The 142,890-nt window shown below is 48.2% G+C and overlaps 1 protein-coding gene across 2 annotated transcripts; it reads right to left on the bottom strand.

Moving 5' to 3' along the window:
* Positions 1–65,905: 65,905 nt before the first annotated feature.
* Positions 65,906–142,173, bottom strand: ANTXR2 (ANTXR cell adhesion molecule 2). Of its 2 annotated transcripts, none has more exons than XM_030947092.1 (17): positions 141,972–142,173; positions 141,317–141,388; positions 139,354–139,425; positions 133,615–133,696; positions 132,640–132,747; positions 132,477–132,545; positions 131,567–131,647; positions 118,456–118,516; positions 117,391–117,486; positions 114,680–114,749; positions 102,018–102,096; positions 99,693–99,788; positions 95,277–95,318; positions 94,616–94,711; positions 91,909–92,076; positions 90,998–91,078; positions 65,906–67,741 (listed from the first exon to the last, which is right to left on the bottom strand). In XM_030947092.1, the coding sequence occupies exons 1-17, from the start codon at positions 142,094–142,096 to the stop codon at positions 67,703–67,705; spliced, it is 1,437 nt and encodes a 478-aa protein (XP_030802952.1). In that variant the 5' UTR covers positions 142,097–142,173; the 3' UTR covers positions 65,906–67,702. The 2 variants fall into 2 exon arrangements, with proteins under 2 accessions (XP_030802952.1, XP_030802953.1); XM_030947093.1 differs by lacking the exon at positions 141,972–142,173 and adding an exon at positions 141,630–141,765.
* Between the last annotated feature and the right edge of the window lie 717 nt (positions 142,174–142,890).

Genomic DNA, 142,890 nt, shown 5'->3' with positions numbered 1-142,890 from the left:
TTCCTGGAAAGACAAAGATTCCTTTTTTTTCTTTCCTTTGTTGTTGTTGTTGTTGTTGTTGTACTATCTAGCAAGCCCAAGGAAATACTGAAAAAAATGACAGTTTCAAACATGTGCTGGACATGCCCAGAAATATGGTATTTCTCAATGACACTCTGTGAGGCTTAAAGCCTTTTTTAAAAGCGGGTTTATCTGTGGTGGGGATGACTTGAGGGAGGCTCATAAGTGGGAGTCTTTGTGAAGGATTTCATGAAGAAGGTGAAAGATGGCAAAATTGTGTTTCAAGTTAAGTACTTAAAAATGTAACAGCTGTTTTCTGCTTGAGAACATAAAAATCCTTTTCCAGGTAGAACTGGGATGGAAAGCTTTGCTTCACATGGTGTTTTAAGCAAGTTCTGCACAGTAAGTGGCATTTTCGAACAAAAATGGACATTGTTAACAAAGGCGTATCTGGAGGCAGTGTCTGTACTGTGAAATTAGTGTCTCTAAGACAAAGTTGAAGGCAGGCAGCTTGATGAAAAGCATTGATAGATACATATTTTGGGTTTAACATTCTCAGCAGTGCTGTAGGTGGACGTGGGGCCTAAAGAGCCAGAGGATCTGCTGTCTTCTTTCTGTGCATTTGTGCATGTTTGCTGGTACTAGTTGAAGGTAACATGAATTGCAAAACTTCTCTATAAGAAGACTTGATATTTTTATTAAAATTTCATTACTTACCTTTAGCTTTGCAGTACCTTAATTTGCTGGGATCATATCCCAGGGCTGTGGGAGTACATAGAAGTGGGAGTTGCAGATTATGTTATGGTTTGTCCTCTACTTCTGAGGTAGATCTTCCACTAACTTGTGTTTGGAAAAGCACACATTTGGAATGTTTGTGTAATGTAAACTATTATCCCTCTAATTCCTTGTCCATCTGTAGGACAAACGTTTAGGCTGTGTGCAAACTATACCAAGTGTATATCATCCATAATGTATGCCTGTATATGAGAATGTGCCACCAATGTCAATTTTTATTTTATTAAATATAAGCTGCTCTCCCATCTGCGCATTGGCGACCCCATATATTGTTTGCCAAAAAAAAAAAAAAGGCACCATTTCCAAGCATTCAATAATTTAGCATTGAACGATACGGAATGCCTCAGTTTCTTCTCTCCCTTACATTGATAGAACTCCTTGAGTTTTGATTCCTCATGGCTACTTGTTCCTTGCTGTGTGAGAGCAGTGCCCTGCTGGCCAAGCAGCCACGCGGGCTCCACCTGGTTCGCCGGCCAGAGCTGCCCTCTGGCCCATCCGTGGCTGCCGTGATGCCACCGGCTGCAGAGCTGCAGCTGTGCTGCAGACAGCTGCAGTTATGTCTTCCCTCCCAAGCCTTCTCCCACCACCATCCAGAACTCCAGCCATGACAAGGCCTTTAAATGAGCAAGGAGACAAATGTTTGCTCTTCATGCTCTGGCAGATGAGCTGCTGGGACCTTTAGTTGGCACCTCTCTGTGGTTCCAAAGGAGGCAACCTTGTCACGGCTGCCTTCTTCCCTTTTTTCCCACTGTAGGGATCTCGCACTGTATGTGTGTGTAAGAGCCTGAATGTCTGTGTGGCTTGTGATACCCCGCAACAGAGATTGACAGGAACCAGAAGCCAGGTTCATCAAAGGCACAGATTTCTGATCCAGAATTGCAGTGACTGATCTGTGCCAACACAGACCTAGACTGGCCAGATAGACTGAACAGGAGGAAAACGCAATGCCAAAAGAAAGAAGCTGAAACCTAATTAATCAGAAACAAATAAGTCATCCTAATGGCAGCACAGAAGTGGTACCAATTTAATTGGAGAGTACCCTATGTTCTGTGAGGATGACACTGTGCAGCAATTCCACTGCCAGTTACTGCCGTCACAAGTGCTGAGTAGTGAGAACCGAGTGAGTTAGTGGCTCACATGGGCTGGATTCTGCTCATTTCAGTTCAAGCCCCTTGGGACTGGAAGTTCAAATCCTACTTATGGATTTTGACCTCTTTTTCTCTGGGTATGACATCCAGATCATGAGGCCCTCTCATGATCTCATTTGAGAGGGCCTCATGCATGGTTTAGAATAAATGAATTGGTTTCAGAGAAATTAGATGGATGTGATGGCGTGATAATGAGGTGTGTTCACCAGGCAAACAGGATGGGGGCTGGCTGCTGTCTGAGGCACACCTCAGAAATTTGGGGTATGGCAGGAACTGAAAATAGGTGCTTTTTCACCACAGAAGGGGAGGAGGTGTGTGAAGCATGAGAGCAAGTCACCAAAGGTCCCAGTGAAAAGGAGATGAGGGGAGTGTCAGTTCACTCTCTCTGCGGGTCCAGCAGCATCCTTCACTCACACCACACTGTGCTCAGCAGCTGCAGCGAATGGGGCACCTGGGGCTGGGAGGATCCCTGCCTTCTGTGTCCAGGAGATTAGTCCCCCTCAGGGCTTGGAGAATGCTAACCAAGAGGAACCCCATGCAGAAATGGCACAGCTGTTGTTTCAGGCCAGTGGAGTTAGATTGGCTTGTCATGAGGAGCAGAGCCAGGCTGGGACAGCATAGCAGGACTCCTTTGCTGTTCCTCTGGGTTTGCCATAAGCTCTTCAAGCTACTGTCTTGGAGAAAGGCACTTAAAAAGGGACAGAACCCTTCTGAAAGAATCAGTGCAGATGTCGTGGCTAGGAGGGCAGTGGCCAAAGCCCATGGCTACCAGGTATCTGTTTACTGAAAGTGCATGAGCCTTTCCATGTTCATATTATCCTGAGGAACTGTGACAGTGTGTCATATCATTGGATAGTGTGTCCTGCTTGGGAGCAGCAGGTAATGAGATAGCACTGTCTGGGAGAGCTTGGACTTGAAATGCTTATGGTAGGAAGTGTGGGAGAGGGCAGTCACAGGTGCTGGATAAAGGTAAAGAAAGGAGACTGGCGTCCTCCTGCTGTGTCGGGAGTGCTGGCTTTCTCTGGATGAAATTTGGCACTCATTTTTCAACAGCTATTAGACCCCACAGATTTAGAAAACCCAACCCTTAACAGAAAATGTTGGATGAGAGAGAAAAATCACTTCTGTTTCCTTGGTTACAGAAGAACATGAATAAATTATATGGGGAAAAAAAAATCAGTACATTTTAAGTGGTCATTTGTGACAACTGGTCCTGTGAGCACTTGGGAGGAAGAAGCAAGAGCTCTTCCTCTCTGGAATGGCCCCTGTGTATGGTGTGCAAAGCTGGACAGCTCACCTCTGTGGGCAGCCAGGCTGGCTGGGCCAGTGCTGGGGCAGGGGAAGGTGAGGGACCCCTGCCACTGGCAGGGAACTCAGGCAGGGGGAGAGGCTCTGGGACCCCATGTCACACTTCAGTTCTAGTCCAAGTGAACCCTGCGTATCAAGCTCAAATTTCAGTGAGTTGAGGTCTGCAACCTGATTCATAGATCACCTAATTTCCTGCTAGCTGGGTTTGCAGAGCCTGTGTGTGACTTGGGTATTTCCATATGGAACTGTTTTACCAAGACGAGGTGTGAATTTAAAGTGCCCTCTAGGAACATTATCTTCTAGAGTACGTTATTTTCACAGAAAAATACTTTCTTTGCAATTTAGTTGATGTCACTTTAGAAATTGTTTGAAGGATGCCAGAAAGCTATTCTTAGTGTAGAATAAGGGATCCTTTTGGATAGCTGTGCCTATTTAATGATCTGTGTTTATTATGGACATGGACTGGTAACCTTCATTCAGTTCAGGAGGATTATGGATGTCTGGGTGCCAAACTTGCTTTGGAAATGGGTCTTGGAATCTGTTAGCTTTGATTTTTCCTAAGCCCCAGTCCTGTCTCCGTTCTAAAGAAGCTGTTCTCCTACAAAGCTGGGTCTGATTTCCTGTTGGATTACCTTCAGATGCTTGTGGGCAGAAGCTCTTGGTGATGCTACTTTGCTTGTACAGAATGCTTTTCATTCCAGAGGAGAGTTTACCTGTATGTACAGCTTCTACTCTGGAGGCTGGGCTAAAGGTCATCCTTTTCAGGATGGTGATCTCAGGCGTGTCATGTGTAGAGGATTGCTTTAACCTTGTTCATGACTGCATTCTGTGAACAGTGTCAGAGTGTTTGGAGGATTCTCTACATGGGATACCATAGAGCTCTTGCAGTAAGGGTGTCTGGCAGGCCCCGCAGCCCCCAGGCAGCAGGAGAAAAGGCTGTGAGAGGGTTAACTTTTCAGTACGTTCTGGATGGTGAACAAGGGGTCACTGGTCTGAGAATGGAATCACTGAGGATTCCTTCCAGAAACAAGAGGCAGTTCTCCAATGTGACACTACAGGAAACCCAAGCATGCTGTCCTACAGCAGTGGCCTCAGGGTCCTCTCCAAGTAAGGGATGGGTAGGGAGAGTGGGATGGACTGCAGCAGCCAAAGCCTATTCTATGGGGATCCTCTGCCATATAGAAGCTTCTTGGAGCCCTTGGGTAGGCAGCAGAACTCGCTCTAGGCTGGGCATGGCAGATTCTAGCATCAGGGCCAGCTGTTCCCAACCCCCACTGCCTCTGTGGATCCAGCAGCGTCCCCTCACTGTGCTCAGCAGCTGCAGCAAATGGGGTACCTGGGGCTGGAGCTGGGAACAGGGGCTGGGAGGATCCCTGCCTTCAGTTCTGCCATTTACAATTCTGAGATAGGAAAAGTTAACACACTTTGGAAGAGTTTTTTTCTTTTTTTCTGGCACTTACAAGTTCAGCATGCTTTTGTGCATTCCAAGCAGTCCTGCCCAGATCGACCACCTGTTCCCTAATTCTGGGTATAGGCAGGCTATAGTTCTTTTCCATATGGGCAGTGTAATTCCATTAAGTAGCAATCCAGCACTCTTTTTTTAACATTAAACCTCGAGAGTTAATCATCCATCTGTGTGTAATCATTGATTCCATTAAGCCTTATGGCCTTGTCAGATTATCAAACATTTTAAACAGCACTTTTTTCTTTTTTCCTTACTCGACAGCAAAAGCATTTGTTGGGGGCACGATTCAAGTGAAGTTTTCAAGCCATACCCCAATCTTAGAGACATTTACATTTCCCAAATCCTCTCCCTGTTCCCAGACACAGAGCTAGCCTGCATGGGGTCATTTGTGTCACACACTGGGTCATTCAGGTGTTCTTGACAGGCAATGCCAAGATGTTTACTTGATGTTGACAACTCCCCCACTCCTGTAAAACTGATAAATCAACACAAAACCCAACAAAAACACCCAAACAACCCCCACACATGCTTTTTTCCCTGATTATTTAACACTCAGGGCATACTCACATCGCCTCGAATTTGGGGATATTACGGTACTTGTGCTGCAGTCAGAACAGCCCCTCAGACTGATGGATGCATCTGACCCTTATTTTTGTAGGAACAGGGCAACCTGTTGTGCGATGGCACGTAGAGTTTTTAGTATGCAAACAGAACCAAAAAGCTGTTTCTCCCACGCAGGATTTGAAAAATAAGGACATGATATTCCTGGAATTAACCGTGTTCTCAAGAGATTTCCTAAGTGTGACAGTATAACTTTGCATAAGCATGTAATTACAGCCTGGTTATTGTCCAGAAATTCCTGAAATTGGAGCTCAATGGTGGGTCTGTTGGATGAAGAGGAAGGAGATGGTTCAGAGCTGCTCGCAAAATCCAGAGCCAAGAGGGTGGTGGGTCACTATGGCAGGTAACAGGTGAGGGGTTAATGGCAGGAGGCGCAGTTTTTTCTTCAGGCTTTTCCTTCCTCACATACTCGTCTCCCTTAATTGCATTTAGTGTCACCTCTGAGCCAGGAATGCAGTTGCCCCAGACACTGGTGGTTCTGTTGTGCCTGTCTGGAAAAGCAGAGGGTTTCTGTGTCGCTGGAGACACACGTCTTGCAGCTGAAAAGCCTTCTCAAATCTTTGATAAAAGCTGCTGAAACAGAGTGAAAGATCTTGGTACAAGGCATGCCAGTAATTTTGGGGTTTGGGCCTGGATTACATTTGCCCTGTGCTTGGGTCAGATAATTTATCCTATGAAAGTACGTATTTCAGCTGGGCTTTTGATGACACTGTTTACTCAAAACTTTTTAAATGAAGAATCTGTGAAGATACTAAGGTGACTTGGGAGTTGAAGAAAAGAAGTGGCCAGAGAAGTGGGGAGGTTTTGATTTTGGACTATTCCATGAATTTCAGAATCTGTGAAGTGCTGGCAAAGAATCCAAATACCATGTCTGATTCCAACCAAACCACTGTGATTACTACTGAACCTGATTTAAAACCCAACAAAAATAGCAAGCCGGGGGCAGCCGTGGGGGGTTCGTTTCTTAGTTCCTTGTTAATTGCATTAGTTTCTTTTTTTCGGAAAAATATTAGAGTGATAATTAGGCCACACATCATGTGTGGTTGGATAAATACTAGTTACATGTTGAGAAAAGGGGCAGAAAATTGTATCTAATGAAAGGAACTGGTGCCAAATAGTATAGAGATTTGCGTTTGTCTTGGAGAAATGCCGTGCGTTCACCTCGGCTGAAAGAGGAGGTCGTCGGGAGCACTGACAGAGGCTGGGGACTGTTCCGCTGGCAAATGGGTCACCAGCTGGGCTCTGGGTAGCACAATGGCTGTTCTGCAAGCAGTATCTTTGGGAATGTTTGAGTTGAGGTGTCAGTTCCTGCGCTTTGTACAAAGCTGAGGCCTGCTGTTCTCAGCCGTAGGCTGCAGATACAAGGCCTCTGGGGTGGGATGAGGGCTCACTATCTAGGAACCAACAGGAATATATATATACAGGATAAAAGCCTGGTGTTTCTGCTGTGAGCGCCTGGTTTTGGTGGGGCTTTTGTGTGCTCTGGAGGTTGTGACCAGTCTGGCCCCCAGGGCCACCGATAGCAACACCGCAGTTGGCATGAGGGAAATCACTGAGCCATGTGAGCAGGCATCTGGAAACTCAGTGTATTGTGAATTCTGAGTGGAATTTCATGTGCTCGTGCATCTGAACTGGAGCAGCATGAGGCAGTGCCTGTTAGGATGAAATGGGAGGTGTTGGGGTGTTTCAGACAGTCCCACGGAGTTCAATATGGTGACTTCTGGCCTAGTGGGAAGCTTGATGCTTTGGCTTAATGGATAACTTAGGCAGCAGCTTGATACATTCTAAGTCGAAAGTTATAAAAATGAGTAAGTGCTGAATGTTGCAGTTAAGAAAATTGATAATTGCATCAGTGAGCTGTCTGGCTAAGGGACTTAGTAGAAATGCCTTTAGCCCTCAATTTCAAAATTGCTGATATTTTTTCCCCCCCAGTTTCAAAAGTACAAGAGGGGAAGCAAGTTGAATTGCTGTTTGTCTCGCAGCATTTCCCTTGAGCAGATAGAAGGTACTTGAAAAGAATTTTTAGTGGGCTTTCCCATGCTTTAAATCATGCCATAAATGTTAGGTCTTATGGTGATCAAGTAATTACCACACACAGTACACGTGTGGTAGGAAAAGCTGTCCAGTTTGTTTATACCCAAAATCTGCACTGGGCCCTTCTCTGTGTGTTGTAGAGGCGGGATTTCCTTGTGCCAGCTCGAGTGAGGGCAGAGCCACCCAGTCCTGTTTGGAGCAATTAGAAAAGTTGCCTTTCTCCAATCAAAGAGAGGTATTAGCAAAATGAATGGGACTAATTAAATCTAATTTAGTCATGTAAATGAGTTTAATTAAAAGAAATCTACCCTTTAATAACTTGAGGGGGAAAGGCGCTCCGCATGGAGTTTGGAGTTTGGTTAAGCTAACGAGACACAATAGCTGAGCTGATGAGCCCATGCTGTTGTCACCTGCCATGTGCCCAGAGGGCTCGGGGGGCCAAGGCCTTGGGGTGGGCACCCTGGGAGTGACGGCTCTTCCTTTGGCCTTGGAGTCCCACCTACTGACATTTGTCATACTTGAGGAATTTGCAGAGAAAATCCTCCAATGATTTTGGGTAAGAATTGGCACATGAGTTGAGGTATGGCATTTTGGGAAAAGGATCCTTGAGCTGCTTAGCTGCTCCCCTGTGTTGCATCCTACAAGATGCATCCTGCTCCCCTGTGTTGCATCCTTTTTGTATGAAGCAGTATTAATTCCTTAAATATCTAGTCATCAGCAATAAGCTTTTACTGCTTACTGATGAATCCAAAGTACAGGAGCAGTGTGGGGAATGGTGCCAGGAGAGCTCCCCGTTTTCCAGGAGTGGCTGTGTGAGCCATGTGACTCCTTCCTGGCAGCCTGACCTCATTTTTCCATCTCTTGGAGGGTGCTGCTGCCAAGGGGTATCATTTGAGGCCCTTCCTGACAGGTGTGGCCATGGGGTGTTCTGGGGCAGGACAGGGGCACAGAGGTGAGGCTGGCCATGGGGGGGAAGAGTTCTGCTTCCAGGAAAGTGTCATCTTCCTCCTAGGAGAGCAGCTGTCCATCCCCTACAAGTTGTTTCTGAGTGTATCACTTGGAGCTTTGACCTTTATTCCTTGTGGTGAATTGAAAGTAATTTTACTTGCCGTATCACTGTGCAGTGCAGTGCTGCTGGCAGCACTGTGTAGGAGGAGTTCTTTGTTCTTCTTAGTATAATGAGGGGACTGACAAAGAGGACTGAGGCCTTGTGCTTTCCACCTGGGAAATGCCAAGGTGTGTTAGAGCATCAGGAAGGGCTGGGGCTGATAAATGCTGGACAAATGCCTGATGCTATGTGCCGTGGAGGCTGCTCAGAAGGCGGGTGGCCCTCTTCTCCCATCTGGGATTCCTGAGCATTACAGAGTGCATGTCCAGTGGCAGCCCAGGGCCTTCCAGCTTGGGAACTGGGCCTCTCATTTGGCCAGGACACAGCAGCCTGCCACATCCACTTTCTCTGGAAACAAGTAATTCTGGTGAATCATTCCTTCAGAGTCATTGGTGCTGTGTGTGTTGTCAGGGACTGGGATTCAAAGGCCAGAGGCAAGTTAGACCAATGAACCCAAACAGCAGCTGAAGGGAGCTGAGAGGTGGGGAAGAGGGACAGGGGCTGGTTTCAGCTCCCTGCCCACATCTGGTTCTGGTTTGCTAAGATTCACTGAGATTGTTAAAATTATCTGGTTTTATGTTCTTGCCCTGTCCAAAGCCTGATGTGCACTGCACGGAGCTCTCTGTGCCAGGGAATGCCGCTGACTGGGTTGAGTGTTCCTCAGGGATGTGGGCAGGGGTGCTGGAAGGGCCGCATCAAACAGGCTGCTTGGAAAAAACTCATGAGAGCAGCAGCTCCCATCAACATAGCTGGCAAGTTCTTCCATTCCGGAGGCTTGTAGATTTGTGTGTTTATTTTTATGGCTTAATTTACACCAGTTGGGACATGTTTGGCCATTAGTTTCTGTTACCCCTTGCCTGTTGAAGAACCCTGGCTAAATGATGTTCTTGTGACTTTATGCAGAACAGTTGTCTTGTGCTTGGTGTCACCACTTCACCCTGGTAATGTGCATGGTGTGGAAGGATTTTATATGTAGATCAGTTGTGTAGCTAAAAATTACTTCAGTAAGCCTAACTGTATGTATCAGACCCAACTATAGCCTTTAAGTGACTTTTAAATTTCTATTTTTCCTTTGAATGTAGCTTTTTGACAACAGTTGGCAACTGCACCATCCTATTGTATGTTTTCTCTTTCATGGTCTTTCAATTTTCTGAAAGTAGTCTCTCTCATAAAACACTTCATTTCTTCTTCAATAATAGTGAGCATTCTGCAGCTGGAATTTCAAGTGCTGGTTCAGATCAGCATGTACATTTTGATGGGATGAAGCAACTTCTAAAGAGTTAGTGTGGGATTTCAAAAACCAGTGCTTGGGTTCAGCTCCTCTGCTGATGCCGTCTGCTGGATTTCCTTTCCCCAACAGGCAAATCCTTGTCCAGGTGGACACTTCCACCACCTAAATCTCCTCCCAGCCAGCTGCAGAGTCTCTTTTTAAAGCAAAGGAAATTAAATACTTGAAAATATAAGTCTGATTTGGGTTGAGCAAGATGGAGGTGCTCACAAAAAAAAAAAAATTACTGAATTTGGAGTCCTCCCTTCCTCCCCTTCTCTTTGATACCTCCTCTCTGGTATCAAAGCAGTTTTTTTAGAAATTGCTGTTTTGAAGACTAAATTAAATTCAGACAGCTTTGTTAATGGTGCCCTGCACTGGTTATTTGCTTTGACTTGGCTGAAATTAAAACTTTTTTTCTCTGCAAATTATTTGCTTCTTCAGGGTTTTGTCCAAGCTGGTTCATCAGCAGAGCAAAAGCAGTTTGAGCTGTCACAGCTCCACTGGATTTACTCAGGTTTGCCAGCCTGAAAGAAATCAGCCAAACCATCAAAGTAAAATTAAAATAAAAACTTGGGAACCAAGGTACTGGAATCAGTTGCTAGGAAGAGGGCTAAGCTGTGGGACTCAACAGGCTTTTGTAGGCATTGTCCTGTGTGGTGTATTGATATCATCCTGTTCTGGTGGCTGGATTGGTGCTGGAAATGCAGGGGCAGTGCTCTGCAGCACCCAAGGAGCTGCTGGAACAGGGCTTTGCCAAAAGAACCTGGAAACTGCGTGGAAATGTGCATGGACATTGCTCATGCTTGTGTCCATCCTGAGCTCTTTTGCTCCTTGCCAGGAGGCCAGACCCTCAGCAGCCAGGGAACAGGGCATGCACAGGCTCTCCAGGTGGTGTCTGCTGCAGGGCTCAGTGCTGCCATTGATGTTGCTTCTCTGAGGTATCCTCCATCCTGGGCAGCAGTGCCTGCAGCTGCCCCGGGCAGAGCTGCCCTGGCCTTGTTGGATGCCATAGGGTGTGGGGGCTGCCCTGGGATGCTCCAGGAACAGCCATCCCTGTGGATACGGAGATGGATGGGCACTGGCTTTGGCTGTGCTGGTTCTGAGAGCTGCCTCCTTCCTCCCAGCTGCTGAGTGCTTCTTTCAGACACCACATGTGTGGTAAAGGCAGAGTTGGACAGTGATGGCAGCAGCCACAGAAGGCTATAAAATGAGACTGAAGCAGGAAGTAGTATTTCAGCAGGGGGAAAAAAGTCAAATTGCTGTTATTTACACCTGCTGTAACAGGGATTAAATCCCATAATGAACTGCACTACTCTGGATTGACACCAGAGAGCAAAATTTATCCTGCTAACTGGGTGTCCCTCAGATTCCGTCAGACTGCACTGGCTTGCTGATGATAGAGGGCTCTGAGCTTTGCTGCTGTTCCTCAGTCTGTGCACTGCCTGCCTGACCCTGAGGCTGCCAGAGCCCTGCAGGGTCCCTGCTCGGGCCCTGGGCTGTGCACAGCGGGCTGGGGGAAGCTGGCACAGGCAGGCAGGGACCCTCCTGTGTGCTCACAGCATGTGGGCCTATCAGTCGCATCTTTGGGGCCGCCAGGGTTTGTAAGTAAGCCCTGCTCCCCCTCCTGCCACTGCCCAGGACATCGGTGGAGCCGTGTGCTGGAGCAGAGGATGCGTAATTGAGCACGGCTGTATCCCAGTGTGTTCAGGGTGCAAAACATCCCTGTGCACGAACAGCGTTTGTGTGTTAATGTGCTTTTCCTTCATGCAGGCCTGGTTCTATTAGGAAGGGAGGCATTGTGTAATATAATAGACATGATTAACTTTAATTGCACTTCTTTGTTGGGAAAATAGACATGTAATTAAAAACCTGACACGCGTTGTACTTTTTTTTCTCCAACAATTTACTTGCTGGCATGTCTTCAAGCGGATATTCCGCAAGGCCTTTGCTACTTACTCATGCACGTATCTCCAAGTCCAACTCCTATCTTTCTGAAACCCCGGTGTCTGATGCCCAGACTGAACTGGCTAGCTAGCATATCCTAGCTAGCTGGTCATTCCCTTCTTTCCCAAGAGAAAAAGAGCTGCGGGTCTTAAAATGCTGCTCATTTTGTGGGATAATTTGGGGTATTGATTTACTGGAAAATGAGATGCTCTTTACCTTCTCGCTGCTGAGGAACATTGCCAGTTCTTGCTCAGAGTTTAGTGTCCATAGAGGGTGAGGCATTGTCGCAGACATCCTTTTCACTAAAATCCTTTCTTTAGGATTTTTTCCTTCTGGGAAGCTGAGGCCCCAGAAACAAAAGGTAAACAATAATTATCTGCTGCTGTGGAATGCAACAGGGTGACCCGTGATTGGTCTCGTGTGGATGTTTTAATTCAGTGACCAGTCACAGCAGAGCTAGCTCTCGCAGTCTGTCAAGGCTAGCTCGTGTGTTATCATTCTTTACTTTTCTTTCTTAGCTTAAAAGCTTCTGGAAATCTCTCCTTCCTTTTCTTTTAGTATAGTTATAGTATATGTATATATGTTAAAATAATAAATCAAGTCTTCTGATCATGGAGTCAAGGATCTCGTCTCTTCCTTCACCCAAGAACCCTTGTGACAACCGTCACAAGGCATGACTCAGGCCAGGCTTCAGTTTTACCTATTAAATCATAATTCTGGTTTGTCTGGAGTCCAGACCCCTTTTCCAGAGTCACTTCTGTGTATGCTGCAAAAATATTTTGGGGTTTCTTAGCACCATTCTTATTTCCCAGGAAAAAAAGGGGAAGTTCAGATAGCCCCAGCCAGGCAGTGTTACCTACAGCTGATTTTAGTCCTCTGGCAGAGTCCTTTCCCTTTGGGAATTCCTGTCTGTTTTTCCTGCTGAGGTCCCCAGGACAGGGCTGAGTTACTGAACTGAACTGTTGTACCCTGGCTCCAGGGTACTGGAGCGATACGGGTCCCTTTGCCTGGCAGCACAAGGACGTAGGTAAAAACCCGAGATGGTCTCACCTACCAAACACCTCTGAGTGCTACAGAGCACTACTCAGCCTTACAGGAGCAGATGACCAGACACCTAGCACCGGAGTTGTACACTTGGGCTGGGCTCCAGGGTTGTAGCTATCTGCCAGGGACACTGCTCACACAGGACAAACTCCAGCAGAGATCTGCCACGAGAGCTTGGGAAATGTGTGGGCCTTCTGTGTTCCTTTAGCTGGGCTGCACTGTGGTCTGGACAAAATTCCTGCTGTCCTGGAAGACACTGTTGCTGTGCTGATGATTTGTGCTCAGCTGTTCCCAGCCTCTGGGAAGGCGGGGTTTTATGGACCCCTCATTCCATTTGTTCTGTTTATCTCTGCCACACTTTATTTTGTCCATCTTTCTATGGTCTGTGTTGTTTTCTGGTTCTTTTATTGTCATTATTCAAAACATGAATAGAAGTGAATATCCTCTAAGTTATGAATGTAATCAATTTTGAGTCTTTAATTGTAATTTTTTTTCCATAAAATTCTTTTAATTTAGTCTAATATAATGGCACATCAAGCAGTAATGGGTACATTAAATTGAATCATGATGTTCATATACACATTTTATGACACAATCAAATATCCCAATGCATTAATTCATGTCAATCAGTTAATAAAATCAAATAGGAAACATTTCTCTAGTGCTGTTAACTGTGCTTCTCCCATTTGGAGGGTGACAAGATGGTGAGGGCCTCTATATCTTGCCTAGTTGGTGTTTTCTTGGCTGTGTTGGAGTCAATATTTTACATACTTGATGAGTACAAATCATGTCAGTTCCTGTGGCCCCCCACCAAAATCCAGTAACGGGGACCACAAGGCCCCACCTTTACCTTGTCCTACCCCAGTTCTGTTGGTACAGTCCTGCCCCCAGAGACTCCCCTAAATAAGAAAGGAATATCAGCTGTGAACTTGGGGGATAACTTCTCTTTAAAGATGTCTCCCTTCTGATGTTGGCATTCAAGGACAAAGAGCTGCGGCGAGTTTACTGCACACTCTTCTGAGGAAAGAGAAAAAGAAATTTCCTTCCTTACCAGCTGGCATTGGAGCCAGCAGTTTTTTGGGCTTCTCATCTGCTGCATTTCCAGGGTGGGTGCCAGCTGGACTGCAGAGGGTGCTGAACCTGCAGTAGGTCTCTTTCCCTCCTTCACTTGTAAGCACAAGTTTGCTTTCTACTAACCCTGTTCCTTTGCCTTGCTAATAGCCTTCTGACAGGTGTTTAACCTTTGGTGTACAGTACTGGATGGAGAATGGACCTTTTGTGCAGCAGTTACTCAGCATGCATTAAAAGTGGACTGTAACAAAAGCAGTGAGATAAAAGCCTTATGGGCTCTCCACATCCTGGGCTGAGGCAGCAGAGTGTAGGTGGTAGCAGCTCTTCCTTCTCGTGTAAAGAAAGGACTCATGTCAATAAGCAGCTGAGTAGCTGAATGAGTTGTGTCTGGATAACCCAGCAAGTGTTCCTGAACTGACATTCCCAGCCCACATGTGGATAAGGTTTGCTGGAGCTGTTTCCTCTATGATGCTTAAAAAGTTTATTTCTTTGGGTTTTATTTTCCTTTGTTTTATGCCTATGTGCAGGCCTCCTAAATATCATGTCTGATCTCAGAGTGAGAGCCATGATATGGCAACCAAAAGGGGAATTTCTGGCTCCAGGGAAAGGGTCTGGCTGTGATTTTATTATTTTATCAAAAATTCAGTCTCTTCGTTACAGAACTTTGAGCAAAGGCTAGAGATGTGCATGGCAATTAACCTGAACACTGACAGCTGAGTGTTCACCAGGGCAGCTGAGTCTCAGAAGTCAGGGGTGGGGTTGTAGGGATGTGTTTAACTCGGTGACATTGGCTGGAGAGAACTCTCCATCGGTTGGCCGTTAATTGCTCTCCGGCTCCTTGTTCCCTCATAATCCTGTATGTCACAGACACCATTTGTGTTGGGAAGGAAATGGGGGAAGAAAGCACTGTTGTCTGCATCCTGTCTGTCTGTGGTGGTAAACAGCAGAGTGTCAGGGCATCTCTCAAATGTGCCAGGCACAAGCTGTGCCAAAGGGCTGGAACAGCTGCTTTGGGGCACAGTCCTTGTAACCCCAAGGATTGTGCCCAGTACCCGTACCCTCTGTGGAATTAGAACCTGGCCAGGCTCACTGGCAAGTGTATGTGAAGAGGATGTCTCTTGCTGGCTGCTTATTTCTGCCTGACTTGTCGCTGGTGCCTGACTCAAGGTGTGCTGAGCTTGGGTTCCTGCTCTTCAGTACCTCTGATGTTGCTAGTAAGGAGTAGCCACTGTGGAAATGCAAATGAGAGTGGAACTGGGAGATGAAAATAAACAAAGCCCGAGACTTACCAAGGACAGGAAATGTTGAAGGCAGCTGTGATATTCCAAGGTGTGAAATATCTGTAAGCACACAGCGTTTGGACACCCATTTTTCTGCTGAGTGGGTTGAAATCCTCCAAGCCCTTGTGTTCTGATATCATCTGATATTATAGTTGGTTTGAGAACAATGAGGAATGACAGCATCATGCATCTGGATCCATGTGAGTGTGTGTGAGCAGGGAAGGGAAGGGCTGGGCTGCGCTGGTAGGCTGGCAGAAGTGAAGGGGCTCTCTGCTGATGGCGCCACATGCCCAGCAGTCCCCAGCGAGTATTTGCTTTTTTCCCCCTTCCCTCCCCATAACATTACATGAAAGAAGGATTTTTAGGACGGTTGATCTACAGCCTAGGTGGAAGCAGTAGATTAAGTTTAAGCTCAAACACTGACTCATGACGGTCACCCTGCTCTGTGCTGTGCCTGTTGGGGTGAAGGTGCTTTCAGAGCAGGATAAAATTCCTTCTAAATAAATAGTTTTGACATTTCCTTTTCTGTATAGTGCCTGTGAGGAATGGTACCAGTGGCATCTTGGTAGGGACAGCTCTGTTAGGCCATTTCATGGCCCTGTGGTGTCCCTGGAGTCATGTCAGCTGTGGGAAGGAATCAGCACCTCTGGTTTGTCATCTCAGAAGTGTCTGTAGGCTGATGGCTCAGCGCATTTCCCAGGTCTGCTCTGCCTAATGCAGGAGAAGATGTTTAGTCAGCAGAAACAGAGCACAGTTCATTGGCTATTGGCATTTTATTCCACACACCGCAGTATTTGTTTGCAGGATTGTCACAAACCCAACAAATCTGTTGGAGGTGCCTGCTGTCAGAGGACGTTTCAGAACTGTCTGTTTCTGTACAGCTGGGACTGTGCTCCATGCTCCGCTCTACCTCTGTGCTGGAGGGTGTGGGGGAACCTTTGAGAAGAGCTCAGATACCCTTCTCTAGAGAGCCAAACTGGTTTCCCTGTCAGGAGGGAGACTTAAAGCCTGGGAGGAAGAGTGGCAGGTGGAAGGAGCTGAGGGACAGGCCTGGCCTGTGCAGTGCTGGGGCTGGGTGGGATTTTGGAGGAGAACACAGGCAAGAGCAGGCAGTGAAAGCCCTCCAAGCTGAAGCTACAGGGAGAAATTTGGTTTAGGGAAGGAGGTTCCTTGTTTTATTTGTCCAGGTGACACTGCAGGTGTGTAAGTAAGAGATAGTCCAAGGCATTGGGTAAACCCTGAGACAGAGCAAAGTCAGGCTCTTCTGAAAGCAGGTGCTGCTGCTGCCTTGGTTGAAAGCTCATGAGGAGGGACCAGGGCTGGGGGGAGGGAACAGAATTTGCTCATAAAAGGTTTCTGTTTCTCCATCCCCGTTGCAATGTCCCTGCCTGTGCAGGATGGATCCCAGGAGAGCTGGAGGGAAGGATGTGCAGAAAGGGAACAAGTGTCTGAGTGGGACAGGAGGGCTGGGAGGTCCCTGCTCTCAGAAGTCTCTTTCCAGAGCACAGACAGATGCTACTGGGTTTGTGCCGCATGCGTTTTGGAGTCCAATTCCCAGCTAGGGCTCCCCTTGGCAATGGAGTGGAGGGTTGTGGAGGCAGGAATAGCAGTCCTCCCACATCTACGGAGGAGATAAACAGCTGCCATGGGGGCTGGGCAGAGCTTTTTGCCTCAGGCTCGGACCCGTCAGGCATTTTGTGGGAGTGTGCCAGCATCCGCATTTGACAAGGCAGTGGGTTGAGGTGCTTTCCCTTCCTGGCTGTCCCTCCCCACTGCCCCTGGACTTAAAATATTTAAGGAGCCGCATTGCCCTCCCTGGGCAGCATGAAAAGGCAGAGATGGTTTTGTTGGCAGTGGCGGTACCAGGAACAAGATGTGGCTCTGCAGGCCCATCCCCTCAGGTTCCAGCAGCTCCATTTGGGCCTCTGGGTCTGACCACAGCTCCACGGCAGCTGGAGTGGCTGGGAGCAGAGCACAGCATTGCACCTCTGGCTCTGACAGCCCTGTCAGCCCTTCTCCAGGTGTGCAAGGGACCCTGGCTGTGACAGGTCTGTCAGTCTGTCTCCAGGTGTGCAAGGGGAGCCTTTTTAAAGGAAAGCCTTGCCCGAGATGCAAAGTGCATATCCATTTCTGCCTGTAACCTAAATTCACAGCCTGCGGGGTGGCTCCAGCAGGAGAATGGGCCCATCTTCTCTCCCCTGCTATGGTCTCCAAGAGCAGCATTTCCTTCCTTCTGCTTTCACTTCTGGAAGTGGGGACTCTGAGTAGGCGCTACATAGAGCTGTGGTGGCTCGGGCTTTGGGAGCCAAGGACTGGAACACTCCTCTTGGTGTCTGTCTCCGAGCATTGCAGAGGCTTTGAGCTGATGGAAAAAGAATATTGTGATTAACAGGTGCTTATTATGTGCCATCTTTTCTACCTTCCAGCTCACCTGAGATTGTGAAGACCAAACTGAAAAGGTTTCCAAGACAATCCCTTCTTTCTTTCTTTCTTGGCATGGCATGGCATTATGGCTGTCATTTGTGCAGTGGTAGATAAACTTAGTATCAAGCCTGTAAGATCAGTGAGGCACAACTTCCAGGGCCATCATTCCTCTGTAGACTGAAGCTGAGGTTCCTCTTGTCTCAGCTCAAACCTCAACTTTTTGGTGTGATTAGTACATGTTCCTTGTTGTTAAAATCTGTGGGTTACCAGGAAAGAAGCCCTCCCAAAGCACTTTGGATCCAGACCTTCTGTGATTGCACTGAAGTGCCTTTAGGACAAAACTAGTTATTTTCTAAGAAGCATCTCTGAAAATAGTAGTTAAGGAAAAAATTGAAATTATGTGCCCTTGAATGGAAGAGATGAGGTGAGGAGTTCCTTCCTAGATGCAGGGTCTTTCTGTAGGGTCTTTCCATTTTGTCTCTGGCTTCCCATGAAGAGCAGGATCACTTGGCACCAAAGTTAGGGAGTGTTTCCTTTACAGTATCCATCATGGTGTGTGTGGAATACTGAGGAAGGAGGGCCATCTCCAAAGACATCACTAATGAAAATATTCGTTCTGAGTGAGAGAAAGGGTTCTAATCAGTCTGCCTCATTTTAGGTTATTAATGTAATTGAAAACACAGTCTACCTAAATCATGCAAATTATATGCAGGGTGAGGATTTTTTTCTGCTATCATAATGATAATCTAAATAAAATGTGGGTTGTAAGTGGAGTTGTGAAAGACTGGATCTGAGATTAATATGAAATGCAAAGATTAAAAAAAGATACGCGTAGTGTAGAGCTGCAACTCTGCTTTTATGACATTTGAAACCCTGATTTATGACCATTGTAACCAGGTTTTTAACTGTATGGAAAATGGAATGAGGTTAAACTTCTTCCTATTAGCATTAGAGTTACAATCACAACACATTACAATGGACTAATAAATGTGACTTTTTGAGTAATGAAATTGCCATCAAGGTCCCATTAAGTGGAATGAGGTTGTAATTGGAGTTGGGCTGTACAGGGATGGGCAGAGGCTACCAGAGCACCCACACCATGCCAGACACCACGGGCAGTCCTGGCTCCAGTCTCTACCTATGGAGTGCTCCCTTAATACCTGAGAACACCCAGATCTGCCAATGACTCCCATGGAGCCAGAGCAGCCTGGAATCATTGTTCCAAGTTGTCTAAGATCTTCTGGGAAGTGGATATAGATTGTGTGTTAAGAGGCCCAGGACAGAGCCTAGCAATATCTCTGTGCCGTCGGCAGAAATTTTGGGTTCTCACCACGTTGGATTTGGTTTCAGATTTTATTCCTGCAGGGAAAGGGGCTGAATTGTCAAACTCAGTGGGGATCAGGTGTCCTGCAGCAACTGGAAGTCCCTGAAAATACCTATGGCTTAAACAGAAATAACTCCCAGTTCATTCCTCAGCAGCTCCAGCACAAGGGATCATGGAGTATCATGGTGAGCTCCCTGCATTTCCCTACTGTGTCCTGTGGCTGGAGCTTTGAGGGACACAGGAGGTATCCAGGACCTCAGAGATGGAGTGCTGCAGGTGCCCACAGCACCTGTAATTCCATCACAGCCTCTGGAAGGAAAGTGTTCACAAATATCCATGTAAGAGGATCCATTCTGCGGCTGTTCAGGGACACAGGTATTAATTCCCATGCATGTCCGTGTATGGGAAGTTATTTAAAATGCTGGAGAGTGCAAAGGGACCTTTGTCCTGGGAACAGCAGAGACCTGGCACTGTCTGACAACTGGGTCCTGCTTGGTGAAGGTCTGTAGGCACACACAGTTTGTGGAATTGGGGGTGGGGCTGCTGCTGAGCCTCATCTCCAATGGGCTCCAGCTGTGAGCAGCAGGTGAACCTTGTTGAAGGTAACAGCCATGGAGTGCCCAGGGGCACTGACCAATCACCACAGGGAACAGAGGGCACACAGGTGCAGTGCATGAACGTGAGGGTATAAAAAGTGGGGCTAAAGAGCAAGGAGGACAGATGCCTACGGCCTTCTGAAGTGGCATGATGTTATTCTGTATGGGTTGAAGTTTTCTGAGATCCTATGGTGACATGTTTATGATGGCCATCTCGACTGCAACATATGCTGTGACAAAGGTCTTGGTTCCTGTTCCTTCCCTCATTGTGACCATAGCTCTGGCCTGCTCCGTGCTGGGTTGTCCAGGTGAGAAGGGAATGAGGGAAGGTTGGTTGTGTTCTAAGTCATCCCTGGATTTTTTCCCAATTTTCCATTGGCTGGATGTAGTGGAATCAGACCATTAGATGGTGGTGGCCTGTTGTGTTCAGCCAGCACTTGAGCAGATAAAAAGTTAATTAGATGTCAGTTACAATTTTCAGAGGTAATTACATTAATTCTGATAAATTTTCTCAGCCTTTATCCCGGGACGTCTCATAGTGGGTGCATAGCTTGGTACCAGGCAGGGATGACTTAACTTGGAAAACGGCTCTGCCAAGCTCTGTCCAGCAGAACCAGGGTCCCTGGGGGCTGCAGGGAGCCCGACTGCACTGGGCACGGGCAGCCAAGGCACCTGGGGGTGTGAGAAGCAGAGGGTGAAGTCTTGTCATCATAAACCAGAGAGTCACTGCTCTCATGCCTGGACTGTCACCGTGGCCTTTTCCATGGGTCCTGGTCACTAACCCCTGGTGTTCTGACAGTAGTTTGCATCCAGGCAAGCGCAAACCACCCCCAGCTCCGGCACAAGCCCGGCACTGCCATGGTAACGCAGCAAGCTCCAGCTCCTTGGAAGATGCAGACTGTTATTGCTTGTGCTTGAATGGGACTGAGCTCAAACCAGAGCACTGACAAACTTCATGGGAAGCATCAGATAGAATTTAGTAGTCCAGGCTGCTAAGATTTCAGCATGTGAAATAGAGGTTTAATGAGAATAAACTACTTAGCTGGACAAAAAAGGAAATACTCTGGCAAATAAGGGGTTTAAGGCCATGAAGACTTGTCTGCCCTTGCAGGCAGATGTGCTGGTATGGTGGAGGATGCTGTGTGGTTTTTCTCAGAGACTCACCGTATCCGCAACTGTAGGTTAGGACATGACCAAGGATATTCCAAATTAATTTCTTCAGGAGCACTTCTTTGTGTGCGTCAGATATTGCTCTTTGGACTAATGTCATGGCTTCTGTTATGGAGGGAGGCTGGTGGCTGCTTCCACATGGCTTCTCTCCTTTTAAAAATGTTTTCACTACAAGGTGTTTGAAGGTTATAAATAAAATGCAACCCAAATTGTTTTCATATACAGATCTGCCTTGCTGCATTGATGTCAGTGCTGCTGGTCCAGCCTGCTGGGCACTGCGTCCCTCACAGTGGAGCCACAACTTAGCTCCCAGAAAAGATTTGCCCCCAGGAATTCATTGTATTCCTAATTCTTTCCCCCAGGAGCCCTGTGGTGAGGAGTGGTGTCACAGTGCACCAGATGGCTGGCCAGGCCTGGGAAAAGGCTACGGGAGCATGTGGAGAATGAAGAGTAGCGTGTAGCATCCCCAGGTCCTTAGAGGTCTTTCCAGGAAAATAAATATCTAACCCTGAGTTACAGGGAGGAGCAGCACATTGCTGTTCCTGTCTTACATGTGCCAGTGGTTTCACTGTCTCCCAATTAATAGCAAAGACACTAAATTTCCTCCCAGCTTGGCTCCCTTTAATTCCCACACTGGCTCCCATTATGTTAGGAAGAGCTGAATTGAATTCTAGTGCAAGAAGTTATTCCTGCCATGGAGGGTGGACTTCATTCTGCAGTTTGTCCTTGCTGCATGGCACTGTCAGTCTCGGCTGTAATGAGCTTCTAGCATTCATGGATGCATCTGAGGGTCACAGACCTGGGGGACTCTGGCTCCATCAGAGGCGGAGGATGTTGAGTTTGTGTCTCTCCTGATTTTTTTTCCCTAGATGTTGTGGTTCCTGAGGGTTGTGTAACACTCATCAGGACTGAACTTCTGACTTATTAGAATCAAAGGAAGTGGTTTGATCCACTGCTGCTGTTTGATGCTCATCTCTGTGTCCCTTCCCTGGGTTTTTCTGAATGAATGTCTTTTACAGGCATGTCAGAAATGAGCATTTTATGGGTAATCATTTTGATATCTCCATCAGAGTATTCGTACCCTCTTCCCATTCCTATGGACAACGCCTAAATGGTGGTTTGTTTGGTTTTTTCAGAAATGCTATTAATTTACTTTGCAGTTGCCCTTCTAGATCAGCATCAGGATGCTAAATTAGATCTGACCATACAGAGGTTTTGTTTAACCCTTTTGCTCTCTGTTTTCTCCACAAACACAAGCCAGTGCAGTTGGTGCCCTGTGTTCACATGGAGCTGGCTCTTCTATGGGGAGCAAGGCAGGTATCTTACATAAACCAGAACCTCCTCTCCCTGCCTTTGTGTGTTACAGAGCAAATGGCCCACGCACCTGACAAAATTGTGCTGTTTAGTTGCAAACGCAGTCACTTCCTGTCCAGAACCTGGTGGTACCGAAGGTCAAAAGGAGATGGTTCTCTGTAGCTGTATTTCCCCTGGACAGATGCAGAAGTGAACATCTGAAGCAGGATGGCACTTGGTGCCCCTTCCCCCTGTGGCCCAGACTCACCACAATGCAGGCTGGCCAGGACAGCGTGGCATCACTGCACACAGGCAGGAGGAGCAGGCTTTGTGTGCTCCTGGGCTTCTCCTGGCACTCCCTGTGGCACCCTTGCTGCCTTCCCGACTCAGCTGCTGCCGCCGCTCTTGCTGGAGGTCACTGTTGGCCGCTGAGCCTGGCTCTTTGTCACTTCCACTCTCCAGGCAGAGCCTGATGCACTGCTCACAAGGAGCAGCCTCTCCTGACAGCCAAGCTCGCTGTGCTGCTCCCTTTGGACAGGTGATTGATTCCTCTGTAATAGTCTTAAATGGGAGCTGTATTGGGATCCAGGGCCATCTCTGGATCAGAGAGACAAGGTCTTTAGCAGTAATTGGGCCACCCTGTGTCAGGTGAACTGCCCTGCTTATGGGCCAAATGCAGATGTCACTTGGTGTCACTGTTGGTGGGGACGAGCGCGGCTGTGAGAGAATCGCCGGTTTGTGGCACAGGTTCCAGCCCCACGCCTGGGAGAGCAGATCGTGCCAGCAGTGCTGAAATCATTGCTTGTGACACCGCTGGTCACAGATTATCAGAGCTCACAGGCAGCAATGTGGGCGTTTTTTTGTCATATGTTAATATCCAGCTGTGCTCTGAAAGGTGTGGGGCCTCCTGGATTCCTTGTTCTGGTGGCTCTGCCTGTGGAAGAGCCCGACAGGTGCTCTAGTGGCAGCCCTGGCCTGGGTCTGACACAGCCACACTGCAGTCGAATGTACAGCAGCTTTTTAATGGTATTCATCCTTTTAATAAGTGTTCCACTAAGTGATAAGTGACAACAAGAGGACACTGTGAAGTGGAAACAGTGGTGCCATTGGGAGAGGTGCTGGTTTTCAGGAATAGTGGCTTTGCAGAGTTTTGGGGTTGTGTCTGCACCAAGGACATGTCCCTGTAGCCCTTTGTGGGATGTGCTGCTGTAGAAACCTTCCCAGATGTCTTTGTCCAAGACACCTGAGCTGGCTGTCACCCTGGCTGGCTGAATTTGGGTCTATCTGTGTGTACGCAAGTGTAGTTACTTCTGCATGTATGCAGAGTGACATAAATTCATCATGTTATCTCATATTCCAGTCTGAAGAATAAAGTTTTCTGGCTTCTCTGGTGGGTGCTGATGGTCACTGTAGAATCTTACTACAGTCAGTCTAGGCTGAAATCCTGGGACTGATGAACTTTATTCCCTTTGATCCCAGGATAGTCCTAAAATCCTGCTTCGTTTTGCTTAGCTAAAAGTCTTCCGACCCAGAAGTAAAACAAACACCTGACTCATGGAAATAGAGGGCTCTGGGCTTCGGTGTGATGATGTACCCCAAGCAGATCTGTGGGGTTTAAGTGGTTTGTTATGGCATGATGATAACTATTTATACAGAGGCTTATGAAAGTATTTTAGTAGTTAGGTCCCAGGAGCTGCCCTCCCCTGGTTCATCCATTCAAAAAATAAATCCTCTTGGTTTCAGCTTCCCAGGAAAGTACTCAGTGATCCTCACCTGCTCCTGCCCTACGCCTTTTCCTTGTTGTTTGCCCACTGCATCACCCCCTTATCCTTTGTTATCCACACTGCTCTCTCTTCTCTGGATCCATCCACCAAGGTCTCTTAGGGCTTGCCTGCTGCACGTGCTGCACACACTCAGATGGATGCTGGAGCTGTTTACTCCCATTATTCCTTTGCCAGTTGTGGTGATTTTTTCAGCTCCTCTCATGGCTGACAGGCCGAGCCTCTGTCAGTTCAGGAGTGTGACATAGATAGTGCAAATGGTACTAATGAGGGGAAGTCCTCATCAGCTGGAGCTCTGATGCTCTCTGGTCACTTGTTCCTTGGGCTGTAGGCAAGGCCAGTAAGTAAAATATACCTTGGAGACAGGTTTTGCCGTACCATAGCTGGCATTCCAAGTGCTTCCCTCTGAGGCCTGGGAGCACTCTTCTAGCCACAGCACCGGGTGGGCAGCAGGCTCCCATTGAGCACACGTACTGCTCTGGGCATTCCTGGCACCCTCCCCGGGCCCTGTCTGCCCTTCCCAGTGGCAGCAGGCTCTGGAGCACCCGAGTAATCCTCTTGAGCTGACAGACACCTGATCAGCGGGTCCAGGGGGTTTTTACGCAGGCTTATATCCGATGAAATCTCCCAGTTTTACTTTAATTGCTGTTGGCAACATGTGGTCTCTGATAAAAAACATATTTTCTGTCGAGATTGCATTCATCAGTTGGGCTAATTTTTCCTGGCCCTCCACCCATCAGAGCTTCTTTGGAAAGGGAAACAGCAGCTTGTGGGTTAGCGGATGCCAGGCAACTGAACAAAAAGAGAGAGAGTGAGAGGGGGAAAAGCAGCTCCGTGCCTGCTGCAGAGTGTTTGCACAGAAAGCCCTGGAAGGGTTTCTGTTGCCCGGAGCCCTGCCGATCCGGTGCACGCTCAGGTGGCAGGATAGGGAGCGTGTGGTCCACGGGCCCCGTGGCCAGTGTGGACCCACACTCAGAGCCTGGGAGGCCCGTCGGGAGCCGCTGTGCAGACAGCTTGCGTGCCTGACACGCTGCCAGCACCAGAAGCTCGCCGGGTATTTCTGTCTTGGCAGATGCACGTTCTGTTGTAAAGGTCTGTTCAGCTCGTGCCTGCTGCATTCCCAGGTAATGCTCAGCACAGGCTTGCAGCAGGATTTTGCAGCAGGAGCTTTTCCTTGACACCGGGAAAAAAGAGGGGAACTGTGTGTGATACAGCTCTGGGTTGAATTGCTGTCAGGATGTGGTTTCCCAGATGTGCAGCTCCCAGCTCTCCATGCCAGCAGCTCCCAGGCTCTTGTGGGAATGCTGTGGGTGACCCTGTGTCTGCACATGTTTAAAAAATAAGACAAGAGGAAGAATGTTTGGTGGGCAGGCACACTGCTACTTGCTGAGAGTTGCTGTGTTGGCTTAAACTACCCCCTGGATTCTTGAGAACTCACTCCAGAGGTAGTGGAAGGAAGTTTCTTTTCTTCCCAGTGGGGGGAAGAAAAGAAATTTAAAAAATGGATTAGCATTAGTTTTGAAGCAAAGCTGAAATGTTTGCAGGGTTTGCATGCTGGTCTCCATATGTCTCTTTTCAATTGCATGTGCTGGAAGAAAAAATGGCAACGTGTAAAGGGATCTGTTAAAATGGAGAGAGGGAAGCACCATGTGCTCAGAGGCTGCAGGAAAGAGCAGGCACCACCCAGCCCTTCCCTTCGAGGAAAATGCATGTTGTTCTGAAGTCCCTAACTTGGGACTAATGGCTATTGGTTTCATGTGAAGCAGCATTCCTGTGCTTTCCCATGTCTGAGGAATGGAGGAGCAGAGTATTGTAGCCGTCTACTCCCTAGCCCCATCTGCATCATCCAGACCGTTCAGTGAGGAGCTGGGAGACAAATAGCAGACTTCTTCCTTCAGGGATGGCTCCCACAGCCCTGCCTGCCTGTTCTTCCAATGTTTTTCATTCCTAGATGCAGACTGACTCAGCCCTATGCTAATAAAGGCCCCTTTCTGCCCAAATGCAGGCTTCCAACGTGTGCAGGGGATGGTAGCGCTCCCGCTGACTCTGGGGAGGGCAGGCCTGGGCCATCTGCCGCTCCCAGAGCCATGCACACACCACATCCCGCATATCCCTCCCACAAACCAGTGCCACTCCATACAGCAGTGTCTGTGGTTCCTGAATGGATTTATAATCCATCCAATACGGTACATTCGGAATGTGTTACAAAAAGGACAGATTTACAGGAGACAATCTGCCTTCATGATGATTGCATATTGTGGCATTTCTAGTCCATATGGATCAGTAAGACTTGGATAGCAGGCATTTGACCTTCAAAATCATGCAAATGTGAAACCAGACTTCCATTTTTTACAGCTGGGAAAGTCACAGTGTAGCTTCTTCATCTGATTTGGGAGGCATTGATTAAAACACAGTTTGACTTCAGAAATTACTGTGATTTTCATACTGCCTTTTTGCAAAGCCGTGGCTCTAGATCTTTCTCCTTCCTTCCTCACCCCTCCTGGCTAAGCCTGACTCATTAACGCCTGTGACTCAATTGATCATTTCAGAGAGAAGTTGCTAATTTGGAGCCACGGGCTAACTCTAAACAAGACTTTAAACCTTTTTGCTCCCGCCATAGTTAATCTGTGATAATAACTCCTGAGAATCTCTGAAAAGGTCTGAGTGTGGCTTTCTGTCAACAGCATTAGGGAGCTGTACATTTTCTCACTGAGAAACCTTGGCCATGCCAGATCCAATCAGGATGTTGGGAGCAGCATTAGCCTCCTGGTTTGCAGAAGAGCTCCCTGGGTTGCAGAGAGGTTCTGCTGAGGCTTTAGGATGGTTTCATCTGGGCTCACAGTTCTTGTGTTGCTGTCATGGTTTGCTGAGCTGGGCTGGGAAGGAAGGACTCTTGACTCTGCCCAGTTTAAGCCCCATGTACCCAGCCTGGGCAGGGCTGCTGCGTTTGCCTGCTTTCACCACCCCTGCACCTGCATGCTTTGTCTTGCTGGTGGTGTATCCTCACAAGAAATCCTGCCCAAGCCCCTTCATTGAAATCATTACGTTTGCCCAGTTCCTCCTTTGTCGAGTTGAAAAACCCAAACCCAAGACAGCTTATCTTTCACAGTATTTTGGCTAGAGCCTGAAGATGCAATTTACTTGTACCACATGGTTCCACAGAGCTGTCTCATGCACTCCAGAAGGAACGTGTTCGGGCTGACATGAGAATCTATCCTGGCACAGGGCAAAGGGAGACACGGAGATGCCCAAAGCATGTGTGGCTTTAGTTTGTCATATTTTCCAGTCACTCTGTGGGTTTGGATTGTTAATTCTGTGAGTTTTCTTTTTTGATGTTTTCCCCTTTTTCCCCCTAGTTCCTCCCTAGTCTTGATGCATCTACAGAACTTTATGCCAACTATATATGCTTCACACCCTTGTACGGGGACAGCCATGGTAGGGCTGGTTCTGCAACTGAGGAGAGAGTGTGTCCAAGGCTGGGAAAAGAGGGAAGGGTTTTATGTGGTCTAGTGAAGTGTTTAAAAAAAAAATGTTTCTTCAGTTTTAAAATTAACTCATGGACAGAAGTTTCTGAAGTTTCAGTAATTTAGTGGCCATATGCCACAGAACTGTTTCCTGCTGTGAAATCTGTCATGGACAAAGAATTGAAAACAGAAGGAAAACCTACACTAATATCACCAGCTCTGTGGAGAAGAAAGAATGAGTCCTAGGCTCTGGACACTGGCAGTCCAAAGCAGTAATTAAGGGTCAATGTCTGCCTTTATCAGTAAAGCAGCACTTGAAGGAAATGTCTTTCCCCAGCAGAAGCAGGGGGTCCAGATATTGCTGTCAGCTGGTTGTTCCCCACAAACAGAACCAGTGTAGTTCAGGGTACACTCTGCCGAAAGGGCAGCAATACCTAAGGCACGTGTACTGCACTGATCTAAGCAGGCCTGGGGATCTCGGCTGCTCCTTGAGCTTCGCCCAACACAGTCTTGGCAAATTAAAAGGAAGAGATTCCCCCAAGACTCTGCAGACTTTATCCCAGCACTCATTTACCTGGATTTACCTTGCTTTATGTTCTTAACAACAGACTTCTCCTCTGGGTCTAAATAATTCTGACAATGAGTTGGAGAAGGTTTGGGTTGATGGGTTTTCTTTTTCTTTCTTTCTGTGAAGTCTCCTTTTTAGAAGAATCGACCAGGGTATGACTGGACAAAAAATTATAAAATAATTTTCTTCTGCATTTTCTTATTTCTGTCACATTTTGAATGGCACAATCTATTTTTTGTCATGGATTGAAGCAAGCGGTTGTTTTTTTTCTTAGTTCTGCCTGTGAGCTGGCAAGTGCCACCATGCCATGCTCTCTGTTTCTGCCTCCAGGGTTCCAGTCTGGTGCTGCCAGGAGGGACTGGTTTGCCTGGCACCAGAGCCTGGGAAGCCTTTGCCCAGCTCATCAGCACCAGCCCCGGGCAGAACAGGGAGCTGGCGGCTCCTGCTCCTCTGCACTGAGCTTCAAATGGGGGGTAAAACCAGGGGTGGGGAGCTGGCGTAGGCCTCCTGTGGCCCCACAGAGGGGGTGTTGGGCAGGCAGTGTCTGCCTTCCCATTCGCGTGGCACTGACTCATGGGTTGGGCATTCAGCTGGTCATTGTGAGAGAGCAAGTAAATCAGGGCTTTTACAGGGAATATTCTGTCCTCAGCCATTCACTCTCGTAGTGTCTGTTGTTATCAGCTACCGCTGACTGGTAAAGCAACAGACCTTAAAGATAATGATATTTGCTGGAACGTGTTTGTCAGGCAGCCAGCTTTCCTCTTACAGCGGCTTTTATTCTCCCTAAAGCACTACTTGTGCTTAACTCCTGCTGCTCCTGCTCTCCCAGAGCTGTTCCGATTCCCACAGCCCCTGTCAGTGTCAGCACAGCAGACCTGGCAAAGCTGGGCCGGGCTGGAGGAGTCCTGCAAACAGCCTTTCCAAAAGCTGAGGCCAAGTGGACATGCCAAGTGCTGTGTCTCATAGTCATAGGAGTTGTTGGTTGCAGTGTTTATTCAATACACAGGTATCAGCTTTTATGGGAAGAAGTATTTGGATACCTGATGAAATTTACTGAAACCCTGTAAACAGAAACTTGATTTTATTCTCCCTCTGTGTCCGGGAGAATCAAATCTTTGGCTTTTGTCTGCCTCTTATACACACACAGAGATCCATCTATTTTGGGGCTCTCAGCAGGCTGTGGCTCAGTCACTACCATTTTGTGTAAGGACATGGGTCAGTCACTGCCATTTTGGGGCAGGCTGTGAGTCGCTGCCATTTTGTGGCACTCAGCAGGCTGTGGGTCAGTCACCACCATTTTGGGGCCCTCAGCAGGCTGTGGGTCAGTCACAGCCATTTTGGGGCCCTCAGCAGGCTGTGGGTCAGCAGCCGCCATTTTGGGGCCCTCAGCAGGCTGTGGGTCAGCAGCCGCCATTTTGGGGCCCTCAGCAGGCTGTGGGTCAGCAGCCGCCATTTTGGGGCCCTCAGCAGGCTGTGGGTCAGTCACTGCCATTTTGGGGCCCTCAGCAGTCTGTGGGTCAGTTGCCGCCATTTTGGGGCTCTTGGCAGGCTGTGGGTCAGTTGCTGCCATTTTGTGGCCCTCAGCAGGCTGTGGGTCAGTGACCACCATTTTGGGGCAGGCCATGGGTTGGCCACTGAAGCAGTGGAGATGTGGAAAGAGGATGTGAAGATGTCAGCAGCGGAACAGGGTGGAGTGTGGCGTCAGTCTCAAGCTGCAAACAGTGACAGGTACTTCAAACTGAGCACCTCCGAAATATTGTGCAGATTCAGGTAGGTTTCTCATTTCTTAGCACATCAGGCTGTCTGCCTGTCCCCTTTTCCAGGGCACACATATCACACTTTTTAAGCTGTCCTGTATATATGTTGTCAAGAGAGCTACTCTGCTAGGGCAGCAGTGAAATCTAATCTAGCTCTTCAGTTGGAATTTTGGCTTTTGTTTCCTCTGAAAACCTGCTCTATCTCTCTCAAAACTCTCCTTGGGCATCCAAACATTCTTCTAAGTACAGTGGAAAAGGGATTCTTTGAGAAGAGTTCCCTGGGCTGTGATTCTCTGGAGGAGTGTTGCTGGCACTGTTTTCCACACTGGTACCAGCACACATCCAGTTGGCATCCCTCACAGTGTTGGGGAACACTGAGAGCCAGGATCAGTCTCAGGGAGAGAAACTGAGCTGCTGGTGTGGATAGAGATTAACCTTTGGGTTAATGTAGTGTCTGGGCCATGCTGGGGAGGGAAAAAACAGTAATTTTTTTCAGTGCTTAACTCCCTTCTGCTGGGCAAAATCTACCTTGGCAGATTCTGACTACTTCTGGCTTCACAAGTGTGTGTACATTTTGAGTGGCTGAGTTTCCATGGAAATTCAGTGCACCCATCAGGTTCTGAAATGGCTTCACGTGCAGTCTGGATTTGAGAGCAATTGTTAGCTTGTGGGTTTTTTTAATGCCACCTTTTGATAGAATTGGCCCGTTCTCCTTGTAAGTTGTGGAGGAGCAGTTTGCTAAGTAAGCAGACTCCAGAAGTATCTGCTCTCCACACAGGTACATTTACAGGCGTTGTAGAAGTCACTGTGGGAGAAGCTGCAGGACTTCAGGGTTGGTAATGGGGACACTTCCAAGTGTTCATGTCTGTTTCTGAATAGCTTCAGAGGAGCTGTTTGGTTCCAGTGGGTGAATCATCTGCATTTTTAGAAGAACCTTAGTATATATTTATGTAATCTGCCTTTTAACAAATTCTTAATGTTGTATTTATGTGACAGATCATAACAGCACCAAAGGAGCAATTTTTTTTTTAATTATCTACTTTGTCACTCCTAGTAGACTTCCATGAGGGATATTTTCCTGCTTCAGGTTGGTGTTTGTGCATCTGAAAGTGAAGGGACCAGCAGTGAGGCTCTCAGTACAGTCAAGACCACTACACCAAAGCTGGGCAGGGAAGGGCTCCTCCTCCTCCTCTCCCTGGCTGTGCGAAGCTGCTGTGCAGGCAGACGGGGTGTCTTGAACCAACCCTTGCTGCTGGGTTGGGTTTGAGATGTCTGGGCTGTTCTGCTGGAGCCTGGGCAGGGCCAGGGCTGTGTCACTGTGGGTTAAAGCCCATCCTGCGAGGACCCCCCTTCCCAGGCCTCATTCCCTGTTCTCCTGCCTATTACCTCCTAAGCATTGTAATAACTCGGGTAAACTGCCGGGACAACAACGCCGTCTGGAGATCCTGCATCTGCCTGCCTTAATCAGCTTCCTCCCTTGAACAAGAATTTAAATAATGAGTCAATTAATGTTCTCAAATGCCAATGAGATGCAGAAGAGATGGGTGGAGGTGGGAGCAGTGTGAGCCGTTCCAGCACTGGATTTTATGAGGAGTCACACACTAGAGCACCCAGCTGATTATGTGTCCCACACAGATGTGCCCACCTGGCAGTGCTCCTGCTCCCCATGCCTGGCTCAACAGAAAAGCCCCCTTTTGCACAGGACTATGCACCTTTCTGCACAGGGCAGACTTATCACACACCCACAGGCAGCCAGATGGTCTTTCCATAGGGCATAGCAGCTTTGTTTACTAATGGAGGCCTTAAAAATGCAAAAGAAAGCCCAACCTCAATTCTGCTTCCTTCATACTGAGGATTATTTAATTCATCCCTGCAACCTGCACAGATTATTTTGGCAAGCACCTAATCTCTTGTTTGTTGCTTTGATTTCACCTGTGCTCAGGCAGCATTTGAACTCTTCTTACCACATTTTGCTTATTCTGAACAGTAGCAATAATTAATAATAACTAAATCAGCACCATAACTTGTGAGATTTCCTTTTATTTCACAAACTAAATGCAGGCTGGTAGGGCTGAGAAGGGATCTGATCTATAAAAATGGCTGGAAGGAAAAGAATGGTCCCTAAATTTTAGGTATTAACATTTCAGTTCCTCCTCTTCCTCTCTTCTCCACAAAAATAATTTTGGTTGCTTTTTGTCCTGGAGAGGATTTATGTAATTTGTAATCCTATCTTGAGCAGAACCAGACAGGTAGTGTGGAGCACATGTTGTTTGTGCTTCTCTGACTCGCTGTTTTGTTATTGATGTAGCAGTGCCTGATGAGGTAAAGGCCAGGGGATGGAGCTGTACATCGTGACTGCTCCATCAGGTCCCAGCAAACCTCCCCTTCAATTATTCCTCTGCTGGTGACTTAGAGAAGCCCAGTGCAGAGTTATTCCACCTGACAGCAGCAACAGAGCATCCAGGTAAATAAAGATCACAGCCTGGTTGAGAAATGAAGCTGGACCTCAGTCAGATCTAATCAGGGTTAGCTCACCTAGAAACTTACCTGTCAGTGTGTGCAGGACTCGGATACTTTCCCTCTTCCTGGTAAGTTGTGAGCAAGGATGTGAGGCTTTGGTGGGGGCTTGGATGAGGATTTGCTGCCGTGCAGAGTTGTGATGGGGCCAGTCCCTTCAGAGGAGTCCCTCCCTGGGTCTGTGGGAGAAACAGGAACACACCAGGGCCTCCAGTACTTGGGTTTATTGGTATCCAATGGCTTGTGAAAGCACAGACCTTGCCAGCTTCCTCTCTAGTAAGTAACAACCTGTATGTGGAACACATTATCCCTGTCTGTCAGGAGCCCTGCCTAATTGCAATGGGAAATGTAACGTTATCCTTTAACTTCCCATTTATGAAGCAATTTGCAGTGGAAATGGGGACTGTGTGATGGCCTTTCAGAAAGGAGCTGCAGATCTGGAAAACACACACAATTTAATAACTGACACATCCAATTGTGAGGCAGAGGAGGAGCACTTGTTAAATATTCCCTCATTTGCTTGTCCTGTGCATGGAATATGCTGCTGTGGAATAGGCATCAGTTGTTACTGCAGCCTTTGAACTCATAGGGCAGGTGAAGCCTGGGTGCCCCAGCAGCTCTGCCAGGGAGCCTGGTTACAGCAAAGAGAGGCAAATTGCTCTGGCTTGGATATTTGTGTTTGGTCTGAAACGTGTTCAAGCATGCAGGGCTTGCTTCTAGAGTAGATTATAATAGAATGAACTCCTGATGAAGGCTAGAGGAGCCAAGCATGCCCACAGGTTGGTCAGGCTGCCCCAAGGCCGTAAGCTGGGCTCTGTGCTCTGCAGTGGGAGCATGGAGCTCATCTAGGATTTCCAGTACCACTTCCTGAGCAGAAAATGCCAGATGGATTTCCTACAGTTAGGCAAAGCAGGGTGCTTACTCAGGTTCTGGTCAGCAGAGATAGAGGCTGGACAAGCTGGGAGTGCCGAGAGCATCTGCAGGGTTGATGACCTGTTAACATTTGTGCCCTCGGTCTTTGTCCACGTTTTCCATCCTGCTCAGCATTTCCCATTAAAGGGGAGTTGGACATCGCTATGAAACTGCCAGTGACCAAATATAGCTATGTGGTGCTTTTCTCTCACCTGTCTGTTTCACCCTCACAGTGGCTCAGCTTTTGCTGCCTCCCTTGCTTATCTCAATCATTTGTGAATGATTTGAGGCTTTCAGAAATGCACTTTGCATAGCCAGTAGCCAGAGGTGTTATTTCTACCAGGATAGATTTTCTGTCTCTTTTTCCCCTTTGTCTCCATGTGTCATTCCAAGGCAGAGTGAGTGATACACTGTGCCACAGCTCGGTGGATTTGTCACTGACCTTTTGCTGGGGGATTCTCTGATGTAGCCTCAGTTCACAATGGAAGTGCAGCCGCTTCTGTGCCCGCCAGTGAGTGCAGGAGCTGGCAGACTCCTGACAAGTTTCCATGTACCCTTCTGGGGATCTCTGCTCTTTGTCCATGGCCTTGGGTCCACATTTTTACTAAGTGTTGGGGTTGCTGAGGCAGACAGGGTGCAGGAGGCTGATGCTGGGAATGTTGGGAGGGGCGGGATTGGTTCGGTTAGGACTTACGGAGCCCTGCTGCTCTGCTTTGGTCACTGGCACTGCACTGCCAGTGGCAGCCCAGAGCGCTGGGCTGCACGTGACAAGGTGTTTCTCTGCAGCTACGAGTCCTGCTGGCCAGGGGATCTGAGTGTCTTTTGAGGAGTAAGAGAACAACTCAGATGCAATCAGAATAACCTGCCTTATCATGCAGCTTTTTTTTCCTTCATTCAGAGGCTTAAGATAAACCCTTGCAAGAAGTAAACATGAAAGCCATATTCTTGAATGCAGGCTTAGGGGCTGTTGCTGTGCTTGTGTGGCATTTCCATTGTTTTGTCGCTGCACAGGAATGTGTGGAAAAATCCACTTGTTTACCTGAAGCCAAGTGAAAAAGTTGGCACGAGTTCCCTGTGGGATTTGAGGAGAAGAAAGGAGAGCTATAGTGGAGAACCTGTTGCCAGAAGGTGGGCGTCCATCACTAAACCAAAGTCTTGTGCTCCAGAGTGTCCCTGTTGCAGCGCAGGACAGGCCAGTGCTGAGCTGCACTCCCACAGCCTTAGGGCAGGAGGCATGGAATTCATGTGAGCTTGATGGGGAGGGCAGACATGGAGAGTGGCATGGGGCTGCTTGGACTACCGCCTATGTGCAATGTCACTGGGGTCCTGGAAACCAGAAACAACCCCAGCAGCATCTGCAGGAGTCTTTAAGGAGCATCTTTCTGTTTCCTGTTGAAGTACAGCATAAATTCGATGCAGGCTTCCTGGCCTTTTCTTCAGAATGGTTTGTGAATGATGTGTTCCTGTGGCTGTCCAATACATTGTTAATTAGCCATATATATCCATAGTGACATGTGCAAAAGCTTTTTGTGAATTGAAAATACACCTCTCACTGGCTGCCTAAGTCACATAGGCATTTTGCAAATATCTCCCAAAATATTTTCTGAGCATCTCTTCCAAAGGGAGGTTGGGCATTGGATTTGCTCCCTTTGAGGAGGAGCTGCTGGAACTGTGATTTATGGACTGTGCCTCCTGGAGTCCAGGGATCAGGAACACACTTGAGAGGTGGAAGGACAGGAGCAGAGGGCAGGCCTGACCATCAGGTGCATTAATGGAGGGCAGTCTGTCATGTCACTAATGATGGCAGTGGCACTTCATTATGCTGCTGTAGTACCTGTAGCTGGTGCTGAGGGAGGAGATGTTCTTTGATGTGTCAGTGTAACCTCTGTGCCACAGTGCTCTCAGGATGCCTCACTTAGCTGAGAACACGATTTTCCCCTGAGTATTGGTCCTCTCTTCACTGATTTGGGTTACCCTTGTGGCTTAGACAACTGCAGGTATTGAAGGGCCGTTCAAATTAAATGAGGTTCAGCTAGCTGGAGGGGCCTTTGGAAAACTGGGACAAGCAAGAGGAAGCTGGGAGTCCCTGTCAGCTGGCAGCAGCACAGACTGCAGAGCCAGGGGTGAGTTTCTCCACTGGTGGAAGAGGTTGCATGGCATCAGGAACCTGAGTCCTGTGGCTGTAGGCTTACAAGTCCCAGGGGCTGCTGTGCTTTTGGAAAACCTGGGTAGAAGATCCTGGTGCTGGGGTGAAATAGGGCAGCTGGCTTAGCTGTAAAATAGTTACAATGCAAATATATCTCAGGTGAGCTGTTGGAGATCTGCAGGTACTGGAAGTGTCCTTTGTGCATGGCTTGGGGTACCATATGCCATTCAGTAAGGGCACAGTTGGTGTGCTGGTGACTCACATCCAAGGTGGAGGGTATGGAATGAACAGGTGACAGTGATTGGGGTCCTGTCTCTCCATGTCCTTGTGTTATCTGCCCTCTTGGTGAGACATTCTATCTGCAATTCTACTAAAGGTACAGATATGCCCGCATCTCTTGCTCTTTCTGTGCCCCTTGTTGTTGACCCTATTCAGGAGTTAGTTTTTAAACAGAGCGGACCCATATACTCCTTTTCCTATTCAAAGAGGACTTGGAGTTAATGGTGCTTTATGGTTATTAATAGTGAATCAACAGTGTTTACCTCAGCAGGTTCAACTTCCTTTTACTACCTGACATTATTTTGGTAGGAGAGCTTAGGCCGGTAAAAGGCAAAGAGTGGCTGCCTTAAAGGGAATGGTTTAGAAACCCCTCAGATGCCAAAATGGTGGCTGTGTAAGAAGCTGCCCAAGAGCAGCCTGGCGGATCCCTGGCTGATGGGCTCTAGTTCTGTGTTGTCTCCTGTCCCTCTCGTGGCTGGTGAGCTCCAGCTGTGTGCCTAACTCTGTCCCAGGGCTGGTGTCACGACTTGCTGTTGGGTATTGCCTGAGAGCTCCATCACTGCTGGGCTCAGCTTTGGGCTCTAGAAATGTGCTGATGGTCTGGCTGGGTCAAATGTTAGCATTCAGCTGAAATCCAAGGGAACAGCCTGGCTCATGCCTTGCTTGCTGTGTTTCCTTTTCTCTGCAGAGATCTGTGTGGGCAGGTTTCACATTTGTGTGCTCTGTGCCTCTGGGCTGAGACCTGGGCTCTCCATCCCCCCTGAAATCAGCCCGTGCAGATAGCAGATTTATAGGGGAGCTCTCCCAAGCTGAGCTGGGGTGTTTGAGGTTTTACTGTCCCCTTTGGCTGCTTGTCTCGTGCTATGTGGAGGGGCATATAAAGACTGGAGATTAAAAAAAGGAAAAAAGTTACCATTTCTGTGTAGGAATAAATCCAGAGGCAAGTGCTCCTGGTGTGTGGGAGAAGGGCACGGCCAGGTGGGCCACAGGAGCTACAGCGCTGAGGGGAGCAGGGCTGCCCTCCTGGCCTGGGAACACAGCATCAATGGACCATAAGTGCTCCTGCAATGGCACTGGATCCGTGGCAGCTGTTTGTTCAATGTTTCATGCTTTTAGCCACATCTGTTCCAAATGAGTGTTAATATTGCAGTGGCATCCACTAAGGATGGGCTCTGTCAGCTCTGCTGAGCGTCAGGCTGACCCTGGTGACAAGGAAAGAGCAGTTCAGCCCACAGTGCTCCCTCTCCCTCCACCCCCCCCCCGTATCCATCTTGCCTGGCTGTGCTCCATCAGAACGCCTTTCCTCCCCACCAAGGGGGGGGGAAAGAAAAGGGAAAACTAAGGCAGTGATTCTCAAGGAGAAAGATTGCATTTATTCCTAGCACCCTGTCCAGCAATGTCAGATAACAGTTTATTCATCCCCTGGCCCCTGTATGACATTGAAGCATATCAACAGTGACAAAAGTATATTGAATAATTATCTTGAAATTAATACATTATCCCAAACTTAAATAAATGTCATCTGATCAATATATCTTGGAATGGAAAGGGAAGAGAATGTGAAGGGCATCGCTTCATTATTCATTAATTTTAGAGTAATGTAGGCAGATGAAATGGTTATTTCAGAGCACTGCTATTATACTCACTGGCATTTTAAATAACTCCCAAGATTTAACAGTATATATTCCCTTGTCGAAGCAGCTTACACTTGTTAACACTGTGGGTTCCAGATTTCTCTGCTTGACGGTGCCAGAAAAGACCAGAAATACTGTCCTAGCCCCATTTTGGTTTGTTTTTTTTATTTCTGGTTGGGATTTTTTTTCCTTTACCCTTTCTGTTTCTTCCATGGTTTAAGAGATCTAGTTCCACCCTCACCAGGAACAGCACACGCTGGGATCAGTCCAGCTGAAACATCTGGGCATGACTGTTGAATTCCTGGGAATGAGAGGTGACCCCATTTCATCCATATGTATGGCTCTGGCTCAAAATCAAGCTGCTGGTTGCAGATTTCTCTGAGAGGAGAAAATTGAAGCAATCTTGTGCCTCCTGGAATCAGGATCAATTGTTTGGACTCTGGCTGGCTTTCCCCAGGAGCAGGCAAGGTGACATCCTCCCATGTGGCCTCACATGGGTCAGACAGGTGCTCGCCACAGACGTGCCCAGGGACCTGGCTCTGGCCTTTTCCCCTTTCAGGGGCTACTGCAGAGCTACAGGGACCAGCAGGAGCCAGGCCAGGGCACACATCTGTAGGATTATAACAAAACCAGTAAACTGCATTGGCAGCTGCTGTAAAACTGCTTAACAGAGTTGAGTTTATTAACTGAGAATTCTCAGCTGAGAATCCAGCCTGGTGGAGCGTAGTACCTGTGCTGGCACATGCAGAGCATAGCTAGCACATTGTTTTGGTTGGAAGTTACAGCTATTTGGGAATGGTAGGGATTGGATGACAGGGCCTTAGTGAAGTGAGAGGAGAGGCCACAGGCAGCCCCGAGTCTGTACTTAACTCAGGCACCTGTGTGTCACAGCTCTGCCAAGCCCAGTCCCATGTGGAATTCTCCTGGCCACAAAGGCCAGAACATCACAAAGACCATCTTAGATCAGTGTGACAAAAGCCCCAGCCATGCTGATGCCTCCTTCCTGCATTGGTGCTGCTTTCACACTTGCCATGAGTGTTTTCCCCTGCTGTGCACCCTTCCTCCCACCCCTCGTGGGCTGCAGTGCCAGGTGCACACAGGTTGTGTGAAGCTGGGGCAGATTTGAACTGTGCCCTGCCTCTGCCTCACACCAACAAATGTCCTCTCCTGCTGTGCCTAGGGACAAGCATGGCACTTAATGACACCTAGCGAGGTCTGCAGTGCCAAATGAACTGGGATTCTGGGAATATCAGTGCCCAGGTCAGAGGTACTGGAAATGCATTATCCAGTGTCTCAGGCTCATGGCTTGGAGTGGGGCTGGGAGAAGAATGCACTGTCAATAATTTACTTCATATATTTAACCTTCCAGTGCATTTAGAATAAATCTTCACAAGTGACCTGCACGTCACACACCCTGTTATGATTTTGAAGTTACTCAGTGACCTTTTCTATGTTTCTCCTTGCCTCATCTGTGGCTGATTTCATGCAAATTTACAGTCAAGTTCACAACTGAATATGCTGGAAATTCCAGCTGTTGCTTGGTTTAGGGTAGTCACCTCTGCGGTTGGTGTTTTATTTCCCACATGTGGGTCTATGTAGGGGAATCACCTTGTTCGTCCTCTAGCAGAAATCAACCCTTTTTTCTTTTTTCCCCCTATGGCTTCAGCTGATCGTCGATCTAGCCAACATAAATATTTTCTCTACCAGGAAATACTAACTATATTTTTCTCTAGGAAAATAGTAAAGCAAGGTGTAAAGTTGAGAGGTGCCATAGTGTGTGTGTGCATGTGCTTGTGCAGGGGTGTGTGTGTGTGTGTGTGTGTACACTGGCAGAACGTTCCAGCAACCTGCATGCTGTACTTAGAAGAACTGAGGCATATTCCTGTGTGTGAAAGGAGAGAAAATTATTTGTTTCTGTGGGGAACAGAGTGAGGGGATTAAGGAAACAATTGCAGTGACACGGCAGAGTGGTGCCTGAGATGCTGATAAATCGGGGCCTTTTGGAAACATTGAGGCACACATGGAGCGCCTGTGTCACCAAGGCGTGCCAGGCCCAAGAGTATGCTGAGCCAATGTGAGTGTGTTTCAGGACAGAATATCCAGGGACAAATAGAGTGAAGAGCAGAGCAGATGAGGCCCCAGAGTGGGATGCACCCTCTGCGTGACGCACAGAGCAGTGGATGCTGTGGTGTGTGCGGAGCAGCAGCAGAGCACCCAGAGCCCTGCTTCCCAAAGCCCTTGCTTTGCCTGGCCCTGCCTGGGAGCTGCAGTCACTGCTGGAACATCTGTGTTTATTTTGCATGACAAACTTGTTCCTGGACTCTGACAAAATGCGTGCTGGTCTGGGACTGGGGTTTGGGCTCCTCGGCAGGGCTGTGCCGTAGTGCGCGTCTGGCCCTGCGCTGCTCTATAATACATATTACATTACTTCATCCATAGTTAATGACAAGTGTGCTATATTTTTAATCTTTATAGCTTTATTGTGTGCAAGTGGTTTTAATAATTGGTGCTGCAGGATGGTTACTTCCCAGAATTACCCTGCAAAATTGCTGTGTTTTCAGCCTTCAGTCGCGCAGGTTGTAAATTATAAACTTGGTTAGTAATAAACTTGGCTCCCTCTCACTGCTCTGTGGAGATGCCAACCTCTAACAGCAGCAAAAAGATAGATGCTGGCAAAAATTCCTCCCTGAAGCTATCCTCATCCTATGCGCATGGCCTGTGGGGCAAGGAGGCCCTCTGGTAACCCCTGCTTATGCTTTGTGTGTGTGACCATGAGCAGGAAAATAACTGCAATGAGACAGGGATAGTGGTAAGGAGCAAAGGGGCTTGGGGACTCCCTGAACCCCCCCACCTCCTCCAAGACATTCCTCAGTCTCCTGCCCACATGGAGCATGAGCACTTCTGCCAGAATTGTGATAAACAAGGCATGTGGTGTCCAAATTCCTCTGTTGGTGTCCTGAGCCTGCACATCCCTGAACTGAGGCTCTGGAACGGGGTTGCATATGACTGATGCTGGGACTGTAGCCTTGTCTCATGTAGAGTGTCTGCTCATCCCATCTGAGGGCTGAGATTAGGGTGCTGCCCACCAGTGCAAAACATATACTGTAGAGCCTTGGGCAAGCAGAACATTTTTATTTAAGAAAAAGAACAGAAAACTGGGTGAAGGTGTTCTGGAGGCTTCCTGTTCAGCTGGCTCATTCTGTTTGGCATTTCTCAAATCTCTTTTTCTGGGCATGTCCCCAGCAGGATGATGGTAGTGCCTCGCCTTCCCCTGCACACTGGGGTGGTGAGGACTGTGTCCCTCCCTCCTGCGCTGCCTTGGCTCCCAGTTTCCACCCCCGAGAGCCAGGGGCCCAGGTTCTGGGGCAGCCCCCCAAGCCCCACACACAGACAGTCCCCAGCATCCTGAGGAGCGCTGTGAGCACAGCAAACACACAGCGTCTCTCCGGAGGCGCAGCTCTGGGATGGCCTCAGGTAACAGCAGCTCCTTTGATCGGGCTTGTTGCCTTCAGCCTCCAGCTGCTGGCGACGTTCCGCTGCCTCTGAAACCCTGTTCACCCGTGGGCAATATCCACCTGCTGCCATCCTGGAAGCCAGGCAGGGGATGTGAAATGTGCTCCTGGAGTGCCTGCAGGAGTTACTGGAATAGCTGATGATCAGCCTGCAGGAAGATGGGAGTCTGGGGGAGGGTGTCAAGGGCCCGGCAGCACTTTGAGCAACCATACAGCCTGCAGAAGTGAGCAGTCCTCAGCTGGGGACAGGCTCTAGTCCTACCAGCCAGCTCTGCTTTAAAGCAGCACCAAGACCTCCCTTAAATTACTGGGTTTCCTATATTTTGGCTTGAGATGAAACTCTGTGTCATTGTCAATGGCATTTTTAAGCCCTACATGGACACAATTAAGTATTAATAGCTGTAGCAACACGAGACCTAAAGAGGTAATTCATAACAAACAAATCACTTCATGCCTTAAACTTCTTCACTTCCCTCAGAAACACTGAAGACATGTGGGATTCGTAATAAAAACATGTATCTTTAAGTCCCCAGGAAATAATGGGTGCAAACATTTTTCATTAGTTCCTGAGCTTTGAGGTGCAAACATTTGGTTTTCGCTCTTCACTCTGTGTGTGGCTGGTCAGCCTCTAGTTGCTGGGAAGTGACTGGCTTTGCAGGGGGCTGTGCATTTCCAGGGTGCTTGTCCTCTGTGGATACAAGGGAATTGGGGAATCTTGATTGTTTGACCAAGGTGCTTCAGCACATGTTTAGCTTGTGTCTTTGGGGCTCAGGCACCTGTTGAATGAAAGATTTTTCCTCGTGAAATGTTTGAGTATTTTCCTGTGACTTGGCTAACTCTGCACCATCCTTTTGCTGACATTGCAGTGCCTTGTGGCCCAGCTGTCTCCTCTGGGTCTCTGGTGACCCGACACAGCCACAGTGGACCTGCCAGGTGACAACCATGAGACACAGCAGGAGGTGAAGGCTAAGGTAGGAGATGTTCAGTCTTATTTACATACTAAAGACATTGAAAGACAGATTACCCCTGAAGCACACAAACACACACTGAGTGAAGCACAAAAACACATGCAAACACTGTGAATCCAAGTGCATTCAGGGACATCCACCTTTCCTCCGATGGCTGGCGCAGAACAGCGATCCTGTTTGAGCAGTGTTGGACTGAAGAAATTAAGGTAGGAGGGAGGGGGTTTAAAAAGAAGTAAAGCAGCTTTTTTTTCTGCACGTGTGCCTTTGTTGTCTCCTTTTGGATGCTGTGATTTCCATTTTACTTTGTGTCTATTGCCAGTTCTGCAGAGCACAGGTTCACTGTGAGCACTTGTCGCAATGTGTGTGATTTCTTACTGATGGTGTCCAGTTTGTTTCAGTTAACATATTTGTGGGCAAAGATTTCATTCAGATGTGTGTTCAAAACCACCTGATTTGATAGAGGCTTTGAGCAGGGTTTAATCTGCCTTGTGGAGCACGTTGGGGGGTGCCAGGCTGGGTGGGGAGGTGCCTGTGCCCATGCTGCGCTCAGCCAAGAGCTGCTCTGCTGAAGGCTTTGAGGGAGTTCTCCTCATTAATTAGTCATCCTGTCTGAAACAAATAAGATTATCACTACTTTTTGTTGAATGTTGAAATCCCAATTATGGCTATGCTTGATGGAGGGGAGAGCAAGTTCAACGATCCTTGTTTCCACTGTTCAAGTGTTCACTTTAACACAAGCTATTGCGTGTTTGAAAATCAGCGTGTTAATGCTGTGTGTGCCTCACTCCCCTGAAAGCAGCTGCAGTGCCTTTTTCAACCAGTGCACAGTGTTCCTGGAACTGGGACTTCTTTGTGACATGAGGGGTTTGGACCCCACACCCTGTAGGCTTGTGACAGTCCTCCTAACAGTCTGTGTGGGTGTGGTGTCTGGGAGAGGAGACCTTGGTAAATGCCTCTTAGGAAAAGCCCTGCTGCTGTTAGTGAGGTGCTGAATCACACAGGGGAATTGTGCAGGTAAGGCTGGAGGTATCCCCGTGTGGGGCAGGGGCACAGCCTGAGCACAGGCTGTTGGGAGCTGAATGTGCTGAGCTCAGGACAGGACTGTGGCACCTGCTGGGCTTTCTAAATCAGGGGTCGTGTCTCATTTGCCTTTTGCAAAGAGTGTAAAGAGACAGAACTGAACAAGGTCCCTCCTAAAGGGAGGGTGTATCAACTTAACCCCAAAGTCAGCTGTGAGGTGAATCTGATCTCAAATACTGGGACACCACAAAGCATTGTCCTTAGAAAGTACACTTTTCCTCTGACAGAATGCAAATTAGTTAATAGTTTCCAGCAACCAAAAATGTACTAAAGCATGATTTGAGCAGGAAGGAAGCCACCAGCAGTGCTGCCACCTCTTTGACAGCTCTTCTAATCACCATAGCTTTATCAAGAAGTGTTAAGTTGTATTTTTTTATTGATATTTAAGAATAAATTCTTACAACATCATCTCTATAAAAGGTTCATCACAGACCAAATACTACTCTAACCTTTTAAGCTTCTACAGTAAAAACTGTCGTCTTTATTTATCTAAGTTTGGGAGCGATACAAATGTAATCATAACCCCCAAGGCAAAATTTTATGGCAGTTTTCAGAACTCCTCTCTATAAAAACTACTCAAAGCTACCAACATAAAAGCTCCCAATAAAATTTGCTTTAGATCCTAGTCGTAAAACATTAATTTTTTTCCCTGGTCCTGGAACTACAGGTGTCCAATTGGCAGCGCTGGTCGCTGCCAGATCTCCTGGCAATGTCAGGCTCCATGTATCTGCTGGGTCAGGTGGGCAAGGAGGGGCTGCTACCCCTGAGCTCTGCCTTGGCTCATCCCAGCACAGCCTGTGGGTGCCTGGTGCTGTGCCTGGTGGCAAGCGTGGGCACAGGAGGTGTGGTTAGATTGTGGCTGGGGCAATTCTGAAAGTGAGCAAAATCTTTGGGTATGTGAAGAACTGTACAATAAAAAGCTGAAAAAGAATATCGCAGGCAGTAATGTAGAACACGTGACTCTTTCCTCTGTTGCTTGGCTTTTTAAACATTGGGGATCTGCACTTGTTCACAAGACTGGTGGCCCTCCAGGTCTTACTTTGGTGACATAGGAATCCGTGCACCAGAGGTTGCCTTAATTAAAGATTCTTTACTGTTATTTGCACATACAATGTTAGCAGTAAGTAGAAAGCCCCTTATTTAGCTGAGAAACCTAATCTGGACCCGTGTGCCGTGAGGTTGGGCTGGGGGGACCCAGGCTGGCTGTGCTCTTGAAATGCAGTGCAGGAATAAATCTCTACAGGCTTTAGTGGATTCCTGGCAACTAAAGGGTCACACTTTATCAGCCTAGAGTAATTTGCTTTTGCTGTGCAGAGTGGATTTAACCCTGCTACCTCACTCTGGATGTTTTCTGTTCAGAGACCCGAACCTGTTCTTCTGACTGCAATTAGGAGAAAATCTAACACAGCACAAAGCTGCTGCTGGTAAAGGAGAGCAGAGACAATTCCTAGATGTGAAATAAAAAGCACAGCTGCCTTCTTTGGGGTACACACCTCAAAGCATCCCAGAAATGTTATGATAAGTAAGAACAACATGATATAAAAGTGTGCTTGGATGCAAGTATTTTTCTGAGGCAAAAATACTATTATGTTGATTCCTAAAGCTGCTTTTTTCGGGAGGTTGGAGGTGGGCCAGAGAGCCTCTACATGGCAGCCCACATCTTGTGTTTGTAGGCCTTGGCCTTGCTTGTCATTCTAAGCCCCCGCCGCATGCTCTGACTGTTCTATAGCTGGGAAACATTAAGTGGTTGCTCGTCTCAGCTGATGGTCCTTGTGAGGAGGGTGGGAAGCCCGCAGCCCCATCTTCTGGGAAGTTTCCTTCCCATGGTGCTTCCCAAGGGCTTTTTCCTCCTGACTCTGTGTGCCCCTCTGCAGAGACGTCCTTGGGAGCTCTAGGGCTGCCAGGAAAGGGCAGTCAGGGAAATCAGGCAGATACAATAGTTGCATAACATGTATAAAGCTGTGATTAATGACAGGGCTTTTCTGTTTACTTTACAGTAGACTTAAATTACAAATCTGTCTTCCCAATTGTGTGTGATGTTAGGAATTGGCTCTCAGAGCATTCCCAAGCTGGCTGTTAGAGCTGTGTTCCTATCTCCCTGTCTTTGCTCCATTGGAGAGGCTGCTGGGTACTTCCCTGTCTGCTGGGTCTGTGATTACTGGTTAGTTCTGCTTTGTGGATGCTGTCTGACACAGGAACTTCTCCCCAGTGCCCATCTGAGTTATCAGTTAGCTTAGGGCTGTTGAGTCTTTGCTGTGTCCAGCTAAGAAAAGCTGTACTGAGTGTATGTTGGTGAGAAAGGTCAGAGAAAGGACATTTTTTCTTGTCTGAAGCACTGACAGACTGATAGCTTCTCTGGTTGCATGGGCAAAACTACACAGCAGCCACCAGCTCTTCTTTGCCTCCCTTCTTCCTGACAGTCCTGAGGGAGCCTGAAGCATAGAGTATGCCGTGAGTCCTCAATGGCCTTCAACAGCCATGTCCTCACAAAGCCATGTCCTGACAAAGAAGTTAAAAATCTGTACTAAACTAATGAGACTGTTCCTTGTAGTGGCAACCAACCATAGACTCCCTCTTATGGCACCTTTTAATTATTGTTACTGATGATAGAGGGTTTGGGTCACTGCTTTTGGAAAGACGCAAACCAGGAAAGTTGTTTCTCCTAGAAACAGGCATTCCAAGCTTTGGAGGCACAGACTCAGAGGGCACAGGAGATACAGGGCTCTTTGGCTGCTGCAGTTTGGGGACCCGGGGCTGTGTTGACTCTGTGTTTTGTTGATAAACACAGCCATTCATTCCCTGTGCCTTTGTACCTGTTCCCTCTCATGAGCTCCAAAGGCATTTATTTTCCTTCAGTTTTGGCATGGGATCAGAGGGTGGCTCTCTGCCTCTGATCTAAGTAAAATAGTCATGATTTGAAGTAGGTGCTGTTCACATTATTCATCGCTCCTGGCAAAACAAATGTTGGTTTTAAAATATGGCCATTAATATTTTGAGGAAGTATTGAAGCCACTTGGATTTTGGGCAGAGCCAGGCTGCTGGATGGGGGCCTGATAGCTCCCAGACCCAGACAAGGAGGCCCAGTGATAGCAGGTGAGACTGCACAGCAGCATTCCCAGCCTGAAAGGTGGACGTGCAGGTGGATTGTCACCACCCTCTATGTCCTGTTCAGCTGCTGCTCAAGGGAGAGTGGCAAGGTCCCAGCCCCAGGTGCTCCTGGACAGCAACAGGCCTTTAATGGTTTTGATTTCTCTTGTGAAAATAAGTGTGTTTGTAGCAGAGTGTAAGGTGGTTGACTCTTGTGGGCATTTATCCTCAAAGATTAGGGAAAGGGAGGAAGAAGCTGTTGCCAGTCTGTGCTTGCACTAATAGAGGTTTCTGTGTGAGACTTCCGCAGCTATTGATGGCCTGAGCTCCCCATATCTCTGCCTTACACGGGGCTGTCAGGCACCTTTTGTGAAGGCTTGACAGCATCGTCAATACTGGCGTTAGAGCTCCTTGTACAGCTTATGAGGATGGGATGGGTGTGATGGATTTGGAGCCATGTGAGAAATTGGGTGAGGTCACTGCCATTTTTTTCCTGGCTTTCACAGAGGCCACGTTTGCTTCCCTGAGTTCTCACACAGGGACATGAATTGATTGGTGCTGCTGCGAGTCACTTGGCAGGATGAGTCGGGAACCCCCAGGGGCTCTGCCAGATGGACAGATTGAGTGGGTCTGAACAGAGCTCTGAGACTGCTGGGCCATCAGGGTTTGGATGCAGGGAACCCCTTTGAAGGCTATCTCTGGGGATAGACACTCTGTGTGCTCTGTGAGGTGGAATTGTCTGACAAATTGTAGTGCAGAATTTGCAGAAATTGGACTGTTTTGTCTGTGCTCTCATCTCCGGTTTCATTTTCCTTTGCTACTGCTGCCTCTGGCTGTGGGAACAGAAGAGGCTTCTTCCCCAAATGTCTCCCAGTTGGCACCTGGAACTCATGCAGTTTTTCCAGATCCTCATACTGCCCTCAGAGCTTGGCTGGAGCCTGAGGAGAGAGGCTGTGTGGATGCTGGTTGAGGGGCTGTACCAGTGCACTCATGGGGCAGTGAGAGTGGGGTGAGCAACCATATTGCAACTCCCAGAGTCTCTGTGGCTCCCTTGCTGCTCCAGCTGGGAAATAATCTGCACCAGACTTGTTTCCTGGCACCAACCAGCTTCCTTGGTGCCAGCTCCAATGTGTAGGCTGGCACATTGCAGGAACAGGGAATGTGTGTGTGGGGCAAAAGAAGTGGAAACAGTCCTGGCTCCGTCACCTCTGTTCTGACCTGCCATGGCCCCTGATGGCCTTGCCTTCATGGGGTGGAAAAACATTCAGGACAAGACATCCCTCTTTCCTCTTTCCTGGTTTACACCATTTCCTCCTATTTACTTTACTGATGGTGCTTTCAGGCACAGAATCCACCACGTTCCAGAATAAGTGCAAATTATTCCCATTCTGCCAAGGACGGTTTATACCAGAAGCGGGAAGTTGCTTCCACTGATCTGTCTGTGAAATAACCCCCAAAGCAGCTCCAGTTGGGAAGAGCTAGATGGTTAGATTTGGCTGGTTTTTGTTAGATTTGGCCATGTTCCTCACAAGCCAGTGGAGGTGCAGCAGCCTGCACGGCTGCTGGAGCCGAGGCTGCCACAGGGACCTGACATGGGAGTGAGTTCCCATGCTTGTTTTACAGTAGAGGCTGGCTTGGTGCTGCTCCACGTGTGAAAGCTCCATGGGATTTGCCTTGAGCAGCTCTCAGACATTAAGGTGCTGGGGCTGTCCTTCAGCAGGATGGTGAGCTTGTGGGAAACAGCCTTTTGCAAAATATTTCCACAAGGTTTTTAATGCTCCCATTCTTTCCAAATGTGCCCTGGTTGACCTGAGGCACAGGATAGGCAGCAGCTGCAAGGATGGCATTAGAGTGGGACGTTCCCACTGCACCAGAGCTGGGCTGTCTGCCACAGAGAGGAGGTGGGATGCTGCCTTATCCTATTAACTGTGGGACCTTCTACCTGGAGATGAAAGAACAAAAGCCTGGGCAGACAGTTAATTATAGCTTCAGCTTCACAAGCAGAGTTAATGAATTTTAACGTGCCTCAATTAATAACTAATTGGGTTTTGCGCCTCGGCTGTGAGTGGAACTGGAGGGGTGTCCAGGAAAAAAATGGCCTAAAGATGAGAGATTTTAATTGAAATACTGTAGGATTCTTGTACAGGGAAATGGTTCCTGGTGTTATTGTATGGTTTGAATGCAGAGGGAAATTAAAGGGGAAGTTGTTTCCGAGAGAAAACAAGTGGCAGCCTCAGAGTGCCAACAAGACACGGCATTATTGTGTCACCTGTAGTGTGCAGTTTGGAGAGCCCTCTATTAACACCATTATTGTGCCACAGAGAAGTGGGTCCTGCAGGCACACCGGGATGTTCTACCTCAGAGTTCCAGGAGTCAGAGAATTTAGGTAGAAAGAAATTATACGTAACATAATTTTTTTTATACTCTAGGCTGGAATATGCCTGGTAGTGCTATTGGTCTAATGAGATATTTTATGTCTGTTTCTGTGGAAAGAGGATTATTTTTTAAGCCTACAGTTAGGAGAATGTCCAGTGTTTTGCTGTGATTAGCATTAATTCAGGCTCTGGTGGGCCAAAGGAAATGACCAGAAGTAAAGGTAGCAAAGGTTAAATTGTGTTTCCTGTAGTTTAAAAGAGCGATAAATCCTGGAGAGTGCAGAAATAGAGGAACACTCTGCATCTCAAGCAGCAGAAAATTGTCGTCTTTTGAATTTGATGCTCTGAGTGTGAAGGAAGAAAGGAAAATATATCTATATGCCATTTCCTCCTTCAGTACCATTTCCAGGGAATATTTATCAGCAGCCTCAGCCACCAGGCAGGAAAACACCCAGAAGCCAAAGTGCAGATTTAGTTTGTTTTGTTTTACTCTTTCATTTTTCTGGCTGTATTCAAACCCCCTCGGAGAGAATGTGGAGTAATAAGAAAAAGAAAAGAAATTAATTTATTCAATGCAGCATTGTCAGGCACCGACCCTCCACCGATGACTATTTACGCTGGGCTGCTCATCATGCCCTTCACAACTGCTGCACAATAAATAATAAAAGATTAAAACCTTAAACCTGGAAAACTTAGGAAAAAAATATTAGAAAATTTTATTTCGGATTATAAAAATCCGTGAATGATTTACTTTAAGGGACAATTTCATTGCTGCCATGTGCAGGAACTAATGATCATGGAGGGCTCCGGATTGGTGAGGAGGCTGCTTGGGAAACATAGTCATGGGTAGGTGATAAAGTCACCTTGCTCCCGCGCTGCCTCACTGTCACCGCAGTGGCTTTCACCATTTGTTACAAGAAAATGATGGTCCATGTACATATTTATATGTGGATGGCAATAACATTGGCAATAACCCTCCCTGAGCCAGCTACCTTGTTTTAGGGAGCCCGGCTCATTTCCCCGTGCCAGCAGCCCTGGCCCGGTGTGCGGGGAGGTGAATGGAGCTTGGGCGATGGATGTTTGCTATGGCAACTGTTCTTTGTCATGAAGAATGTTGCTTAAACTGGCAGCAGGTGCCAGGTATGCCACATTCCCCCCAAGTGCTCCCATGGCACTCCCTTGGTGAGGAGATGGGTCTGTAAGGGCCTTCCAGTTCGCTCCAGAGAACAGCATTGTCTGCTGGTACTTGGGTGGATGGAGTGTGCCTAGCTGAGCATTGCCCTCATGTCAAAGTGGGTTTGTGCTGGCTGGGAGAAAGGCTGCTGGATGCAGCGCTGGTTCAGCAGCGAACCATTGTTTGAGTTTTATTTTGTATTTTTAAACACCTGCACACACTGCACAATTACCACATTCTTGTCCAGGCTGTTGTTGGGCAAGGCTGTCAAATGGAGCAGTAACTGTGATGCCAAAGCCTAGGAAAAATACAACTAAAAGCAAACGACAGTATAGGGTACAGAATACAACTGGCTGTGCTTTGGGGCACAGAGGAGATACTTATGCTGGTGAATCGAGGTAGCTGGGACGTTTAAGTAAATCCCATTTGGAAACTTTCTCTGTGTGTCCCAACCCTCTGCCTTGTCTGTGTCTTGCTGCATTTATTTAGTTTAGCATATACTAATTCTTTGCTCCATATTCAGGATTTGCCATTTTTGTGCCTTGATTTCAGGCGTTTGCCATGTTTTACCCCAGTCTCTCTGTGTCCAATGGCAGTTCCCTGGCTTATTAGAGTGTGCAGTTCTGGCTAGGGTGCCTTCTTGCCTTTTGTCTTGGCCTCATGGTCAGGAGGCTACTGAAACCTTTCTGGTTCTTCACTATCACCTTCTGTTAAAAAAAAAAACAAACAGTGTGAAATGGTAGGAAAGAGGTTATGAACTTGATGCTACTGATAAGCGAGTTCCTTCCATGGGGTGAGGAGACAGCAGATGGAGGTGTTGGGAGTCAGTCCTGGTAGCCCACAGGCTCTGGTGCAGCCCAGTTCCACCTTCCCCTCACCTTCTGAAGCGCATGCAGGCTGGGCAGCATTTTGGCACCTGCCTGTGGCTGCACAGAAGGGGCTGGGAGCAGAGCCTGCCAAGTGCTGGGCCCTGGAGGAGCTGCCAGCCTGAGTCCCACAGGTCACCAGCCATGCATGCACAGCGCCTGCTCCCTGAGCGTGTCCAACTCCGTGTCTCGCAGCCCAGTCCTGGCTGGTATCCCTGCTCCGCGTGCCTCCTCCCGAGGGGGCTGCAGCCAGAGGACAGCAGCAAGGTCACAGCCGCTGCAGGGTTGTCAGGTTTGCAGGCTGTGGGAGGGGACCAGGCTGGCTGGGCTCTCCGAAGCCATGGGAGCCTGCGTCAGGGAGGTGTCACGGCGTGTGCCTCCTGCGCCTGGAGTGGCAGCGTTTGCACTCAGAGGGGTGTGAAGTGCCCCTCGAGAACCTCTGATTTTCTGCATGGCTCTGGCTGCTGCTTCTCACACCTCGGAGGTGACTGGACCATGGGGAGGGCGGGCAGGGGTGATGGGCACAGCCCAGGGGAGCTCGGCTGTCGTAGGTAGGGAGCCAGAGTAGTGCACCGTGGCCACCGTGCCTGTCACTGGAGCCTGCTGGTGCCCTTGATTCCATGGCCAGATCAGCACGGGCATGCTCCTCTTGGGAAGCACACACAGATTCTGGGCCAAGGCACAAGAGTAAAGGCATCTCGAAACAGCCACGGTCAGGCATGGCTGCCCTAGGAGATGCTGCTACTTGTCTTGAAATAAGTGAAGTAGTGGGGGAGACCCCTCCCTCAGCCTGCTGGCCACACACAAATTGCTTACAGAAGGTTTTAAATTTCAGTTGAGAACTGCTTGTGGCACGGCTTGTGTTTCTGCTGGTCTTAATGAATCAGTGCTGACTTAATTTATCCATGTTAAATGTTTGTTTCTCATTTGGAAGTTGGATGTGAGTGAGAATTTAAGGCCGGCATTCCGTGTTTTCTTAAAGCAAGGCTCCACATCTGCTTTCACAGGAAGTAAACATGCAAGGTCCTTTCTGTGCCCAAACTGCAAATGGCATTTACAGCCAAACCAATATGCATTTTGGTGCACCAGAAGCATTTCTTCTGCTTCACTTAACACCTGCCAGCCATTTCATGAGAGGCCCTTGGTCAGATCAAACAATTCTTTGTGGGCCACCAAGCATCCTTCCCTGTCAGTTGCTGTCCAAACCTCCATCCCAGTGCTGCCCTCCCCACAGTCCCCCCAAACCACTCACCCTTGGTTACCTGCAGAGCTGGCAGCTGAATGTGCTGTGCCCCTGTCAGCATAGGGAGGCTTTCTGCTTCTGTCGTTCCTTTAAAGCCACTCTTCTCTTACTGGCACTGGTGGCTTTGCCTCACAGTCCCTGGCTGAGTGAGCTGCTGCAGGCAGGGGCGCCCTGCACTAGATCAGATACGAGTATCAGTGGTAGAAAGGTGTGATTCAGACAAGGGCAGCCCTGGTATAAAACTGGCGTTCTTGTATCTTACCGCTCTGGTGGAGAAACTCTCAGGGGCACTTATTATAACCATGTGTAGTGGTTACTCACGTAACTTGGTCTGATCCTGTGGGGATTTGAGCTGTATTTGACATGAAGTGAAATGGATTCCCATTCACCCATACAGACGCAGCAGTTTAACCAGCTCCGTTTCCAAAGTAGTTTTAGGGCATCTCAGGCACAGCTGGGGAGATAGGGAAGTGGGGGGGAGCTGTGGTGGGTGAGGAGCCCAGAGGTGAGAGCCCCATAAAAGGGATGGTGCAGGTATCTGGGTGCCCTGTCCAGCATAGCTGGCAGGTGCTTATCAGAGCCCAGCTTTCCTGAGAGGAATTTAGGGCTGTTCCTGCACCCTGGGGTGGGCCAGCACACTCCATGCTCAAAGCGCAGCAAATGGGAATATTCTGCCTAAAGCACTTTAGGTCCTTCATGTTGTTACAGCTCTGATACTGAGCAGAGATTTACGAGGTACTCCAAGGTGGTGATTGAATATATCTGTGCTTCAGGACCTAATCATGTAAGCAGGAATTAAGAAGGGGATTTTTAAGAGGAAGTGTTTGCCACAGTTGTTGGGGATTCTACCAAAGCCCACAGTGGAGCTGCATTTATTTCATTTATTTTGATATCCAAGTTTACCTGGGGAAGGAAATGAGTAAGATTAAATATTTATAAAAGAGAAACTGGAGAAAAGATGTGCAAGTTTTCCACCCTCAGAAAGATACTGCATTGGCTGTAAAAAGAGTTCCCAGGGTATTCCATATTTTACTCCCCTGTGTCATTCCTGCTCTGTGCAGAAAGAATCTCTCCTGTGTCTATGTCAGGAGGGTGACAAGCCAAAATTGCCATCAGTGCCTGTGGAGAGAGAGAGGTGACTGGTCAGCACTTCCCAGCATGGGGAATCCCAGTGAATGGGATTGGGTTTAAGATAGGAACCACGTTCTGTACCTACTAGCAGGAGGCAGGGCTTTATTGCTCATTGATGAATACCCCAAGCTAGTACAGTTTGTAACCCATGAGAGAAAGGCACTGCCTTTGCTGCTTCTGTTTGCTGTCTGGTGTAAAGTCAGTGGATGACTTGGAGTGCCCACAGAAGCCTTCCAGATGTGAGATTCCCCTGTGGGTGACTCAAATGTAACTTCTGTTTCTTTCCAGTTTTGGTGGGATTTTCCTTGTGGAATCAGAGCTCTCCTTCAATCCATGTCCTTCTTGTTGGCTTTCCCAGGGGAGATCTCCTTCCACAGCCCCTTAGAAAGGAGAGAGCCTGAGCTTTTCTGTCTTACCAGGGCCAGAAAACACATGGGGTGTCTGCCAAAGCCAGACACGTGTCACTATCCCCTCTCCCAGCACGTCGCATCCATCCCACTTCCCCTGGAACAGAAGGAGATGGGAGTGAGGAGCAACAGAGCATGAACCACTTGCTAGGAGCCCCCCACACCCATGACAGAAGCTTTTGAGGTGTGGGCTGTACCACTGCCATGTAGTCCCTTCTCACAGAGCAGATCTCCAGTCCTGCTGCCACTGTTGCATCTTGGGAAAGGGGATCTCTTTTTAGATCTGTGAGCTGGGAATTCCCTTTCTAAAGGTGTTCTTGACTTCCAGTTCAAAACACTTCAGAGCACATTTCCCATTGCCATTTCTCAGCATCTTGCCACCAGTTTTATTAGCACTGGGTTTAAGAGCAGCAGCTTTCATATAGGCGTGAGTTAGATTTGGGTTTTGCTAAAGGCTGTAGGGAGACATCCCATTCCTTCCTGTCATTCCATGTACACTTTGAAGAGCTGTGCTAATTGTTCCTTTCGAACAGTCACCCCAAACTTCTGAAGCACCACTTCCTTGCCAAAAGCACTGCCAGATCTGCCCACAGATTGCTAAAGCAGGTGCTCATGTTCCATGGTAAGTCATTCAGGCATTACAAACCTCCAGAATGTAGGTGTGGAGGCCAGTTTCTGGGTGCAAGTTAGAGGTGACCCTGGGTGTAGTAAGTGCTGCGTAACCCCATACGGAGTGTAGCCACTGCCTGGCTCTCTGGGTGATCTCAGAGCTGGCTCCAAGCTTGTGGCTACAGCTCACTACAAGCTTGGAACCAAACTAGAAGTCCAGCAAACTGGAGGAGTTTCAGGCAAGGTCCCCGCTTGGCCTGGCTGAGCAATAAAGTTGTTTCAGCTTTTCTCTTGCTCCACGGCCTCTTAATCTGGAACCAAAACCCAGGAGCAAAGGAGAAAGGTGTTTGGGTCCCATGGGGGGTCTGAGCAGCCTCAAAAAGCAGAGTTGCTGTGTTGTCTCAGTGCTGTGCTGGCAGCCACTGCTGGGCTCTGCAGAGCGTTTTCCACAAGGTCCCTGCATATGGCACTGACTCACTGCAGCCACAGCCCCTGGAGCATGAACAGCTGGAGCAATTTCCAGCCCAGAGTTTTCCAAATTATGAATGTTCGTGAAAGGAGAAACAGCGCTGAAGGTTTTTAAGGATTTGGTTTCGTAAAAGACATCTGGGTTGGAGGTTTGTGTTACCTCATAAGCATCTGTGTGTTTCGTGTGCTGGTATTTCACTGCATCACCTGGCTCTGTCTTTGTGTTCGGATTTCTCTCCCATATGCCTTCATTCTTGTCCTTTTTTTACTGAGCCTTCAGCTTTCCTGAAGGAAGAACAGTTCCTAGCCTTTGCAAGCACCCTTAAATGTTCCCCACCTCCTCCCAGCTGCTCTGTTCTCTTTTGGCTCTGCTTTAGGAATGTTTTGGAGGAGTTAGGAGATGGGATCTTGTAGGAGTTACAGGCAGATAAGCTCTGTGCACAGAAGCCCTTTTCCGCAGAGGTGGAAAAGAGCAGCTTCCCTACCTGGAGGTGGGAGGAAACAAATCCCAACTTTCAGCAAGGTCCTAAAAAAATCCCAAGCAGCTTCCATCAAACCAGTGACACTGGCTTTTCTCTCATGCCTGTTCCTGAGAATGATCAAGTGCCATAAGAAACCAGTTCTTTGAAAGGCAGACTGTGTTAATGTACTGGGATTCTTTGTGCCGAGCACAACTCCGGCCATGATGTCACCTTGTGGTCTCACCACTGGTGACTGGCAGGAATCCCTCGCCACTGACTGCAGCCATAATCCACTATGTGCCAGCCAAAATCCCAGCCTGGCAGCAACCCCCTGCTTTCCATCATGGAGGCCCAAGGATGGAAGGAACCAAACCTGCTGCATTTGATTTACGGAGCTGGTCATTACCAGAGCCCAGCTCTGGTGATTAATGCAGTGCAGTGCTGGTGCGGGGCCCGATACAAATAAAAGGTGTTTGCAGTTATAATGAGATATTCATGCATGGCAGCGCTGGGTATAAACTCAGCTGTTCCTGTGTGCTTAGCTATGGGAAATGGAGCAAAGCAGGGCTGAACTCGTTGCATCCCACCTCGGCTGCATCTCACAAATAATGGCCATGAGCACCCTCGTCAGGAAGGCCATTTCCTGTGGCTGCGGAGGCAGTTCCCAGGCCAGGTGTCCTCTGCACAGACAGGCCAGCCAGGGGTGACATGGTGCAGTGGGGAACAGTTGTGAAGTATTCATATATCCTGTTTATGGGAATGCTGATGGTGACAAGGCGATAATGGGTGTCTCGAACTTTTTGTCCCAGCCAAGGGAGGGGTGCTCTGTGTGGGGAGGCTGTGGTGTGCTGGAGATGGGGAAACTGAGGCATCATGTGACCAAAGCCTTGTATGTTGTGCAACAGAGTTTGGAGCACCCAGGAAGCCATGGCAAGGGAAGAGCAAGGCTGGATAGTACCTGGTGATGTTTCCCCAGCCTCACAGTGTGCCTAGTGGGAAATGGGGGGCTGAAGCCGGTGCTCATATAAGAGAGACCAGACAAGGGAGGGTGACAGCCTTGTTGCTTTGTTTCTAATGTTTGCAGGTGACATCCCTCAGACCTCCCTGACTCAGAGACTTCTTCTGATATTTTATTGGGGTTTGGGGTGGATGTGAGGCACAGGAATTAATTTTTCAGCTGAATTTACAGCATAGAGCCTGACATCTTCCACACCATTTTCCTGCTGGAGTCCCTTGCAGACTGAAGAGCCCTCTCTGAAAGGCTGGATGCTTTGGCACTGCTTCTATTAGATAAAGCTAGAGGTTTGCTGCTGATAATCCTGCCACAAATTCAGAATTAATCACAGCATAATGGAATCTGGTAGTGCTGGTTGTTAATTCTCTATTGAGTCTGCATTCCTGTGTTTGTTCTCATTTGTTCTGATCAGGGCCATTGTCTCTAATATTGCTGCATAAAGGGTAGGAAATAAATCAGCGGTGTTTAGCTTTCCTAACCATCTGCTCTGGCTCCCATCCCAAACTCAGTTTTTAAGTTGGGCACAGTTTGTGTGATTTTGCCTTGTGACAGAGAACATCTCTTGGGAGAGGAGGAAAAAGTGACTCCTTATCTCACCTCAGGGATCGATCATTCCAGGGACCCTGCACTTGAACTCACCAGGTTTTTGTTGTCATGCCCGTGATTAGGCTGAGCTTTGGCAGAGATGCTGAAAGGAGCTTCTTTCTCTCTGGTATAATGAGATTAATGCTTTTAACAGCAGTGTGGGTACTTGGAGGTGTAAAGCACTTGGTTTGGCCATGGAGTTTGTGTGCTTGGATGGCATTCGGTCCCAGCAAGGTCAGTCTCCAACCTGTGTACACTGTGATGCACCCCTTGGGTTGTTACTGAGCCTTCCTGTGGAGCGCAGCCAGTTGGTTTTAAGAGGTGTTGTCAATGTGGTGAAATTCAGGGCATTTGGGAGCTGCTGCATCGTCACAGATGGGACATACATCTTGTAAACTATAAATTTTTAAAAATTATTTAGCATCTCCATTGCTGTGTGGGCCATGTGGCAGCGAGCATTGGATAATTCTTCAGCTTTCATTAGAGCACACATCAAACATTTAAGGTCCACGGGTGGTGTTTTCAGGAACTATTATAATAATTAGGAAAGGAGAATGGGTTTAATAAGAGTTGTAAACAGTGATCAGCAGCCAGACCCCATCCCTCCCCGCAGACCCATCTGCATGGCACATCTGGGCACATGGAGCAGGGAGCAGCATGTTCCATCCCACCTGCCCTGACTCTGAAGGAAGGTGTGGGGGGTCTGGGGTCACTCTGGGACACAGCAGTGACAAACTTGAGGAGAAAAATCTGTAAAATACACAGAAAAGCCTAGCCATACCCTTCCAGTAGACACTTGTGCTCAGTCTCTTGACAGCTGTCACTGGGTGCTCATGGCTCACAGGCACAGAGCCCTGCAGGCCCTGGGCTCTGCTGGGTGGGCACAAAGGGATGTCCCTGCCAGCGTGGGGCCAGGTCTGGCAGCCAGTGGGATGCAGCATGGCTCCACCCTTCTCAGGGACCTGGACAAAGGGCCTGAGCCAGGCTCTGGAAGTCAGGCCCTGCTGACCCTCTGGAGACCAGCAGATAGAAGTGTGCAGTTTTTTGGTGCATTTCAGCTGTCAAGGTGAGACATGAGAGGTAAAATCATGAACTCTTCCTTAAAAGTCATAATCGGCACTCTAATCTACTTAATCATGCCGAGCAGTGTAATCCCTAGGAGCAACTCCTTGCAATGGGATACATTGTGGTCTGGAGGGAAGCTCCGACAGCTGGAAATCCAGTCAGGCTACGTGGATTGCGGGCATCTTCTAATCCCAAATTATACCTAGTGGAGGAATATTCTGGAAAGCAGGTTCCCATGACTTAAGTTTGATATTCCATGCACAACAGCCATAGTCAGGATTGCTTCCTGTTCCTATGGGGCAGTTTGGGATGCTTGTGCTCAACCATTCTGGTCCCTGTTCCCTGGTGCTCTCTGCAGACCTTTGGAGTTTCCTGGTGACAGGCAGCGGCTTTGTTTAAGGTGATGGAGGTCCTCATGTAAGATACTGTGGAGGGGAAGGATGGTTCCAGTGCAGCAGTGAAGAAGCTGTTGAATAATTAGCTGCTTGCTGCAGCTGCATTGTGTGTCCTGCTGCGTGTTAAATGGGCAGTGCTCAAGTCAGCAGATCTGTTATGTCATTCCATGTTCTGTGTGAGTTCAGGCTCTTGAGAAAGCAGCCAAGGTGCAGATCTGGGAGCCACAGGCTGGCTTTGAGCACTTTTGCACTGGATAGCCCCCACCTAGGAAAGGCCCTGGTTCAGGTGATGCTTCTAGCTGAGCTGTCCTTTACCTCCCTGAGCACATCCTTCCCTGGCCCAGGGACACAGAAACACAGCTGTGGTGACTTGCCAGTCACCTGGCCACCTTCTGGACAGGCCACCAGCCAGGTCTCAGCAGGGAGCTCTGCTTTAGCCACCGGGGGCTGTCACCGTGCTCTGCCACACCCCAAGGCGCACTGGCAGGCAGGGGTCACCGTGGGATGGGGGGAAGGCACTCCCTCTTTGGCTCTGAGCTAAGGGCCCCTCACGGAGCGTGGCAGCCAGGCTCTGGATCCCAGGAACAGTATGGTCTCACCTGCCCCACAGAGGGTGAGCCCCACCACAGGGGCGGACACCCATGGCTGGGGTCCCCTCCGTGTGTGCCCCCACAGCCAGCCCAGCCCTCCAGCCTGGCATGGGGCAGCTCTTGTCCACTGACCTAAATTGAGGCTGAGCAAAGAGAGCAAGCAGCTGCCCCACTGCTGCTGCTCTGTTTTCAGCACGGCTCGAGCCTCCCTAATCCCTCGGATTTTGTATCTACCAAAACAGCTTGGGCCCATCAGTAAATTGCAGTGGCATATGGTCCAGGTTTATGAGTAATCTGGCACACGCTGAAGGCAAGGAGGACGTCATCCTTCAGCAAATACAGAAAATATTGGGGGGGAGGTTATGACTGTATTTAATATAGTTGATGAGAAAGCTGTGAGAAATGTTTACCTTTGAAGCCAGTCCTGTTTCAACTTCAGCTGCTGGGAGAAGCCGCTGTGTAACAGAAAACAAATAGAAGTAACAGGGGAGTCTCATTGGTCCCATGAAGGTTTTGTCACTTAAACTGATCCCATGGGGCTGTGAGGGGTTGGAGGGAAAAGCAGGCAGCTGGTGCCACCAGCCACCCTGTATACAACCAGTACCACAGTTGAAATAGTCCTCATCACCTCCCTTCAGGTGAAGTTCCTCTAGCTGGTACATATGTCAGAGGCATAGCTTCATTTCTGCAGAGAAAAGGGAAGTGCGGTTTTAGCAGCTCTGGGAGGAGGACCCTGGTCATGGACACCTTGGTGGGCCTGGCCTTGTAGTGGCAGTGGATGTCCCAGCATGGTGTCCAGATGTTCTGAGGACATAAGAAACACCTCCCAGTGTCAGTGTACTCGCATTGGCTTCATCAGGGCAATTCACCTGAGGAATGTCCAGGTCCTGGTCGAGGAACTCTGTGCAGTCCTGTCTGGGCAGGGAATGAAGCTGTGGATGTTTTGAGCTGTACCAGACAGCATGATGGCCCTTCCCTAAGGGCTGGGGGCATCCCTGGGCTCAGCTGACATCCCCAGAGACATCTGTGTGAGGACTGGGACATCTCTGAGAGCAGGAGGACATGGAGATTGGAAGGGACTGTGTTGGGTACAATGCTGCAGCAGCACTGAGAGGGTTTTTCCTTGGCCCCTGATTGCTCTCTGTGGCTCAGACCAGCAACACTGCTTTTCCCTCCAGCTGGGATGAGAGCTAACAATTTCTCTTCTCTCCTCCCTGCTCAACTGCTGTGGGCTCTGGAGCCCCATTCCACAGAGGGCTTGAACTTCCTTTCTCTTACCAAAATCCATGTTTCCTCAGTGTGTTTGGAAGCCCAGCTACAGGAACCTCACTCTCTCACAGCCTCCCTATGCTGTGTAATGCTTTGGCAACACTACATGTTTTCTTTAGTTGCATAGACGTGGCTGTGACATTCAAGGAGGAGTCACCTCCAAGAGACGCATGTGTCCTGTCCTGTGGCCTGGTCGGCAGCACAGGGAAGGAGAACACAGTTGGCTCTGAGTGCCACTCTTTTCTTGCTGCCAACTGCTGCTTGGAAACACCCCAAACTTCAAGGAAGGCTTTGCCTCTTTAATCCAAGAAAAGGCCTCAAACAGCTCACAAATAACTTAAACCTTGGGCTTTTAAAATTTTAAACAGAGCCTTTGGGACCATATTTGTTCCAATCTTACCGTATCTCGGTGGCTTGGATTTTTAGCCCTTTGCTGCAAGCTTTGAGGCAACACAGTGTGCAGTTTAAAAGGAGTTTTGCTTTTTAAGTGGGAGCTGATTTTTTAAGGCTGGGAATTGTGTGTTTTGCGTCTTTGTTTTGCATAGTCCAATTTTGCACTCTGGAAACTAAAGGAAATATCTTGTGTAAAAGGGTGGGATGCAGACCATGTGATCTCAGCAGCAAGCTGGAGCAGGGTGCATTGTTCCAGTGGGTGTGGTGTCTTCTGTGGGACCGTGCTGAGACATTCTGCCACTGCTGGGGCAAGTTGCTGGAGCCAGGAGCAGAAGTTTCCTGCAGTGCCTGGAAATCCAAGGGTGTCAGCTCACAGTTCTTATTTTAAGTGTATGTTGACAGGACCTTCACGTGCTCTGTTGCTTTGCTGCGGTGGTGTGCGTGTGCTCAGATGGATCAGGGACAAGTTCCCCCTGCCCCTCCAGGTCGCCCTGGTACAGCAAAGGCCCTGCTTGGTGCCAGGGACAAGGGCATCTCAGGATCCTGTGTCAGTCCGTGCCTGGGAATGCTGAGCTGCATGCCATGCCTGGAAAACAGGCCCCACAGTGTCCTGTCATGCTGCCACTGGCATGAGGGAGGGCACGGCTCCCAAGAGGAGCCCACTGGGATTTTTCAAAGCAGTTTGGGGAAGGGCTGAGCCTTAGGTGTACAGCAGAGCTGTGGTCTGCAGTTGTCCCTGCAATTCCCCTCTGCTTTCATGTAGCTGGGAGATCACCACCCAGGTGATCTTTCCAGTTGTGATGACAGGACATCTCAGATGTTTCCTCTTCAAGACGTAGCAGTGAGTGGTGGTGACTCAGAGTCTGCATTTGTAGCCGTGCACAGGCGATGTCCTGGTGTCTGTCTGCTGCTGCAGGACACACACTAGGCCCTGAGAGCCGAAGGAGTTAAACTGCTTCCAAATAGGCCTCTTCATGCTAATAAAGTACCTTGGAGCTCGTCCAGCAGGCAGACACCTGGGTATTATCCAAGCATCTGACACCCCTAGAGAACCAGAGCCTTGATGAGCTTTGTACACACTCAGAAATCTTGGAGAAGAAAGGAGGCTTTCCATGGAAAATGGATTTTCAGGGCCAGCTGAAGGGCATGATGTTCAAGATCATTGCTTTAAAATAATTTCAGCTGCAGTTAATGTGAAGCAAAGAAGAAAAGAAAACCCAAGACAGTGAAAGGATAATTAATTCTGAGTTGGAGCTGCAATTTGGAAGGGCTGTATTGTGAAGTGACCCTTTTCCAAATGATACCTGCACTGGATTTTCTTGGAGAGCCCTTTGCAGTGAAATGTTGTGTTGTTTTACTTTTACACTGTACATTTATTCTCCCCTGGTGTTACAGAGTGACCTTGAGTTCAGCCTTGCAGAGAAGGGCCCAGTGTAGTGAGGAGGTTCTGCAGGGAGCCCCCGCACAGGCTGGGCTGAGCAGACCCCTCTGGGGCCAGCTCTCCATGCTGTGGCAGGATGGTGCCTGGCTGTCCCCTGGGCTTGTAGCACCCTGCCATCCCTCCTGCTTTGTTCCTCTCGTCTCCCTAACCACCACAGCATGCACCCTAATGAAGAGAGGCTCTGCAGAGCCCCCTCTAGGACGATGGAGCATCCCCTTGGAGGGGCACAGTGTCCCTACTCCCAGGGTCTCACCCCACGATGCTCTAAGGGAACTTGGGTCAGTGGATCACCCTATCTGGCATTGACCTCCTCTTGCTGGTGCATCTCCTCCATTCCTAGCACATGTTGTACTGAATTTCTTCAGAAGATGAGAGATGCTTTTTATGAGGAGCTGTTCCAGGGATTGAAGCCTGTACAGAATATGATGTTTATTACTGCCATTCCAATGTAATTTGAAATATATTTATTCCTGGCCTACTTGGTCTTCCTCAGCTTACAGAGAAACAAGAAAAAAGCGTCGAGGCCAGAGCTCTAATGAGATTCACATTTTGGACATCAGATCAGTACAATAATGCATTTCACACTGTTGTTTCCTAATTTGCCTAATCAAATAAAAGGAGATGAAGCATCACAGAGCCCAACCTCCCCGTTCCAACAAGGCAGCACTGAACCCATCACTTGGCGCTCAAATTAATTTTCCCCACACAGGTTGGCCAAAGCACATAATTTAATCAGCATCTTGCAGCTCTGTCAGTAGGCACCATCTATCCCAGGGGATGGCAATCCCAGGCAGCTGTCCCAAGGAGCCACAGGGTGCATGGATAGCCTGGAGAGGTTTGAGGAAAGAGGGGGAGGCGTCTCGGGCCGCTGCAGCCCACCCATGCTGTTGCAGCAGATATCAAGCAGTCAGGTTCTGTGCTGTGCTAAATCCCAGGGAAATCCTTGCTCCAGTGCCACAGGTGGAGCAGATGGGTCTCTCTGTGCCCTCAGGAGATTTTCCAGGGAAGTGAAGGCTGTTGTTGGAGCTTGGGCAGGTGCTCGGGGCCAAGGTGGGGCTTGAGTTAATGCTAAAACCAGTGGTGTGGTCAGGGAGGCATTTCTCAGTGACTTAGTCTTGTCTTGTTACATCCTGAAATGGGCAGGCCTTGTGCTCCAGGTACATCCATGTCCCTGAAGGCAGCTTAAGAAGCAGCGTGCTGTCTGGGACAAGTTTTCCTAAGTGTCCTGCTGAGCAGAGCTGCAGGGAGCTGGGAGCTTTTGGGTACTGCCCAATTCACCACCCAGAACAAAGCAGTTCCACTTAGAGAACCTGAATGCTGAGACCTGGGACCCCTCTCCTGGCTGTGGAGCAGACCTGGGAACCCCAGGGAACAAATGCTGCAGGATTGGTGCCATTGCAGATGCTTTCTCCTACAATGTGTTGGAGAATTTGGCAGAATTTGAGACTGTGCTTTTAAAGGAGAACTAATCAATGGGATGGGTTTGGGGTTTTGTTATGATTCACTGGAAGTCAGGAATGTTATTTTGGTGCTGGTGACATCAGAGCAGACCTAAAAATGGTACTCAAACCCCCCAAAGTATAAAACCATGTTTGAGTTCTGTTTCTCAGATCTGTCCTGGGCTCGGCTGTGCTGTAGACACATCCAGCTTTGCAAGTGGGGTGTTTGTCTCAGAAGGTGGTTTGTTTCCAGTACCAGTGAGGACAGCTGTGGTTTGTTGCAGTGGGCCCCTGGGCACTACTGGTACATCCCAGAGCTCCCCAGAAGGCAGCAGCAGCCTCAGGCCCCAGCTGAGCAATCCTGTGCATTCCCGTCTGGGAAATTAGGTTCATTTACAAAATCAGGCAGAGCAAGCAAATTAAAAAAAAATCGTGTGAATTAAATAATACAATTTTGATGCAAACATGGAAATCAAATTTTGCTTTTCCATGGGCTGTGGAGCCATCCTTGTAGCACAGGAAGAACCATTGTGAGTTCACTGCCAAAACCCAAAAAAGTTATCAAGTAAAAGCAGTTTCTTGCATCCAAAGTCCCTCATTATATTAAAAAAAATATTGCAGCACAAAATTTACAAGTGCATCACAGGACCCAATTGCACTGTTAAACAGATGGCACCTACACAGGACCCAAAAATATATAACAATTTTAATTGAGCCAATGGAAAACAGATTTGTGAAGTAAAATAGGACATGCCAGGTCTAATAAGGCCCTGCCTAGAAATTGTGACATTAGTTTTGTAAGGGCACAAGAGGTGCTTAGAAGCTGCTCTTTAGCAGATGAAGCACTGTCTTGACTTGCTCACTGCAGCCTCTGAAGTTTCTGCTCAGCACGCTGCCCCTGCTGTGGCTTTTCCTGGGAGTGCTGGGCCAGCCCCCTTGGCCACGTGAGGCCGTTTGCCCCATGTCCTGCTCTGGTGCAGCTCCCTGGGCCACAGCCCTGGCTCTGGGTGAGGACAACAGCCAAGCCCCTCGCTTTGGCACGCAGGAAGGGGACATTGCTCTGACCACACCTGAGCTTGGTGTCTGCAGCATGTGAACTGTCACCTGTGCCCATCCTGCTCCCAGGGCCACACTGCCATGCCTGTTTTGGATGCAGCAGCACATAGAGGGGAGGTTAGAGATGGGTCCTGCCTCCCAGCACTGCAGAGCTGAGCTCCCAAATTTCCCCTCAGTGTCTCCTCTGGTCAAGGAGGGGTTCCCTAAGCTGAACTCTGAAGGCAGGTGGTGCTGGTGCCTTTGCTGTTTCCCAGTGAAGTAAGGAAAACACCTGTCCTGCAGCAGAGCAGGGTTCCTGTAGTGATGATGCACCACTCAATGAGAGAGAATGGAATGGGGATTTCTCCCTCATTGATAGCACTGGGTTTCTTTCACGTTTCCCTGCAGTCTGAATTGTGACCAATAAAAAAGCCACTTCTTCCACAGCTGGAAAGGGAGGTTTGGTTTGAAATGACATAATATAGAATTCCCAAGTTCCTCCTGCACGTGCAGGAGAAACAGCAGAAAGGAAAAACAAAACCTCCCCTACTCCAAACTTTGACCTTTGTTTTTTCCCTGGAGTATGTCAGTATGATCCGAACCATGAGGACATGGTAAGGTGCCAACAGTGATCAGGGCAGTCTGTGTCCTGGGAGTTTGTGAGAATCCCAGGAAAGAGATGCAAACCCATGATGACCTGCATGAGGTGCCATTGCTGAGAGGGGTCAAAGATGAAGTTATCTTTGCCACTAAACCCCAGCACCTCCAGGAGTGGGAATGCACCCCTGTGTGGGAGCATTCCAGTGTGATAAGGCTGAGTCAAGTGTGTCAAACAAACTGCAGTGTGGGAAATGCAGAGCTGTGGTGTCGCCTTAGGGATGATGAGAAGAAGAGGGATGCAGCTCAGAAATTTCCTGCAGGAAAATCCCCAACAGGAATTAGTACCAGTCAGCCAGGACTGTCCTGCAGTGCCTAGGGCTTGGGATGAGCCTGCATCACAGCACTCAGAATTCCCTTCCATTTTGCCTTGGATCAGGCTGACCCAGCTCCCCTGGGTTACACACAGCAGGTTCATGCCTGATGAATGCTGTAGTTCTTGTTAAATCAAAAAACTGAAAGGGAACATGGCAAAATTAATGTTTAGTTCATATTAACTCCAGCCAATTCATTTCTGCTGTTATGAAAATGTATAAAATAAACATAGCCTTGTTATACTGGGGATCTTCTTGTTCCCATGAGTTTTCCCTTGCCTCACTGGTGAGAGGAGCTCTTCGGGTTTGCTTGGTGGCATTGTTGGGCTCTTTGTACACAGCTCTTTAGAGTTCTCTGAGGCATCCTGAGCACTCCTGCCAAGGAAGTCTCACTTGTGTCATCTGAATCAGTGGATCTTATATCACCCTACGCCTCTTGCCCCCCAAATTATTTGTGATGGACATTTCCACACTGTGTAATAAGGAAACTCTCAGGTATTATCTGCACCAAAATGCCAAGTGTAAGGTGCTGTGCTATTGTGCCAGTTAGAAGGGAAAATCCATGTAGGGACTCAAAATGCAGTTTTGCTTGGGATCAGCCTTTCTGTGAAGAACTGCTCGTTTCATGGTTTTCAATGGGCACAGGCAGAAAGGACAAAGAGTGATTAGTGGATTTCTACTTCGGTGTCTCCGTTGGTTACAAATATTCTTTGAGAGGCAGCAGAAAAACATGAGGGAAAAACCGTCTTCATCTGCACGTTGTCCTGTTACACAGCACAGCTCAGAACACGAGCCAGCGCTCCAGTGATACCTTGGAATGTGTCATGTGTACATGGAAAAGGAAGGAAAAGTGAGAGGGAGCCGATTGTGTTTTAACGTAGTATCTGCTGAGCTCAGTGCTTCCAGCTGTGCCGCCTCGGTGCCTTGAGGAGCACTGCAGGACCTCACCTGTGTCCTGGCACACCTGCCCAGCACTCGCTCTTGGTCCTGCGTTGGGCTGGAGACTGCACAGAGATTTAGTCAGGTGCTTCAACTCTGTCAAGGGCTCGCTGGCTGGGCTCTGTGGGTCAGACGTCCCCAGCCCAGGGCCAGTGCTACCCAAGCTGTGGTGCTGCAGTGACAGGGCGTCACTGCAGGCACTTGGTTCTGGTTGTGTGGCTGATGTTCCACAAGGCATGAGCAGCATCCTTGAGGTGTTGGAAGGGTTCTCCCCAGCCCTGGGTAGCCAGGACCCCTGGGTGCAACGTTGTGCAAAGCAAAGTGGGCTGCCTCTGGAAGTCAGTACCATGGGTCACCATGGCACTGGAAAACAGAGGTCTGAGCTGTGGGAATGATGGGGAGCCTATGGGGGAGTAGAAGACGGAAATAATGACTGAAACTTAGATAATAATTTTATTTATAGTCTAATGTGCAGACATGGTTGTTGCTGATGAGGCTACCAGTGACATAAATAAACTCAAGCAGAAGATGTAAGCGAGTGGATAAATGTGAAGGCATCTTTGGGCAGTGCCACAAATTTGGACATGGACCAAGAGAATTATTTCTGTCCCTTGCGATTCCAATGAAGAGCACAAAGGAGATAATTAGCCCAGGATGCTCTGCATTGCTCTTTCCATCTTGTGCACATTCATGCCCACCAAATGTGAAATGTTCGCCTTTTCCCCTCCAACGTGATGGTTGTTGAACTTATTTTTAGTGTCATTTGATAAGCCTCCCTGCTCGCAGAGAGACATCCCACTGACCCAGCCACTGGTCATTGTCTATACCAGTTCCCATCAAAGCGGGCGCGCTTTGTCAGGTTTCGACTCGAATATCCATTCTGCCTCTGAAGTACAGTATCGAAAGTGACTGGATCATTTGAGCCTTTTTCTTCAGCTGCTCCCTCCTTCCTCCCCCACAGTGTTTCCGCTCACGCTAACATAATTTGGCATCGTCGACGTGACACGACACTGGTTTTTCTAAAAAATTATAATACATACATTGTCAATGTTTGGTGATGGCCGGCGCTCCCATAAATTTAATTTCCGAATTGATGGAAAGAGGTCTTTCCCACTCGGACTCGTACTCAACGTTCGGCGCCCCCTCCGCCACTGAGGAACGCACATACAGTAATAGGTCATTCAATGTCAAAAGGCATAAAAAAGATGAGCAAAATCTTCACAGGCTGCTGCTTGCTGTTGCCTTTAATTATATTAATTAAACTTTGAAATTCTCATGCAAAGAGGGTTGCTGGCTTGTGACGCTGAAGAGCCCTTGGAGATTTGCGGGGGGAAAAAACCCTGAGATACCAGCGTAGTGGCTACTGCTTTTTTTAATCTAAAAAAAAAATACACAAGCCTACAACTGCTAGGTATGTTTATAGATGATGATGTTTTATGCACTACTGAACTGTGAATGCAGGAAAGGGGAAAAAACCACCAGCCACAGTGTCAAGGTCTTGAAGCATCAGTCCCTCCAACTCGGCTCGAGATCTCTGCTTACAGGCTGTCTTCCCACGGAATAACGCTCTAGTAATTCCTTGCTGTCCCGGGTGCATAATGAAAGAAAGGTGTCTTCAAAAACTAAAGGGCAAAGTCTTTCTCGCTACTGATACCTCGAGGCATCCTGTCTACATTTTGTCATGTGTGTGCACTTTTCAGTGTTAGAGTGACAAGATTTCCAGTCAGAAGGTTCCCGTAAGGCACGACGGAGGGAGCTGGCAAGGGTTGGGGATCTGACATGGCTCTGAGGCACTTGGCTCTGCGCCTGCTTAGCCTGGTGGGAATTGTTATCCTGTGCCCGTGGCGAGTAGTCCCTGTGTAAATACCACGTGCCTCCGGTGCAGCTGAGGAACGCTGTGTTGCCGCTAAAAGCACATTGCGTCCTGAGAATCTGTAGTCCTTAAAAAAACAGCAAATAACAAAAAATAGAAAAGCATTCTCATCTTTGGTGTCTGTGCTGTCCCTTCGGTGGTGCACAGAGCCAGGCACACATAGCAGTGCTGCTCTCCGGGGCGCGGGTAGAGCACCAGTGCAGAGTTAGAACGTGGGCTCCCGGAGCAGGGATGCAGGAGCCTGTGGAGCTTGGGCTGCAAGATGGTCCAAGGGATGTGAGGAAGGGCTCGGTTCTCTCAGCTGGGTAGGACAGTGGCAGTGTGGCTGTCTCTCCTCCTGGTATCCGCTTCTTCTCCTCTACTGAGAGGGAACTCGGGTGAAGTTGATACAGCGGCCCTGAGGGAAGAGAGAAGCTGTTACTGGTGGAGTAGCACACAGACAGAGGTTGCTGGATGCTAGAAGGAGGCTGTTGAAATTCAGATGTTTGGGAAAATAACAAACCCATGAAAAACCTTTTAAGAATTAATGGAAATTACCCAGAGTGAGGCACCACATTTGCCTTACAAATGCAGGCTCTAGGCAAGCACGAGGACACGGGCGACACATTCTGACACTCCCAGGCCTTCTGTAAGCATAATTCACAAATTCTGTCAAGCTGCAGTGAGCAAACCCAAACCCATCTGACTGTGGGGAGGGAAGAGCATGCCCCCAAATCTCCCCTAAGCCAGGTCCTCACGCAGTAACATGGATAGATGTGACTGTTAGTTAGCAGAGCTGCTGCTGATCTGAAACTGCATTTTATTAGCAAAAACCCTAGCTCTGCACCTACAGACTCTGTACTTAGGATCTGTAAATTGCTGTGCACAGAAGGAAAAGGGGTTTCTTGTGATGCCATATCCATAAAGGGGTCCAGGTGAATCCTGACAGCTTTCAGTGTAGCTGAAATGAAACGATTCCAACAGCAAAATCTTCAACCTTTTTTATTCATTTGGAACTCTTTTAAATGCCTGAACTCTTACAGGGTCATGGGGTGTTGGAGCAGGGTGTGCTGCCTCAAAGCAGCTCTCTAGCACAGCAGCAATTCCTTCCCTTTGGTCACGGGCATTTGTCAAGGATGGTGCCACGTGAAAAGTGCTGGCTTTGGAGCAGGCAGCATTGCTTGTGCTCTGAATCCTTATTTCTGCTTTAAGAGATGCGCTCCTGGAGGGAAATTACTGCTTTCTGCTCCAACCTGGGAGATTATGGAATTGCCAAATTAAATTTGGGCTGAGTTTCATATTCCTGTCATTCATTGAGTTTGATCTCCAGTTTTTCTGGGTGTCAAGGAGGGTGATGGCACACAGTTATCTGGCATGACTCAGGTGGGTCTTGGCTGGCACGAGAGGGGCAGTGTTCTCATCAGGGGGTCTCCTAATGTTTCAGTTCTGTTTCTGTCAGCTGTTTAAGAAATATAAAATGGGTGAAAAGGTGGGGACAGGAACTGTAGGAACTTCTGGCTGCCACCATCTGTATTATAAATGTAGAAGAGATGCAGAGAGATAAATCATGGAATCCTTTAGGCTAGAAAAGCTCTTAAAATCACCTAGTTCAACCATTCCTTCATCACTGTCAAGGCCACCACTGTGTCCCCAAGTGCCATATCCACATGGCTTTTCTGCCAGGATGAGTGGTTCTAGGCAGAGCAGGGAGACAGGAGAACCTTAAACAAGCACTGCCCTTTCTGGTTCCCCTCTTCTCTCCCATATCTCTGGCCCCACCTTCTTTATTCCATGACTCATGGAGAAGGGAGGAGAGAAAGAAGTTGTGTGGTCAGGCAGACTGTTGCCCCTGTCACTGGCAGGGAAAACACCCTGAGCTGGGAAATCTCAGAGCCCTAAGAAAGACCAGCTCTCCAAATACTGTCAGCATCAGACATGTAACATGTAATAACAAACAGACTGTCAGTTTAAGTGGGAAGTTCAACCATTTGCATTCTAGATGGGCAGACTGAGGCAAGCAGAAGATGAAAGGCTGATGTTCACTTGTTAGGGGTTTATCACTTCAGACCAATACGAGCTTCTGGTTTTTGTTACTAGAAACTCAGTGATGTGACCAACAGCACTGTCTCCTGCAAACTGGTGTGGAGAAAAAGCTCTGGACCTCATGCAAGTCCTTCCTCGAAAGGCATCCAAAACCTCCCATGCAGCAATATCTGTGTCATCATTGAGACCAGCTTTTAGAAACAGAATATTAAATTCTTCTTCTGATTAATCTGACCTTTACAGAGACAACTATTTACTTAAGTAGAAGCACTATTTACTAAACATTAGTCTCACCAGTCTGGTTTCGGACTTCCCAATTAAAACAAGCATGTTCCATGTAACCAGTTTCACCAGTGCATTCTCATCCTGGTGGCATTGCCAGGATACCCCAGTATGGGGAGTTACTGTTACACTCGTGTCCCTGTGTTCAATTAAATCATCAATCCAACCAATTTGAGTTCTGACGTACCATGCCTTGTAAATCACTGGCTCATAAACCTTAACAATACCAACATGTAGTCCGTATGAAATTGCACTAAATTAGTGGTTTAGCACGAAAGTAATTAAAAAATGAGTTATGCATGCATTCTGTGATCTTTGCAGGGAATATAAGATCTGTCTCCATGCACCAGATCCAACAGGAAAAACCTCACTCTTCATGCTCACAGATACACCAGAGGTACTGCAGGGTAACAATGTGGCAGGTCTCTATCAGCAAGAAAAAACAGGAAAGAGATCTATGCCAAGGGGGTTTACCTAAGAAGGAACTTTTTCATATGACATCAAAGCCATTTCTTTAGTTGTTGAATTTCTTACTGAATCTAAGTTACAGGACAGGCTGGAAATTGTCACAGGGCAGGGGATCTCAGGGAGTGGGTGCTCACACCAAACCCCAGGTTAGCCCCTCACCTGGCAATGTCCAAAACAAGGCACCAGGAGGGGCCTGCAGGAGCAGCTCTCCCCATCGTGTCCCTCTCCAAGCCGTAAGGTTCTGTGGGCAGTGCTGAGGGCAAGGGGGACGGAGAGATCACTTTGGGACAGTGTCTACCCTGGGCCTGGAGCTGGCCCTTGACTGCGGCGAGGCAGGTGTGACGAGCACTTTGGGGTGTCTGTGTGTGTGTGAGCAGACACATGGTGCTGTCCTGCCATCCCAGTGGAATTCTGGGCTCCTTTGGAGCAGGGGCAGGAGAACATGTTATGGGCTCCTTTGGAGCCCTTCCAATATTCATCAGGAATTCAGGAAGGGCAGGTGAAGCAGGCTGGATCTGGGATGGGATGTGACCACACTGAGCCTCCAGGCTGAGCTGCTCTGCCTGGTCTCGGGTACTTCTCCTTGCATGTTTCCTTTAGCATGCTGAGTAGTTGTATCTGTGGGAAAAATTTCCATGGGTGGCATTGCTGATGTGTTCAGCATCTGGCTCAGGACTAAGAACTGCTTTTCCCAGGGGAGCACTTGACAGTACTGTCCTGCCTGGACAGTCGTTGCTCCGTGTGATACCCAATGTCCTAAAAGCTTGGCTTCTCCTGGCCTTGGAGGACTGAGATCCCCATTGCCCATTGCTGAGACTCATGTGCTCCTACCTCGGCTGCAGTGTCTCATGAGGAGCACATGCCCTTTTGGGATTTGGCAATGATCCTGCTCTTTGTGTGTCATCAGTGCTTGCAAAGCCACGAGGAAGGACAGGGCTTCATAATAATGTCCCTCCCAAGACGCACATTGAACACTGTTGTGTCGTTTCTGTTGCCCCATCGCCACAGCACTACCAGAGCATCTTCCATCCCCCATGGGCACATCCCGGTGAACACAGCCTGTCCCTGGGAAGCAGTCTGCTCCCAACAGCTCTCCAGGACAGCCTACTCAGGCTGCTGCTGCAGTGTGGGTCAGCAGGCAAGAACCTGCTTTATCTGATTCTGTTTCTTCTCACATACACCCTGTGGCCCAGCCTGCACTTGGCCTCCCTCTAAGGATCCAAGTTGAGGGCAGTGGGTTCTTCCCTGTAGCCCTTGCACAGACAGGACTGTGTGCACCTCTTCCTCTTTGGTAATGCAAGGAAACAGGCCATTTCCAGCTTTCCACACCTCTTCAGAGTCATTACCTCCCTATCTGCTGCTCACTGGGATAAGACTTGTGTGCAATGGTGACAGTAAAAAGGAATTCTGAGGGAGTAAAGCTGGGAGGGATTCAAACTGGGCACTGAGGTGCCAGTGCCTGGCAGCACGTGCCTTGGAGTCCTGTTTCCTTGCTGAATTGATCCTGGCACTTCCCCTGGGCAGTGGGAGCAGAACCAGAGCGCCTGTGTGGGGCCAAACCCTGCTGTCTGGCAGGGCCCTCAATGACCTTCCTGTTCCAGCGGTGGCAGAAGCATTACCTACAGCTTGTGTCACGTGGCCCATGTGGGCACTAAAATCCCTCTGGCATTAAATCTGACCGCTCCTTCCTGGCTCCGCTGCCTGGAATGTATTTCGGTTCCAACACTCCATTGCCCCATAAATACCCACTGACAAGTGTACAGCTGAAGGGACGTTTATTTTATTTTTTTTTTAGATCACTCTTTACTGTCGAGAAGGGCTGCTAACCCACCCCATCCTGTGCAGCTCTGAACAGCCCTCAGGGACTAGGTGCTGGCATCATCTCCCTCCCCTTTTCTCTTTGTCCCCCACAATGTGGTCATCCCTTGTCCCAGCCCCCTGAGAAGATCAGGGTGTTGTGGGCATTTGAAACTGGTTTCCCATCCTGCTGACACCAATCCCAGGGCTGTGCTGCCAGGCTCTAAGCACTCAGACTTCCTCTGTGCCCAGGTGTGCTGCCACAGGCAAATCCATTGCCAGTTGTTCCTGTCACCTGCGGCAGAGCCTGCATGCTGCCATTGTGCAGGTGGCACCTGCAGAGGTCCTGTTGGGCACCCCTAAGCCATGGTGTGGGAGCAGGACTTTAACCCCTGGAGAGCTGCCTCCCAGCACGACCTGCTGCTGGACGGACTGTTTGTCACACAATTCATCAGCAGTAACTCCTTAGAGGAGTGCTCCTGAACCACTGTTACTGCTGCAGGCACCAGGATCTGCTCCTGGGGCTCCTTGAGGCAGCTTTTTCCCAGAATTCCTGAACTGCTGCCTGAAACACCTGTGACAGAGCTGAGGTGAGCTCTGAGAACACCACAGGGTGGGCTCAAAGGCCTCCTAAAGTAACACAACATCATGAAAAGAAATAAACTACAACTGAGTGGTGCTATTTGGGCCCTAGCAAGAATTTGTTTTTTCACTTCAACAAATTTTACCAGCAGCTTCAGTGGAAAGAGATGTTCATTTGTGTATTTTCCTCAGATTTATGTAATGTAGCTTCCATAGCATGCATGAACCTCATGATCTTTCCCAGCAATCCCACAGTCCTGGACGTCAACTTCCAAAGGTCACAAGGTCTGGGGTCCAGGAACTGATTTCCCAAGGAAACCCAAAAAAAGGTTGCACAGTTACAGGTACCTCACAGGCACCTTCCACCCCTTGGACCTGCTTTAGCTGCAGGAAAAAAAGGGCAGGAAGATAGGACTAAGTTGTTTTAAAAAGTAGTTCCTATGTTTCGCACCTGATAAATGCTGTATTTTGGAGCACAGGCCAACAAACCAAACCTGCCAGGGAGAGGTTCCAAAGAGGTAGTTTAAAGATGCTAGGTTGGAAGATTTTATTTTTCAGTGCTTGTGATTTAGACGTGTGCTTGGAGTACACACTGAGAAGGGCAGGGCATGTTTTGTGTGAAATGCTGCTGTTGGCATGTGGGGTGGCTCATATCCCCTTGGTACTCGCTGCATGGATGGCACTGCACACAGCTGGTGCTGCCCTGAGAGCCAAGGGTGTCTTTAGTGTGCTGGCATCTGGGAGGAAATGCCATTAGAGCAGCTTTTTACCCATGAGCAGCACTTACTTGGGAACTGGGCATATGGGCAAGTCAGCACAGTTGCTCCGTCTTGGCAGAGCATGTCACCAGGGCTGTATCCCTGCGGGACCTGGGTGCAGGGGCTCTGCAGCTCCCTGTGTCTGTGGCCACCTGCACTTGGCCTGTGTGCCGGTGCCCTGCACCCTGTCGTGGGCAAGGCAGAATGGAGACAGCACAAGGCTGTGGGCAGCCAGGGAGTGGGCAGGAATGGGCGCTGGGCTGGCGTCAGCACTGACAGGTTTGGGTAGCGAGAAAAGGGAGGGATTTCTTTCCTTTGCCAAGTTTTCCATGACTGCTGTATTCAGCAGTTGGCCAAATAAACTCCTGCCTTGACCGAGAGTGGTTGTGACAAGCTGCCTCTCCTGTGAGCCGGCCTTCCAGGGCTGGAAGGAGGGAGTGCTGAGCTGCTGAGCCGGCCCGTGGGCCTTGGGGGAGGATAAAACTGGCTGCGTTTGTAGCATCTGCTTCAAAAGGAGGTTGTGGCAAATATTTTATTCAGCAGAGCTGGAGGTCTCCTGTCTCTAGAGGGCAGAAGTTTGTTGTTTTCCTCATGCAAGGCAAGCATTGCTTATGCAAAAGGAAAGGATGCGGAAATGGCCTGCAGAGTCCCTGTTTTTCCAGCACAGATCCTTTGGAGCGAGGGCCCTAGCTCACTCTTCCTGACTCTTGGCAGTGAGCCTCCCTCACTCCCAGCGCTGCTGCCTCCCTGGAAGTACCCCCCTGACCTGGCAGGGCGTGACCCTTTCCTGAAGAGCACGTTCTCAGTTCTATTGCAGGTGCCTGCCAATGGAGGGCTCTTCTCCTTCAGCTCTCCTTAGTCCTTGGAAGGCAGTGCGAGGCCGTGTCACTGCCCGAGGGAAGGTGCTCTGTGTCCTGGCGCTGGCCCAGCGCACACCTTGCCCAGCACCGACACTCAGCCGCTCGTGCACGTGCTGCCAAAACCAGGACACAGCTCCTGCCATCTCCACAGTGACGTGCAACGCTGTCCCTGGGACAGCTCCCTCTCCTCCCGTGGGACACTGGGGGGTCAGACTGTGATTCATGCTTCCAGGTGAAGCTCCAAGAGCCACACGTGCAGCACTGCGGCGTGTGGGGAAGAACAGGGGAGAGGTTTTCTCTGAGACATGTCTCAGTTCTTTGAGCTCTTCCCAAATCTTCTGGGACAAATCCCTGCTGTGAATGGGGACCCCATTTATCTTATAGGGTGTCTCTAGACAGACTGACACCAGGCCGGATCTCTAGTGCCAGTTTCCTCATGTCAGCATCCTAAACAACTTCCTGAGTTTGGTATGTCTTTTTTAGGAAGAAAAGAAAGATAATCTGCTACTATAGAGGCATCACACTTCAAGTCTCATAGAATCAAGAACTGGCCTGGTGAAACCATAAATTAGCATATCCTAGTGCTTCGGGACCTTTTTTTATCTATGAGGACAAAGCATGTCAGAAATACGGAGTTCTAGGGATGGCACCTCTAAAGCACAAGTTAAATATTCCCATTACTCTTCCTTCTTCCCCTCTGTGAAACCACTGTGAGAAGAAAGCAATTTATCCTTCTCTGAATCAGGTGTAGGAACAGATAAACCAGAAATGTCAGAAGACCCGTTCTCCTTAAACTCCCCTTCTGCTCTATCATGACCTCAGCTCAGGCCTCTCCTAAAATCCCTTTCCTTTAGGAATACTTCCCAGTGTTCTTTTCCTGATCAGCTCTCTAACCTGAGCCTTTCTGAAGAGAGACTCTCCTCTTCAGATGGCCCAGAGATTTAAGACTCAGGTGCTCTATGGCTTTAGGTGTATAAGTCATCCAGGCACATGTTGTGAGCCCATAACAGAGCAGTGGTGGCACAGCATTCGGATCCTGGCCCATATATAAAGCATCTGACTGGCATGTGGCAATTGCTTGTAAGGAGAGAAGGCAGCCCAGTTCTGTGGTATTTAGGACACTATGGAAATAATTTTAAGCTAGTTATCATACAAATACTATAACAAAAAAATCCACTTCAGCAACTCTGTGGGAAGATGCCAATCTGTTTGATGCAGCAGGCAGGCTTTAAGTGGGGGCTCCTAGGAGGAAGACTAGCAAGGCTGCGGCAGGAGGGGCAGCTCCCCGAGGCTGTGCCCACTTGGCTGGGGCTGGCTCTGGCCCTGCAGATGGGAAGGGAGAGCCCAGCAGGACCCTTGTTCTGCACACACACAGTGCACATGGCAGCCCTCTAGATGCCACTGTCACCCAGCTGTCCCAGCCCTACAGTGGTGACAATTCCGTGCCACTGACACCAAGCACTGGGGCCAGGAAGGACATGGTGCCAGGCTGTTCCCCACTCCTCAGCCACATCAGCTTCTCTGATACCACAAGAGTAAATTCTTCTTCCTGCAGACAAACCCTCAGCACATTTTTAGGCTTTGGTTGGAATGCCAAAGGGATTAGTAATTCACACTTTCCAGGTATTGGGGCATCCCACTCCCCAGCAGCATTCTCTGATTTTGTACTGCCGAGGCATTTGCTACAACTCCCCTGTAGGTGCCAATGTCACTAAGTTAGTAGCTCTGTTAATTTTTAGGCTCTGCTTCTTCTGTGCACCTTGCTGAAAATGAGGAATAGTTTCTTTAAAGGCAGCTGCGTAAGGCTCATGGCACAGGGATGTGGAGGATCCCTGGACTGGGCAGTGACAAGCTGCAGTCTGTCAGGGGCTCCTTCCTGGCCCCCCAGGCTAGCCTGTCACACACTGTGCTGGGAGCCCCCAGTGTGGGTGCACTGGGATGTCCTCTCTTCCTGCCTTGGGAAGGGGGCCTGGCAGTACAGGCTGTATTCCCTGAGATGTTTTTTCCTCACTAGAAGTCACTGCTACAGATGTGCCAATGGAGATGCCCCTGTTCTCTAGCCAGTTAGGAGAGGTGACCTGTAGAAACACCATCAGGCTGAGTTTACTCCTTTCCCTGTGCATTCTTCCTAAATGTCCATTACCAGTGACTACAGGAAAAAGGGATTTGGTGGGGTGTTTGTGTGCTCCGAGTGCTGAGCAGGGAAAGGGTATTTATGGAATTTACTCCATTGCTGCCACACCCTGTTCAGATGCCCTGACTCCCAACCCCTCAGTGCTGTGTTTCAAACATGGGAATCAGAGCAGAGTGGTGAGTTTGTTCTGATTTTCAGTTCCCACCTTTGCCTTTTTCCCTTTTTTCCTTTGCTCAGTTTAATTTGTGTAATGAGTGAGGGCTTTGGAGGGGCTTTGTTACACATAAACCCAGAGACGGTGGCATTAAGTGCATTTGCTAAATTAATAAAGAAATCTGTGCGTTTGCTGTAGGGTTCTGTTGTTGATTTGGGAACAGTGAGCTCTTGCAAATCTCAGCTTTCACCTTGCCAATCCCCGTATCCCTCTAAGTGCACTGCAGCTCCTTGGAACCTGTGGGGGGTTGGTGCTGGCATCCCTTCACTAGATCACATTTATGCATTAGTGCCATCTGTGCCTGCTGCACCTTCTGTGAGCCAGCCCGGCCAAGTGACTGGCAGTTATCTGGGACTGCACACAAAAGGAGAGGGGAGAGAAAGGGGGAAGGAGGAAGAGTCAGTAAGGATGGCACCTGAAGCCTCCTGTGTGCTGGGGGGTCTGGGGAGCACAGACCTGCACTGGGGCCCCTCCCTGCCACTGCTGGGTCCTTTCTCTCTAAGTAACAGAGAATACCTGTCTTGTGGCATTCAAGCCAGTTCTCCCTGTCCTTGTGCTCTGGAGGAGAGACAAAGTGCTGGGACACGGGGAAAGAAGCTGCTGCAGTCTGGGGACAGTTTGGGGACAATGCTGGGCTTTGCATTGTGCAGTGTTTCCCTCAGGGCAGGGCTGGACCCGAGTGGTGCCGTGGTTCTGTGAGCAGGGGGCAGGAGGGAATGCAGGGGTGGCCGTGCTGGTTTATCCATTTGCCTTCTGTTCGGGGTCTCTGCTGGTAAAAAACCCTCATGTGTGAAATGGCCTCTGAGGAGTTCTCCCCGTCAATAACGAGAGAGGGGAGCGTTTGCTGCTGTTCCTGTGCAGGGAGCTGAACTGCTCCCAGCACCCAGGCCCATGTGGATGGAGTCTGGGCACTTAGAGATCATGAACTCCCAGCTGAAAGTATGGATTGATCTGTCCTACACAGGCAGGTACAAAGTACAAGAGCAGATAGAAATACAGATGCAAGAGTTCTTACACTGAACATAACTGTGTGCCAAGAATTTAGAAGTGAATTATCTGGTTTAGAAATTAATTAAATCTTGCAGTGTCAGTCTGTCCAGACAAATAAGGTACCTTACCCAGCCTAGCTTTCATCAGGGAAGGAGCAGACGACCTCCTGGCAGGGGTGGTGAGCAGCCTCCTGAGCTGAGCACCCTTCCTAACAAGGCTGGGGAGTCATACCTTCCTCTCAAAGCAGGACTTACCTCTGTGTGTGCCTGGTCCCAGAGTGAGGGACCTTTCCTCCTCGTAACTGAGTTTATAAGTATTAACATATAATAAGTACATCTTCCTGATTATTTTTTCTGAATGACCACTTTCACACTGTGGTGTCTTTTCCACTTAGAATACGATACTTGGAATTCAAGATTTGCTTTTTCATTCTTTCCATATGTTCTGTGTTAAACATATGCTATACTTTATATTTAAAAACTAGCAGCAGCAGACTGAAAAAAAATTGCCCACACCACACCACACCACAAAAATATGTTTGCTTCATTATCCAAAGCTTCTGGGCTTCTGTAGTTTTTTACCAGGCAGGGGGAAGCACCCTTGAGGCCAGTGTCAGAATGGGAGATAACTCAGAGGAGCTGTGGAGAGAGAGGAACATCTGGTCCTCACTAAAGCGTGGGTAAGGCTGGCCAGAGCTTAGAGCTGTACGCAGACGGGTTGAGGTGGTGATGGAGTTGTCAGCTTTGGAATTAAGGAAGGAAGCTCCTCCAGGTCATTGAGGAATCGGCCTTGAGTACTTGGGTAGTACTTGAGCCAGCCTCTCCTGAGAAGCTGCACTGATGCCAAAGGAAAAGGAGCAGCATGTGGCTGGGTGTTTAGGTCCCTGCCCAGTGCCCTTCCCCTCCCACCTGGGCTGACCCAGATTTGCTCCTGGGCATGGAAGTGCAGATGGCTTGGCTTGGGGGGGCACACACCTGGGCACAGCACAGGGCCAGGCCAGGATGGGCATCCATCCAGCAGTGCTGAACACCAAGGAATGCACTCCCCACTGTTTGAGATCTGCCTGGCCTGGAAGGCTGGCTGCGGCTGGGGGATGGCACTGCCAGGGACAGTGTGCTCGGGGGCATTCCCAGAGCCTGGGGCAAGGCTGGGGGCTGCTCCCAGAGGCCATCCTGAGCCCTGGCTGTGAGGAAGGGCACAGTCAGATCTCCCCAAAGGAGCTGCGCACCCTCCAGAGGGTGTGTGGGCACAGCACAACCCCCCTCAGTGTCACTGGGAGCCTTGCTCTGAGCTGCCTCCTGCCTGAGGAGACACTTGGGAATGCCACCAGGAGGAGGACACTGGAGTTCTAAAGGATTTGACAAAAATTCGAATTATCCCACCCTGAGAGAGTCAAGCTGCCTGAGGGATCAGATTGGTTTGATTGGACAAAGGAAAGGAACAGCTCCCACAAAAATCCCTGTGTGAGAGCTGGGAAATGGCTGGGAACGGTTAACTGGAGGTAAAGTGTAGGAATGCCGTGATAAATGGTGAATTTGGGAAAGGTGTCGGGGTTTGTCACAGCTATTACAGAGCCGAATGAAGCGTGGTTGCCATGGCAATGCCGTGTTTGTTGTACACAGAACTGAGCCGTGGGCTGCCCAGCACCCTGCTCCCCCCGGGTTTGGGGCTTTTCCAGGACTCTTGGACTCACAGTCTGGGAGACAGGAGGCAATGCCCCAGCATCCTCCTGCTAGGTATGGATATTTTAAACTTTATGAAATCACTGATAATTTAGACCTTGTCTCTGGAATTACCTGGTAAATTACCACAGCAGCATTCAGAACTAAAAAGCAATGAGGTGTGCACAATTACCTTCCAAAGCTGCAGCCACACATGGACTGAAGCCTGAATTTAATTGCAACACGGGTAGATCGGTGCCTTTTCTACATCCTTTCACTGACGAGCATGTCAGCTCTTTGGAGTTGAAAGCACAACAGAACCAAAGCCTGCACTGACAAATCAGAAACTTCTATATAAAAATTCTCTGGCAAAAATGAAACACAGGTTCAACTATTGTAATTAATTGCATATTTCAAATTATACTTTCAAACAGGTGTAGATGAATGAGTAAAAATAGCTTTGTGAACTGTCCTCAGATGGTTTACATGCATTTAACTGCAGTTAATGAAGGGCTGATTGAAGCTAAATGATTTCTAAAATTTTAAATGACCCATGCATGTTGTAAGGAGCCTTGTACCAGTTGTAATAAAATTCAATCCAGCTGGTCTGTCCTTGGCCCTTGCAAGGCCTTACTGACATAAACGGGACTTTTAAGCCCACTTTGCTTGTGTAAAACCCCCTGGTTCAAATTGTACCTTCACATGAACCAGAGGAGGTTTCAGAACCTGTGAATTACATCTGCCAAACAAGTACACAAATTCAAGCCCTTATTTTCCTGGACTGATCCCAGGGCTCAGTTCACACAGGAAGGTGCACAAAATCCAGCAGTGTCATGTAATTCTCCATTAGAACATGTGAAATGTAAAGATACTGGGAAATACTGTTAGGAAATACACTTATAAAATCTAGCCAAACAATCAGGATAAAAAATTCAAAATTCAACAAACTAAAATCCAACAAACCAAAAATCCCAGCAGGAGCAGCTGGAATGTGGTCAGTGTCTGCACTGATTCCAGTCGGATTCCAGAGCAAAGTCTTTCTAAAGTAAAGGCTGTTCCAGCAGTGCTGCAGCCCTGCTACCACAGCATTATAAATTAATGCCAGAGATGCCAAAAGGCCCCTTAAGTAGAAAATGTCAACATGCAAATGTTGAGCAGGAGATTCAAGGAGCACTGGGAGCCTCCAGGTCCCCCTGGGACAGTTCCCGCCCCATGAAGCCCTGGGAAAGCCTGAGCCCCCAGCCCTGCCACAGCAGCTTTGCTGGTGGAAGCACATTCCCCTGCAAACCAGGGGAACTCCTGGAATGGCCACTTCCCTGCCACAGGCCCTGTGGGGCAGTGTGTGGAAGAAAAATCTTCCACCCTGCGGAGGAGCATACAAACTCAGACAGGGCTGCCACACAAAGAACCAGATTGCGCCTGTGCAAAGCTGCCGCCTTTGGAGAGGCTGGCTGGGGAGGAAGGAACAGAAAACACGGAAAGAGGAGCACACGAAAATCCCTTTGCTGCTAGAAGTGAGGGACTTACACTTAATTGATGGCAGCATTTGGTAAGTTAGGAGAGCTTAGTACAAACCTCTAATGTGCTCAGGGCATAGCCTGTGTGATCTATGTACGGTTTGCTGTAGGTGGAACATGAGCAGGACGGACAAGTGATGCTTCTCTGTGAAGTGTTCCAAGGCCTGTGCATGTGGTACTTGGGGACTTGGGTCAGTGGTGGCCTTGGCAGTGCTGGGCAGGTGGGCAGACTTGATGATCTGAGAGGGTTTTCAATGTGACTGCACGAAAAACTCAGCACTGTAATGGGTCATTTCCTGGTGTCTTAGTGAAGTGAGGACTGTAGAAGTTAGGTGTGAAATGACAACAGGAAACACTCAGGGAAAGCATTTCTGTGGAAGACTGAGGTTTCCTGTACCACAGCACTGGCTGTGCTGTGTTACCTGTCCAGCCCTGTGGTACCTCTTTGGGAGCACATTCTCACCATGCCTTCATTAATACAACTAAGAACAGAAAAAAGTGTTGCTGCTCTTTATCTTTTTCTTTCTCCTTCCCCCAGATAAGTGATTTGGCTGTTCCTAATTAAATAGAAGGAAAAAGTGGCATAAGCTTAATTAAGATTTTAATTCAGTTAGAGCCTGTAGGAATAAATCACTGTAGACTTGGTAGTGACAATCAGAAAATACAGTTCCTCCTCTGTCACAGAGATGGTATAAATGATGGGAAATCCTGAGACAGGGATGCAAGAGCTTACAAGTGCAGGTGTGTCTGTAACCCAGGTAATAACCCTGTGGATCATAGAGCAGGGAAACTGGCTTTCCCAAATATGAGTAATATTCCCAACTCTGGTGCTGGATTTTTTGGTGGGATTTTAGGACATGGACCCATTCTTTGGAAGCATGGGTGAGAAACTGCAAAACATGTGAAGCACTGTGTTTTTCCTAAGCAAAATGATGCTTTCCTTAGGATTAAGTAGTGGTGGTGAGCACAAGAACAAAACACAAACACCTCTCAGCTGATGGCCTGACCATGGCAGGCGGGGTGAAAATGGACAGAAATGAGGCCCAGGTAGCCTCTCCTCCTGAATCCGCAGAGAAATCCTGGTTTTACTGTGCTCACAGAATAAACCTAATGAAGATCCCCTGACACAGACAGCGTTCCTTCAAGCAGCACTTCAGACTGTACAAATTATGTGCATTTTAAAACTAAAAACTGCAGTAATTTTAGCAGTTCTATGATTTTTTTAATGTAGGACTGTATCTTCGCTCCTTGGCTAGTAGATTCTCTCCAACAACTCTTATTCTCAGACTTTTAGTATAAGTTTTCAATTCCAAATCAGGAATTCCTTCAAATTCCTTCCAAGAAATTACCAGCACGTTATGAAGGAGAAGGGACTGCTGGTTTTACAAGACTTAAGAATACAGAAAATGCATCACAGGATGTTGAATAGGCACAGGACACGTGCACTGCATTTTTCTTGACTGGGAACTGGGCTCCTCCCTCAGCTGCTAAGTGTTCAAGTCCCCGTCTGAGCGCCGTGAGCACCTCTGCCCCTCACAGGACCCCTTCCAGAGGTGCCATCCCAGCGCCTCCTGGGACAGGGACGGGCCCCAGCCGGCTCCCAGGGCCACGGGGCTGTTGTAGCAAAGTGTGCAGTTGCGTTTTCACTGTAATTAGGTGCCTAATTGTGCGCCTGGGCTGGGCTGCTGTATTTGCATGTGGACTTAATGATGATTTATCGAGGAGCTCTCTGGCCACACCTCACTCTCCAGCCTGGCAGAGGCAGCCACAGGGTGAGAGGTGAGCCTGAGTTCTGGCTTCTCCCCAGCTTTTATTTTAAATTGAATGCCTGTTTCTCTTGGGGTTTTTAAACCACTGGAGCAAAGGGAGAAGTCCAACTCCCAGTGTCACTGAGAGACAAGCACACTGCTGCACTAACAGCTGGGAAAAAGAGAAATTCCAGGGAAAAGGCCAGGGCCAGGTTAATAAATGACATTTCCATGTGAGGCGTCCAAACAGTGCTGATGTTGAACTTGTTCAGTGGTGTGCTGTCAGGCAACAACCTATACCAGCCAAGGTCAAAAAGGATCTTCTTTCAAGAGAGATAAATTTTTAAGTGTCCTCTCTCAGGATCATCCAGCTGCCTTTTAACTCAGAACTGCCTGAACTCCAGCACTGGAATTATCAGGGCCAGCTCAGCTGCACAGCCACGCAGTTGGACGCTTAATAGACACAGCACTGTGAAAATGTCTATTATTTCCCTTCAGTGAAACACTTTTTAACTACAGCATCCAATCACTCTTTATGGCGTATGATGTCAAAAACACTTACTGCACAAGCAGAGATCTGTGTTTCTTTTGCCACAGACAATAAATCTTTAGTGTCTTCTCTTGCCACGCATCACTCCACTTGCTCTCAGGAGGCACCATACGCCTCTCTTTCCCTCTGCCTCTTCTAGCAAGGTCACTTTCCAGTGATGAAACAACTTTTCCAGAAGGTATAGTGTTCAATAATTAATACCTACTGATAATAGCTTCCCACAGCAGTGCTTTAAAGCTCTAATGCTCATCACAGACTTGCAGTGGGAAGAACCCTTAAAATAGATCTGAGTAGCACATCTGAAAATACCAGCCTCAGGAAGCTGGGGTGCATGTGACTAAACTTGCACCATGGAAACAGACAGACCTGTAGCCCTGGTGCCAAAGGGAGCCCAGCCCTTCCTCTCACACCAGACGTACTGTACTGCAGTACTCACGGCTGTACTGCAGGTGTGAGCAGGTCAGGTCACCCCTGTGCAGTGCTCCGGTGTCACCTCCCAAGCAGGCACATCTCCTGCTGCTCCTGCAGGTTCTGTGGGAACAGGGTCCCCAGTGGGAGGACGCTCAGGAAGGTGCCCAGCTGCAGATGCTGAGGGCTCTGTGGGTGCTCAGGCCTTGTCAGACAGGCTGGGGACAGACCCTAATCCCAGAGTGGCAACGAGCTCAGAGCACCATTCCCGCCACTGTGGTGGAGTTCCCTTCTCCCAGCCGTCTCAGTAGCACCAACCTGGCCTTCCCAGGCCATCTCCAGTGACAGCAGCCTTTGGCATGCATGGCAAACGCTGTTCCTGAGCATGCACTGGACAAACCAGGGGATCAGTGGTGTCAGTGTTTCTCCTGGCTGACAGGGGGTGCCACGTGGCTCAGCCTGAACTGCTCAGTAGCTGAAGCAGTTATTCATAAAACTGCTCTTCAGAGCCATCTCAAGAACAAAGCCTCTGTGCCACAACTTCCTACCTAAGCAGTGCAGTCCTTGATAGATGCAGGGGCTTTGTGTAGCTCATTCTAGACTGGTGTAAGATCTGACTTGGCTTGGCTTGTGTCTATGTACGAGGCGAAATCTCTGCGCCCTAAGCTCCGCAATGAGTGTATTCATGGGAGAAAACCTGTTTTATGTTGCTCCACTTTGGCCCCAAATACCCTTGTCACTGTTTTTACAGTGTGACTCTCCCATTTTCACCCCCTAAAAATGCAGTGTGAACCCCTTTGACTACATCAACGACCCTCTGCTTCCAGCTGGTACTCAAGGCTCACCAGGGGCATCTCTCCTTCCCCCTTCTGGCCATGGGCTTGTTTCATTACGTGGGGCTCACATCAGCTCTGCTCATGTGCCTCAGTTCCCCTTGTCCCTCAGGAGAGCCCTGCTGCTCTGCCCAGAGGACACACTGCATTTAGGGATGTATGGCCAGGGCCCAGTGGGAAGGCATGTCCTCCCTGCTGGGGGGGGGACACAGCACACTGCGTTACTCCTGACTTCTTCGAGCCAAAACCTAGTATTACTCTCCTCTCTCTCAGCAGAGCATTTATGGGTTTATAAATCAGGACAGACTGACATCAAACATGCCCTGAGAGTGCCTTGGAGCATTCACAGAGTGCCAGCTGGGCATGTGGCTGGCTTGGGAGGGAAGGGCCTTAATTACAACCAGCATAGGAAAAATTTAAGGAAGGAGGAAGAGTTCTTTCAGAGAATTCTCACAGTTCTAATGCACAGATTCCTAAGTATAATGGAAAAATGACATCCATTATATTCCCCTAATCCTTCAAACACCTTTCCTTTTTATTGTAAATGTTGGTATCAGAGGAAAAAACCTTACTGAGCTGCAGTAATCATGGAGCAGATTGGCCCCGATGACCTATAACCACCTGCTGGGGCACAGCCATGTCACCAGAGGGGACCAATGGCTGTTCCACTGTGGGAGCAGGTGGGCTGGGAGGGGTATTCCCAGCATTCCTATCACTGCCCATGCCACTTCACTGGGGAGCCTTTGTCTAGAGATGTTGTTTTAGTAAAGGCATGGCAGCAAATGGCCTGTGACTGTTGTGGCTGGGCTGTGGGAGATACTCCAGGTTCAAGGCAGGCACCCACAGCTCCCCAGGGGGGCAAACAGAGATGGGAACAGCGCAGCCAAGCAGTCCTGAGAGGCAGGGAAGCAGCCCTTGGAAGAGGGGGTGCCCTCAGACATCCTCTCTGTCTCCTGGGCGAGCAGGGGGGCACTACTCAGAGTTTCTGGGGGATTCCCAAATTCAGGGGTGCTCAGCTGGGCTGGGAACATCCTTCCCAGAATGGACTGATATTCTCAGAGCCCTTGGGCACTGCTCTGAATGTTCAACTCTAAATAACCATTTTCTTTTGGATCATAATATGCTTATTCTGCTGATCATTTTACAGCCTTTCCAGATTTTAGTAAGTTCAATGTTTTACTATAATGTAAAATAAAGTATCATCCATCTACCTAGGTACAGAAAGATACAAAACATGCTACAAGCTCCTGTGTGCTTTGCACCCTCACTTCCTCTCTGCTCAGACAGGCACAGTTTGCATCCAGAAATGGAACTTCTATTTCACACTAGTAAAGAATTTCTGTTCTTTCACTGGAAAAAGGAGATAATGAACTCCAAGAAAATCTACCCTTTTTTCATTGGATCAAACTGTTTTACACTGCTGTGTGTGGCCTGCTGACTAACAAATAAAGACAGGGCAAGGCTGTGGGAGAAAACTGCAGACAGAAATGTGTCTGAGGAACAACCATTACCTAGGAAGCAGCATTACTGAGCCCCAGATCACCCACGAAGCTGCAGCAGGGAAGTCACCCCATCCCCAAGGTTGTGTTCACAGCCAGATGTGTCACCTGTCCTGAGGCTGCAGGCCAGGGACACTGCTCCCCTTCCTTGGTCACCTGTCCAGCAAGGCTTGGAGCCTGGCAGGAGCTGAGCCCACCTGAACTGCAGTGGTTGATCTCATGTAGCATTTGCCCATCAGTTCCTAGAAGTTACAGAATTCTTTCTGGAGTGACTGGGAGGGGACAGACCTGTGTGCACCACAAACCCTCTGTGACAGAGAGCAGCATTGGTAACCACTGCTGTGCATTGCATTGCCTTCCTTGGAGCCTGTGCTTAAATTGCAGAAGGCTGTGGCACAGCCAGTGGTCAGGAAATGTTCTGGCTGGGGAACACCCGCCCAGTTTAAAATGCAAACAACTGAAGTGCTACGGGGGTTTTTATTTTAACACTTAATGGATCTGTAGGTCAGAATGCACTTAAACATGCAAAAACTGATTTCAGAACAAAAGTAATTTTGAATTATGGGAATGTACTAATAAGACTGGAGGCAATAACTGTAATTTTGGATCACTTTTCCTCTCCCTCTCCCCACTGTCTGCCTCTCCCATGCAGCAGTCACATCCAGCAGCATGTGCACTGTAGTTCTTCCCAACTTTTGAAGAGCTGTAGAGGAAAACAGCTCCCTCCCCCTGCCTTCTTTTGGATAATGTTGTGCACAAAAGGATTAATGTGTGCAACTGCTTACAGGCTTTAGAGCCCTGGGTTGGCAGGGCTTGGGTGGGTGCATCTGAGCATCCCCTGAACCCCAGTAGCTGCAGTTTACCACAGGTTTGTAACAACTCACCTTGGGTGACTGAACGAGCTCGGGCTGCCACAGCTATGGCCAGTGATATTACACCTACCAGGTGAGACAGAAACTCACTTTATAGAAACAGCTTTTCCAAGGTGTTTTCACATGCCTTTGCTGTTGGTTAGAGGAGTGAAGTTAGAGGCCAGTGAAGTGACAGGGAAACCAGCCTAGTTCTGTTCACCTCATTCTGTCACCACCTCCCATCTCAGAGCCTCTCTGGCTCTGGTCACTATTTCCAGCATCACATGACTCTGTTCTATCAAGTATTTGTGCTGATCTCCTCCAAAATGGCAGTGGAACCACAGCCTGGACTTTTTAAAATGTACCATGTCACTGTGGAAGAACACTGGGACCTCTCACTTAAATCTGCCAAACCAAGAATGCCATTTGAATGCTAATCTAGATAAATGGCACATAAAATTGATCTGGATTAATACACATATCAATATAAACAGAGGTATGGGAGTTCAGAGTGTGGGAATGTAACCTTTGAGCGAGGTGTTTTTTCATTTCTATCCCCTTTTGCTGAAGACTGTGTGAATGCAAACGCTTCCTCGGCGCTGCGTGCGCGTTACCCGTGCGAGCAGCTCCCATACAGCGATGTATGTATGTGTAAATTGTGTGAATGTAAATATAGATAGGCCATATGTCCCCAAAGTCCCAAAAGAGCATCTGATGTTGATATGTAGACAGTGTGTTAAGGACCTTCCTAATTAATAAGCCAGATTAAAAACCTCTTGGCAATCAATTAAGATTAATGACAGAAGTCATTCTGTCTCCCCCTCCGCCCGCGTCTCGGGCTGTGAAAACCCTGGGTTGGGAAACTTTAATCCTGTTATCTGCTGCCTCCTTCATCTGCAAAGCCTGGAGATTAGCTCAGCGGCCATTCCTGAATCCCGGCCAGCCGCTCGGACAGCTGCCCTGCGCCGCCAGCTCACAGGGGAGGAATAATCTGGCCAGGGGAACAGGCCTGCTGCATCACTCTACTGCAGCTCACTCCATGGGAAAGGTGTCGTGAAGATGAGGAAAACAAATGTGCTTGTTCCTTGGGAATCCTGTGCAGTGAAACACTCTGTGATTACCAGCCCCTGTCCTGCCCAGGGAAAGGTTTCCTTTGGCTTGGCTTGGGGGGCTGCTCTGCTCGTGTGCTGGCAGGGAAGCTGTGGGACACCTATGGCACATCCGTGCTGCCCCCAGCACTGGCATTCCTTCCTCCACGGCTGCCATCCCATGCCACATGGCCTTGGAACTGACAGGCAGGTTGGCTTCTTCCTGCTTTCTCATTCCTACCACTGCTCACAGAGGGATGAGTCCCCAAGGCTTGTTCAAGAGAGCAGCAGACTCATCTGCACCAAGGGAGGCAGTGCCAAGAACTGCTGCCTACATAGTTGGGAAGATATCCCTGTTTCTCCTGACACCAGCACAACATCCTCTCTTCAGCAAGATGGTCCCTCCTGCTCCCACTGACTGACAGCAAATCCGACTGCCAGGAGAGCCACTCTAGTTGGGATGGGCACCTGCCAGGCAGCCAGCCAGACCCTCCTGAAAGCATCTCAGGCTACAGGGAGAGGGCATGACTCCGGTGACCAGGAGCTTTCTTTTGGAGGGAGCACTGCTAGCCACATCTTGCACGTGCAGACTGTATTACTTTTGTATTATGCAGAGACGCTCAAAAGTAACAGTTTAAACAGATGTTTGTGGTAACTCTGCAGCCATTATTAGAAAAGACCTTTGAAGCAGGAAAAAACTAACAGGCTTAAAAACAAGTACCAGTGTCTTCCTGTTTAAAAGGCTGGTTTGTATATGGAAGTACAAGCTGGAAGCATTCTATATTCTCCTCTCTTCTGATGCTCCTAGAATGAAGTACAGTCTTTCTCTTCCTTTACCACTGACTCCTATTTCCATCCTGATAGGGCAAAATCTTCACTACAAGTGCCATAGGCTATTTGTGGACTTAAAGATGTTTGTGTGCATAAATGCACACAGGATCAGAGTCTCAGCCACCATCACATTGCAGCAAACTCAGACAAAGAATCCAAACTGCTGATGATCACCTTGTGGTGCTAAACTGTGACTTGGAAAACAAACACAAGGATTTAGAGGAAAAGCTAGGCCCCTGAGGCTGGTGCTGTGCCCCTGTGCCAGGCTGTGTTCTGGGCAGCCCCAGACTCCTGGCAAAAGAAGTTCAGTACAGATCCTTGGACACTGAACTGGTTATCAGAGCAGCCCAGACGGCTGTGGCTCAGTCTTCTTTGCCCCTTTAATAAAAAAAAAAGAAGGAAGTCTAGCTAGGAGCACAGACACAGGGTAATGCATCATTTATAAATTACCTTGTTAGTGCAGAAAACACCACATGGCTCTGCAGCCGAAATCTCCTGCTGCGGACTTGCTCTGTTTGATGGGAGCCCTTCAAAAGCGCTCGTGGCTTAATGGAGGCAGTTTGTGGGGCCCTCGATCCATACCTGCTGTCCTCATCCCTCACTGGGAGCCCAGCGCAGCTGCCGCAGCGTGCAGCTGTCTCTGAAGTGGCTGCGTGTCCTCGGCCCCCAGCACAGCCAGCCCGCGTTGGATCTCTGGATTTGTGCCTGAGGCGAGCCGGGGAGCAGCTGTGTCCAAGCCGTGCTACCTTCAGTGCTGCAGCCCCCGGGCCCCACGTGCCCCGGCCTGCCCCGCGCTCCCGTGGCCGCCGCACAGCTGTGCCCGCAGCCTGCTCGGTGTGCCCACACCTGGGCGCGGCTCCCGCGGCTCCGGCCTCCCCGGCAGCCTCCTGCTAAGGCCCTCCTGGCACCGCCTGCCGCACAGCCAGGACAGTGCAGGGATGCACCAACTGCTCACTCTGCTTTGATACCGCATGCCCAAATTTCAACTGCCTCATCAAGCACTCCAATTCAGCAGTGAGATCTTTTACAAATGGAACTAACAAGTTCCTAAACAGTAACAGAAAGGTGATGAACAACTCCACGGCTCTGTGTGTGTATATGTATGTGTGTGTCTGTGTGTGTGTCTGTGTGTGTGTCTCCCTGTGCACACTCGTGCACTGACACACCCCAGGGGCCCACCATGGGATCTCTACCCAGTGTGTTAGGAACAAGGAAAAAGATACCATTTTTTCCCCAAGACGGCAAACACTGTGCAGACAGAAGTGGCACTCTGCAGTGACACAGGTCACATCTGACCCACCATTCCTTTTCCCTTGAGCTGCCGCTCTGTTTTTCACAAGCTGAGGTGCTGGCCAGTGTTGCTTCTGTCAGACCCAGGGAAGGAGGGTATCTGACTGCACAATGGCTCAGCAAAGCCTGCCCCCACGGCAATCCTTACAGTAACTCCCTGCCTTTAGGGGCAGAAATCCCCAAAACAGGCCCTGATTGACGCTTTTTTAGCCTTTTAAGGCACCACTTCTATCTTCCTGTTTACATTGCATTTACCTGTTAAACTGTATTGTGCCATGTATTTTGTGTGTAGATCGCCATTGTTATTGCTGCTCCATGTCACATGCATCATTCATGCAAACAGTGACTAACCTGCCACGGTAACAATGCTAACAGCTGTATCCAGCGGTGCTCTCCACCTGCAGCACGGCACTTGGCCATTCTGCTGTTTCCAACACTTGCCTTACCTTAGTCTCACCTCTTCATCCTTTTGAACAGCACCAAACTTCATCCCGGGAAAATAATCAAAATTCCCGTTACCTCCCACTCTACGACATGCAACTCCCTCCCCTTCAGCCCTCTCATCCTTTTATGTGGCCTTCATGTTGCATGGTGCACAGACAGTTCCCTGGAGTTCGTGAGACTGTGACCTGCTGCCATCCTGTTTAAAGTAAAGCATTTGCTCCCGTGGCTCTTCCCAAGTGCCACAGACAGGAAGCTGAGTGGATGCAGGAGATAAATGCTGACAATCAAAGTGATATTTTCCTGAGGAGCAGCAATCAAAAATATTTGATCTGGTTTCACTATCAGAGGTGCAAACAGCAGCTCTGCATCCTCAGCAGCATTTGGGGGAGAGGCCCCTTTTTCAGTGGCCAGAGATGTTCCAGGAGAAAGGATTGTCCGAGAAACATATTTCCTCACCTTCTTCTTCTGTGAAAGGTGTCATTGGTGTGCAAGTGCAAAGCTCTAGGAAGCAACTTGCATGGACATTATTGCCAGCCTCTGCTGTTACAAACAGCTGGGTCTGAGAGCGATGTGTGTGCCTGTGACAAGAGTTTACCCTGCACGAGGCTGTGTTCCTGCTCTCCACCTGAGCACACACCACATCCAGTACCCCTCCCTCCGCCTCCGCCAGCCCTGTGCCAGTGCTGCGCATCCAGGCTGGTGCCACGCCCCTTTCGCCACCCGGATCGCCCGGTGTGTCGCCCTTCCCGCCGTGCCACTCTGGTGTCGCTCTGCTCCCCCCCAGGCCGTGTCCCGGCCCCTGGCCGGCCGTGCGCCACACACCCACCTGGTCTCCTTGCTGAGGCCGCATCAACGAGACTCTGTCATACTGGCGCCGCAGCAGCGCCCACAGCGCATCCAGCCGGCCCTGCGGGGACACGGGGGCTCAGTCAGAGGCAGCAGCACCCCCACCCGCACGGGGGCTTGCCCTGGAGCCAGGCAAGCAGAGCTAAGGCTGGCCTGCATCCCCTGCAACCACTGCGGTGCTGCTCCTGCCCACCTGGAGTGCCCGGGGAGCAGAGCCAGTTAGGAGCATCCCACACTGCACAGATGGCTCCAGACCTTGCCTGTGTGTCTGGACATCACGGCTTCAGGGCTTTCTGGGGGTCAGAAAGGAGTGGCAGGCACTTGGGAAGACAGCAGTGTCCAGTGTCCCAGCTACACCTGGGTGTTTGCAGCTCTTAACACCTCAAGGCAAGGTATTTACAGACCTACCTTCTGCCTGTAGGCAGTGCTTGTGCTCTCCTGGCAGGTGACTCAGAGCACCATCCATATGAGCCAGATAGAACAATTTGCTTTTTATCAGAATTCTTGCATTACATTGGTTTATGTAATTTTTTGCTTTTCTTGGTTTGTCATGACAATGTGTGTTTAAAACTTAATGTAGCAGCTATAAACTGTGCAGTTTTGGGTTTAATTAGCTCTACTAAGCCAACAAAGCCCCCATAGATTTTAATGCTCTCACTGTACAATATGTCCCTTTTTAAGGGGAGGCAAACAGAACGTGGCAGTAATGATCAAGTATTGCATTTAGGGCTACAAACTGCTCCTGCCATTCCTGCTGAGTAGGTGTTCCCTTCGAGAATAGCACATTACACTTGAATGGCAACACTTGGAAAGTAAGGCACAGCTCAGCCTGTGTAAGGCACAAAGAACCCAGCCCTTAGTAACAAATTGTACCAAAGACTGAACAGATACCTTGATTGGTGTGTACCACTTCTGCTGTATGGCTGGTGAGGTAGGCTTTCGTTTAGGTGGTTTAGGGTGAAAAGGTTCTTCTGGTTCTTCTGGGAGTTTCACCACAGCATTCTTTGCTTTTTCCAACCTGGCCCCTTCTTCTGTGGAGCCTTTGTCGCCCCAGCGCACCTGAGGAAAGGCAGAGTTCAGGTGTGAGTGCACCTCAGGGCAGGGAAACTGCTGCAAACAACAGAGAGTAAATCTGGAAGAGGTGCTGGATAAACAAGAGAGGAAGTACTGAGTAGAACACTACCTCTTCAGTCTTAGGTAAATGTCTGTAAATAAGTCTCAGTACTGAAAAATCTTGTCTTGCTTCACACGGGTGACAGGGGATCTGTGAAATCTTCTCTAAGTAATGATATAAAAATATAATTTCTACTTCTTATTTATCCTAAAATACCGGACCTTAACCTGCACCCATGAAAGGTAAGATTTCTGAACCCAGGTCTCCTAGCCCAGAAAGTTTTCAAGAACCCCAGTGTAGATTTAATGTGATGCCTAGGGAGGTTTAAGCAGAAGCTCCCTGAACCTGCTCAGGTTTCCATGTTGTCCTGCAGGAAGATACATGCTGGAGAAGTGCAGGTGAAACTGTCTACCCTGCCTAAGTGCATGCAGAACATGTGGCACTGTGTATGATAACGTTAAATGTGTTACACTGCTCCAAGTGTATAAAATATATAGAGAGCTGAAAGAGAAGGAAACCAGGGTTATCACTGCCAGGGAGACACATATTCCCACTTCCATACAGGCAGTACTTACTATGCTCTGGAGATTAAATACATGGAAAAACCTCCCTGCTAAGAGGGATAATTCACCTTGCTGCAGGAATCCTGTTTCACCTGCAACTGGAAGCACCATGCAGCAATCTGAGCAGGGGTGTTTGCTGTACTGCGCACAGAAACAAGCCTGGGCAAGGCTGTTCCCCTCTCATCCAAAAAGGAACAGCTGAAAGTTTGAGAGTTCTTAGTGAAAGTGGCCTGGACCATTTCAGCAAGACTTGCCATAATCATGCCATTTGCTGAGATGTGGCCTGCCAGGAGGCCCCTGTACACCTGTGTCTTTCACTGTGATCGGTGGTACTTTTACAGAGCTTGTCATGTGGCTGCTAACATGTATTTTAAACACTGTTAAAACCATTAGCTGGTGCATCTCTCACTGAAAAAAATATGAATCAGGCTGCTGAAGGAATGGCAGAAGAAAAAAAGCCAGAGAAGCAATAAAAACTAGATGACTGCACTGCCACATGGACTGCAAACGTGGAAGAAATGTCATGACTGGGCCAGCAAGTTTGTCACTGGCCATGGCACAGAAACCACCTTTACCTGCCAGGTAAGGAACAACCTCCCTTTGACTATTTTCTCTCGCTTCTTCCCCAACTCCCCAAAGGAGCAGCGTGCTCTTCTGAGCCAGAGAGAGCTGTGAGGCCTGTCCTGCTCTCCCTACAGCCTAAGCCCATCTTCCCAGCCTGTCCCAGACACAGCAGGGCCAGAGGCACTGACCATCGGTGCCCAGCCACACCTGTCACTGCTCTGGGGTCTCAGGGACAGACAGAGCCACACAGCCCCAGACAAGGGGGGCTTTTTTCTAGGGCCCATGATTATGCTGGCAAGAATTTCAGTTGGTTAACTTCTTTAGCCCTTAGTCCTGCACAAAATTCCTACCACAGACGAAAAGGTTTTCTAACCTAATCATCAGTTTCTACCCTCGTTTGCATTTTTGCCATGGGCTGAACATGTCTTTCTTTGTGGTCCTGATGTCACTTGTGTTCACGAGCTTTCTGCTCCATTGTGCATGATCCCATTTGGGAGCCCCTCCTGGAGGCTATCATAGTTTCCCTCAAATCCAGGCTTGTAATTCTTGATGTTGGGAAGCATTTCTTAGTTTGCTTCTGAAAAACACTGCACAAAATGTTTGCTTTTTGTGAAATCTGAAGCTCTTCTAAATTAGCAATTCTGAACTGCTGAAGAAAATGCATATAAGTGACACAGCTTCAAACCTGCATATTCTGCCTCTGCATTTAAAAAGTACTCGAGCAAAGCTGATTAGGCCAATACCTTTAAAGTTTCATCAAGACACCTCAGTATGGCCTAGGTGGGTGTTTCAGACAGAGACAGCTTCCTGGACTGCAGTTAGGAACTGCTTTGCACATTCCATATAGGCTGACTTGACTACAAAACCTGCCATAAGGATGTGCCCATAAGGATGCACATTCTTCATTCTGTTTTAATTAACATGATGCTATCGTGTCTCTTCAAAGACAGGCTCTGTTGTCGCTGCGAGTCCCTCTGGGATCAAGCCTCTCCTCAGCGTCACCATTGTCAGCGCATTTGGCTGGCCCACACTTGGGGGACTTATGTTTCACTGTAATTCCTTCCAAAACACACAGAAAAGGCTCTCACTCTCTCTTTCTCATTAGCGTGATGGAAAGAGCATGTCTTGAGGCAGCTATTTAAAGTCCCAGTCAAATGGAACTACTGAAAGCTGTTCTTTCAGAGGCAAGGTCAGAATTGTTCGATATGGTAACGAATTTTCCAAGGCTTATGCCAGTGGGAAGACAAGCACACATTATGGCCTTGTATTTTCAGTGCACTGTCAAGTCTTTGTTTCCACACTTGCAGCCTCAGAGAGCTCGTGCTTGAAGGAACTGCCATCTCCAAATCATACCAACCTCCATCCTCTTAATTCCCCCAACTCCTCGCCCACCGTAGTAGGAAGCATCCACCGTGGGCCACTTCTTGGAAGGCAAGGGCTCCTGTTCTTCTTCCTGTAAGTACATTCAAATGGTGTTTACTTTTAAAAGATGCTTCCACACCCACACACTGAATGTCTTTTCCGTGTATTTCACTGGAGTTCCCGGAGCGTACCCTGTTGGTTGTGAAAGGGGTGCAAACACTGAGGACAGCAGAGCCTCCAGTGTGTTACTGCCTGTAAGAGGGAGAGGAATTCCCTTGTAAGGGGGATTCCTCAGTGTCTGGAATGACAGAGCAGGGGGAAAACACTGCCTAAGTCCTACATGAATCTTTAGATGTTGGACAAGGGCTATTCAAGCTTTCTGCTTTCAGTGCAGAATGTGGAAAACAAAGCTGTCTTGGAATAAAGGCCCTAAGTGTTTCTGCAGATCTGGGCTTAATTCAGGCCACACTGAGCTGAGGCCTGTGGAGAGAGCCACACATCCAGATCTGTGAGAGCAGAGATCTGGACTTTAGGAACCCTGTTCTCCAGTGAAGGCACCCCCCAGGGCAGTCCTTTCTCCGGCAGCACTCGGACAAGGAGCCAGACATGCAGTACGCAGGGAAGCACGGGACTGGTTCCATGCGAGGGCACCATACCTCTTTTGGGGCTGGTGGAGGTGGAGGGGGATCCTTGATGACCTGAAAGAGCCAAACACAGGAAAGAATAAGATGCTGCACTGGCAGCAGCCCAAGGCAACAGACCACGGTAAGAGTGACCTGTTTCCACCCGAGCCCCCACAAGGGCCAGCAAGCTGGCAGCCTGTGCTGCCCGCTCCCCTGAGCATCCATCAGCGAGGCCTTCTGGAAATGAGCACCATCCGTCTGCCAGAGCTGCCATCCCCAGCCTGCAGACACTCTGGGCAGACGTGTCTGTCACTGCGCTTCCTGGACGGATGAGTCTCAGCCACTGTGAGGAACAGCCAGTGCCGAGATCCCCCAGAGTCCGTCAGCAATCCCGGAGGAAAAGCGTCTGAGGCCTGTGTGAGGTCCTGCACAGCCGTGGGCCGAGCTGCCGCTGCTGCTGGGGAGTCTCTGGCCCAGTGACAAGTGTGAAATGCCTTCTGGCAGCTCAGGCTTCACCTCTGGATGTCCAGGACACTTCCGCAGCCCTCTCATTTCCCACCTCCCAGCTCCATGACTGTGCAGTGCCTGCACTGCAGTCACACTCCCACACTTCTGACACTGCTCCGGGTGAAGCCCACTCCCAGGAGAATTTCTTACACCTCTATTTAAATCTCCTTACAGTCTCTTCCCATTCCCTTTGTCACATCCACACTGTAAAGCTGAGAGAATGCCCAGCACTGACAGTCCCAGCCGGAGAGGGGCAGGCAAGGGACCCTCTTCACTGATTCAGCTGAAAACTGAATGCACAGGCGTTCCTCCACAAGAAAAGCAGGTTTGCAAGCTAACCTTGGTAAGTTTTTTGGTAAAACTGGGCCATGTTTTGGGCTTGGGTATTGCCTGGAAATGACTAAAAAATACACCATGAATATCAAGGAGTCTGTTCTTGCTATGCCTTGATATTACACAAACATATCCAAAACTGTGCATGTTGACAAACAATTCAATCTAATACAGGTTTTAAGTAACTTAATTGAAATATGCCTTACTTTATTCACTCTGTGCTGTTTAATTTTAGTACTTTCATTAAACACTGCCTATGAAAAATACCACTGCAGACAGTCAGCATAATACATGAAAGAAACATATTTTTCTGATCAGTAGAGTTTGCCGTCTTGATTTATATTTCAGTTATCAGTCCCACCCAGATAGTTACTACTGACTGCCTAAACAGGCTGTGGACTTTCAGCAGTGCATAAAGGAATTCGGCCCAATAGGATAAATAACTTATGGCACCCCTGGAGCCAGTTTTCCACAGCCCTCCAGGTTTAAATTATGGAATGGCTCATGTCAAGCTCAGAGTGCTTTAGGTAGATTGGAAAGTAACCTGTGGATTTCAACTTTGAGACATCCCTTTGCTGTTAGGAAGTTGCAAAACCATGCCAGACGTTACTTTCTTTAAACAGCTCTGAACACTTCTTCTTCCCAGTCATCAGGAGTTTCCAGCATACTTAACAGAAAGTAATTATTTAATTAAAAACTCCTGAGAGCGACACTGGAATCATTACCCTAACTTTACATGAAACAGCAACACAGAGGGATCGTGGGACAGATGCTGAGAGATACTTGGATGCTGAGTAGGATTTGCCAAAGCCTGGAGATATTTAATTCTCGCTGAAAGCAATTAGGAGACTGGAAACAGTAGAGCAGTGCTTTCTCTCAATGAAGGGATACCTTATTTAATTTCTGTCCTTATTCCATTTCACCTGTCCCTAACCATCATCCCAAAACAGTCTCTGTCTCTGTCAAGCCTGCCAGCTGTACAGGAGAAAGTGCTCCTAGGTGGGTCTGTATGAACCCATATGAAATGGCACTGCCCTTCCCCATCTATAGCTGTGCCACTCTGAAGCCTCACATCTGTCTGAGCACAGACAGCTTTGCCCAGCAAACCTCTCCGCGATGAGGGATGGAATTCCTGCGGGCCCTAAGCCCATTGGGGATGTAGGAATCACAACTCCCACCCCGGACAATCAAGGGAAACCTGACTTGTTTGAGCTTTCTGTGGCTTCCCAAGGCAATAGTCGATGGCAGCTTTTGCTCATCTTGTCAGTGGAGGATCTAATCCTGTGCCAGCTCCTGAACTCGCTGAAGTTTGAGGGGAAATTCAGTTTAAAGCCAAGCAATCCATTAATTAGCTGTTATTTCTAATGGCTTCAGAAAATGAAACTTGTTTTAAAAGTGACAGTGGTGTGAGAAAATAATCTGCTTTGAGTAGCAGCTCCTCACCCTGCTGACAGCACTGGAATGTCAATGCCTGCATCCTTATGCTTCCACAGGCTCTCACACTCACACACTCGAATCACACGTGCACACACAAGGATTCTTTTCAATTGTGTGATATTCCAAGTGAAATAAGTAGAAAGCTGTTTATGAAAAAGAGAAATCCAAGGCACACGTGCAGCTTTGCATGGAGCAGCACACAGAACTGCAGAGAGGAAGACCTGAGTATTGTAAATTAACTTTCCCCGAGCTGGATTCAGATTGTTTCAATGAGGAAGCCTCTGAATAATAATGCTGTCTTATTATCCTCATGGAGAGATGGGCTGCTTCCTCAGTTTGTTTGGTTTTATCATCAGCCTCTCCGGGCAAAGCTCCATGTCATTTAGCAAGTTGCAAAGAATGAAGGTTTGAGTTTGGAGATGAGCTGATTTCTTAAAAAAAAAATCATTAAAAAAAAGAAGTTGGTGCTTGAGGCAGCAGTGCCTCTGATCCACTCATTAACACTTCTCTGCTGCTCCATGATGTGGGCATTAGGAGATGTCAGCACAGAGCCTACAGCCAGCTTGTTGCAATCACATGTTCCACAGCAAGGGACAAGTGACAGAACTGTCACAGTGAAATCCTTGGAAGTGGGGGACAAGGAAGGAAAAGGAAGAGGACTTCCCCTGCCCCACCCTCTGAGTGTCCATGGGACTCACACCACGGAATGCTGTGAGACCGAGCCCCAGGCAGGATGGAGCTGGGCCCGTGGGCAGGGGGAATCCCACCTGCCTGACTACGGACACTTGTTCTGCCCACAACACCCTGGACCTCTCTTTTCCATAGGGACCTGACTCCTGTGCTCCTGCTCCTTGTTCTAGGAAACCAGAGAAGCAGAGCCAGAGGAAGGGAAGAGCAGGCCCTGCCTGGCCCTAATGCTGCCTCTCTCCTCAGGGATGCTACTGAGCCAGAAGTGACCCTTCCAAGTGATGCATGTCCAAGCCTCATGGGCAGGAGAGAAAGGTAGGAACTGAGGGACAGCAAAACCAGAAGGAAGGCTCGGTGCTCTGCAGTAGGTTCAGTGCAACAGCGTGTGAGCTTGGAACGCAGGGATGCTGTAGCAAAGAGGCCTAAGGTTACCTTTTCTTTTGAAGTAACAAAATAGTATCCACAGGAGGTAGGAGGAAACACAAAGGGCACAAACATTTGAAGAACTATGGCTTTTATAAGGCTGAAAATTGATAATATAGAACTATTCACTGGACTGCTTCATGTAGGAATTTTAACTTATGAAGCTGGTTTATGAATCAAGGTTAGGGTTTTTTATAATAAGTAAACCAGGGGCTTGCTTTTTACTGATTTACAATGTTCTTTTTCCACAGGGAGGCTCACCATATGAAACGAAGTGGAGGTAAGGTGATTAAGAGGAAGCTCCCTGGATTTCTCTTGGGCCTGTGCTGTGGAGAATGAGAACAAGAGAGGCTTTTTGTTCTCACCTTAGGAAGCCTAGACTGTGAGGGTGCAGATGGAGGCTGAGATTTCCTGCCCTTGGACAGACAGGGGCCCGATGGACCCTCTGGGTCACAAGGGCTGCAGCACAGTCAGGTGAGAAGCCCACTTCCTCTCTGCCCCACATTCCACAAGCCCCAGACAGGAACAGGAACCCAGACCAGGGAAGCAATCTCCATTTCCCAAGTCCTCTATGCTGTCCTTGAGCTGCATGAATAATAAACTTTCCTGCTCCCCCAGAAAGGAATGGCAGGAGGCAAGTGACCAACAGCACTGCTGCTGGGATGGGGATAGAGAGCACACTCAGATAAAGAGATGGATGTGTGCAGGGATTATGAAAAAAAATAGGGATTTCAACCTGAGAGCCCATAATGGACTACAAATACCAATTTTCCTGAGAGCAGTTTTAAAGTGGTCCTTGATTTCAGGGCAACATCTGTACACCATTAAGGCCACCCCACTCCCAGTAAGAGCACCGTGCTGGAGCTGGTTCCTGTGTGTATAACTCAGACAGGTGGGGCTGTGCCCAGAGGAGCCCCAGTGCTGGAGCTGCTCTCCCCAGCCCTTTCCTGCCTGTCACAGGCCCCCCAGAGCTGCCTCCCCATCACTTCACCCATCTCCTGCAGGATCTGTTTCCCACCCGTGCCTCAGGGTGCAGGGGCTGTTCCCAGGGTCTGTACTCACCACTTTGCAGCAGAGGGGCCAGAACCACCAGAGCAGGCCAAGCGCCACCAGCAGCAGGAGCACGAGGACAGCAATGAGCGCTCCCACGCCACTGGACTGCGGAGACAGCAGGGACAGCATCAGTGCTGCCCCACCCACTTGCCCCACAAGCCAGCGACCGTTCTGCTCAGCTCGGGGCCTTCCTTCTGATGTAAAACTTGTACAGCTGACAGCCCTGAGATCACAGTGAGGCCCAGCCTGAGGAAAGAGAGTCCACTGCCTGCTAGGGAATGAGCCATCAGACACCGACAGGGGAAGTCTCATCCTAAGCCTGTGGATAACACAGAGGCGCCCTTCTCCTCCATGAGGACCCAGGTTTCACACATGGACTGGGGAGCACGCAGGGAGGTTTTACGGCATCTCTACGAACAGTACACCTGTGAGGCTTTGATGCTGATTGCCCACACTCCTGCACAGACTGTGGCATGCTGACTCCCTGCAGCCATCCTGTGGGAACCTGAAACTGAAGGAGGGAGTGTTCCTGCTTCCAGCGACACTTGAACTACAGCCCACCTCCCACACCTCCAACCCACTTCCTGGGGGTGTCTTTATTCCTACACTTTAGGCTTTTAGAACAACACTGACAGAAACACAACAGCACCTCTAGGAAAATAAAAGTTATTCAGACTTCAGCTGGGAAAGAAAGGAAAGGAGAGATCCAGAAGACCACTGAGACTGGAATACTGTGTGAGCAGTCCTGACCCAGAGGTGCTCCACTGCACATGGGAGTGGAACAGAGCCATATCCCAGGTGCAGTGAGGCCCACAGGTACAGTGGTGCCTGGGTGCCTAATGCCGTGTGATTTTGTTTGTTTTCACTGCAGTAACGTGTGTTTGTTGGGAGGCTGTAACTTGTAACTCATGTCCCAGTCAGCCATCACCTGCTCAGCTCCCAGAATTAGTGAGCAGTTCTAGCAGTGACCCATTTCTTGAGGTGCCCATCTGCTACTATGGAAACAGCAGTTCTTGTGCGGAGTTGCCTTTGCTGCAGCACAGGCCAAGAGCAGAAACCAGAAAGAGACAAAAAAGGCTGCTGAGAAGCTCTTCCTCCTGCTGTGCACATCTGTAGCTCTCTGCTTCCTGCCAGGACAGGCTGTGAGCACAGAGCAGCAGAGCTGCCATGCGGCTCAGTGAGAAGGCCATGCCCAGCACCTCGCTCCGAGCTGCTTTGTGTCAGGGCTTTTCTGTTCCTGTCTGTGCACTCCTGGCAGCTCCTACAGTGGCACCATGTGCTGCCTTCTCTGCAAGGGCTGAGGTGCAGCAGGCTGCAGCTGGGCTGCAGCAGCTCCTGTGCTGCACAGCCCTCAGCCACCCTGCCTGGGCGTACGGCTGGCATGCTGCCGACTGACAGAGGCCCTGGAACACAGAACTGTGATTTAGGCTCTGGGTGTTCCTTCGGCTCCCAGCCCAGTCAGGCTTCCCTCCTCAAGGATAACTGATCCCTACAGCTGCACAAATGGTGAGGTTTTAAATGAATAGAATAAAAATGTCATTTTTTTCTCTTTTCAGTTAGTGATCTATGAGCAAAGAAATCCTGTTAGGAGCGATGTGTGGTGATGGGCAAAAGAGATTCTCTCTGTGCTCCACGCCCAATGGAAAAGCTGCTCTCCAGTCATATGTGAGGTAAGACACATTTAAAGACGCACGTGCACAGCATGTGCTCAACAGCGTGGGCTCATATCTCCCTCCACAAATTCCAGCTGTCCTGTGTAATACAAAAGGAATTAAAGGACAGCAAAAATGTGAGAGTAGAAAATATATATGTTAAGTTAGATCAGTCACTGGCTGCACAAGTGTGTGGTCTCTTCCAGAAGCAGTTTTTATCTCTTCTATAACCTGTGATCAGACTGAGCAGGATGTTCACACTGCCTGACTCCCAGGTGTAAGTGGGACACTCTGGCCTCTGCTTGGACAGGCTGTCTCCCCGGATGAAAGAGAGCTGGGAGCCTACACTCCTCACTCAGGCCCCAGAGTTAGAGAGCATTAGCCCCTCTGCAGGCTGTAACCTCTCTCCACACACAGGCTCAAGGGCCAAGCTTGTGCCCATCTGCTCCCTCCAGTCCTAGTAAGGGAACAGCCATGCCGCAATGGCACCCAGTTGACTGTCACACCTGGCCCTCAGGACAGGTCTCTGAGGGCAGGAAAGCCTCCCAGTACTTGCAAAGACACAGCTTTGCACAGCAAAGTGGAAGCAGAGGCTCGCTGCTCTGACGCCTTGCAATGGCAAAGTCCAAAGAGAAACAGGGTGCGGGGATTTTACAAGGAGTGACAGAAGTCATTCACTTACACACTCGGAAGCAGTGATGGTTAATGAGCTGGACATGAAAGACTGGCCTTCATTCAAACTCACCAAAACCTCCAGGGTTCTGCCAAGAGACAAAGAAGAAACATGAGCAGCCATGGAAGGGCCAAGAAGGGCTCATACCTGCTGTGCAGGCCCTTGTACCTACAGCCTCTGCTCCACAGGGAGTGTCCTCAGAGGGGAAATGGAAGCCTGTGCTTATTCCTATTTGGGAATAAGTTTGGTCTCCTTGACAAGGAGCTGTCCAAGTAGAGAATACCCCTTCCCCATTCCACAGAGCAGAAAGTACTCCCAGAAGTTTTCCATAAAATAAATTGAAGTTCAGCTGTAAAAGTAGCATTGTTTTGTCTGTTCCATAACCATCTCCTTAGTCACACACAGACATTATGGTTAAAGATGTCGGATAATTATAAATGGTCAGGACTTGCTATAAATAGCCCCGAACACTGCATACAAATAGTATGTGGTTTACATTTTACAAATTAACCCTACAAGAAAACAACACATGGTAGATGTTAAACAGAATAAGACTCCTCAGCTTCTCTGGCTTGGATTCCCAGGATTCAGACAGTTTATGTTATGCATAGATGTAATTAAATAAAAATGTAGATATCCATGAACTAAAATGATTAATCATTTACACTATTCTTACATGTCATGAGTTTTTATTCTGGCACAAACACTGTAGTCAATATGGAGTTCAAAACCATTTTAGCTAATTTGGCTCATTTCTTCTTCAGTTTTAGCAAAAATGAAGTGAGTTGCTTCCACTAAACTCATTTTTACATGATCTCTGTTCTGAATAATTGATCCAACAGAAAGAATAACTCTAATCTCCTTCTAATTGGAATTCACTGGAATAAGTGAATCAGAACCAATAAAAAAACCAAACCTATTTGATTCCCTTGCAGAGCAATAAATCAAACCACAGTGAAACTCTGGTCAATGATAACTTTTTAAAAGATGTGGTGCTTTTTATTATTTTTAATTCCAATTACTTGTTTTGGCATTGTCATGATGAATGCTGGGGGAAATCGCAGCATGAGGATTCTGCTCAGGTTTGGCCAAATACTCCTGGAACTGCAGGGCAGGAGGGCTTCCTGCCTCCCCTGGGGGAGAGGAGGACCCCCAGGCTGAGCTGCTTACACACTCCTGCAGCTGCCCCACCAGCCCTGTGGAGCTCTCTGAGTCCTGCCTGGAATGCCACTAGTGAGGAATGAGGCTGTTTTGGGAGATGGTCTTTGCTAGCAGATGAAGCAAAACAGGGACACAAAACACACCTGGATAAAACACATAAGCCACACTAAATCAAATTATATTCCCTGGCATCCTGGGGACCTTGGCATGTTCTTGAGCTCACTGGGTTGTATGAAACATTCTGTAAAATAGCAAAGATTTCCCAGCGGGCTGGAGCCCATAGTACCCCTTGCTGTTTGCAACACAGTACCAGTTCCTGCCTGTACTAGGTACCAGCCAGGATTGCATTTCCCAGCCCACGCCGTGCCCGCAGCTCTGCAGCCCCGCTGCCGCTGTCAGCCCACTGACAGATCCCAGGGAGCAGGCTCACTGAGCAATCAGCTCCAGCACGGACACAGTTCCACCCTGATACACCGCTGCAGGGATGAGCCACTGGAGATGTCACTGGAGCTGATCATAGCCATTCTGTTCTGGAAGCCACAGAGTGAACTCACACAGATAATTACCTCATCTTCAAAAGGATGAACCTGTCAACACATTAAAGCACTCCTTCCCTGAGACTGTCATGGCTGTTGGGGATACTCAGTATGTCCTTTCATTTCTTGAGCAGCCACCTGTTTGCTGGGCTGTGGGTACTTGTGATTCATACAAACACTGCCCCCTAAACCGGGAGTCCCAGAAAGAGGTGTCCTGTTTCTGCTGCTCCTTCACACATGGCTCGGAGACAGACACATACACAAACACATCCCAGTGTTTACCAGCAACCAGCCACATGTGTGAGGCTTTCAGCTTGGCATTCTGCCGAAACTGAAAATATTCTGAGATTAAAATGACAAGCAGCAGCCATCCCATTTCTCGGGCCCCTGCTTTTCCCACTGGTGACTGTCTCTGCTGTGTGAGGGCTGAGTCCGTGGAGCTCAGAACAGCCCAGTCAAGAGAACATTCCTGTCCCTGCAGCAGGGACACAGCCCTGGTTCACCAGAGAAGAGTGAGGCTGTACTACTTTTGTCCCAGCACAGATACCAGTTGAGGGCTGAGCTCTGGAAAGCTGCCACAGAGTGGGATATGTCCTCAGGGCCCCTCAAATGAACCCCCTCTAGAGTCGGGCAGTGTTGTTGCCACAGCCCCCTGGGGCCATCCCACAGGCCAGGCTCCAGGGAAAGGCAGCGGAGCCCTGCTCACACCTCCTCACAAGCCCGGCACTGCCCACAGACCATGGCTTTCCAGAGCTTTGAGGCAGGGTGCTCATTCCCATCCTCTGCTCCCTCCTGACACCGCACCTGAGCAAGATGGAAGCAGAGAGCTGGCAAAGGAGCAGGAGTAGTGACAGCGGTGTGCAGCACAAACCCTACTGCTCTGCCTCTACCTCAGCCCTAACGTGTGCACCTTCCCAGCAGTCTGTACTTCCAACCCGCCTCACTGTACTAGGAAAAACTGCCTTCCATTTACAGTTCATGGCCCTTCCTCCACGTGGAAGGGATTTTCCTATCCTTTGTCTGTGCAGTATCACTTTCTGGATGGGAACCAATCCTGGAAAACTTAAGTCTGAAAAGAGCTTTTTAAAAATGTTCTGATTATTGACCAAAGGTAACCACAAGACTCTTGCAACTTGAAGCTGCCTCGGTCCTGGCCCACTGCCCGTCCTAATACACAATTTACCCAAAAATGTAACTTGAGGAGACCAAACAGTTGCAATTCCTTCCCTCATGCCCACTGCTGGTTTATTGTGACAGCAGAGGGATGTGGCCCAGTGCCATATGTCCCTGCAACTCTGGTCTAAAGCCTCCCATTCCCTGCGAAATACAGCTGACGTTTCCATCTACGGTAACCTATTTGCAAAGTATTCATTTGCTCCTTACTTTATGGGAAGCTACTAAAAGACTGCTATTTTATGACCCATTAAAAAAGATGAAAAAATTAAATACAATTGTGAAAGACATTTGCTGTAAGTAATAAATAATTTACCTCCAATTTTCACACACTGAAAATTAAACTGGCAACTGCTCAAAAAGTTACTAAAATTACGGTGACAAAGGTACTTCAGAATCAAATGCCTGCACTAAAATAGCAAAAATGCTGTACATAGGAGGAAGGCAAAAAATAGGTCTGTGTATTTAAAGGGCACTTTCCCTTCTAACTCTGCCTTCATGAAATAAGGGATAGCTTTATAATACAAGCTCCATTTGACCAACCTCACTCTGATGTCTTTAGGGACTGCTTGCTGGGGTGCAATTAACATTTACCCCTCCATTCTCCCTGACCCAGTCATTCCCTGGGCTCTGCTAACAAACACTCCTGGACCACAATGATGACTCTGCATCCAGGGACTCATCCCTGCCCCAGGAGGAGGCAACACACAGAGGAAGGGATTTCCAGCCCGGGCTTCTGGGTGTAGTGCTCTTCACAGACAGCAGCTACAGCTGCACAAAGACAGGGACAGCTCTCCTGGAGCAGGGTTCCAGCCCTGCCTGTCCTGTTTGGTGCAGTGCCACTATGCCACAGGCCAGCCGTGCCCAGGGAGCACTGCAATCATTCACTCAGTGGGAACTGAGTGCTGGGGGCAGGACATAGCCTGCAGTTAGGAGAAGTGGGCAGAAGTGTTTTCCTCCCATCAGACACAGGCATAAAAAGGAGCACTGAGTATTTTCCTGAGGATAGCGAGACCCACTCATCCTGAAATTCATTATAGTGTTTGGGGACTCTGGTAAAGAATGAGTACAAACTCATCCCCCTGCCCTTCTTGGTGTAGCTTAGCACTGATATAAATTCAGATGATGGTTCTTTAGGACTCCCTCTTGTTAGCTCAGAACCCTCTAGCTTTTCCAGCCACATGTCCACATGTCCGGGCTTGATTTTCCACGGAACAAGACACAAACTTTCACTGCTGGGAACTCCTAGGGAATGTGAGAGAACTGGAAGGCAGCGAGGAACTAGCTCTGATATTGAGGAATCATGGGAACCTGCAGTAGCAGGATATGAAACGTCATTATTCTGTTAAAGTAGATCATTAATTCAGCTCGGGATCCTATGGCCACTGCATGATGTGCAGCACTTAGTTCTGCTCACGCAGTCCTCGCTAATGCTCTGGGAACACTGCGTGCCCTAGGAGGGACATGAAGGACTGTGCCAGAAATTACTACTGATCTTAACACCACATCCATATGGCTGAGGGGCCTGTTAGCCTGTACAATTCATTGAGGATGTTTCCATCTGTGAATAGGTCCCATTACACCCTAATTGTGTCAGACTAAATGTATTTCTAAAATATTTGCAGAAGTTAATATTTATGACAGACATTAAGCCTACTCCAGCCCTATTTCTGGCTTCCCCCCCACCTGAGTTGATTTCCCTGGCTATTCTGGAGGGGGGAGGTTGTCCCACGTGAGCACCAGACACATAAGAACTATGTCCCATGGGAGCACCAGACACTGGGAACCATACTGTCTCTTATTTTTGTGGGAATAAAATGTTGTGTAGGGAAATAAAAGACAATGCCTACATTAAACACTTCACCTCAGTGAGTTTGCAACAGGAAGAATCTGTGCAGGTGGGAGCAGTTCTGACCCCCTAGCTGCCTGCCCAGGGCTGCAGGGGAAGCCTAGCTGTTTGCAATGAGGGGTAATGCCAATATCCTGCCCAGGTCTGGACTGGCCATGGGCACAGCAGCAATCTGGGGCTATTGCCTTCACCTGAGCACAGGGGCTCTGCAACGCTGAAAACAACAGTGAACAGGTGAAAACAGCCTGACCTGGAGCTGGCATCCTACCAATTGCTAAGCAGCAGGAAGTCAAAAGGGAGAAGCACAGGGACTTCCTTTTTGGCTGGTGATGGGAATGGCTGCAACTCCCATGTCAGAGAGCTGCTGGCAAGGCTGGAAGAGGACTGAGCAGCTGAGAGAGCCCAGAGTTCATCCTGGGGATTGGGAACTCCTGCAGCAGCAGGCTGCCTGCTCTCCTCTGTTCAGTGTGTCTCAAAGGACAGCTGGCTTCTGAGAGGTAACTGGGCTCTTTGTGCTTTTGCCTTCTCACACTAGCGACCAGTGTTATGTGGAATGGGAAATATTTTAGTCAACAAGCTGCCTCTTAACTTGCCAATCTTATCGAATTCTCCTTTTAATTGGTTCCCTTGTCTGTGAACAATGTTTTTTTCCAAGTGGTATGTGGTCGCCATGTAGGTTTCAGACTGAGGATGAGGCTTGGAAAATTGGTCCTTTAACCCATGCCTGCATGCTGACACCAGCTGCCAAGCTTTCGAGTGGCTCAGCACTCAACACAAGCACTGCCCCTTACATCAGTGAGTAATTCAGCTCTGTGGCCAAATGGCACCCCTATCTGCACTGCCACAAAGGCTGTGCTAAGGGTAGTGAGTGAACAGCACTACAGAAAGAGCTCAGTGTCACTTGTTAGTTAGAGAGAGAACAGAAATCCTCAACACAGCCACAGGATATTAATCTTTTCTTGAGTGACCCTGAATGACATGCGAGACTGAGCTGCAGCTTGCAAACTCTGCCTTTGCTGACAACAGCTTTTCTAAATTTTTACCTTTCTCAGCAGAAGAAAAAGTGACAAAACAAAAGTAACAGTAGTAAAGGTAGCCATAGTAAGCAACAGCTCTCCTCACTCTGGTTTTCAGCCACTCACTTCCATGTTATCAGAAAACTCACTTAAGTTCCACACACCTTTCTCAGCACTTGTTCAGACAGGCAAAGGGATGTTTTTCACAATTCCATGACCCTGACCAAGTTCTGGCCTTGTCTGACTAAACAGATGATGACATGTGTGTGTACCTGTGTGCACTGGAAATCACGAGGATTTGTGTACTTCAATATTTGTGGGTGAAACACCTGGGGAGTTGTCAGGGGCATCTTTTAAATGTGAGTTTGGACTTTGTGGTAAGACAGATTGTCTCAGGTTACTGCTGTTGTTTGTCCATGTGGTAGAACATGGTGAGATAAACGTGAGGTGTAACCTGCAGGTGTGCCTGAGGTACCAAGTAACCTGGCGTTGCAGAGGGGTGTTGGGTGAGTACCCAGCGAGTTCCAGAGTTAGATGTGTGTGAGGGCAGTGGGACTGCTGGGTGAATCCAGCTGGGAGAGGTGTGGCTGGGCTGTGCTGCCAACACTGGGCCAGTAAGGTGTGACACTGGCTGCTAGGTCAGGTGTAATTACGAGCTCGTGGCCTGCTTGCTTTTGAGGCTTGCACTGTTAGAGGGAGGTACAACTGTGCCATGCTAACATGAGACACTGGCACTTGGTGTGGGAATGTCAGTGTGTCAGCCCCAGCACTGAAGTGCATCCTCTGAGAGCATTAATGGTGCCGGATCGGCTTGCATGCTATTCAGATATTTATTTTGTGTTTGCTTGAAGAATCAGGCCAATGTTTTTGAAAGCACATTTAACTATACCATATGCCTACTTAAATCATCCCCATCAAACAAGTTGTGGGTTGCTGCTCTGGTTCATTCTGTTCTGTTTTCCCTCCCTTCCCAATGTGTTTATGTGTATTTATCCCATTTGCTCTGTTCCTCATGCCAAATGGCAGGTCTGAGATCCCAGCCAGGCAGGGGCAGCTGTGCTATTGTTGGTGTCTGACAAAACAGAGGTCATGGGCTGGGCCTGCAGCTCTAGTTCTGATGACAGCTTGTGCGGGACATTATGGGACAGTTACAATGTAATCAGGGTTCCTGTGCCCTCAGAACTAGGAATAAACCTTAACTTGCCCCTTGGAAACTTACAACTTAAGTCTCACTTTTAAGATGTAATTCCTGCCAAATTAGCCTCTTGCAAAATATTCTGCTGCTTGTTTACTTCATTGTCATAACTCCTTCCTCTGTCTGGAAAACACCCAACTTTAAACAGCCCCACCACAAAAAGCCAAGACCTGAAAAACCAGGCAACAGCCTCAGTGGAAGAAAGGGTCTCTCCTGCATGAAACCAATCCTAGCTGTTCTTGTTTCAAAGACTGATGAGAGTTATGAGCTCTGCAAACCTAGGCAGTAACTGCCCATAGAAAGGAGAAGGCTTTTGTCCTCCATGGGAGGACTCTTCCTGCCCTGGAAGGTTGTTCCAAGCCCAGCCCACCAGTTCCATGCAGTGACACAGCAAGGCATGATCATTCCCAGTGTCCGCTGTTCAGCAAAAGATCAATCTGCAGGGCTAGGGAATTCTAAACTCTGTGCTCCTTGGGTGGCCTGACACTTTATGCCCTTTTCCTGCTGCCTTTCAGCCCAGCAGGCAGGAGTCTCTAAGCTATTGGGAAGGGTGTTCCTTGGAGCTGCACGCCAGTTCTGAGGCACCAGAGCAGGCTGCAGTGGCTGGGCAGCAGAGGAGAGGAGGCACAAGTCCCTGGAGCCACTCGGGGAGTGCGCAGCTGCCGCGAGGCTGCCTGGCTCCAGCACTGCCATGCTGCTCGGCATGGAAAAGGGAGCGCTGGGGAAACAGCACATCTGTCACCCACACACAGCCACAGCCTCCACTCAGGGCAGCACCAGATGTGTTTATTTGGAGCATGTACTAACTAGCTACTTAATGACTTAGAATTATTAGCCACAAGTTAATTAGGCAAACATAGTCACCATCAGTCACCTCACAAAGCATCGCTTCTTCAACACTGCTTTTACTTCCTGAGTGCCTTTATCAAGCACAGGAAACAGGAGGGGAATACTACCAATTCCATAAAGGAGCTGCAGCAAGAAATAAATGTGTGAAAGGGGTCCACAGGGTCTTAATGAATGCTGGAGTGCACAGGTAATGCCTTAGCTGAGTGCCTATCCATGCTGCCAGCACAGTGCCACAGGGGAGGAAGCAGTGAGACTCAAGAGGCTGCAGCTGATGGGGAAGAAAAGGGAAGTAACAGTGGAAAAAAATATTCCTTGGTATAGTTAAGTCAAATTTGCAAAGATTGGCTTCCCTGCTGCTCTGTGTACTGGGTATGTGCCTGGGGGTGCATGTGCTTGCTTGGCATCCTGCCTGCACAATGGATTTGGGACCACCACTGTCCCAAGGGAACAGGCTCTGGTTCCTCAAGATGTGAGACACAAAAGCAGTTGGTCAGTTCCTGACTCCCAGGTCACAGGCAGCAGTGCATGGAGTCAGGGCAGAAGAGGATCTGTCTTTGGGTACTGGGAACAGTCAGGATCCCTGGTAAGGAGCCTGCCATGACAACCATTCCATAGAGCACCTTCCAGCTGCTCTCCAAAGGGACAGCTGTCTAGAAACCCAGTGAGGTCATCTGAAAGATGGAGCCCACAATCTGTTCATCTTCTCTGTGTCTGTTTGCTTTCGTGTGTCCATGCTCTTCCCCTTAAATCTGGTGCTAGTATTAATTAAAATGGCACTTAGAAAATGGGAAGCAAGATTCAAGGGAGCCCTGTTCCACTGTCATGGAAACATGTTGCACCTAGAAATCCTAGAGCCCCTAGAGCTGAATGTGAGGCATGTGAGGGGTAACCTCATTTTGCAGATTACCTCCTGCATTGCTGTGTGCTTTGTGCCAAGTGAGGTGCCCCAGACTCCATCAGCTCCTTGGAAACTGCAGGTAACCGAGAATTTGACAATGCAGTAGTCATTTTCCTTCCTACCACCCAGCAAATAACTCCTATTGAATCTTTGCTCTTTAAGTGCCACCAGCTGTTTGTGTTGGACAGGATGTAGGAAGCAATAAATGGAAGCTGAAGACAGCAGGGTTTGAATAGAGGGCAAATAAGGTCATTAATAGCAGCAGTGTGGACTGTCCTACCTTGGCATGCAAGCTGAGGTACCTGTGAGAAAAGTTTCACTTACACTCAGGTTTAGGCTGGGATTTTTTTTTTTTTGGCTCTGTTATTCCTTAAGCTTCTGAGCCCAAGGAGAAGGGTGCTGCATTCTCCTGTCCTAGCAAAACCTGAGTTCAAGTGCAGGATGCACAAAGATGGAAGCTGGCCAGCACTGCAGCTGCATGAAAAAACAGCCTTCTGTAGTTCCCTGAACTATTTTAAGAACAATGACAATTCCTCAGCCTGTTGGTTCAGTTTGAATAATCCACTGCCTGGCCTACGTCCATCCTTTCTTGCCTGGCTTAGAGGAGAGTCTGCACAAGATTGGATGTTTGCAGTAGGCACCATCAGTACCAAAATGTTATTGTGATATTCCAGTGAGAAATGAGAGTTCAAATAGACTGAGATAAGTAGTAGTCATATAACTATTGAGTAGAAGCATTCCAGTGTTTGGTTGTGCTAGTTTGAACTGCATTTATTGTCACCCACTCACCTAATAAAAGCGAATTTGTAAGTGTTCAGGCAGTGCAAGAAATGCTGGTTTTCCCACTGGCATTTCCATGCAAGGCACAGGGGGTTTCACCAATGGCTCACCCGAGCAGAAGCCAGCTGGAGGTGAAGCCAAGCCTACAGACAGATTGTTCTGAATGCAAACTCACAGAGCTTAGGGCAGTGAGAGAGCAGAAGTGAAACTAGCAGGGAATGTAGACTTGTAAATATCACTGTTTTTCCTGTACTAGTGTTCAGGGCTAGTGATCACTAGCAGTCTCTTGAAAGAGACAAGGGCTCTGGTTGCCCTCGGAGGCAGAATGGCTACAGAAAGATGTACAGTAAGGGAGAGGTCACAGCCACCTCTGGCTTGGTTTGATTCTCTCAAGCTGTGGCAGGACAACAAATCCAAGTCTCTGCTAAAAAGGAGAACTGATTTTCTCAAAATATTCTGAGCCCTTCAAAATGTGACTTTTAAACGGGCAGTGCAGTAGAATCAGAGTTCTGTTTACTAACCAGCTTGACTGTGTTGTTGCACCTGCCATCACAGTGCAGAGGTGATCTCTCAAAGCAATTCAGCCTGGGTTAGCCTCCTCACCTTCCTGCCAGGTGTATGTGTACTTTCCCTTTCTGCTTTAGTTCAAATTTGTAATGTGTTTTATAAGGCATGGGGTGCTTTTGTGAAAATCGTGAATAATTGTCAGCTGTTAGCTGATCAGGAGCCTTGTAAGTGGGCTGGGTTTGTAAGCAGACTATGGAATTTTGCACTTTAGAAGCAGCATGACAAGAAGGGATTTTAAATGGCACAGGCAGCACAGTCATGTTGTCACCCAACCTAAGGATGATACATCCATCTGCTACAAGGGTACTGTGGAAAAGCAGACTGAAAAAAATGCTTGGTTTAATCTACAGCTGGCACTTGGGAAGTTCCAGACTCAATGTAGCCAACAGCTGGGAAGGAAGCAGAAACACACCATGGCCCAATTCCAGGAGAGTAGGGGCTCACCATCCCAACATCCTGAATACTTTGGCATTTTATCTATTTCACACAGCTTAGTATTGCTCTGCATGTGAAAACTGCTAATTCATCAGGCAACAAGAAGTGTCTCCAATTAGGGAAAAATACAATGAAACCTGTTACGTGAGTCTTGACTGTTCACCCAGAAACTAAGCTTGCTGTGTGGCTTTTAAACCTGCAGCTAACTCAGACTTGCTTGTGTTCTCTTAAATCCACCCAAAAGAGCACTAGAAAAGAACAGAGCAGTTGTTGCTACATTAGTGACTAATATTAGCTCCACTACATGAGGAATTACTGGGAGATATCCAGAACTAGTCTAGGCTGTGCCAATGGGAAGTCAAGAGTTCAAGTACGTACATATCTTTCATAGCTGTCAGTCTTCTGCACAGTAAACTGCTCAGCTCTGGGGCAGAGCTCCAACTCTTTCAATAGTATGTCAGGGAACTGTGTTTCACATGGTAACTTGGGAAAAGGTGTTTTCCTGTGAACCTGTAGAACTCCAACTGCATTGTGCTGAGGTGCAGTATCCACATTGCAGTTCCAGGGTGGCAGTTGTCTGGTTCAGTACCACTCCACAGTGTAAGGAAAAATGCAGAATGTGCAACTAACTTCCATGGCTTTAACCTATGCAGACATGTCATGCACTTCACATGCCTTTGGCAGGACTGGCTGTTTATGTACTCTGGGACAAACTGTGTGTGGAAAAGCCGTTACAGCATCACCTTTTGGGGAGCTTCATACTGGGATTGTATGTCATGCATGCTTCATACTGGGAGTGTATGTGGTTTGCTACTGCTCTTCTGTTGTACAGTAACTGCCCTGAAATACCTGGCCTGGGGAGGAGGGGTTTAAACCTGACTGATTGGCATTGTCCTGATGACAAAATCAGTTCCCTTACAACTGTGGTGGTGCTGACTGGTTTTAGCTGAGCCAGAGGCTGCAGAGCTGCAGCACTGTGGGATGCACAGGCCGCTCAGCAGGCACAGGGGTCTGACACCCTGCTGCATGTGGCACAAGATGCATTTGTCACACAGCCATGTAAAAGCAGCATCAGGAAACAGATCAGTATTGAGTCCCTCACCCTCCCTCTGCTCTGCATGTAGCTCTGCTCTATGCCTGTTCTCCCTGCCAGCCATGACACAGCTCGGGAGGCAGACCCTCTGGCCCCAGCCGCCCACTGGGGTCAGGCACTGAACGTTCTTGCTCCACGGCTTTCCAGCTTCCCTCCCCTAGCCTGCTGTCCAACACACAAACCAGATGTGCTTCTGGAGCTTTGCTGTCCATCTGACAGCACAACTGAGGCGGCTGATTGTTGCTCAAGTCAGAAATGCAGCTACAGACCAGCCATCTATACAACACACTTACTTCTTCAGCTCCTGAAGTGCCACAGATCAAGGCCAATGCAGAGCTGCTATGCTTCCCATTGGATTAGCACTAGCCTCATGCCTAGTAAGTCTCTGGGAATAACTACTTGACAAGCAGGGAGGAAGCCAACAGCCAAAGCCTTGGCCCTCCCACAGGACCCAGATCTGATGTGCAGTTTTCTGATTTCAGGTTAGCCTAGGGTCTTCAGAAATGTGCACAATGAAGTCCAAGTGATCATAAGGCCCTGAGGCACCTTTGAGTTGGAGAGGAGTAGGGAAGGATTAATTCTCCAAGGTCCGGAAGTAATGTGCAGCCCTGGCCGGTGACACTGAGAATAAGGCCAGAGCTGCAGTTTAGCCCCAGTGCTGGAGCTGTTAACTCACTGGATCAGGATGTGTGGAGCAGGGATACATGTCCTGGCACCTAATTTTAATAATAGCTTGTAAGTGTCAGTGGTAATGTCATCTCTTTAACAGTGGGCCTGGAGATGATCTGGACGAGAGCATATTATGCCCTGTTAAAACAGCTAATCTGCATAGAACTTATGACAAGCCAGATCTTTTCAGTATTTCATAAACTGGCTGAATATTTATTTTTAAGGCACTGTCCAAATGGGTTTGATCACAGATGACTACTCTAAGTCCACTCCAAAGCTGGCATATACACCAGGGAAATAACACAAGAAGGGGAGGAAAAATGCAGCAACAAACTACCCCCTGTAAAAGCAACCAAATATTGCCTTCAGCCAAACCCCTCCCAGTTAATGTCAGCTATAATGGTGCCAAATTCCAGCAAAACATGTGCTCGCATTTGGTTCAGTACTTACTGGCCACTTTTGTACAGGATTGGTGCAGGGCAGAGCAAAAAATCAGATTCTACTGTTTTAGGCCTTTCATCTGAAAAACAAAAATCACATGAGCTTACTATGCTGTGCAGCTTAGGTGAGGATCTGCCATGCTGTGAGCTCCCTCCGTTCCCATGCTCCTTACTAGTCTGTTCTGGCTGAAACTGGCAGCAAAGAAGGCCCAAGGTAAGGAACAGTGAGCCCCAGAGCCAGCTGTAAATGCCAGGTGAGCCCACGTTACAGTGCTTATTGGAGCTACTCAAGTCAGCTCATGCTCTTCCAGAGAGAACACTTCCTAGAATCAACACCGTCTTTGTGGAGAGTGAGAACACTATTAGTAGTTTCCTGGTAGCTGGAAGATGAAGGTTTGTTTCTAGTTGGCTCCATCCCTGTGCGTTGCATTGCAGGACTGTTTTATTAGCTGTGACTTGAGTCTTTTTCTCCAGTGTTTCTTCTGTTTTTGAGTCTGTGTGATTGGCAAACCTCTTACATTACAAAGCACCTATCTGTAGAGCACATGAAGCACTTACTTGTAGAGTCTTGTGCCCAGTACAGCATTTCTGTTCTACAGATGTGAGGAAGGGAGGATAGAGCTTTTTTGCCTCACGTGTTTGGTAAGCTGGGGAAAATCCAGCTCCTGTGTGCAGCACCATTAGCCTGTACTTCCCCATGACAGGACTGGTGATTTCTGTGCAAGGACTATTTCCTGACTGTGGGGTGAGAGCAGATAACTGATCTGCCAGATCAACTTGGCGATGACTCTGTCCTGCATTTCAGGAACAGGCAGACAGACAAGCAGTTCAGGGGCAGCTGAAGGAGGAGCTGTTGGCATAAATGAGATTTTCATATGTGCTATAATCTGCACTGACTGCTTGGCCTAGATTTGGGGCTAGTTGTGAGGTGGGGAAGAGGGATTAGCACATTGCCATATGTTTTTGTCTTAATGGTATGTTTCATAGATTATTTTTCTATCCCACAGCTCCATTTGGCAGGTTTCCTTTCTAGCATTTGGTAATGGTTCTTTATAAATGCAGAATGAGAAAGATGCCAAATGCATCCTTTAAAAGCTGGGGAGCTGACACAGTAAGGGTGTGCTCAGAGGCTGGTCCCAGAGAGAGCCCACGCTCTCAGTGAGGGCAACTCCAACACCAGCAGATCCTTGCCCGAGTGCCCTCACATACTGAGGGTTCTGCAGAGGGACTGCCAGTCTTATGTAGAGGAGACTGCAATGACATGACGATGGTTGTCCTTCTCTTGGGACCATCTCCTTCCTCCTGCTACTGCTCCAAGTGCCCTCCCCGTCTTCCTGTTCATCCTGGCTCCACTGGCCCCCTTTAGGCTTCCTCTGAACCAGGCATTCAGAGTCCAGCACAGAGCTGTAGAGAATGACCTCGTGTACTGTGGGAAGGACCACTTGGAATGTCCCACTTAAAATGTCCCTGCCTTCTTCCTGTACTACTCTCCAGCAGCTCGCTGTTGTCCATTGCTGAAGACGTGGACCAGGGGGATGTAGCAGGCCCTGGCAAGACCCCATAGAGCAGATTGTGTTTTCGTAATCAATACATCACTGTGCCATTCTCCTACCCTCATGTGCTTCAGCACACCCCTTCTGAAGCCAAGAAAAAACAAGCAGCCCAGAGCTGTAGTTGGCAATTCTCACATCAGATGGTAGCACGTGTTTGTGGGCAATGGGAAGCAGAGGTGACAATTGTAATGGAAACTGAAGGGGAATTTATACAAGCGGAATTGACTTACAAAGGCTGCCTGCGTCCCGAACTACTGGGTTACCCTGTTATTCTGCCAAATTATTGTAGCTATTTAACAGGCAGGAGAAACTGGCAACCCATTGCAGTATATACAATATCCAGGGTAAGGAAGAAACTGCACTGGAAAAACAAATTCGATTGTGAAGGAATTTAAGACAGGCTAATACAGAAATCAGACAGTAGGCAGGGAAAAATCAGTTGTAGTTTTTCCTTCAACTTCTTTTTTGGTTTTTTTCCAGTCTAGCTAGCTTCTATGGAATTCTGTTTAGAGCTAGGGGTTTGATGTACTTATCCTAGCCATCCATTTGAACTTCTGGATACAAAAAAGCAAACTCACGTATAAGCTAGAGGGAACTGCCAGTACAAGGTGTCGTGGTCACATCTGAAACAGAATTGCTTTGCACTATGGCTGCAGTCAGCCCTGATGCTGGGCAGACAGAGCTCATGGACCAGGACAAAATACACCACTGCTCTGACCTGGCCTTTCTCTGTGCTGTTGCAGGAGGAGGACTGACGCGCCCCTGAACCCCACAGCACACCTGGCACACCACCCAGGACCAGCACAGACCTTGCAAAAAACAAGGTAAGTGCCTCTGGGAATTGCAATGAGATGTCTTGGCCAGGATTATTGTGCAGAAAGGGACCTCAGTCAGTACACTGCAGCCACGGGTTGGTTCATCAGCAAACATCTGCTTGCCCAAACATCAGGAGCCAAACACTTCTCACCATGCTAATGCCCACTCACAGCTGAAGGCACCTGGTAGCAAATTGAAACCATTGAGCAGAGTGTGAAACAGCTTTCCTCCCTCTACTAATCCTCAGAGCTTTCCTGCTCTCCTCCTCTTGGCTATTTTTCTCTTTGAGTTGTCATGAGCTGAGGTAACTGCAGGGCTACAGAGGCAGGAGATGGCAAATGCCTGCACTTACAGATTGTTGTTCCGTTCACTTGATAGGTACAGGTCACACTGTCACTTCTCCCACCAAGGGTTAAGCCGCTTCCTCTGAGAACAACCTGAAACTCCTCTGGAGGGGAAAGCAAACACACAAAATCACCAAACTGCAGTGCACTGCAGAAAGCTACACTTAGACCAGGGCAATTTCATTTAGTTTGCAATAAACAAAGCACACCATAGTAATGCTTCCAACTTAGTGAGATCTCCTTTTTCCTGAACCCTTGTACTGAATTCTCCTTATAAATTGGCAGAGGCACAATTTGTTCCCAAATCTTTACTGAGACAGCCCTCTGAAACTGGAAGCAGATTCAGGCTATCAGCATGATCCGGGGCTCAGCTGCACAGTAAGACACAGTCTCTCAGTGAATGAGAAATGGGGGAGTCAGAACAAGGAGACTCCCCAAACCCAGATCAGGCTCACTGGAAGTACCAGATGAAGAAAACATTTCTCCTTAGTACTATTTCTCTGCAAGTTGCCTAAGGGCCACACTATCTGTGAGCTGTGCAGAGGAGGAGTGAAGAGTTTTTTTACCAGGGCCACTGACTTCATCCAGAGCATCCACATTTTCATAAAAATATCCAAGTAATGTTTTGCAGCTACCTTATTTTGATTGATCTCCAACTATGCATAGATTATGAAGCTTAGAAAGAAGACAAGACTTTAAAATTCCATGCAGCTCTTCTATTTCATTAATATATTTCTCTTGCTGCCCAAAAATGCAGTCATGTGGTTTGTTCTTACACGCCACAGATTTTGGGGCAGATATGAGACAAGTGCAGAGCAGACTCATGGGAGAGGGGCAAGTAAATGCTCTCCAACTTCCATGTGCATTACCCAAGCTATGGAAGCAGGCCCTGGTGGTCAGCTCCTCTGAGGAGAACAAGAAGGCAACAGAGAAATCTCATGTTTCTTTAACTTCTTGAGGACTTGAATTAGAAATGCTTTATTCTAGAGACATGCAGTTTTCCTTTGGATAAAACAGGGGGAAACAATAGTCCTATAATAATTGAATAGTATATTAAAATTATAAAACCTTACCTCCTACACAGACACTGGATGGCTCCAAATATAAAATCTCAGTGCACGATTGTTTCAAAACCTATTGCAAAGGAGGAAATAGTCACAAATAGCTTTCACAGAACTATTTCAATGAGCAATCTTAGTTTAAAACAAATGCTTTTCCCTAGAACACACATACAGCTATAAGTTTGGTTTGCTAAGTCTGACTTTGCAGGACATTGCCTGGAGCATGAGCAGCTCCTGCACACCTGCACAGTCAAGTCTAGGAGTTCCTAAGGCTTGGATTAGTTTGTTAAACCCCGAGAGCCTTTAGAATATAATTATGTCCAGATCCCTATCCTGATTTTCCATGAACCCCAATCCTAATGTGTAAGCCAAAAATGAATCACAAGGAGCCTGATCCAAAACCTAATTCAGTGAAAAGCAGTGTTCCAGCAATGGAACCTGGTCCAGCCAAGTGCACATTACTGTGATTGCTGGCACCTTGCCCTGCGTGGAGAGGCACAGTGACAGCGGTGTTCCTGACTGCACTGCCTGCCCTTGGACAGGGATCTCACTTCAGCTCTCCCTGCTGTATGTGGTATTTTTAGCAAGCATTCCTAAACATTCCATGGCATCAGTTCAGCGCCCTGCAATCACGTGCACGACGGAGAGTCCTGTTACCGTCCCCTCTCTGTCTCCACTTGCCAGGTGTGTGCCTGCTGCTGAGCTGCCCCAGACTTCCTAGGCATGTCCACTCTTAACTCCTGCCTTCCTCTCAGTAGGACTCCTTACACTCTGTGATGTTTCCCAGTGGTTCCTGTTGCTGTATACCCAGGCCCAGCAGAAACAATCATGTGGGCACTGTTCTGACAAGAAGCACGCCAAGCTCCAAGAAAGAGAGCATCTTGCCTCACCGAACACTTCCCGTGCTGCCTCTCTCCCCAAAAACTGTTGTGCCCAAATTCATCTTTTAGTGCTTTAAAACCCATGTTAAAAATTAAGTGGTATTTTAAAAAATGGAGACGTGCATTTGGATGAGATGCAGCAACAGAGATCTTAGGAAAGAATGTAGCCCAGAGTTCGCTGCAAGCCAAGCAGTTCACATTAGCTGAGGATCTTGCTTCCAAAAAAGGGCTTTAGCCTCTTGATGCCTATTGCAGTGTGGAGAGAAGCTATCCATGGCTTGTTTGAGGGCTGGGGAATATTTTGTATAGCGTTTTATTCCTTTGCTGTAAAAGCGTGTTCAGTTGTTTTTACTGAAGAGTCAGATAAATAGCTCAAGTGAAGCTGAGACTAGAGGCCAGCTTTATGTGAAGCACAGATCCAGCAGGTGGCACAGAATTCAGTAATTTTGTTTTTAGAGGGAGAACTTTCCAACCCCTGTCCTGGCCCCATTTGCCTAGTGTTTGAGGAATGGTCACTGGTATGACCTGGAGGCTGCGGAGAGGGGAAGACAGTGTGGGACTTCCTTTGCAAAGCAGTAGTTCTCTGGTTTCATTACATCCCAGGGTGAATTTTCTAACACTGTGCTTCCAAATGCAATATAAATCAGGAAAAAACCTACCTGGATATATTTAACTACCTTTGGATTTAGGAACAAACTGGGAGGGGCAGACATGACAACTCCAATTGAGCTGAAATACGGTGTAGATAAAATGATGACAAATCATGAACAAAAGCAAATTTCAATGCAGGGGTCAGGATACACTGACTTCCTGCATGGAATCCATTTTCATGCATGCTCTTGGCTAAAGCAGAAAATACCAGATGTTAATACTGATCTAGAAATAACTGCTTCAACAATAGTTTTTCATCATTTTTATTACTGCTGTTCTTTGCTTAGCTTAAGCAAGCTGTACTGTTTAGAGACCATCTCTTTGCAAGCTTGGTGGCCTAATTCTACCATTCCCCCCCAGACAAATTTTCTACTGGGGTGAAAAAACCTCTGAGACTACTCAAATTTGGCTTTGTAAATTTGTCAGATTGTTTGCTATCCTTCAAAAAGCCTCATGATAGTCCACACTTGGGGAAAAAAAAAAGATAATGGTAGAGAAATGTGCCTTGTCCCCAAAAGCCCCTCCCCTCAAGGACTAAGTTAGCTTAAAAAGCAGACATCAAAGCTCGTCAAGGACTAAGTAGATTCAGGTGGAGCCCTTTAGAAGCTCATAGATCTGGTTCTTTGCTTAACCTCTGCTGCTGCTCTGGGTTCTCCTTAACACTCCCCCTAAGCAACACTGAAACACTGCTCAGAACTGAGTTTCCCCAGAGTTAAACAGGAGCCATCGCACTCTCTGCAGGGTCCAAGCCCATGAGCTGTCCTGAGCACCAGCCCTGGGTAGGGTTTGGCTGACAAGGATTCTGCCACCACCATGGGAAACTGAGGATATTTTCACAGTACAGCAATTGCCACATGTGCTTTCATGTGTGGGGGAAATGAACGTATTTGCACGTCTTAGGAGAAGGTACAGAAACTTAACACCTTTCATTGTTCCCACTCACTATTTTCTGCCTGTTTCAATCTTTTTTCCCTTTCCACACAAGCTATTCCTTCCAGCCAGCACAGTGCACTCCAGCACTCCAATAGTAACTTTTTTTCCCTTGGGGAGAAATCATGTGAAGGCATTTTACCCATTTCCCTTATGATCCATGTGCATTATTTAACATGCCTTCACACCCCTGTCCTTTAGAATTTAAAACTAACTTTAAACTATCCTGATGTGGAAACCTGGGCTGCAAAGTCAGCAAGACCAAAACAAACTCCACAAAAATCTATACAATGCTCCCTCTTTTCCAGTTCAGGATAACCCAAGACACTGCAAATTCATTATTTAGAAACCTACTGCCCACAAGAAAAGTTGAAATAATAACTTTATAAGGCCATCCTTGGATAGGATAGTTAAGCACTCTGCTGACATAAATTCAAATAAGACAAATTGTCTTACTTTAACAGCATGCAAGGAGAGATTCTGAGAATTGATGTCATCCACTTTGTCTCCAGAGGTCCTCACCAAATATAGGACTCTGCTCCCAGGCTCACAAAGGCTTTTCTCTCATTCCCTGCCCTCCCCCTCCTCCCAGGGCTGGCTTTACCAGAGAGAACCAATTCCCCACAACCCCAAGTGCAAAATAGAGTAGAAACCTGTCAGCCTTTGTCCTGCTGTCCTGCAGCTTCAGCAGTGGAGAGCTGTGTTAAGACTAGAGGTTGTTCATGGCCTTCTGATGTGACCTGTGCAGTGTGCGAATGGTGCCAGCTGGAACCTGAGTCTATCAGGAAAAGTGGCCACAGCTGTGACTCGTTAGCAAAGGTGTGGCTGCTGGGACAGGAGAAGGCGCTGCAATTCTGTTCTTAGGCAGGCAGTCTCTTGGACTGTACAAAAATGAGACATGGAATCCATGCCCCAAACATCCACTTGTTCAACAGCAACACAACAGACTGCTGAGGAAATTATTCTGTAGCTTCTCCATGTTGAGGACTTGTTACATTGCTGCCACACTGCAGCAGCAGCAACCAAGGACCTTATGTTTTAAACCCTGGTGTTTTTTAGGGCCAGTTCTTAGAGCAGCCAGCACCAGAACCAGTGGCACAAATGCAGCTTGTGCTCCACACTGACTCTGATGGATGCATGCAGGGCAGCCTCTGACCCACCCCTTCAGTGAAATCCCTTCTTACAGCTCTTGAGTGGGCCCTGTGCAGTTCCTATAGCATCTCTCAGTAAAGCAAGTTGATCATTTCAGAACACTTCTGAGAGGAGAAGTTACCGGAAGAGAGGCACCCAAGACACCTGGGGACACCCTCAAGCCAACTCACCCTCGATGCAAGCTCGCTGACACACCTTGGGTCCTACCTGCCCAAACAAGCTTTTCTTTGCTGAAAGGGTCACCTGTCAATCAGCTGCTGGGCTGCCCAGCTCCTCTGGGAACAGCACGGCCATCCCAGCTGTGGCTGTGGAGCTTTAAACCACCTGTCTCCAGGCTATTTCAGTGGTTTACAAGCAAGCATACATGTCAATCTTCCTAAAACAGTTATAGGAAGTCCATTTATCAGGTCCACTTACCATTACCAAAAGCTTTACCAGCTTTTCCATGTGACCCCATTTTCACCTAGTGCATTTTTCCCAGACTTTCCTGATTGCTAAGGAATACTTAAAATCCATATCTGTCCTCATGGCTTTCTACATGCTTCGCACTAGAAGGTTCCTGAAGGCTCACAGAAACTTCAGTGCACCATTTCTGAAGCAGTAGACTCCCATTTCTGTCATTACTAACACATTTCCTCCCACCACAGCTGTTGGAGAAACTCTGCCTGTTTCTGACCTGCAGGTGTCTGAACTTGACCGCACACTGGGGTGTTGTCAGCCCCTAGCTGCAGAAACATCCACACCCAAATTCTGACATCAGCACTGAAAGGGCAGATGTCCCTGCAGCACACTGCACAAAGGCAGCCAACTAACAGGCTGACATCAAGCTCCCCACTGCTCATGGTCTTTGCAAACTCCACCTCTGTTTATCCATTCTGCCTTGCCAGTGATCTTTCCCCTGCTTTAGGCAACATTTCTTCTTGTGGAAAATGTGCTTTCTGGACCTTCCAAGACCTCTTTAGCCTGTCAGAGACCAGGCGTGACTCTGCCTGGACTCTCTTTTCACCCTCACTGCTGCCTCTTCCAAGTTCTCAGTGTTTAACAGCAAAGTAGGATGGCTTCTGCAGCTTTTCGAGTATTTAGCCTGCCATTCTCTCAGCACATGCTGTGGAACAGAGCTGTACCAGGTGGCACAGTGTTACACAAACAACTTTCCCTTCCAGAACACTAATGAAGGTTGTGTTCCATGAAATAGTGAGAACAATGCACTAGTAACAAGCCATGAGCAGCCCAACCATACAGAGATAATTAACAAAATACGCTAAGTGTCAATTTGTCTTGCAACCTTGCTCAGTTTCGTTTAGCCCTGTATGCAGTTCAAAAGTTTTTGGCAGCAGGAAGCACCATAAATCATAACTTGCATGGCATCTGTTCCTGCCCAGAACTGTAAACTGCATTCAGGGTTTGGGTAGGTCATCATCACAGCTGGATTCTTCACTGAACCACTGTAATGGTTCCAAGTCTTGAAAGTGCTCTATGGCTGTGTAAAGCATTTGCTTCCTGGGACAGAGGTCAGAATAACCAGGAACTGCTGGAAGGAGACAGCTGCTGACACATTTTGGTCAGACCTGGCATGCTATCAACTCTGAATAAATAAGGATTTCTAGGGCCACCAGTGGCCTTTCCTCCCTGTGGATCTGTTCAAACTTGCACCTCTGTTTACATCAGTGCTCACCAGAAGCTGACCACAAATCAGGCTGCTGTGATTTTTGGAGAAAGGCAGCCTGAGTCTCTGAACCAAGTGTACGTCCCGTAACAGAGCAAATGCATCCAACTTGCTATTTCCAGAACCTGTTTTTAAAGAAGAGGAAATGTTCACCTTTACAAGCTCATCTTTGTTCTACTGCTGTATGGCAAGGCTTGTGCAAAACCCCTGACAGCACAACAGGATGGCTTCCACACTTTGTGTGTGCACAGATTACATCCCTGCAGCTTTGTCCCCTGGTGGGCGCATGAAGGCATCCTGGAGTGCAGTCCATGGACACACTGCCAGCCAGTGTGCACAAGCCAGAGATGGCAGCACAGCCCTGAAAGCACCCTTGCACGGCAACCTCAGCTACTACTGCCTGCAGCTCTTTTCTGTGGAGATTCCTTTTCTTTCCTCACTCCCTCCCAAACATGGGGTTTTCTCTAGGGATGCTACAAGCAGAACAGCTGGTGAACAAAATTGTAAGCTCAAGAAAAACAGAGCTAGAAAATAAACACTGTTGATGGTGTGACAGGCTATGAGGATGTACTTCTTGTACTGTGTCAAGCTCCTCCCTCAGGTAACCACAAAACCAGCCTCATCAAGAACTGCATCTCTCATCAGGATACATATTTCAAGACACAGCGGTAAGCATGTATCTCATATACTTGTCACTGCAACACATGGATTGTCAGTGTCATAAAGTTATGGCAAGTGGGGGGCAGTAATGGAAGGTGATGTCTGAGAGGGCCCTGATAACATAAAGAGTGTTTAAATCTATGTTGAGCATTCCATGCCTCAGCTGGATCTGTGCATGCAGGCCAAGCCTCAATGACTGTGAGCTGTGGGCCTTTTCTTGATGAGGAATTGCCTGCACCTTTGGGCTCCCAGTTTAGCTGCTCAGAAATGCCACTGGATGTGGGGGCAGCTATTTAAATAGTAGGGAACAGCAGGGCTCCTGCCTAAACAGGTGGAGAAGGGCATGTCAATGGGGCCCAGAAGCCCGGATCAGAGCTGGAGAAGGCTGTTCCAGCCTACAGAACACTGCTCCTGAGCAAGACCGTTCTCTGGTGAGTCAATGCCTTCCGGAGCCCCATCCCAGCTCGGGGCTGTGGAGCTCCTCAGAGCAATGGATGGTGAAGGCAGCATTGTCCTGGTGCTGGGTTAACTGTGTCCAATTGAGCTCATCCAGGTGCTTAGTTCAGTTCCTACAACTATTCTGCTTCATTCCTTCCGATTGGCTGCAGCAGGACTGGGCTTACCCCATGTTTCCATGTATGTTTGTTTTTCTATGAGTCACTTAGAAGTATTACTGGCAGTTTGCTTCCTTTTTTTTCTTTTTAACTCAAACCTTTTTTTTTCCCACTACTGCTAAGACAGTAAAAAGGAAAGAAAAGTAAAGCAAGAGGTGTATAATTGGTTTGCTGGACTCACTGGTTTTGTTCTAGAGAATGAAATGCTGACTGTGCATTGGGCAGGATTTTTTGTGCTGAATTCAGTGACTCTTATAGCATGTAAAGTCAACGTGTGTGAAATGAGAGTGATGAAGAATTTAAGGTGTATGTAGGCTGGCATTGTTACAGATTTCTCATTCATGAGCTGTTGCTTTTTTTATGTAAATAGGATTTGTGCCCCCCCCCCCCACCACTGCAGTGTGGTAGAATTAAGTTTTTTAAAAAAAGAGATCTAGAGTAGGTTATAAGAGGAAATAAATTTAAGTAGAGCTCTTGATTTCTGTGATTACACTCGAGAAACCTTTATCAGACTTTTTAAGTGAGAAGGACCTTTGCAGCCCAATTTAGGCTCTGGACAGACCAGCCTGTCCATGTAGCAATTAATGCTTGAACTCCCTGAAATTAACTGTTTCCAAAGTGCAGCCTTTCACTCTTTCTTGTGTTGGTTTCACATCACATGCCTCTGCTGTGTTCAAGCAAGCTCTGTCATTTATCTCCCCAGCACCGATCTGTGCAGAAAGGCATGAGGCAGCAGGACCACCTCACACTAGAGGGAAGGCAATCAATTCAGGGTGACTTGGAATGAAACACATGCTTTTCAAGGAAACACCATTTTGGTGCTTCTCTCCCACAAAGTGAGAGCAGGAACTGCAGCAGTTAATATCTCATGGCTCCTACCTCTCTCTGCTGCCAAACATCTGTGCCTGTGACTACACCTCGCTGCCAAGCCCAGCCTGCTCCCTGACACTGCTTGGCAGTGCCGTGGACAAAGAGCGAAGGGAAGGGGAAGGCTGCTACCCTGTCCCCTATCTAAGTGAAAAAAATCCCTGAGACATATGGTCTTGCATAAAATCACCACCCGAGAGAAGCCTGGCGCGGCGTTAGGTTAGTGAGAATATTCTAATTACACCAAGGCTGAGCAGCACCTCATTGGCAGCCACTGAGGAAAGCAAATGGAGATGACAAAACTGTGGGTCATGAGATGAGTATTTTAACAGCATTGGAACCTTTACCCCCAAATTACTAAAAACAACCCTAAAACTATTACTTATCAAGTAATGTAACTAGGAATCAAGACAAACTGTTACTTTCCATGACAGGAAAAAAAGTTGTTTGGGCTATTTATTTTTTTTCTAATTAGAAAGAAAAATCTGGCTCAAAGAAACTTCCTCACTAAGGAGTGGCTGGATTTCACTTGGACCTGTGGCTGCTTCCTTTGGAGCCAGTTGTGCAGCATCCCTTATGTAAGAGAGCTGCCAGGCGTGCAGGGCTGGCTGACAAGTCCCATCCCAATCACCGGGCACAGGCACGCTCACTCTAACTGGAGCCATGTCAGTGCCGGTGCTGGCTTATCAAGCTCACTGTGCTCCAGGAGAACATTATATGGTTTGTAATATGTCAGAGAATGTCAAACTGAGGGCTGCATGGCAGTGAAGGGTAGAGCAGAAAGCATTCTATTCCAGGCCATTGATTCCTTTTAACAACTACATGCAGTAATTCCCAAAACTATCTCCTCAGTCTCAATCACATGGAAAACATAGCACAGCGTTAGTTCTGAACCTTGCACTCAGTGCAGCTTGAAGATTAGACCATCCAAGGGGATTAAATAAGATGACTGATTTAATCAGAATAATTCTTTTAATGATAACTCGCTGCATTTCTCCTCCCCCCACCTCCTTAAAGGTCTAATAGTTTGCTTCCTGGATTCCCAGTGCATAAACCGAGCATATTTTCTTCCTACAGGAAATGATCCAATTAAGTTGATGTATAATTGATAATGAACTGTTTAAGCTGATTTTGGCCTTGAAAAATCTTAACCGTGTCCAGTCAGCTGGCTGACCCCCCTTCATCCATGGTGGAGGGACAGCACTTGGGGAAAGGGAGGGAGCAGGCTGAGCACGCTGCCCAAGGAAGTGCAGGGAGGCAGCCTAGCTCGAGGGGGCTGCACAGCAGCAGGGATTACTTGAACATCATGTAGTCCCGGATTGCTGCTCAGTACCCCAAGCTGCAGCCTGGATCCTGGGTTTGGGCAGCAGAGCTTGGTAAGCAGCCAGGTTAGAGACATGGAACCAGCATTCTCCAGTGTCTGATCCTGGAGCACCACTGAGGCAGTGGGAAGTTTCCCACCCTCCCTAAACAAAAATTCTGTTGCCTTACAGCAAGTACCAGTGGGAGATGCTGTTGGACTCCTGGGAGTTCGTTAATTCACCCTCCCGCAGTGCCAAAGCCAGGTCAGCCTGAGGAAGTGCTGCTGACAGCACAGCTGGAAAAGAAGGCATCAGATTCATGGAGAGAGGCTGGAGCATATCTTTGGGAACCCAGTGCAGTAAGTTTTATCAACATAAAGGCTAAAATTGTTCCTCACATGAATACCTCTTGCCTACCTCAACAAAACTGACTCCCTCTCACGAACCTTTGATTTTGTCCCTGCCTGGGCAGCGCTGAGCGCACCGCTGCCACGCATGGTTTGTGCAGCAGCTCCCCACGGGCCCTGCCACGCGGGCTGTCACCGAGCCATGTAACTCCAACGCTGCCATGCACAGCCAGTGACACAGGAACCATCCAGCTGACATGGAAACCCCCAGGATATTCCATAGATACCCTTCGCTGGTGTCCAAAGGGATCGGAATGCCAGAGGGATTTTGCTGACTGCACTTTGCAACAGGAGCAGACTTCTCTCCATCACCCATAGAGTTTAACTGGAGAGAATTTATATGTTTATGGCAAACAATTTACTTTTTTATAGCACTCCCTGCTTATACCCCTTTAGCCAGAGTCTGACACTGGGTGAATCTAGTTTTCTTTAAGGACCTTGTGTGCATTTAATCCTGTGTTTGGCCTCACTGGTCCCAGGTGCACTCCTTGGATGGGTCTAAGTCACTCCATGTCAGCCTGGGAGCTCAGCTTGCACCCTGAAAACCCTGAGATCTCCTCTCCCCTGGTCACCCCTTCACCAGGAGGCAGATCCTCAAGTATCCCAATTTGCAATTTTTCCTGGACAAACTGACAGCTTTATGCTGAGGCATAGGGCTTTTTCCCAAGAGGCTCAGCCAACTTGGAGAGAATTTTGCTTCAATTGACAATGCAACTACTCAGTTCACGTGACTTGATCTATTTTTTTGTGTCCATTATGTTTAACAGTAAGTTTCCCATGTAAAATTAACCAAAAAAACCCCACAAAAACCTCTGAGCACCTGTAAAATGAACAAGCAGAAGAAGAGAGTACCAATTCTATTTCTAATCCTTTCCAGGTAGAATTTTTAAGAAATTTTGGAACATTGCAAGATAAAACAAGTCTAGGCTGACCCTATTTTGACCTACTTCCTCTAAAGTTCTGCATGTATCAGTTCCTGTAGTCTTATCTGGTAAGTTTTTGTGATGTTTCCTAAGAACAAAATATATTTTAACTTCCTGTATTAAGTGCTGTCAACTTACTTCAGTATAAAAATGTGTTTGTCTAGTTAGAGCTGTCATACACTGATAATGTTGCTTAAGTGAGTTCCCTTAATGTAACTTTTCAAGGTACCAGCCTTGTCCAATTCTGCCTGCAGAGACAACCAGACAACTTTCACTCACAAATCAGCAGAACTTGAGTTTAATTAAGGGTTTCATTTCCTTATCTAGTACTGATCTGCGGCATGGTGACAGAAGCTGTGCCCCCCCCAAAGCCTTCACCCTGTCCTAGCTTGCTCACAAGGCTATACTCTGTGTAACAATCAGCCAAACCCCATCAGTGACTGTTCCTCAGAGTGCAGTAACTTGCCTTCAGCATTTTGCTTTTAAGCTCTAGAGTTTTGCTCAGATTTATTCACACTGACAATGCTGCTTAGTTATGACCTTGTAAGCTAGGTATGAGCAAAGCTGGCAGGGCAGGAAACTTTGCAAAGCACCCCCCTCTTCACAGGTCTGCACAGACTTTCAGGAGTGGATGTTAGTAGTGTAGTTGGATGCAGTTAGTAGTGTAGTAGTGGATGTTATTCAGCAGAAACAATGGCATGGAGGTGTGTCAACCCTTCTCACTTCCCTAGGATTTTATCAGAACTAATGTCGAAACATGGCACAAGCTCTCTGGCACTTAAGCTGAGGTTAGTTCATCTCAACTGTCCTGAATGTTAATCCCTGGTCATGATTAAACAGACACTGTGTAAATGTCCAGACAAAATAAACTGGAGTAGTTGCTTATGCTGAAAGCATAAGGAGGAGGTATGACAGTCTGTGCTAGAATTCATCACTTTTTTTTTAACACTAAAAAACATAGAATAAGTGCTCAGCTCTCCTGGAATACAGTGCAAAAGTAACAGGATAGCAGCCAAATAGTCTCATACCTGTAGAGATAATGTAGTTGAGGGTCCTGCATCCCCTCCTCAGCAGTTCTGGGCTGTAGTTTTGCTCAGGGGTTTTAATTGCTGGGTTGCTACCATTTCTGAAGACAATGTTTTTTCTGAACAGAAATTGTTCAGCAACATTGACAGAGGGTTTCACAACTGCACCTTTGACTCTGTACTTTGAGCAACACTGCTGCATGTTTGTGACCTATCTCCTTTTCATCTGGTTCAAAATTAGCTTTCCCCTTTAGATCAGTGTCTCTGAGTCTGTATTCTCTAGCTAACTTGAAAACTGAAATGAATTTATAATAGTGACTAAAAAGGAAAACTGACTATTTCATGCTCAATTAGATCTACTTATCAGTGCTATAATGTTATGAGAATTAATTGTCACAATCACTCCACACCCCTGCAAAGAAAAGTATTAATTACAACATACCAAATATCCTATTAATACTGCCACTACACACGCACTACAAAAAAAGCGCGCACACACACACACAAAATCCAAACCAACTAGAAACCCTACTATGGATGCTTCCATTCCTGCTCTGTGGAAAAAGCCGTGTGTTGACATGTCTGGTGGCTGGGCTGTAAATAAAGCCTGAACCAACTCAGGAGCTCAGTCTGCAGAAGCAGACCTTACATGTAAGCTGTTGAACAGTGTGCATCAGTTTGCTTTTCCTGTCACTGCTGTTACCTTGAAACAATGAGCTGCCATTCTGTGTGTTTGGTTCTGTTCTACAGCTGAGATATGCCCAAATCTGGGATTTTTAGAGATGGGTTTTTTCTAAGTATCAGAAGCAGCTGGATTGAGGCTTTTGCAAACGCCATCAGGCATATCTTATCAGAAAAGCCCCCTCCCTGCTGACACAGAAGTGAAGGTTCTTTAAAGTTCTGGGAGGTTTGGATGCAGCAGGCTGGCACTGCTGCTAGCCAGAGACTGCCCAAAACCACCTTGGGTAATGGGACACCATACAGCTTACGTTAACCTTCCATGTGTGTGAGATTTTCAATACTAAAGGCAGTACCACATGTCCTGCCCTATCTTTTCAGGAGAACAACCGTCAATGCATCAAAAGATGGATTAATTTTCTTTAGAAAGTTCAAGGAAGATTGTGGAACTACATTTATTTTAAGTAACAAGGAAAATAAGTTGCTGCATTGTGGCATTCACAAAAACCACACTGCTCAAAGGAAGTGATAAATTCGTGACTGTGTAGTATCCTGTATGTGAGTAGTATCCTCTTGTTATTTAAAAAAAAGGAAAGGGAAATGAATGATAGTGGGCTCTCTCAGTAAAAGGATTTCATTATTTCTTTTGACATCTGCCAGTAAGCCTGTTTGCACTGCCTGTTTGCGCTGCCTACATGCAGCAGCAACACTGTTAACCCTGCATAAAAGATACAGCCTTCAGTCTAAAATGAGACAAATAAATTTGGTGTTCACAACCACAGGTGTCTTAACACACAGCTGAAACAGTGTCAAGCCACTGATCACAACCAAAATGTTTCTCTTTGATCACTTCCTGAAAACCATGGTAATCAGCTGAATGGCGTCATCTCACCGACAGGAGTTTCTCATGCCATGCTGAAAACTGGAACTGAGTCTTACCACTTATTGGGATAACAAGGGGTTAAAGTCATGGATTTAAAATGCTTCTGTCTGTAAGTAAAGGTTAATTCCTAAATTGCACTTATTCCCCAGATTTTAAGCAGTTGTTTATTCTCAAGTCTCCCAGAGTAACAGTCTCCATTTTTTCCAGACTAAACCCAAAGCAATCATTTATCAGAGCATCCGCTGAACTTCACACATGAACTCTCCTCTCCTTGTGAAGAGTCCTCAAATTCCACACAAGGTGTGAGCATGAATAACTGCAGGAGGCGCAAGCAGTGTTCATTTACAGAACTGCCTCTCTAAGGTAATGGGGAGGGAACTTCATCTACTGCAATTCCTGCCTTAGGAACCAGTTCTGCCTGGGAGTGGGACTGGAGAGTATGCTCTAATCTTGAGGAAAGGTAAAACTTATTGCCTGGTACTCACAGAATTGATTATCCCCTTAAGTGCTTGGAATCCTCCAGTGACAGGGAAGACTTGCTCTTTCACATCAGCAATTCTTTCCAGCTTTGGAGAGAAAATGCATGCAAACACATGAATCATCTGGCAAACTAAATTCCTCACAGTCCTCTACACCCTTAAAATTTAAATGGATGTCTAAAAGCAACCCTCATCAATTCTGAGAAGAGACGGAAACTTCAGAGCTCTCTCACAGCTAACTAAGAGTTTTCTGAACTGTAGGCCTTAGCACAGCTGACTGCAGCTAACAAAATGCTCGCTAGTCATTGTGGCAAGCATCACACTGAAGAAGCTTTTCAGGGCCTGCATATTGGCAGTGATTTTGTACCTTTGTCCAGAATTACTTCCCCTGTTTGCTCTGCCTTTCACTAAAAACCCTTTCTCTGCATCTTCTGCAGGAAGGAGCCTTTCATGTACCTCTCCTTGAAGCCACTTTGACCGAACAGGAGTAGCTACAGTGTTCACTGAGACACAGTAACTCTGGAACAGCTTTCCAGTGAAGGACATGAATCCCACCTTCTTTTCCTTATCTCAAGACTCTTACATATACACTGCTTGAATCTTGTCTACAGCTCCTCTGTTTACCAGTACCCTGATCTGGTTGCCATTCCAGTGAGAGGGGCTTGCCTGCACCCTCTCGTTGGCAGCTCCCAGCTAACAAGGGTATTTCCAACGGGTCTCCTTGGCAGTGAGCACGACACCCACACGTTCTATTTACGTCTACGTACACATCAGAGTGTGTTTCCTGAGCCAGAGAAGACATTACGCTGCCTAATGTAAGTAAAATTAAATTTCTGTACTACTTAACATTAACTCTGTAAAACTCTGGGTTGAGGTACTGCCTAGGACTCTATAATAGTTAGGGTCTTTTTCTTACCTGTTCCTGTTCAAAATCCAGGACACCGACACAGTAAACTCTCGCTCCCAGCTCTCTGGATTTCCTTGCCTGTAGCATCACAGAACAGAGCAATAAGCATTTCGTTATTCAACAAGGCAGCACCCAAACTCTGCAGAGCATGACATTTCTAGCTCATGCTCACCTCCTTCTCTGCATACAGGGGAATCTGTCCATCCAGCTTGCCATCAGTCAGCGCAATGATGATACTAGAGAACCTTGAGGCTCCTTGCTTCGCAATTTGCGCATTGGCCTGAAAACAACAAAATTATTTATCCAGCTTAAAATTACATCCAAACTTTTAACCATGATGCATCTTCTAAGCATCTAATGCAACATCTTTCTCATGACAATCCTCTGCCTCCCTTGAACTCACTACCAGCAGGGAAACCCATCATTGGTCCTTTCCAGCCACCCATCTCCAAAGCACTGGGATCACTGACCCATCAACCCTTGCCAACACGCACTTCTTCCAGGACAGATCTCTTCAAATCCACTGCCAGGATTTCCTTTGCTACCCCCCAGATTTCAAACAGTCAGTAGTTTCCAAGATATTTAAAAATGGCTTAAAACTTTTTTTTTTTAATAGCAACAAAATCCCCTTTGCCCAGCTTTTCATTGCACAGATCCTGGTTACAAACATGGTTCTACAGTTGCAGGGGAAGAACTGACTTGTCTGTAACAGTGAAAGCTTAGATGCTCACCTTCAGGGCCAGGGCTTTCATCAAAACTGCATTATTTGAACAAAGAAGAATATAAGTGGCTGGGAACTCTAATTAAGACAGCCCAAAGTGAGGAGCATTTGTCTCTGGGTTGCTGCTGCATGTGGCTGTTTACAGTGTCACTGGGATGCTGGCTGAGCTCTGAGATCCACCCCACAGACCCCTGCTCCCTGAGAAGGAGCAAGTCAGGGAAATTCCACACGGCAGATTGCTGTGATGGCTAGTCATCCTCTGCATGGGGTTTGGACAGTGTCTGGGCAACCCTGGGACCACTCAGGCAACCAGACAGATGTGAGCATAACAGACCAATAAAACATAAATCTATTTATGTTACAGGTTGTTATCCAAAGAGTGAGAACAGAGGATGTGTTGATTAAAAGAAGATGAGCAAAACCTACCTGTTTTAGTCCTTCATGTATGTATGTCTCACCTGCTGGTGTCACCTCCTCCAGATCCTTTAGACCTTTCTTGATTTTCTCTCTGCGAACGAAAAACGGATAAGAACCTGCTTGTGTGACCTGAAGTGTGAAAAGGGTGTAATTTATCAATTGAAAAAAGGTATTTGTCCTCAAGGAGAATTGAAATGAAAAGCTGTAAATTAGAGCCTTTAGCTAGGATCCCACGTGGAGGCAGACTGTGTGTTCATGACAGAAGTGGCGCTGTGGTAACAGGTATTTCAGACCTATCTAACAAAATATGCTTCAGTGAGTCAAAAAGCTGGAATCAAGGAAAATGTCCAGGCGGAGCAGATATTGCAAAGAGGTGGCAAAGCCTCAGCATTACATAGCCCAGTGGAAACTATGTTGTATTAGGTCTATTTTGCTACTTTAAACCAACTTTGCTTCTAATCACACTGCAGAGAAGAAATCCCCTAAAACAGTGGTTTTATTTCAGCAGAAATCTTCCAGACCAATATGTATGAATTTATCACATAGAATTGAACTTCAATAATTAAAGCCTTTGCCCTGAAGAAAATATCAATAGGCAAACACAGCATTTGCAAGATACCTTTTCTTCCCATGGGAAAAGAGCAGGATTGAGGACAGATTTAAATTTTGACTGTTACAACCTCTTCATGTGGCCTTTCACAGCACATCCCACACACGTCCACAGCTCACTTAGATTTAATGGGGGAATGCATCTGCACCATGATTTTTCACGAGTAGTACAGCAGATCCACCTGCAAGATGCTCATTAACTATGGGGCTGAAAGGGGAGAAGTTGACAGACTGCACCTCAGGAATTATTTCCAGTGAAATCAGCACAACTGGCGGGAACAAAGGCAGAGAGACTACTGAAAGAATCAAATCCAGAGGGTCTTCATTCTTCTGCAAGCACAGTTTCAGCCAAGTCCATGGAAAGTCATGCTAGGGAAGGATGAGTAAAAACTAAGAAGGGGCAAAATTTGGGCCAGAATATATAGAACACTGTGACAAATCTAGGTGAGAAAGAGGAACCCAGCAGGGGTGAGGAGATGGAGGGAAAATACATCGCGGGATGCGTGAAAGCTTTCCTTAGGCCAGACCAAATGAGAAAGAATGCATATGCCACACTGCCTGAATGCCACCCACTCGTCATTTGTTCCACGGATGGGCTTCCTCTATGTTTAGCAGCTCTGTTCCAAAGTACAATCCATAGCTGGAATAAGCTCCCCGTCACAGGATCCACTGATACGATCACAGAGGGGAGGGAGTAGAAGAGATATGTGGCATTGAATGTATGGAAAGGAACAAGTTATGTAAGATAATACAATCTGTTTGATCCAAATATTTTACATTCAGCATCTATAGAAACAACTTGCAAGTGATTATGTACGAACGCAGATTATAAACCACAGAGTTGGTGCTTGCCAGAAATGAGTGGCAGCACATCACAGGCGTTAGTGCTCTGCTGCCAAGAAACAAGCAGCAACTCAAGTCCCAGTTTTCTGAAACAGATTTCATTTTGCAAAAATAGCTTTTGTACAATCAGTTCGGTTTTATTTATCTGCAATGTCTTGTGACCCGGTCGCACAGCAATCTCTGGTGCTGCTAGGCCTCTGCCTACAAGGGGTTCCAGGAAAATCTTTGGCAGCATGAGCTCTTTTAGCTGCGTTTAATCAGGCAGCATCTCTTGCCCGCAGGGCACAGCTGCACTAGACAGACCCAGCCAGATGTCAACTAGCTCCCCGCATTCTCCAAGCTGGTCAAGTGCAAGCAAGTCCTGGTCTGGATGTCAGAATGCCAGTGTGGATGCAGGATTCGGGGCCCCAGAACCAACAGGAGAGGTAGGCTCCATCACTCTAAACCCCACCCCTGCCTGGTTTGAAGGCCAGGCATGGGGGTTCATGCCTGCCTGCACTGTCCTGATAATGAATGGGACTCAGCAGTCAACCAGCCACAGCAGCCAGGACCCCCATTCCTGCTCCTCAGTGCTCTCACCACTTCCCTTTCTCTAGTTTCTGTAAGGCTGCTTGGTGGCCACGGAAGTCCCCAGGGAAGTTCTGGTTGTATAACTCATCTGTACCATGACAGCAGAGCCCTCAGCCTGGGTGCCTGGACATCCCACAGCATAGCTTGGGAACACTAACAAAGGCTGAGGGCCATTGGCTTTGTGGTGCAAGTCAGAAAAGGGACGGAGGTGGAAGAGGCAAAACAGAGCCAGCAACTTGCAGCCTGTCTGTGTTTGGGCTGAATAAGTACAAATTTAATATCTTTTACCCACTCAGCATATGTGCTGCAGCCCATTTCTGTGTTTAAGCACAGGCACAACTAATTTTTAATAGCTACCCCGTCTGTTCTCTCTCTAAGCTGTGTAACTGCCTCAGACAGTTCCTCCAGCAGCAGTCAGGCAACACAGCTGCTAATATCCACGCAGATTCCAGAATGGGTGTTCTTAGCTCCTCTGAGTGGGGGACAGCACTCTGTATGTTTCTTCCATGTTGCATTCCAGCTATTGAAGTGCTGGAATCTTGAATTATCTCAATGTGATGAGCATATGAGTACTGGAAGGAGATGGTGGCTCTTACTGAGCATATATTTCTGGTGAGAAATGAGGCTGTGTGCTGCAAGGCAACGGCCTCATCCCTAACAAAGGAAGGCAAACAAAACAGGTACTTGGGGTTTGCTGCTAAGAAGGATGTGCAGTAAACAGGAAAACACACACACATGTCAGTGAAACCAAGAGGAGAAGTGTTCTTTGACAAAAAGAGGGAGGGCTCCATCTCTGATGAGGCAACCTGTCATAGTGGGGCAAGAAAACCCAGCATGAGCCTCCCCAGATGTATCATTTGGAAGAGGCTTATGCTTTCTAGGCCTCTTAAATACTACAAAGGGCCAATTCACTTAAAATAATTAGTCTGCTTCAAACCTGAGGCCTCCTGCACAGGCTCCAGATGAAAACCACGTCAGTGGCCAGCTCTGCTGTACTTGATACATGCAGCAGAACGCACTCTCTGCAGATGAGTCTGTTCTGGCAAGCTGCCTTGGACCCACGTGCAGGGGCAGCTCACGTGACCAAGGCCCCAAATGTGTCCATGTCTTACACATCCCTGTGAAACCAGGAGCAGTCAGCTGGACTAGGGACAAGGACAGGATAGTTGGTCATGTAACCAGGTACTCAAGTGTCCTACTTTTCCACCTTCACTAACACCATCTCTGTTGATCTCCAGCAGGAGTTTCACCCAGGCAGAGGCAGCAGAGCTCATCCTGGCCACTGGCACTGGTCAAGGCTGCCAAAGCCGGCTCACAGAAACCTGGACTGCTGCTGGCCAGGACAGCTGGCCAAAAGAGAACAAAGGCAACATCGTGCCAGCTGTATGGTATTCCTGAAGGTATCCACTGTCCCAAACCACGTGCTTTCCAGCAACGAGCCCTGAAGGTGAGTGCATCAATCTTTGTTTACCACTTACTGTGCAGTTTCCAGCTCAACTTCACAAATGTGTGTGTTTCAAATGGGCTTTAACCAGTGTGAGAAGGCTGTTCCACTGGGTGCTGTTGTTATTATATGGATTTATTGTAGCATTGTGTGTACTATGATTAACAATGAGTTCTCTTTACAGAGTTAGTCACAGCACTGCCCACACTCACAAAATATTAGGGAATGTGGGGGCTTTGGTGCTATGCTGTGGCTTTCTTTATATCCACAGCTTTATTGTGCAGTAAACCCAGCAAGAACATTGTGCAAACAATCAGAAGCCTAAAGCTCTCCAAACAAAAAATTCTGCCCTACTTTGATCTAACTGCTGGGAAGAAATTGTGGTTTCCTGACATTTGGGAATTAGCAAGTAAGCCAGGGCAAAAACATGCCTGCAAGTCCAAAGTGCATGTAACAAACCAAGGCCATAATATCCTATAATCACCCTCACAAACACCCATCCCCAGAACTGCAGTGTGCTTAGTTAGCATCCTCATCTTCTGTTGGGAACAATGGGGGCCAGACAGTCTCAGCATTTTTCCTCTGCTGACTTCTTTAATATCTAAAAGGACAGCTGCTCCAGCTGTATCTATCTGTCCTTACCTGTGTACATGTGGTCACAGTCACCAATCTCCTCCTCCCTTCTCCTTATTATTCCCCCTGAACAAGAATGGTGGCACTTTGTTTCACCTGACACACACACAAGTTCGGCCAACCCTGAACAAGAGCCAAGCCCCTCGAGGGAGCCCACTGGATCTGAAGAGGTTCTTCCTGTGCTTTACACAAGAAAAACACGATTCTGTCCCTGGCTCTAAGTGTGCCAGCAATGAAAAAGGCGCTTGTGTCCCGGTGGCGGGCTTCCAGCGCCCTGCCCAGCATTTCAAGTGGTCTGTGTGCTATCAGTGCTGCCTCTCAGGCCTGATAAGGAACAGGCCACTGACAGCCCACTGAAATTGAGAGAAAGGACCTCATTGACTTCAGCAGGCCTCAGAACAGGCTCAAGTGTCCTCTCCTGACCCCTCTACAGCCATCTGGAAAAATGACTTATAAGCCTCTCTCTGCCCACAGAGAGCAGATCCAATATCCGAGTCCGGATGGGGGGAAGCGGCTGTTTTCATGTCAGGCCACTCTTTAAGTGCTAAAACAGGAGGGGCTCGGAATTGAGTTTTTAGACATCTCAGATGTCAGCTACATTTCTGCCTGTTGCCAGCGGCAGGTCTTTTCAGGAGGTCTCATACTTGTTATGTATTGTTTAAAACAAACCCACAGCAGAGCTAACTAACTACACCACACCAACTACAGCTCCCTACTAACAGGAGCAGAAAGGATGGACCACCTTACTTCCACCCTGCCACAGGTTTGTGGAGTGATTCCTAAATGGTTTATCCACAGGTTCAAAACCCAGAAGGGTGTGCACGGCGGTAGCTTCTGGACAGAAGGGAGAGCGCAGAGGTTGTGTTGGTTTTGAGAAAGCTGAGAGGACATCAAAGGACTCTGACAGCAGTGCCACTGTCCTCTGTTGGGAGCACTCGTTCCACATGACCATCTCCAATTTCTGTGAGTTCAGTAATTATTTCTACAATATTTTCTTCTCTGCCTGTTTCTCCTCCTTCTGTTTCCCCCCACCCATCCTTAAGATATCCTAGCTGCAAATCCTCACTTGCTTTAGAAATCAGAGTGAGCAGCCTTGAATTCCATCCCCTGAAAGTTCAGGCACACCTGTACATCACCGCACCGTCAGGAAGATCTCACACCCTTCAAGTGGCACCAACCCCACTGTCTAAAACAGGCCCTGAAGTCCAGATTAGGAAATACAAACCAAAATACCTACCATATGTGAGAATATGAGAAACATTTATTTACCATTTTATGCTTCTCCTAGACCTGAAAAAATCCTGATAACCATTCCATGGAGGCTGCTTTACAAAAGCAAATGGAAGAATCATTCTCGCACTGTGCCAAGCGAGATGCAGAGTCACACAGAGATGAAAGCATTAGTGCTAGTTTTTCTGCAAAGCAGTGGCAGAGGTAACATCAAGGATTTGTTTCCCATCATTCCTCTCCTTCCTTTTTTATGAAGCTATCCAGGGATATGGCCACAAAATTAAATCAGCTCTGCAGGGTGGCTTCACGACTGGCCAGCACTTAGAGGTATCGGTCGTTGTCGTGTTCCTGTTACTGCTGCTCTGATTCAGTAAGGGCAGAGGCAGGGAGGGGGAGAATTTAGAAAGCAGAGCACTGACCTGTCTCCAGTTAGCGGCATAATGACATGTGCCTGGGTGGAAAACACGATAAATGACAGCCTCATCTTGGGGCTGTGGAAAAGGGAAAGAAAGCAAAAACACATTTCAGAGAAACACATAGATGCACAGCCTTTCATTCACTTGTTCAGGTTTCATCCATGTGATCTTTACCCTCCAGCCTCCTAGGAATGTACTTTTGAACTACAAACCCAAAATGAGAGGAGTGAAAGCATTTTTGCCCATCCTCTCCTTGCCCAGATGCTTTGGGAACAAAGCAGCAGGATTATTACTCTCTCCCTCATGACTAGTCTCTGATGATGTGCCCACCCCACGCACATCCTTTGGAATTGCCAGGGCCACTGGTATAACACCAAGACAGGGACACCACTCAGTTCCCTCTTGCTCCCGTGGGTACTAACCAGACACACTTCCCATCTTTGAAACTGACCCTGCCAATTTCCCCTTTTCTTTCAGGATGACACAATGCCAATTTCCAACTCTGCTTTTTGTTTATGTTTATCAAATCCTCCCAGTGCCCACTGACTGCCTCAGCCCTGAGAAAGCATGCAGGGTCTTCCAGAGAGAGACTGGGCTTGTTTCTCCAACCAGAGAGTTGTGAGACTTGAAAACTTCTTCCCTAAAAGCATCCAGGGAAATATCATGGTAAAAAGCAATGCTGTATGAATTGATTTTATTGAGGAATTCAATCTTTTTTTTTTATTTTAACTTTAGGAAGGTCACTTGTCTCTTTGCACAAGGTTGCAGGGGATCACATCTAATTAGCAGTGGAAAGCACTTAGGAGTTGCCTGATGCTTTGGAGGCCCAAGACAGGAATTTTCCCAAGGTAAGCTGTAAAATCTCTCCTGCATGATTTTACATTTTATTCATCACAATTTTAATATATTCACTAACTTCGTAACGTACTGTACATGAGTATCAGCATTAATTAATCAGGTTACGGTTAGTCAGGACTTAACACTTGAAAAGCTGAATGACCGTATGTTTTCAGTCCACTGATGTCACTGATGCAGCTTAAAACTATTGACATCAAGGGAATATAAGTACTTTTCTTCTTTTCTTTGTTTTTTTTGTGTAATTCCAGAGAAAACAACAAAACAACTTTCCAAAGTTTCTGTCGCCCCCTGGACAGAAGTTTTACGTAAGTTTACAGAAGATTTTCTTTTGACAAGAAGACAATGAGCTATATTTACTTATAAAAGCCTAATTGGATCATCCTTTTCTTAGCAAGCCAAGATTACAACTGCACTCTGCGCTTGGTTTTCCTCAGCAAAACCTACCACACCACCTCTCCCTGTGTGTGGTGAAGGATTCGTTAGGTTTATTCTGGGTTTTGTGGTAGGGTTTTTTAAAGCAAAGCACTGCAATCCTCAGCTGTTTGTACAGAGCAGTCAGCCAGGATTTGCAGCAGCTATTTCAAGAGGAGCTGGGCTTGCCCGACAACACTGCTGACAGAACAAAGTTGATTATATGTAAGTACAACAAAGGCACTGTTACATGGCATGGGCTTCCTCTGAGTTTGAGCTTTAACATTGCTCCCTTCCTTCTGACCTGCACTATATATTAACGCATATGTTTATATGTGTTCAAGACTGTTTCTTTATACAGATCTCCAAACACGGACTTTGAGCAGTACTCCATCAGAAACTAAGCACACGGTATATTGAAAAACAAGTTTAACAAAAACTTCAAATCACATCTGATGGTCATTTAAGAAAGTGAGTATTTAAAGGCACATATTGTCACCTTTTTTGCTCAGTTCCAAGCACAAGAAAATAAATTCAAAGTTTCCAATATTTTCCTGCAGTTTGGGTCTTAGAAGCCAAACTTTTAATGTGTTTGTGGAACACATCCCCTGAGCTTGCAAAAGCAGGGGGACGGGGGGTTAACACAGCCCAGAATTACTCCAGCACCACCTCGGCTGTCACAAGCAGCACCACGCACCTCACAAATCTTTCCGTCAGCTGATTTACAAAATCAAATATCTCTCGCCAGTTCGTCGCCACGCTCCCAGACCTACAAGGGAAAACCAGAGCACATCGGCAGCCTGATCCGGGCTGACATTTCGAGCAGAAACTGACCATATTCGCGGTTCCAGACAGCTCGCTAGTAAGTTAGTCGCCCGGGCCCCGCTCCCTCCTCGCCCTGAGGGCGACCGCGGCCGCCGAACTTCCCCACAAAAGCCCGGCCGCCGCGGCGGGGCCGATGCTGCTGCCGCCGCTCGCTCTCCTCCCAACCCCTCCGGCCGCAAACGCACCTCCGCTGGGAGAACTTCCACGGAGGCCCCTCTGCACACCCCCTCAGGGAGGTCCCGGCAGGATTCCCGAACTTCCCTCAAGACGCCGTTCCCGCCGAGCCCCTCACGATGCTCTTCCCGCCGTTTTCCCTCACGGCCGCCCCCCTCTCTTCGCGCGTGCGGCCCCTCACAGCCGCCCCCCACCCCCCCGCGAGCGCGCGGCCCCTCACGGCGCCCCCCCATCCCCGCGCGCGCGGCCCCTCAGCCCCACGCAGCGCCCGAACAAAAGCGGCGGCGCCGCCGCCCCGATGCCCGATGGTGGCGATTCCCCCATCCCCGCCCGCGTCTCGCCTCGCCGCTTACTTGTCCAAGACGAAGTACATATCGAAGGCTCCGTGGCACGACGGCTCGCCCGCAGCCGGCGCGGCGCCGACGGGCAGCGGCGGCAGCAGCAGCGGCAGCAGCAGCAAGGGCACGGCCCCGGCCATGGAGGCTGCGGGGAGCGCAGGCGGGCGCTGCTGTCCTGCCGCTCGCCGGAGTGGCCGCCCCTCGCCGCCGCCACCGCGGCTCGCCCGGCCCGGCCCGGCCCTCCCTCCCCACAGCAGCGGCGGCGGCGGGCGGCTGGGGCGGGGGACAGGGCGGGCGGGCTCGCACCGCCCCCGCTTGCCCGGCCCCTGCGTCCCCCTTGCGTCCCGTCTGCCGCGTCGCTCCGGCCCGCGGTGCTGCCGGCGTTGCGCGTGTGCCAGGGAGTGAGACCCAAATAAATTTAATGTCCAGGGGGCTGGGGATTGCACCAACACCTCAGAGTTGGAATTTTGAAACAAACAAAAAAAGCCACGTCCTAACAGTGATCATGTGTCTCCCACAGGCTGGGGAGGTGATTCAGACTGCAAAGAGGATCTTGCTTTTTTCCCTCCGCTGGAGGAGATGGGGAAGTCACAGTCATCCTGCTGGAGAGTTTTCCTCTCATCTCACTTCAGCCCCATTCCTGCTGTCTCTGGACGGTTTGCTGTAGCCACAGCACTCTGACCTGACACATCTGTGTCACGGTGCCTTCTCCACACCAATCCCAACCCCAAGCCGACCCTCCCTATGATGCAAGTTGGAAATTTCACCAAAGCCCGCGGACCAGCAGTGGATAACGTGAGCCAGAGATCTGGCTCATGAAGTTTTTAATGCCTTTGAGCTAGGAAGGCCAAAGGGTAAGCAAGCGGTGTTTTACAGTCTCCGTGGATACACAAAACATGGAAGATTAAGGACAGAGCAGCCTGGGCTTTGCCAG

Source organism: Camarhynchus parvulus, chromosome 4, assembly GCF_901933205.1.
Source record: "Camarhynchus parvulus chromosome 4, STF_HiC, whole genome shotgun sequence".
Lineage (NCBI taxonomy): Eukaryota > Metazoa > Chordata > Aves > Passeriformes > Thraupidae > Camarhynchus > Camarhynchus parvulus.
The sequence above is the reverse complement of the archived record's forward strand: the minus strand, read 5'-3'. Positions and strand labels throughout refer to the sequence as shown.

Coding starts and splice junctions, on each gene's coding strand:
- ANTXR2 (XM_030947092.1), bottom strand. CDS start 142,096: ATGGCCGGGGCCGTGCCCTTGCTGCTGCTGCCGCTGCTGCTGCCGCCG. Junction 94,712..95,276: donor CTCCACCAGCCCCAAAAGAG/GTATGGTGCCCT, acceptor ATGTACTTACAG/GAAGAAGAACAGGAGCCCTT. Junction 91,079..91,908: donor AGTGGTACACACCAATCAAG/GTATCTGTTCAG, acceptor GTGTCCCCGCAG/GGCCGGCTGGATGCGCTGTG.